Source organism: Girardinichthys multiradiatus, chromosome 2, assembly GCF_021462225.1.
Source record: "Girardinichthys multiradiatus isolate DD_20200921_A chromosome 2, DD_fGirMul_XY1, whole genome shotgun sequence".
In the NCBI taxonomy this organism is placed as follows: Eukaryota; Metazoa; Chordata; class Actinopteri; order Cyprinodontiformes; family Goodeidae; genus Girardinichthys; species Girardinichthys multiradiatus.
This window is the reverse complement of record NC_061795.1, coordinates 30,485,843-30,593,639: the sequence shown is the minus strand read 5'-3', so window position 1 is coordinate 30,593,639 and position 107,797 is coordinate 30,485,843. Positions and strand designations below refer to the sequence as shown.

The window sequence follows — 107,797 nt, the reverse complement described above, 5'->3', positions numbered from 1 at the left end:
GAATATGACTCTAGTGTAAAGCACTTTGAGTGGTCGGAATGACTGGAAAAGAACTATATAAGTTCAGTCCATTTACTATTTGGGGGTTGAAACTGTTTAAAGAACTTGCAATTAATCTGTGTTTTTGTAAAAGTTATCCTTAATGTAAAACATTTTGAAACATATTGAACAGCCTGCCTAAAGTCTGGCTTTACTAGGAGATGTCTGCCCCTCGTGTTCAAATGTACCATAAACCAAACAGAATAAATTAAAATACCAAACTTTGGATTTGCAATATAGCTCTTAATATTTATTCTTTTAACTCAAGGGACATGTTTTTTACAGCACAATTTGCATATCTTCACACACCCTGTGTACAACCACAAAACCATAACAGTATATGCTTTGTTTTTACACAGAGTGAAAAACAAGACAATTGTACAAGCATATTTCTTTACACTCAGCATACAGATAAATCTATACATATTTTCTCTCTTTTTAAACATAATTTGAAAGCAAAATATACAGACAAACCGTTAACAGAACATGCAACATCCAAAACAAAAAGTTCCAGACAACTACTTAAGTTGAACATATTCTTTTTTCCCACCTTTTAAGTTGTTTCTGCAGGTTAGACGATATCATTTCACTAATGTTCACTAATGTTCATCAGTGGACAGCACATGTTTTGTTAAAGTCTCAGCTCCCCTTATAGAACCCTAGACACCCATTGCTGTACAATTACAACTGTTCTGTGAATGAGATTTATTTATTTTTTAACACTCACATGCTCAAACCTCGGACATATAAACATTCAGTCATTGTAGAAAATAAACACTTTATGTACACATGTCAAACAACTTGAGCACATTCACACCCCTCAGGACAACAACAAATGAATAGGTTCACAATTACAGGCAACAGCTGATCTAAACAAACAGTTTTCAGAAGGAAGTCTAATGAAATACGAGAGGTTTTGACAGTCATGACTGGGCAATAAGATGAGGTCTTACTTACTGCACTGTGTACATAGACTGTTCAGTACACTATGAGCATGGAGTAATTGATTTCACTGAATATTGTGCATCCCTTTTAGGGAACCCCAACATGTTTGTATGTTTATCTTTTGCCACATAGATACAAAATGTACACCACAATAGTTCCTGCCACCAAATACACTGTGACTCATTTAATTTTTAGTGCAGAGACACAAACCATGTAACTTGGAATGTCCCGGCGATTCAAATGAGACAAGAAAACAAACATTGTAATAAAGTGCACAAGCTCCATGTAGATGTTAACAGCGGTTAACATCAATATATACTAAAATAAGTACAAAATAAAGATATTTAATATTATTCTCTCACCAAATGTACAAATCATAATTACTTTTCTAGAAGACATTGTGTGACGACATGTTCACATACTTTAACACAAAGGCTTTCAAATATATATTTTGCATAGAATTACCTTAAAACAACAAATGGGTCTGGGAATAAAAGTAAAAACAATATCATAAATATAGAAATACATTTAACACATAAATAAGGAAATAAATGGCACCACAAATTATTTACCACTTGAAGTATCTTCTGCGCTGCACTATAGGGTATGAGTGACATCTTGCTCTTTGTGTGTTTGTTGATTAAAAGCTGTATCAGCCCTGTTTTGAAATTAAACACACTGACTGTGATTCTCCTGGATTTTTTAAATTGTATCTTCTTTTCTGATTGATGTGTTCACAAACTGTTAAAAGATGAACAAGAACGTACATACATGGGTCCCCTGCATACACATGAGTACTAAGACTTAGTCCCATGTGTTCCTCTGACCCTTATCATGCCTGAGAAAATATTTTGATCACAGGCAGTGAAAAATGCTGGTCCACTGTGTTTAACAGGAGTCACTGAGACAAAACATTTTATTGTTTTACAAGAACAGACACAGAGGAGCATTTGACTTTTTTATCTACATTTTGAAATTATTTTCATGTAAAACCAAAACCAAAGGGCTTTACTAACACACAGACAGCAGAGCAGTCACAGAGCTTTTGGATTTACATAAGGTTTTGACACAACGTCTCTGAATTACATGTCCATAGCAACAGAGTGATAACATGAAGGGAGTTACACAGAGGAAAAAACTACAACCTAAAAGTAAAATGTTTCACAAATGACACAGATGTGTAAACGTCTGTCATTCTGAACAGCTGTAACATTTGTTACATTCAACACAGCATGTGCAAGATGCTGTTCATTTTTCTAGTAAGTCTCCCCCTAAATACGATGCTTGTGTTATAATAATCTGTCCGGTGGTGTTGGCTCAACCCATGATTGCAGGCCTGTTCAACAAAGAGGTGCATCAGTGTGACAATATGGCCAACCTTGAACTCACATAGGTCCACATTCACCTAAAGTTATAAGGACTGCTTATACATTAGATTACTGGATTGTCAGTGCGCTACCCACTGCCTCGACCTAGAACTTTTGTTGGTATTAATTTATGTATAATCTAGTGACAAGAGAACAACTCTTATACTCTATATTGTATTTTGTTATATTCTGCATATGCTAATTTTATTGTTTCATATATATATATATATATATATATATATATATATATATATATATATATATATATATATCACACTGTACAATTGTTTGATATGCTCAGTAACTTGCATGTGGGACAACAGAAATGTTAGAAGTACAGAAGTACTGTACATTTAATCTTCATCCCACTGCAAAAGTTCAACAATCTGATGTTTTTTTCTGCATTGACATAAATTGGAAGTTCTCTACAAAAATTGCTATGCATTCCTTTATCTTTAAATATAAATAATCACCACTGATGTCTGCAAACTCTCATAAGAATTACATACGTTTATTTATTCTAATTTTAAAATGTTTTCCTTGGTTAGTTGGTTAAGTTCTCTCGTGCAATATCAAAATTATAATTATGGATCATACAATGGAACTATGATATCAAAAACATAATTGTCCTATTGTCCTAAGCCATATTGCAGTGGAATATTTGTCAGTAACTGTCTTTGCATGTTTGCATCTAAGCAAAGCATATTAGAGAACTGACATAAAAAGAGGGAAACGTGCGCTGGCAGTGTTGGACTTACAAGACATGCAATGTTATCGTCACATAGTTCCCCATCTTCTAATGATCTTTAAACTCAACACTGATAATTTTTATTAACATTTCTGTAATGTTACTTCTTTGTCTTCTTTTTTTCCTTTGGCCTATGATATCTCTTAATGTATCTTTAGCTTCTTATCGCGTGGCACTCAAGGGTTAGTCAAGTTGGAGCTGACGAACAGTTTGTGCCAGCTGACCACTCTCTTCCTCATGTCCACCTTGTCAAGCCAGATGTAGGCTTCCCCTATCAAGGTCTTCTTCACAAACTTCCCACCGTTGGAAACCAAGAAAAGCTGAAAGTACAATAAAAGAAACTAATTTCTCACCTTTGTGGAAAACACATTTGCATGCAGTCAGGTAAAGTGATTGACTTATTTGTGTTCAGGTGAAAGGTTTTCATGTGTTTCGTATACATTAACATAGCAAGTGTTTCTGTAACTAAACTGCTAAACTATCATCCATTAAAATACCATTTATGTTTTTGGCTGTTAACAACGATTTTGAAAAAGATGTTGGTAAACTAGACAAAACATGTTGTAGACACAGAAGGAGCCTCAAATTGCTCACAAACTATTTAAAGATTTTTCCTCCCATACCTATTTTTAGGATTTAGTTTGCCCATGCTGACCTGTATGGAATGTCCCGTTGGGTTGAGAGGAAATCTGAAGGTCTCATTAAAGGAAGGTTCCCGGTCATGGCGACAAACTCTGGTCTTCTTCTTGATGATCCTCTTCTGAGTGGCTACATTCACCACATACAACTTGACATACAGGTCTGAAAAATGTGTGAATGCAATGTGATTATTAACTGTGAATTTAACTGGTATAATATGATGTTATACAGCAAAACATAATCTAAAGTAATGTAAGAAAACATCACAAAATATATGTTGCATAGTGCAGCTTTAGGTAACGTAGTTCCCACATAATGTAAAAAAAACATAAAGTAGCATAGCACAGGATAGCATAGCAATCCAAAAATGAACATGTTATATTCCTAAAAGAACATGACTGAATGTAAACATGGCATAACAGAACATTTCCAAACGTAATGCAAAACAACATAAAACATTATGTAATGCAACACGACAAATGTAAGACAATGTAACTAAAGTTGGCATAATGCAACACTGTACCTTCATGCAGTGTAGCACGAGACAACATAAAGTAATATAAGGTGAACTACGGTAACATATCACCCATATACCTAAATATATACAGGTCCTTCTCAAAATATTAGCATATTGTGATAAAGTTCATTATTTTCCATAATGTCATGATGAAAATTTAACATTCATATATTTTAGATTCATTGGACACTAACTGAAATATTTCAGGTCTTTTATTGTCTTAATACGGATGATTTTGGCATACAGCTCATGAAAACCCAAAATTCCTATCTCACAAAATTAGCATATCATTAAAAGGGTCTCTAAACGAGCTATGAACCTAATCATCTGAATCAACGAGTTAACTCTAAACACCTACAAAAGATTCCTGAGGCCTTTAAAACTCCCAGCCTGGTTCATCACTCAAAACCCCAATCATGGGTAAGACTGCCGACCTGACTGCTGTCCAGAAGGCCACTATTGACACCCTCAAGCAAGAGGCTAAGACAAAGAAAGAAATTTCTGAACGAATAGGCTGTTCCCAGAGTGCTGTATCAAGGCACCTCAGTGGGAAGTCTGTGGGAAGGAAAAAGTGTGGCAGAAAACGCTGCACAACAAGAAGAGGTGACCGGACCCTGAGGAAGATTGTGGAGAAGGGCCAATTCCAGACCTTGGGGGACCTGCGGAAGCAGTGGACTGAGTCTGGAGTAGAAACATCCAGAGCCACCGTGCACAGGAGTGTGCAGGAAATGGGCTACAGGTGCCGCATTCCCTAGGTCAAGCCACTTTTGAACCAGAAACAGCGGCAGAAGCGCCTGACCTGGGCTACAGAGAAGCAGCACTGGACTGTTGCTCAGTGGTCCAAAGTACTTTTTTCGGATGAAAGCAAATTCTGCATGTCATTCGGAAATCAAGGTGCCAGAGTCTGGAGGAAGACTGGGGAGAAGGAAATGCCAAAATGCCAGAAGTCCAGTGACAAGTACCCACAGTCAGTGATGGTCTGGGGTGCCGTGTCAGCTGCTGGTGTTGGTCCACTGTGTTTTATCAAGGGCAGGGTCAATGCAGCTAGCTATCAGGAGATTGTGGAGCACTTCATGCTTCCATCTGTTGAAAAGCTTTATGGAGATGAAGATTTCATTTTTCAGCACGACCTGGCCCCTGCTCACAATGCCAAAACCACTGGTAAATGGTTTACTGACCATGGTATCACTGTGCTCAATTGGCCTGCCAACTCTCCTGACCTGAACCCCATAGAGAATCTGTGGGATATTGTGAAGAGAACATTGAGAGACTCAAGACCCAACACTCTGGATGAGCTAAAGGCCGCTATCGAAGCATCCTGGGCCTCCATAAGACCTCAGCAGTGCCACAGGCTGATTGCCTCCATGCCACGCCGCATTGAAGCAGTCATTTCTGCAAAAGGATTCCCGACCAAGTATTGAGTGCATAACTGTACATGATTATTTGAAGGTTGACGTTTTTTGTATTAAAAACACTTTTCTTTTATTGGTCAGATGAAATATGCTAATTTTGTGAGATAGGAATTTTGGGTTTTCATGAGCTGTATGCCAAAATCATCCGTATTAAGACAATAAAAGACCTGAAATATTTCAATTAGTGTGCAATGAATCTAAAATATATGAATGTTAAATTTTCATCATGACATTATGGAAAATAATGAACTTTATCACAATATGCTAATATTTTGAGAAGGACCTGTACATACAGTCAGGTCTATACATATTGGGACATCGACTCAATTCGCACGTTTTGGCTCTAAAAACCACAACATTAGATTTGAAATGAAACAAGATCAAGATGTGCTTAAACTGCAGTCTTTCAGGCTTAATTTGGGGGTATTTACGTCCAAATCAGGTGAACGGTGTAGGAATATCAGCTGTTTGAATGTGTGCCTCCAACTTTTCAAGCGACCAAAAGTAATGGGACAATTGGCTGTTCAGCTGTCAGGTGTGTGCTCTTCCCTCATTATCCCATTCATATGGAGCAGATGAGAGAGTGAGATTTGCAATTTGCGTGCTGTTGCTGTTAATTCTCAATATGAGATCCAAAAATCACCACCAGTGAAGCAAGCCTTCTTTAGGCTGAAAAAATCAAAACACACCCATCAGACAAACCCATCAGAAAGAAGACTTCACCAGAGAGAATAAAGAGGATTCACCACAAGATGTAAACCATTGGTGAGCCTCAAAAACAGGAAGGCCAGATTAGAGTTTCCCAAAAAACAAAAAGCCTTTACAGTTCTGGAACAGCATCCTATGGATAGATGAGACAAAGATCAACTTGTACCAGAGTGATAGAAAGCGAAGAGTATGGAGAAAGAAAGGAACTGTCCATGAGTCGAAACATACCACCTCATCAGTGAACCATGGTAGTAACATCATGGCATGGGCTTGTATGGCTGCCAATGGAACAGGTTCATTTGTATTAATTGATGATGTGACTGTCAACAAAAGCAGCAGAATGAATTCTGAAGTGTTGCGGGCAATATTATTTGCTCATATTCAGCCAAATGCCTCCGAACTCATTGGATGCCACTTCACAATGCAGATGGACAGCGACCCAAAGCATACTGCGAAAGCCACCAAAGAGCTTTTTAAGGCAAAGAAGTGGAATGTTATTTAATGGCTAAGTCAATCACCTGACCTGAATCTGATTAAGGATGCATTTCACTTGCTAAGAAAGTACATGAAGGTAAAATGCCCCAAGAACAAGCAGGAACTAAAGACATTTGCAGTAGAGGCCTGGTAGAGAATCACCAGGGATGAACCCCAGCGTCCGGTGAGTTCTATGCCTTCTAGACTTCAGGCTGATTGACCGCAAAGGTTTTGCAAACCGTTCACCTGATTTGGATGTAAATACCTTCAAATTAAAGTTGACAGTCTGCAGTTTAAGCACATCTTTGTTGTTTCATTTCAAATCTATTGTGGTGGTTTATAAAGCCAAAAAGATAAGAACTGAGTCAATGTCCCAATATTTATGGACCTGACTGTAGATTTATACATGCATACAGACATACTTGTATACATACAGTACTTACATAGTTACCTGCATACTTACACACAGCTATATATACTTGAAGTGCATTGCAAAATCCTTTCTAACATTTGAGATTTTGTTGAGTTACGAAGGCCAATTACAGTGTATTCAATTGGGATTTTATGTGATTAACCAACACAAATTAGTGCATAATATTGACGTTAAGGAACGTGACACATGTTCTGCTTAAATAAAATGTGAAAAGCTTGGCATGTATTTGTTTTTAATCCAAATGGCTTAATACTTTGTAGTTTACTTGTGTGGCTTGTCTCCACTAGCTTTGCATTTCTAGAGGCTGAAACATTTGCCCAATCATCTATACAAAGTAACTCAAGATCAGTCAGATTGGATCAAGAGCTTCTATACACAGTTTACACAATTTTTAGGTGTTCCCACAGACTCCCACAGGTACATACATGCATCGTTTTAGATGGCACACAGAAATATAAAGTATTGTCCTACCTGGCAGGTGGTCCGGGCTTTTAAACTTATAAGTGATATTTCTGCACTGAAGGATTTCTAGAACCAGCTGGTCTCCCTCTGTCTTCACCTCCTTCTTAAGAGCAACCTTAATTTCCCCTATTACTTGGGTTTTACCACCTGACAATAAAAGAAAAAGAAAAATTGATGTTTGCAATTTGCACATTTCAATACTCTCGTGGTCTCACTGAATTTTGCATTCACTACCTGAGGGCAGGTTCTCTCTATCACATTGAAAACCCAATTTGACTGAAATCCATGTTAATTATTAAACAATTTTCAGTCACCAGATTCAAGCAACTTAATTTGGTTTCAGAAGACAAGTTAGGTGAGATTTGGAGACATGAGTTAGCCATTCACCATGGTAATGACTTATTGACCCTCACTTGTGTAACAATAACCAGCTTATAGCCTTAAATGACCCTGAGCTTTTTGTTACAAGGGGAAACTGGAGATTGGTGCGCTACATGAAATGTGGATATAGTTATGACAATAGGTAGGATAGTGTGACATCCACTCCCTTTCCACTATTTTAAACCAAGAATTTAGTCATTATATAGTTAATGCTGTTCACTAACAATGAACACTTAACACTTAACAGAACATGTGTTAAGAAAACATCATTCAAATGGGTTCCAACAAGTCTTTAAAAGTTATTTTATAAAGAATTACCCAGCAGGGGGAGACCTACAACCAGAAATAAAAATAAAAGCTTGCCTTCATTTTCTGGAGTAATTTGTTGGTTTTTGTCGGTACCGTTAGGGATAGTCTTACCACTGTAGAAAAAGAACACATCATTTTACCCAAAAGCAACATTTGGTATTGTCAGCCTGTTAAAATTACTGCTGAATTTAAAACTGATAAAAATAAGCAACAAAAAACTCTTACATTCGTGGCACTTGAAAAATGGCACTGTCCACTCCAATGCCCACCCCTTCATCCCCGTCCAGACCACTGTAGGCGTCTCCAACAAGACTTGGGGCCGATAGCACCACTGACCCTGAGACATCACCCAGTCGGTGCCCCGGTCCTGAGAGTGACAAGACACAGTGTGACAGTGAAATTCTATCCATCAGTCTATCCATCAGTCAGTCAGTGGGTCTGTCTGTCGCTCTTCCTATCTGTCTGTACAAAGCGTCACATTTGAAAGCATGTCAAAAAGATAAAACACAACAGGTAACACTGTCACCTTTAACTTAGGCTTAGCATCTCAAAGCTGAAGAGTAGTTCAAATGAGTAAACTGTTAAGTGTTGTCAGTTCATAAAAAGCAAATAAAGTTGTGTTGTAAACAATAGCAGTATGTTTAAAAAAAAACAGTAAATCTTAACATTTTTATAGCTTTTTTTTTCTATAGACACTGATCCATAGGGAAACATACTATTGCAAACAAAACATGAAAAAAACTATCAAATTTGTTATCACTTTACAGAAACAGGGGAAATTGGAATATTGGGTTGTTACAAAAGTTAATAGTGTCTCTATCTTTACAAACTCAAACATTTTCTGTATAAAGTGACAAAGCTAAAGATTTAGCTTTCCTATGAATCACTGAAATAATATTTGTTTAAGCACCTCCGTGAACCTGAGAGCTATGCTGTTGTGGGCTTCAACCCCTGGCAAGGTGTCCCATGGCAAATGGGCTATTGGGATGTGGAATGTAACTTCACTAGCAGGAAAGAAGCTAGAATTAGAATTTGTGGTTGAGTGTGGCCAAATAGCTACAGTTGGACTCTTCACAACACACAGTTTGGACTCTGGAACCTCAGAAGGGCTGGACCTTGTCCTACTTTGGAATTGCCCAGGAAGAAAGGAGTCAGGCAGGTGTATGGATACACACAAACCCCTGCTCAGTGTCCCACCGTTGGAGTTTTCACTGGTGAGCCTGAGGGTAGTCTCTTTGCAGCTCCAAGTTTAAGAGGGAAGGTTCTGACCGTTGCCTGTGCTTGTGAACCAAACAGCAGTTCAGATTTTCTGGTCGATGATCAATTTTGAAATCATATCGTCAGACCTGTGATGCTATTGGATTAAAGGTAGCATCTTGCTGATGTTCCAAATTCAATTTGCAGCTTCTCTCATCTATCAAGGGAAGCTGGGCACCTGCAATCTAATTGAGGTCTTTCCAGGACACCTATTGCAGATGCAGCTTTCAGGAGCTGTGGCCTGATTATCATTGGTGCCTTTCAAAGTGGCAACCAGAGGACCTGTTGGTGTCTGCATTCTCTGCAACAAAGTTAAAATTATTCATGCACCTGGGCTGCGGCTTGCTCCCAATCCTGTTTACAGTTTTCATGGACAGGATGTCAATGCGTATTTGTAGAGAGCAGGGTCTCATGTTTGGGTTTCATCTTTGCTTTTTGCACATTATGTGATAATGTTGCCTTCATCAAGCCATGAACTACAACATGCAATAGACCCATTTGAAGCTCAGTGTGAAATGGCCAGGATGAGAGTCAGGTCCTCTAAATCTGAGGCCATGGGTCAAACCTGTAAAAAACGTGGATTGTTCCCTCTTGGAGGAGGGGGTCAGTCTCTGCCTCAAGTGACAAAGGTTAATTTTCTTGGTGTCTTGTTCATGATTGATGGTAGGATGAAGCAGGAGATGATTAGCTCTGTTCTGTAATGGTGTAAAAAGAGCCAAAAAGAAAAGCTCTTGATTTACCCATCTATCCATCTTCAGACTCTCACGGCTAAAATGAGCTTCCTCTTTAGGGTGGCCTCTGTCTACTTTGGACATTAAGGTGAGGAGCTCTGTCATTCATGTGGGAGCTAAGACTAAAGACACTGCTCCTTCAAACTGAACTGAGTCACTTCCACTGGAGGAGAAAACAGTGCAGACCCAGATAACACTGGAGGGACTACATATCCCATCTTGCCTGAGAACGCCCCAGAATGTGCTGGGGTGAGGGATGTCTGGTTCCCCACCTTGGTCTGTTGCCAGAACATGTGGCTGTCATAATTCTATTGCACATCATCAGCAGCATGAATGTCATTATTGCTGGCACTGTTGGCTTTGTAGTCGACTACAACACCCGCTACAAAATTATTTTCAATGCAGGAACATAATTTCTATTAACACAGGGATTTTTCTTTGGTTAGTGATGTTAGACTGCTATTATTTAGAGCACAGATATCTGTTCACTAAAAACAAACAAAGCAGACACATAAATCTGAACTCAGAGTAAGATTAAATGAATGGTGGTTAAAAGATTCTTTCTTTTTTGAAGCTCTGCATGAAGGAATAGTAGTAGTTTACTACACTATTACCATAGTTTGTTTTTTGGTAGATATATTTCACTTCTCTCTAATTTAGTTTTTACTTTTGCAGCTCTACTTTAGGATTGGGTTTGTTAATCAGTGTGTTTAGACAGTACATTTTTCCCATGTTGCCTCACCTTCCCTTGATAGTTCTGCTGCTCTCATGGGTTAGCCGAAAGCTTTAGCCTCACTGGCCAGTGAGTGTAGAATGAGACTCCAGATGGCTTTTGAAACCTCTTGGTGTTTCTTGGTATGACTTGGTCAGTCTCACGTTTGTGTCCCATTTGTTTAAAGAGGCAGGTATAGGATAGGACCGGATGGGGTAGAAAGACGGTGTTCCATTCGTGCCTCTGTGTGTGTGTGTGTCTTTTGAGACTTTTTTTGGGGGTTCATTCATGTCAGACATGCACATACAGAGCAGTACTGTGATACAATAAAGTAATTAGTAGCCATAAAAGGGTTGCAAGGGAGTCTATAACTGCATGCTCAAAATTTGGCAAACTTATCTTAGAAAGGAATTGCAGTTTAGGTTATGTTTAGGACACAGAGTATAATCACTGAATGGTAATATATTTAGTTTGAGTAACTTTAAGATATAAAGAATAAGACATGTAAGGAGATGCCATTCCAGCATGGTTTCTACATTCGGGTTGGATATCTCCAAAATGGGGTTCTAAAAAGAAACCATAATCTTGGGATTGACACATGCACACTAGTTGCAGACACATGGGTTTGGGAGGTATTAGAGGCCTATTTTAATATTAAATTTATTTTTACTGTAATTTGTTCAACCCTTGACTTGTGTCTCATTTACCTTATTAACAAATGCAATCAAAATATATCTTTTCCCATTTTAGTTATTAACTGAATGCTTATTGTACATGCATTTTTTACCTTAATATAGTTTCTGTTTTTTTAATTTTCAGAGTGTATTAGTAACATATAATAAGTTGTATTCTTTAAGAGAATTTGATTTTAAACTACCATTATCAATTATAACAAAACAGTTTGTGCACAGAAAAAAAATATGACCCAAGCAGAGTTCAAAGGTAAATTTTAAGGAGGTTAATGCAGAGCAATTCAGGTTTAATTAAGGAGTCTCAACAAAACTTGCATGCATGGGTAAAAAAGAGGCATGTCACGGAAGTTGTCATGGGTAGGGGAAGAATTTACTTGGTTGTAGGCGGGACTGCTGCACGGCAGCCTCTGCGGCAGCAATGGCTATCCCAGCATCTTCAAGATGAGCCTGAGTGACACTACTCTTGCTTTGGCTTCGGGAAGGGCCATGGGAACGCAGTTGGCCATCAGAGGAAGACTTGGAGCTGCCTGGGCTGCTGTGAGACTTTTCCAAAGGTAACATTTGCATGTCTGAAGGAAGAGAATTGTTCTTTGGCTGATATGCTTGGGCCATACAACAGTTTTTGTACCAAATTAAGTCCAATCGAGAATGTATACAACTGGCAATAATGTTTATGTCAGTGTTTTATACAAATCATTTAGATATTTAAAAGTTATGTGTGAAATTTATGTATTTTACCTTTGGCTGGATCGGGGAAGATTCCATGGCTTCTGCTCTTGATCACAGAGTTTTTAGGTGAATCATGACTCTGACCTCCCTGTCCTGGTGCTTGACCCTGTCCCATTCCATGTCCCTGTCCAGACCCAGACATATGACCCTGGCCTGTGCTATGTCCCTGACCATGACCCTGTCCTGACCCAGATCCTGGTGGGGCTTGAGTGGCATGCTGAGTTTTGCTGTGTTCAATGCTTTCACTCTGTTCCTTCAAAGTCAGCCAGCGGGGAGTGTTGTCCAGCTGAGATGTGTTTGACAAGTCAATCAGAACCTGAAAGGCAATCAATTTTACGCACAATGTTAAAATTAAAAAGTATAAGCAGACTTATTACACGAGATGATAAAACAACAATATGCACACCCCTTAAATGTTTTCACATTTTGCCACATAGCAGTTACAAACTTCAATGTTTTTATTAAGATTTTATTTGGCAGACCAACATAAAAGTCGTAAATCACTGTGAAGTAGAAGGAAAATGTCACAGGGTTTTTAAAATATACAAATAAAAATCTGTAAAGTTGTCACATACATTCATATTCAGCAAAGCTATAAGTCCTAACTTAGCAAAACCACATTTTGCTGCAATGCAGCTGCATGTGATATTCAGTCTCAGTTGCAAGACTGAATATCACACCTTCTTACCAACTTAACTGTCCCTGCTGAAGAAAGCATTTGGATAACATCATGTTGCTCCCACCATGATTCATAATTGGAGTGTATCCAGTCATTAGTGTTGTATCCAGAGGGATGTTAGATTCAAGACAGTCTCCAAATGTAGCATCTCAAAGTCTTTAAAAAAATGATTTTTTCTTGCCTCCCTTTCAAAACAGCCATGATTGTGGAGTGCATTCAGTGGCTTAAAAAGTATTGAACATGTCAAGGTTTTTCTCAGTAATTTCTAATATTTCTATCGACATAAAATTCACAAACGTTTCGACAGTGTCTCAAGTAACTGACATACAAAGAAATCAAAACAAATTAACCCAAAAATAAAGTTATGGGTAAAAAATGGAAAACACAGGGAATAAGAATTAAAAACATGAAGAGATGGATTTGGAAAAGGGCATAGAAAGCCCTGAAACCAGCAAAAATGGCAGTATTAAAATAACCTTGCTTCTGCAATGTGCAAATCTACATCAGCTGATTTATATTTTTACTGATGGCCTATAAAAGAAGGTCTTTCATTGCAAAAGTATTATATATGATTGATACAAGCAAAGAGACCATCACAAAATATGTCTTACTCTTGCAAAACACACTAATTGCAACGGTCACAGGCATTTGAAAACTTTTAAATGTTTTGATGAGTGTCATTGGAGCCATGATTCAGAAGTAGAAACAACATCATTTTACCATAAACCAGCCAAAGCCAGGTGCCCCTTATAAGATTTTAAACAAAGGAGTCAACAGGATAATCAAAGAAATTGTCCAAGAGCCATGGAGCTCTCACATATAACTTCAGAAAGACATGGAAATAGCAAGTACAGCTTATCCTATGAAAACTGTATGTCACTCAACTTGAATGGCCTCAATGCACATTGCACACTGCTGTTGAAAAAATGAAGAAATGCACCCAGACATTCTTGATAAAGAAAGTTTGGATTTTTGTGTAAGACATACGTACCAAACACACAGCCGAGGAAACTCTTTATTGGACTTGTATTCAATTAAAACATTATGGAAATGACTGAAGATTAGAGTACCTAGAAAGAACCCCAGAACCAACTAGATTTGAAGATGTGAACGAACTAGTCAATACTTATTGCCTGGATTATTCTAATTTTTTACTCATAATTTAATTTGTGGATACATTTACTTTTATTTCTTTGCATGTGTGGATCACTGGGTTTACTGCTAACATATTGTGGTAATTTTATGTCAATTGAAATGTTTGATTCTTATTTTACCTACTATATGCCAATTAATACTCTGCAAAAATAGGGAAATTAGTTCTCTTACCCTGAGCTGAAAGCAAAAAAACAACATAATTATCTTTTTGCAGACATGGTTTGGCAATATTTTGAGCTTGTTCTTAACATATCGGCTGGGCTAGAGCATTATGTTTTTTAAACTGCATGATGCTGTTTGTCCACTAATGTAAATTGACAATCTCCTAAGGCCTTCACACAATCATTGCATTTATTCAAACAATAACTTACACAAAATTGGATTTTATTTACCAGGTGAGATCTGAAGCTTATAAATTGCTCTGAAATTTATTTAGGGGTATCAGAGAAAAATAATAAGTACAAATGCAAATCCTTTTAGATTTTAATTTGCAAAATGTTTCATCTCACAACTTCACAATAATGCTCTAATTTGAGTTGTTCTATCACATACAATCTTAATAAAATAGATAGAAGTTTGTGGTTGAAACATGACAAAATATGAAAGAGTTCAAGGGATATAATCACTTTTGCAAGGCACTTCAGATAGTGTTAGTTATCTTCAGGTGTTTGTAATGTTTTTGTTGTACATTTTTAAGTTTGATCTTATACTTTGGATATCCATGGGTGCCTTTGTTTTTGTGTAATTGGTCACCTAGTTCTTAAATGTTGTAAGCTCATTTGGGTTCACACAAGTATGTATTGCACTTGCAACTGTATAATAATTGTGAAATTGTATTACCCAAAACAATAAATTAAAATCTTAAAACAAAACAACTAGTTGTATACAACTAAGTTTTGGAGCCACTTTTGCACAGTTGTATCTTGTTCTACAAAAATTCCAAAAGCTACATTAGACTTACTGTTTAGACTGAACAAATTTTAGACATGATCTCTTTAAGTTTAATGCGAATAGTTAAGGAGTTCTGATAGAGGTTGTTCTGACAGTGGATACCAGTAAATAAAATATAAGTAAAATTCCAGCAGCACTTACTTCTCCAAGAAAGTCATTGGAGGAGGATCTGTCATAGTCCCACACTGTTACCTCCAATGTTTTTTTCTTTAACTGGATAGGGAGAGGGAAAGAGAAAGAGAACAAATAGTCACAGACTGAAATATACACACTCTGTAAAGAAGTATCAGGAAATAATCTGTATTTAATTGTATAACTATGGTTTTTCTGTCTTGTTAAGAAATCTTGTAAAAAAATGCCAGGTATTGCAAACTAAGCAGAAGTGTATTTATTTAGAAAAGAGAGTGAGTCAGGTTGGATATGTTCCAATGTGCATTTATGTGTCAACATAGATAAACATAATTAAAAGTCACAATCACCGCTAGGCTATTGAGTTTGTGGGAGCTGAAATTTTTGTACTCAAATGTTTTCTAGGAGTTCTAATAAGAGGCTTCGTGGGGTACTGAAGACAGCCCTGAGGCAAAGGCACAAGTACTGAATCCTTGCTGGCTTCATAACAGGCTGAGACATCACTGTCTATCAAAGTAGGCCACAGAAAAGTCTCTAAGGATCTCCATGAGTGTATATGTGTACATGTGCTGAGTACCTGCTCCAAATGGATGTTCTTGTAGATGACAGTCTGGTTCCATTCTGGGTTTGTTGTCTTCTGGGCATACTTGGTTCTTCTCCTGTTATCAGCACTGATGATTCGTGACATACAGCAATAAAAGTTGTGAGAATTGCATCAAAATGAATTACAAGCTAATACATTTCCCAGCTTGGTCCCTTGGCAAACATTTACTGCCACCAATTTACTCAGCTCATGGATTAGATTTGTAAATGTTTGTTAAATTTTCAATACTCAGTGTGACATCAGAAACAAACAAAATTGTTATTTAAATGTTTATTTGAACTAAGATGATTTTATGGAATAAAAAAGTAAAGATAAGAATTTAGGAGTTTTGAAAGTTAGAAGCATGGAGTGGAGAGAGAGTGCAGTGATATGAGTGTTGTCACATAGAGTAAAATAAAGAATATAATTGGACAAACAACAAAGGCCACAACAGAAGGATGTAAAACCACTGGAAGACATCCCCAAAAGAAAAAAGAAACTGAAAAGAAAAGATCAGCACCACACTACCTTGCATTCTGGACAACCATGACTTGGCTGAGGGAGTCCAGAAGAGGAAGAGGAGGGCAGATATCACAAACAAGAAAGGCAAAAAAATACGAAAAACAGTCAGAGAAGCCCAGAGTGCACAAAGAAAAAGCAATAAAGGATAGAGAGCTGAGGCAATCAATATTTTCTGCATTATGCACCACTTGTTTTGTGTCCAAATGAAACATGTTAGAAAAGAGCTGAAAAACTCTGGAAATTTATCTAAATTGATGTTGAGGTACCCTGAATGTGCTCTGTTCTGTATATGACAACAAATGGATTTTAAAATGTTCCTTAAATCAAATAAGGCAAAGGAGCAAAAGTATTCTAACTGAGCTTCCCTTTCCAACTTATGCTGCCTGTAGGTCGAGAGAGTGTAACCTCATAAACAGACCTGATGGGGTCATTATCTAAGAACAGATATTGTTACAGAGCAACTCAAGGCCTTATTGATTCTTTCTTGTTATCCACAAGCTCTTGGGAAGAGAGTGGAGGAGACTTAAGAGGAGGAGCTCTGGAAACATCAGGGCAAAAAATAAAAATAAAAATACTCTGCTATGGCAAATAAACTAGGAAAGAGTTCATCCCCTTTAAACTTTTTCACCACACATCACGTTACAGACAAAAAATATGATGTTTGTTCTGGGGATTTTATGTGGCCAACTCAGTAGTTTATAATTGTGAAGTGGAGGTAATACTATGTTGTGGATATATATTTTTCCAATTAAAATCTGAAAAGTTTAGCATGCATTTGTTCTCGGGTCCAGTCCATATTTTGCAGAATTAACTTTATTACAATTGCAGCTGCATGTTTTTAGTAGTATGTCTGAGATTACATTTTTTTGCATTATTTTGAAAGAGCATCTGTAAACATAAGTTTTTAAGTCTTATCACAAATTCTCAATTGGATTTCAGTCTGAAATTTGAAATTCTAATAAATGAATATGTTTGATCTAAACCAGTCCATTGGAGCTCTGGCTGTATGTTTAGGGTTTATTGTTTTGCTCAATGGTGGGACTGTGCCCCATTCACAAGTTATTTGAAGCCTCTAACAGGTTCTATTTCCTGTATTCAGTTTCTGTAGTTCCACCATTCTTTCCTCAGCTTAGTTTTCCTGTTTCTCTGGAATAAAATGCACAATGTATCTCCATGAATATTGTGTGTTCAGGGTCAGTTTTTGCCTCCACCATGTGTAGAGTTTTGAACACAGGCCAATAATGTTTTTTTCTCATTTAACAGGACCAGCTTCCTCCTCTTCTTTACTATGAGGCTGGTGGCAAACCAAAATGGGACTTCTTGCAACCATGTCTTTTAAAGCCATTTCCATAAAGACCATAATTGGAATGTGTTCTAGTTCTATCAACAGATACTCCCACCTGAGCTGTGGATCACTGCAACTCCTCCAGAGTTAGCATTTTTTCAGTAATATTCTGAACAAACAACTTGGGATTAAATATTGCACATCCAGACTCCTCTTAAATACAAATGTACAACATAGTTTTTTACATCTGTTTTTTTGAAAAGAAATTAAATTGATTAAATCCATAATCCTTTGCAACTTTCTCCTAACCTTTGCACATAAATTTCACATACATTTCCAATAAAAGACATTAAAGTTTGTGGTTGTAATGAAACAAATGTTAAAAAGTTCAAGGTATACAAATGCTGATACCAGGCACTATACATGGCTAGTGTGACAAATTCCAACCTAGATCAAAATACAAATATTTTGGATATTTTTGTAAAATGGAAAATCCAAATAAATCAATAATGCAGTGCAAAAGACTGCCTCATTTCTTCATGTCCTTCTCCCAGACAAACTCAAGGGGTTAGTCAGTGTTATACAGAATACCTACAAAGTCATAAAAAACAGGGGTAGAAAAAATAAGACAGACTTGAAATCAAATAGGTAAACACAGACAAGACCTCAGTGGAACCTGAAGCCCCTTTAGAGCTCACCCTCTCCCTGGTAAAAGGTAGACCTTCACAAAAGGGTCAGAATAACCGTCATTGTCTCGAGCGGCCAAGTTTCTTGCCTGCAGGACGTGAACAATCAGGTTTCCCAGATTTCTATCATAGTTAATCTGGAGCTATGGGGAAAAAGCAGAGGGAAGTGAGAGAAATCACACTGCTGGATTATTTTTTTTTTGTTCGATCTTAGAAGCATACAATAAAAACGTAATGCAAACTTATTTTTCAGAATGTGTTTACTACCTGAATTTCTCCAGTGATAGGATGAGGCGTTTTCATGACCTCTATAGGCTAAAAAAACAGAAAAAAGTAAAAAGTCATCAGCTGCCACCATATATTATCAGAAACTGCCCCAGGAGAGGAAGTGCCAAGATCTCTCACTATATCTAAAAGCCTCTGGACAGATTTTACCATCTGAGCAGTGTAATTTGCAGGAAGAAAAGGGCAGCAAAGTTACAGAAGAGAGACACAGTTGGCTCACAGCAAGAAGCTTCTTACAAAAGAAGTTTTGGATTTTTTTCTCTAGGCATTCACACAACTGAAAAAAATGTTATGTGTTTTACCGCTTAACTTGCAAATGACATCGTAAGCATACACTGCGTCATTCCATCTTAATGTACTAATTACTCACCATACATCTTCACTGATAGCTTTCTTATTGTATCACTATAATTAATCAATGAGACTATAATTCTTACTTTTCTTTCACACAGCGCCATGAAAATGTATTTGCATCTCTACAGATTTCTTCTGTTGTTGCTTTTTTGTCACAGTTAAATGTTTTAGATCCTCAAACAAAATATACTATCAAAAATTAAGGCCAAACAGGGTAAATAGAAATGCTGTTTTCAGATCATTCTGTGATGTAACACATTTTTCAAAAAGTTTAGTTCAGTTTTACTAGCCACATCCAGACCCTATTGTTGCCAGTAGAATCAAGAAGTAACTGTCTCATAGCATGAAGTAGGCCACAAAATCCTAAAAAGCAACAAATAATGCTCATATCTCAACTTAAAAATCAAGATAAAAAAAAACAACAAATGTTGACATATACAGTCTGGAAAAGAGATTTTTAAGTAATTTCTACACTTCTGGGACTTCAGCAAAGTCTTCTAATGGAGAAAAAAAGCACTATGGTGAACCTTTCCAGGAGTGACCAGCTTATCCAACTGACTGAACTCTACTCTACTGACAGCTCATCTAAGAGGTTGCAAAAAATGAACAACATGTAAAGCACTGGCCACCTCACTTGCCTCATTTAAGGTCAGTGTTCCTTATTTAACAACAGGGAAGACTCTGGGCAAAAATGCATTAAATTAAAATCAAATATTTGAAAAAGGTCATATCTATAGTCAAACACAGTGGTGTTTGTGTGATGTTCTAGGGCTGCTTTGCCACTTTGGAACTGGACAACTTGCCTTAATTTGTGAAACCATGAGTTTTGTTCTTGTGCAGAAAATCCTAAAGGAGAATGCCCAGCCATCGATTCATGGCCTAAAGCTCAAGCGCAATAGGATTCAGATTTAGAAAACTTTACTAATCCCAGAGGGTAATTTAATTTCAGTTAGACTCATCCATCACAAGGATTAAATACTATTTAATCTAAAGCATATCAGGAAGTCCATCTCTGAATGGCTCCAGAAAAACCCAAAAGGAAGACATGGCCTACTCAGAGTCTGATTAAAATGCTGTGGTGTGACCTTAAATTGGCCATTTATGTTCAAAAACCCTCCAATGAGGCTTAATTAAACAATTCTGCGGAGAATGTGAAAGACACATTGCCAAATATAGCAAACACCTAATGGCAGTTATTATCGCCAAAAGGCAGGTTGGTTTGGACAGTTTTTTTATTTCAAGAAATGAAATCATCATTTGAAAAATATTTTGTGTATTTTTATTTAGGGTATCGTTGTCTGAAATTAACATTGGTTTTCTAGATCTGAAACAATTAGGTGTGACAAAAACAGTAGTAATCCATAAGGGAATAAATACAGCACTGTAAACTTATTTTGCCTGTTTTGCATTTTCTCATTTAACACATCAGGTCATATCACTGCTACTGTGAGCATCGTTTTAAAATGTGAGCTACCTTGTGTCGCTGTTTCTTGTTGATGGCAGGGGATGCCGGCTGGCCAGGACTTGGGACCCCACTGGAGGCTGCTGACCCGGGGCCAGAGTGAAAGAGAGCAGAATGTTCCAGTGCAGAGAGGATCCCCAAACCCCCCGGTCCTGTTCCCGCTATGCCAGGAGCTTGCTGCTGGGACACCTTCTGGAGCTCTGCAGCTAACTGATTAGGATCCACACCAGGCGATCGCTGGCCACCTGCTGTGAGACATATGTACCATAATCCATGCTGTATTCATGTAGCTAAGGTGAACACATACAATCATGTAGACAAATCAATAAATTTTTACGCATACCAGCCTTAAGCTGGACCTGGTGCTCCAGAGCCTGTGGGTGCTCAGGGTCAGACATCATATTAAGGTCACTGCTTGGATCCACAGAAAAAACAATGGAATTACAAATGGTGTGCCTTAATATCAATACGTCACATATTATAATCTGACAGATGAAGAGGTTAGGAATACATAAAAGGAGCAGGGGGTAGAGAGATTCTGATCAAAGGTGCAATGTTGCCTGATTGCAACAAAATACATGAGTACCGATGAGACTGGGAGATTGACATTGACAGATGTTACTCACAGTCTCACACAGAGCTCCGCCTCTATACAAGGTTTGCCCATAATGCACTGAACTTCTTCGTACGTCTTCCCTGTTAGAGGAACTCCATTCCACTCCAACACCTGCATGCCTGCAACAGGATCAAGTAAGGTGAAACACAAAAGCGAGGTTTTTAGTTTCCATGCTTTATATTTCAAGAGTTTCTTGAGCGTGTTTTATTGCCTGGCCTTTAAAGAAATTATATTTTGGCACAAAATGTTTTTACTGTTTTTAACCAAAACAAACAGCAATCTAAATGGAGTATTAGTCTGAATTTATTAGCTTCACACAACATTTTAGAATCAGAGCGTTAAGAAAAAAAAATTGAGTAGTCTTATTTTTTGACTCATTCTTTAAAACAATCTCACAGTTAAATGTATATGAATATGAAAATTAGAAACATATATTTTATAATGAAATTGGTTTATCAAAAATAGAAAAGAAACAACACACAGTTGTACTTTCAAATCTAAAACCAAGAGAGTCTGCTCTCGTACAACAACACGTAATAGCTCATCTATAACATCACTATAACTGTAACATGCCCATCTAATTTCACAAGGTCAAACAAACATGGTCAAAATGCAAAGTCAAAAAGAGATCCTTTGTGTTATTTGTGTTGCAAGGTGGGGTTTTAGAAATTAATGAGCTTCTAGCACACAAACTCAGATTTTTCAGTCTGGCACCTGCAAACTCCTTAAAACTCACTGGGTGTGTTCCTTGCGCTAACTGTATGTATTTTCTTTATAGGGGTATGCTCTGTTCTAATGAGAAAAGGACTGCAATTTTCATTTTGTTGGTCTGCAAAAATGTAAAATAATCTGGCAATTGTCCCTTATTACATTCATATAAAAAGCCATGTTTTCTCTCCCAAATTCTGGACTGAAGCTGTATAACTATTCTTACTCACTTTACTGTCAGTACGTTGCAGTTAATCTTCATTATTTTCCCTGTGTGATTTCTAATCTTTAAAATGTTACTATTGTAATTTCAGGAGATTTAAAGAAAAATAATGTAGTATTTTGCAGGTTCATTCACAGTGTGAGCATTTTTCAGTGCTGACCTTTGTGTATTTGTTAAGCTAAATATAGTCCAATGACTAACACAGCCCACTAATGTGGGGGAGGAGTTTGCTGCACTTTAATGAGACATACCAGGGAATGAGACATGACAGATCCAGCAACCAAAGCTACTATAACTGTTACAGCAACAACTGTTAGCAAGAGCTTTAAACATAGCTCTTGCAACCTTGGTTGTAAGAGAATTGTAGAAGTACTTTCCCCTAAGATAAGTGTTTGAAAATGTATCTATCAAGTCAAGCTAAGTATGCATAAAGGAACATTCTGCCAGTCTACTGTAGGACATAAGAAATATCAATTGTTTCTAAAATGAAATAAAGGCTCTGATTATACTCAGGCATCTTGTTTCAGATTAGTGATTATTACACCTTTAACTGTTTTTACTTCAACCAAACATATGGGTATTTGTGAAAACAGTTCAGCAAAAACAACATTTACATTAATTAACTGGAAAAATCAGTTAACGGTCAGCATGTAGGAAGAGCTGTTAATCAAACTAAACCAATTTCAAGGGCTTGTGGTTGTATATATGTATAATTAGGGATTTTTATTTCCTATTTATCTAAATTTCATAATGGAGTTTAAACAAAAATTCAACACGGAAGACTCACCATCATCTCCAGCTTCGTCTAATTACTCCTCAATGCAGCTCTGCTCCACCAATCAGCGTCAAGTCTGCATTTCTCCCTGGCCAATCATCCTTCAAGGCTCCACTTTAAAAGATCTTCATCCGTGGATTCTTCCGTTCTGCAACTGAACTTTGACGTTCAGTCACGTCATGTTCGACTTCAGTCTGACAATCTGGCTGCTCCTCGCAACGGATCTTCACCCTCCTTCCTCCTTACTTGCTCGCTGAACCATTCGCCTGGCCTCCCGCTTTGGCGTCCATTCTCCCAGTCAAAACCAAGCTGCATGTTTCCTGACTCCGATCTGGATTTATCCCACCTCGTTCAGCTCTCCGCGCTCCTGCCGCAGTATGATTTTCTCCTTCCACCTCCTACCTCCCCCGGAAGCGCTCTAAAATCCTCCTGCCAAGAGTCGCCGAGGTTGACCTCCTCCACCTTGGCTCCCGCTGCACATTCCTGCCTGTCTTCTGCATGCAGCTTCTCCTCTGATCTTCGTCTCTCAAACCGATCCTCCCGCACCTCAAGCTTCGACGTCTTCTTCTACTCCAGTCATTCCTCAATCTTCTCTGCTTCATGCATATCGTCCATGGATTCTCTCCAGCGCTCCATTAATCTCACTCAACATCTCCGGAGTTCGCTTCCAACTTGGCCACGTCAGCATCCTCTTCTCTGCTCTACCGGCGCCTAGCCCACTCCTCGGCCCCTCCCACCGGCGTTCACTTCTCGCTTGTCTCTAGATGAGATGCATCACTCCATTTTTTTTTAACCTTCAGCCACATTTCAGGCATTCAGTGATTCTCACTTCTCTTTTTCGCTCAGGCAGATTCTATGCTCCCACGCATTCTAACGTCCCACCTAGGCTCCGTTCCTAGATTCTGCAGGGGCAGTGCATTAATCCAGGCTTCAGAATAAGAATCACCATGCACATTGTCAACAAAGCTGATTAATCTTTGACACTCATCGAAGTTTGATGCTCTCTCCGTAGTTTAAAGACGGGCTTCATGTTTATATTTTGTAGTTCTACTCCAACAAAAAGTTGGAGATCTTTAAAGTTGCCGGACTGCTTGGACAGTCAGTTTTCTCAGTCCAAATCTAAAGAACTGGACAAGAGAATGTCCAATTTAAGGGTCCACTCATCGTTGGCCCACTCAGCAAACCAGTTTGGACATTGGTTCATACAGCTTTCAGAGTTCCTCAAAGTTCGATCTCCGCACAAAGCTCTTAGTGTGACTGAAGAGTCACTTATAATGCAAGGCTTTAGTAGCATGAAGATATAACCATCAGTTTTTTTCAAATATTATTTTCTCCACTCAATCCGCATAAAACAAACTGATTTGAGATCGATTAGTTATTCCGTCTGGCTGAATTCCTGAACTATATTCATATCATTGGCAGGTTTTATCTTTAACAACTCATTTATGTTGGGAATCTGCAACTGTGTAGGAAGCCATATTTGCTCAGTAGAGCAGATCTATCTTCGTGTCTTTTAGAATGGTGGCACTTGCAAGATTAGGTCTGCACATTTAGCAACTGCTAACAGCGTTGTGCATCTGCCACTCGGTGAGCCCCTCAGAGAGTCAGAGGTATGGAAGAAACAATAACTTTTCATGAAATTCATATAAAGGTAAGAGAAATCAGTACAACTCAGAACCTTTAATTAAAATCTTTCAAGTGTATGTCAGGCGCAGCTATTTCTTTTCCTTCTCGCACTCCTTCATACAAACCGATCCCTCACTCGCTACCTTGTCAGTTACAGTCAGGCCTCCATGCCTTATCAGGATTACATCATTTCCCCTCCGTGCCTTGTCAGGCTCGTCCAAGTCTCATCTTCTGCTCGCCTCGTCAAGTTCTTCAAGTTCTCATCCTCTTGCCTAGTCAGGCATTCAATATTTTTTCCTCTACTCCGTGTCGGGCTCGCTCAGGTCCGCACCCTCTATACCTAGTCAGGTTTGTCTCACATCACCTCCATGACTTGCCATGCTCGATAGGTCTCACTCTCTGTTCTCCTCGTCAGGCTCAGCTGATTCTATATCCTCCACTCCAATCAAGTTGTACCATTCCCTCTCCAAGCTCAGTCAGCTTCATCCTTTCTCCTCCACGTGTTAGGCTCTGCTTAGCCCTTACACTCATCTTCTTGTTATGTTTCCTTTTCCCTCGTCCCTTAGCCAGTTTCTCATCCTTCCTCTTCTGCGCCTATCAGGCTCTCCACTCTTCTCGCCTCCCTTCTTCCCTTTCATTCGTATAGCTTTCAGCTCGGTCTTACACAGCATTTTTTGGGGGAAGACATATCTAATCTTAACCCTGTGATGTTCAAGCCTTCTATGGGCTTCTCAGGTTAGGTGAATTTACTTCTCCTATCAATTTGTTAGTTCCTTCTAGAAATTTTGCCTTCTCAGACCTCAAGTTCTATCCTGATCATTTCAAACTAAACCTTAACATACCAAAGGGAAAGGCCCATGTTTCATCTCTATTGTTCGCCTCGATGGCCCGTTCTGCCCATCTCAAGCATGCTTAAATCCACTCTTAAAACATTGCAAACTTAGCTCGCCCAGCATGCCCTTCTTTCTCACTCTAGAAGGAGCCCCCCATGTCCGCCTCCTTGTTCTTTAGGTTTTGAGGCATCTTTCGACTAGTACAACCCGCCTCCTAGTCAGGTCTCAAGTCACTTACTTAGAATTAGAGCTGCCTCTACAGCAGCAACCCAAAGCGTTTACAAGTCCTTCTCAAAATATTAGCATATTGTGATAAAGTTCATTATTTTCCATAATGTAATGATGAAAATTTAACATTCATATATTTTAGATTCATTGCACACTAACTGAAATATTTCAGGTCTTTTATTGTCTTAATATGGATGATTTTGGCATACAGCTCATGAAAACCCAAAATTCCTATCTCACAAAATTAGCATATCATTAAAAGGGTCTCTAAACGAGCTATGAATCTAATCATCTGAATCAACGAGTTAACTCTAAACACCTGCAAAAGATTCCTGAGGCCTTTAAAACTCCCAGCCTGGTTCATCACTCAAAACCCCAATCATGGGTAAGACTGCCGACCTGACTGCTGTCCAGAAGGCCACTATTGACACCCTCAAGCAAGAGGCTAAGACACAGAAAGAAATTTCTGAACAAATAGGCTGTTCCCAGAGTGCTGTATCAAGGCACCTCAGTGGGGAGTCTGTGGGAAGGAAAAAGTGTGGCAGAAAACGCTGCACAACGAAAAGAGGTGACCGGACCCTGAGGAAGATTGTGGAAAAGGGCCGATTCCAGACCTTGGGGGACCTGCGGAAGCAGTGGACTGAGTCTAGAGTAGAAACATCCAGAGCCACCGTGCACAGGCGTGTGCAGGAAATGGGCTACAGGTGCCGCATTCCCCAGGTCAAGACACTTTTGAACCAGAAACAGCGGCAGAAGCGCCTGACCTGGGCTACAGAGAAGCAGCACTGGACTGTTGCTCAGTGGTCCAAAGTACTTTTTTTGGATGAAAGCAAATTCTGCATGTCATTCGGAAATCAAGGTGCCAGAGCCTGGAGGAAGACTGGGGAGAAGGAAATGCCAAAATGCCAGAAGTCCAGTGTCAAGTACCCACAGTCAGTGATGGTTTGGGGTGCCGTGTCAGCTGCTGGTGTTGGTCCACTGTGTTTTATCAAGGGCAGGGTCAATGCAGCTAGCTATCAAGAGATTTTGGAGCACTTCATGCTTCCATCTGCTGAAAAGCTTTATGGAGATGAAGATTTCATTTTTCAGCACGACCTGGCACCTGCTCACAGTGCCAAAACCACTGGTAAATGGTTTACTGACCATGGTATCACTGTGCTCAATTGGCCTGCCAACTCTCCTGACCTGAACCCCATAGAGAATCTGTGGGATATTGTGAAGAGAACTTTGAGAGACTCAAGACCCAACACTCTGGATGAGCTAAAGGCCGCTATCGAAGCATCCTGGGCCTCCATAAGACCTCAGCAGTGCCACAGGCTGATTGCCTCCATGCCACGCTGCATTGAAGCAGTAATTTCTGCCAAAGGATTCCCGACCAAGTATTGAGTGCATAACTGTACATGATTATTTGAAGATTGACGTTTTTTGTATTAAAAACACTTTTCTTTTATTGGTCGGATGAAATATGCAAATTTTGTGAGATAGGAATTTTGGGTTTTCATGAGCTGTATGCCAAAATCATCCGTATTAAGACAATAAAAGACCTGAAATATTTCAGTTAGTGTGCAATGAATCTAAAATATATGAATGTTAAATTTTTGTCATGACATTATGGAAAATAATGAACTTTATCACAATATGCTAATATTTTGAGAAGGACCTGTATAGAGCTTCCCTCCATCAACTCAGCCGATCGCCTTCTTCAGCCACGGTCGCCAGACTTCCTCTCTGTGCTAGCTGTTCAACGATCTCCCAGCTCTTAGGTATGAGCTTCCTGCATTTACTGATGGTGGTTGGCCTTTATCCATCATTGGCTTTGTTCAATCTTCATTTTTCCGTTTTGCAGGACTCTTCCTTCAGCACCTGCCAGTCGTGTCCAATTATTCTCCCTCACTCTAGCTCACTTATGTTCTTTTCTGCTTTCACGACCGATTTATCTTCTAACTCCTTATTAATAGATCTGTTTTTATAGCTTTATTCCACATCTTTACCTGTATAACCTCTGCGGTGTATATATACATCATTTCGCATTGCCCTCACTGTATATCTATCATTGTGCATAGCCTTCCAGGCATATCTTTTACCTTGCATCGCCATCTAGGCATATCCATCATCGTGCATTGCCATCTAGGCATATCTATCATCTGCTTTTCATCCCTATTATTTTCCTTGCTTCCAAAGCCTATTTACAAAGTATTACTTTATTTTATGTCTTCATCTGCATTTCCTTCATGGCATTTCCAATACTGCATAACTCTTCTGAAATGTCTTCATCTCACTTTATTTCCCCTTCTTTTCTTTTCTTTCCCGTTTCATTTAAGCTTTTTATTTCCTTTAATTACTTTCACTCATTTCCTGCCTTTCTTCCTCCATTACCTGATCTATCTATTTCTTTTTCCCGCTCGGTGGATCTGTTTTTATAGCTTTATTCCATAGCTTTATCTGCATAGCCTTTTAGGTATTTCTATCATCTGCATAGCCTCCGCGGCATATATACATCATTTCGCATTGCCTTCACGGCATACCTATCATCGAGGATTGCCCTCTAGGTATATCTATCATGTGCTTTGCATCCCTATTATTTTCCTTGTTTTCATAGCCTATTTACAAACTACATTTCTCAGCATTATTTATCCTTTCCACGCCTTGCGCTTCTTTCTTCCATGTTTATTTCATTCTATTTTCCTGATAGATTTCCCTGTTAGTACTCAATTAGGCCTCGTCTTCTCAGTCTCTGCCTCATTTTTCTCCTCTACAGGCACCATCATTAATTAATTATTTTCTTCTCTTAAATCTTCAGCCCCATCTACGCCTTGTCAGGCACACTTACCTATTCCTTCTCTTTAGGCTCAAATCATCCCTTCTTCACACCCTTTATTTGAATCTTTATAAACCTCAATAACTTCCCTTCCGTTCTCATTTCCAGCCGCGGCCCCCTTTTTTTTGGGGGGGGGGACATCTCTAATTCTATCCCTAAGATGTTCATTCAAGCGCATGTCATTCTCAGCATTCACGTCTTCCACTGGGGTCCGAGCGCCAAAGAAATAAACATTCACTAATAAACCTTTCTAATTGCATCCCTGTCTTCTCTTTGTGAGTCTTTCCAGGTTGAAATGGAGTTTAAATGAAAATTCAACATGGAAGACTCACCATCACCTCCAGCTTCATCTAATTACTCCTCCATGCAGCTCTGCTCCACCAATCAGCATCAAGTCTGCATTCCCCCCCGGCCAATCATCCTTCAAGGCTCCGCTTTAAGAGATCTTCATCCATGGATCCCTCTGTTCTGCAGCTGAACTTTGACCCTCCTCCACCCCATCTCCACCATTTGGCTTTCAAACTCCTCCAAATCTCCTCAAGCCTCCACTCCACCGCCAGGATTGGATCTCAGGGGGAAAGATATCTCTAAATCTAACCCTAAGATGTTCATTCAAGCATTCACTTCTTCCACTGGGGTCCGAGCGCCAAAGAAATAAACATTCACTAAACTTTTCTAATTGCATCCCTGTCTTCTCTTTGTGAGTCTTTCCAGGTTGAATTTTCTTTTATAGATTTCTCATATTTACATATACAGAATAATGGTGACTAAAATAATGTGTTCTGGATTGTCCAGAGGTTAACTATACTATGCACCATGAATCCAGATAGGGATTTTTAAACACATTTAACATTAGAAAAGCTTTACCTTGCCTTAACTGTCAAGTGTTTTACTGTTAAAACAATATTAAAGCTATATTCTGAAAGGTATTCTTTTTTATTTTGTTTCAAATTTTAGGGATTTTGATATTTTTTGCTGATCTTGAGATCTTGTTTCATGCAGCAAATTTGTTGTTCCTTACCTCTTTTACATTTCCTGATTGCCTGGAACTATGTAATGTCAGCATTGCTTTGTTGTTTGATGTCTCTGTACAAAGACAGATTACTGTCCTTTTCTGTTCTTCCTAACACACATGGATATCCAGTAAATCTGCTAAATCTGCGGACATAACATTTCTTATCACAATAGTTCTTAACATGTGGTATGTGGAAATGAAGGGGGTTTGGTGGAATATGAAGTCCTGTCACATCTTATACAAATGAAAATATACAGTCATATTCTTTAAAGTAGAGAATATGTGTTCCAATGAGGCTTGTTTGTAGATTAAGAGTATTTTTTGAAAATTTTAGTTTTTAAGCAGGTATGAAACAAACCTTTAAAAAGCCAACATTTCTGTATCAAAACATGTTTTTTTTTACTGGCCTGATAATATTCTAAACTTAAATGTCCTGTTTTCATTAGCTGTAAGCAGAAAATCTGCATAATTAACAAATAGAGGCTTGAAAACATAATTTTGTTTGAAGTTAATTTTATGTGTCACTTAATAAGCTAAGTTACTGAAATAAATGAACTTTTCAACAATATTCTAATATATTGAATGGGTCTGTAGATATGATAAGAAATACATGTCACTTTTGATGTGCTCCTGCTCTAAAAACTGTTTATACTCAAAGTAAAGCTGTAGAATTATTAAAGCCTCTAGATAGATTTTACCACCCATATTCAGTAAACATTGTGAGGGTCGTCATTAATGGACTTTGACATGCCCGACAAATCTGTGGTAATCGGGCTTCTTGCAACATGTAGCAGTTTTGCAGCCACAAAACAATTTGTACTACTTTTGTTTTAAATATGTTCTAGCTATTTTACTAAAGTTTGTCTGGTAAACATATAAATACTTATGAGATTTTAGAGATGTACATTCATATTTCTCTATTAAACACAGTAATGTAAAGATGAGAAACTTTGCATATAAATCTGTACAACTAAGATAGGTTAACAGACAAATAAAATAAACTACAATACATTTTACATGAAAAAAAATTATACAGTTGAACATCAATGACCCTTCCTTGGAGGGTTTAGGTAACTTCATACAGTTTGCATGCAAAGATCAGGCAATATTTGACTCTGAATCTGTCTGTGTTGATTGACAAGGTCTAAAATTTCCCTTGTCTTAATGCGGGCTTTCTCAGGCTTTAGGGTTCTTTTCATTCTCTGCTTACCCTCAACAATTTTTCCTGTTTGTTCCACCATGCCTCCAGGAATGACCTTGGCAATGTAGGTTCCAATCTCACCACGGCTGCCTGGAATCTCCTTACCGCCCACCACACGGACCCCAAGTCCATTGCCTGAGGTAAAAAATAAAGTATAAAAATAGTATATTTTTAGTATATAGTATATAAATAAACTTTACTTGACTAGACTATAAAAAGTAATTTATCATATTAGAGTGTTCATGTGTTTGTGCTTTACCTGAGACGCTGGTGTCTGTCATGTCTCTTTTGATCTTGATGCGAGTGTGAGGGAAGGTGTAAGGAACCAATTTCATCTGAAACAGATTTCATGAATTTTATTGCAAAAAAAAAAAAAATATATTATTGCAAAAATGTGGTATACACAGAAATTTTACATAGGAAACCGAAAACTGATGCTTGGACCATACCTGTCTCCTATCCGACATGTGTCCACTCTGAGGCTGCCCTTCTCTTGGCTTATCAAACCAATCTGTGTCCTCTCTACGCAGGTGGTAGGCTAAACAAGGACAGAACGTTTTTTAAAGTATTACACATTCAGATGCACAGCTAATGACACATTTTCAGCTGGATAAATCTCTGCTGTGAACATGATGACTGTTTGGCAGAGATCTACAAAGCAATCAAGCTGGGAAAATGTTTATTTATTTTTTTCAGTTCTCTATAAGTTGTTTGCACACCAACTCCTATTTGCTAAAATGTAGGAAGATCTCTGATCTGTTCGCTCTAGATAGGTGAAAGGAAAGCTAAGTTCTGTTCCATTCAGTCCAAAATATTTATCTGTGTAATCAAATTAGAATTTCAAATGCTGTGTAAACAGTAAATTAAATACATTTGTTACAACATGCTTCTGATGCCTTACAATGCTTCTGATGTAAAAATTGTTTTAATGTTTTAGAAATTAAAATTATTGTAATGAATAATTTGTCGTAGACTGCTTCTTTTATCAATCTAAAAAAGGGTTTTCTACAGTTTGGAGTTGAAGCATTTAATTATTTGGTAACATTTTATTCCAACTGCTGTGCTTAGATTGCAAATCCTTATAACTGTGACATTTCTGTACTTTGTTGACATAATCCTGACAAACTCTGAGGGTAATGATCTCTAAATCCCCACAAAACCTATCCAACAGACGCTTAATACTTTTTAAGCATAAGGAATAATCGGGAGATTTTGCAGGTTTTACATCTATCATTTTGCAACTCAGAAAAAATTAATATATGTCTACAAAAACTACAAATGTTGGCTAAACCCAGAATGCCTAAGTGTCATCATATGGTCAGAGATTAAGAAGGTGCACCAATAGTGATGACTATGAATGAACTGCCGCATGTCTTGGAGAAAAAAGCCATGGATAGCACTTTCAACATTGTTCCTGTGGACACTTGTGCACATATATACGCATGATTTTGCAATTTACTTTTTGTGCATGAGTATGAAAACTAGAAATGAGTCAGAATGGTTACAGAACCACAGATCACATTCCTTAAAGAAAAAACTTAATTCACCATGGTTCATTCCAAAATAAAACTAAGATGTCAGATACTACAAGTATGCTAAATGATATGCACTATATACTAGTGAAAGGGTGGTTCATTCCAGCATGAGTCTGGTATGTTTACAGAATCAGCCAGAGAAGTGGACCATTCAGAATTATGATGTACAGCATGGAGTCACAGTCTCTACGCAACTACATGGAATTCAAATGCTGTCTCACCTTCTATATTCCAGTTTGGGCCTCCGGCTGGGGTACAAAGTTATATGTTTTTTATCAGAGCTTTTTTCAAAATATGCTTTATCTCACAGACTTTTGCTAAAGTAATATTTGTACTGAAAGTATAGAATAGCACATGCATTGAAAAGCATTAATCAGATACATGCTTGAAATTATTTCTACTACAGTGCCTTGTAAAAGTATTCAAACATATTGAGATGTTCTACATGTCGTCATGTTTCAACCACAAACTTCAATGTATTTTGGGATACGGATGGTTTAGGTGATAGACCGACACAAAGTAGTGTATCCTTCTAAAGTGAAGGGAAAATAATACAAGGTTTTCACTATTGTTTGTACAGATAAAAATCTGAAAAGTGTGGCCTGCATTTAGATTTTTCTCACCAAGGTAATACTTGTAAAACTGCAGCAAGGATAGCTGTAAGTCTTTTGTTGCATGTGCCTACCAGCTTCACACATCTTTGATTAGGGTTGTTGTGTTGTTGGAAGATGAACCTCTGCCCTGTTTTAGGTCTTTTGCAGCCTATAGCAGTTTTTTCTCATGGATTGCTCCACCCATCAGCGCTGACCAGATTTACTGTTCTGGCTGAAGAAAAGCATTCCCTCAGCATGATGCTGCCACCACTATTGTTCACTCTGGGGGTGGAGTGTTCAGGGTGATATGCAGTATTCGTTTTCTGGCATACATAACATTTTGTATATAGGCCAAAACCTTAGGTCCAATCTGACCAAAGCACCTTCTTCCACATGTTTCCTGTATTCAGTTCATTGATTGTTGCACTGGGTTTGTTGTGACATTCTCTCAACAAATACTTTTTCCTTGCCACTCTTTAGTAAGGCCAGATTTGTGGAGTGCACAACTAACAATAGTGCTGTTGACAAATCTTCCCACCTGCACAGTGTTTCTCTACAGCTCCTCCAGAGTTACCATGGGCCTCTTGGCTGCTTGTCTGATTAACATTATTTTTGCATTGTCAGTTTAGAATATATATATATACATATATATATATCCTTCACTGTCCAAAACTGGGAAAATTAATTTGTGTCAGCGACAAAGTTGCAGGCGAACGGAAGGTTGCAGATACACATTAAGATAGCGACAATAAAAAATAATATAGACTGTACACTAAATTTATCGTAATGTGAGATAAAAACTGTAGTCACGGCCTACAATGACTTTTCTTTCTGAATATAAATGTGTCATACTTTTGAAATGTGTATTTGTAAAAAACATTTGAAAAAACATTTTTCATTTCTCTTCCACTTGCTAATTTTTTCTTCATTATTGTGCTATTTTGTGATGGTCATTCACTGAAAATACCATTAAAATACAGTGAATTCTGTGACATGAGAAAATGTGAAAAATACTTCAGCAAAGCACTGTGTAACATTACTAGCCTGAAAGATGAACCCAGGCAGAACAATTTACAAAATGTATTTTCGAGCATTAAAGACATAAGAGATATTGTAAGATTTAGTCTTAGTAATATTAGAATATGTCTAAGAGCTATTGTAGGATACTCTACCGTGTCTGATACTTTCATGAATGATTCTGGCATCACCTCTTTTTAAAGCCAGCATGGACTCACTTAGCACTGCAATGAAGGCAGATAGACTTTTTAATATGGTTTCATGGTAAATACTACATTCTTTAAAATGTGTTTATAGTGAACCACTTAGGTCTCTGTCAAATGCGTTTATGACTATCGTGACATTACACAACCCAGGAATTTGTCTAAATACAATTTCCTGAGCTGTTTTTCTTTCTCTTGGCTGTTGCAATATTAACAGCCTTTCTAACATTTGAGAATTATGGAGATGGATATTCCATGTCAATATTTGCTGTCAATCACTAGAGAACAGGGACATCTCACACCGCAACGAGACATCCACAACAACAAAAAACAAGCCAAAAATATTAATTTTATTAACATGGAAATGGAAAACACCCAATACACAACATGCAAGGATGCAAAAATACAGAAAGAAAGAATCCAAGATTATACAAACACCAACACATATGAGACACACATGACTAAATCACACAAAAATCTATGATATTTAAAAATAGTTACTGCATTACCAGAAAAGCAGTTGTTAATGTTACAAATGTACAAGCCAGCCAGTATATCAGATTACCTCCGTACTATTTCTGTCATTAGCTGAGTAGGGATTATTAAACAGTAGTAGCAAGAGTAATTCTGCCATACTATAAATAATAAAATATTATAAATATTGAAATGATTTAGCAACATTCAAACCTTATAAAAGTGTATGACTGTTGCAAAGAAGTGATGAAGAACTTCATATTACTTTTAAAGACGGTACACTTGTGTGTCCATTTGAAGACATTTCACTTGTCTTGCTTGCAGATAAAGACATAGCTATAACCGATTATTGCGGAAGCAGTTCCATCACAAAAGCCATGATTACGGCTGGATTTTTATTATGTTTGTAAATTATAGGTATTCATGATTTATGTTTACGAGGCAAATTGCATACAACACAACAAATAATTGTACACGCATCACACATGGATCATAGGATATTTGTTTTATTTAATGTCAATATTTAATATATTTAACTAATAATATAGACCGCAAAACTAAAATTGTGTTAAAACCTTTTCATTTTCCATTTTAACTCATTCTTTTAAGATTTAAAAATGCTTAGAAATTTTGCTCCTTCCTGTTTAACATGAATAATTAAAGTGGCTTTAATGTGATGTATTCGCCAAACATTCACTAAATATATCCTGTGTTGCATGTAATTGTAGTACTCTTCATAAGTCTTAATCTTTCATAAAAAATAAGGCAGCAGTAACACAGAAAATATGTATGCATATTAAATTTGCTTTGTTTTAAGAATGTGGGTGACAATTAATTTGTGAAGAAATTAAAACATGCAAATGAAAGCACACATCAAAAGTGGGCAGAATTGAATGGTACTATACATAAACTCAAGTTGAGAGTTTTATGTACATGTGAGTTAGTTTTATAAAAGAAGCAAAGAAAAAAAAAGAAAACCCATGCAAAGTTTAATGTAACTTTTCCGAAGACAGAGGAAAATATAGCAAAGTATTACAAAAAATAATTAATTGAAGCACTGATAATTTTAAAAGAGATGGTTTGCACACAAAGTCAACAAAACCACTAGGCATTAGCATGCATCACAAGCAGGTCCACACAGTCGAACTGCTGCAACAGTCTCAGGCTCCATTTACCTTCGCTGTCAGACATGGCACCTTGCAGATCATCCATGATGAATGCGATGTCTCTATCATAGCCGCGTGTTCGAGATTCCTCCCTCATATGCTGTTGGACTTCTGGCAAGGAATGACTAGACCCAAATTGATCCCTGGAGTCAGCAGAAATGGGAGGCAGAGGACCAGCAGAAGCTCTAGCCATACCCATAGGCTGCCCCACTGGGCTCAGAGGACTTTCCTCCTCGGAGTTCTGAGCCACAATGGGGATACGGCCCCGGCTTTGGCTGATAGGCAAACTAGTAGGTTTTGCTCTAGAGACTCCAGGAGCAAATGCTGCGTCCAGGACCTCCCCCTCTGTCTTAAGTCTGAGTGAGGAACTAGACAGATCCCTTTTGATGGACAGATCTAAACCATATATAGAAGATGGTCGGGAAGAGGGGCGTGAAGAGGGACGGGAACGAGTGCCACTTGGATATGTGCCATCCTCCTGAGTGGTGCCTCTGAAAGTGGATCCTAAGCTGAGAGACTGGCCGAGGTTAAGAGAACCAGAAAGGTTGGCTCCTAAAGAAGACCCCAAATATTTTTGCTGCTCAGACAAGTTTTTCCTTAACCCAAATGTAATTTCGTCCTGAAGTAACCTTGCCCTAACTGCTAGACTAGAAACTGAGGAAGCCCCAGATCCCATGTAGCTACCAAATTCAGGCTCAAGGTCCCTATTCTCCTGAATTGGGGAAAATTTTGTGATGGCCTTGGAGTCTAACAAAGCCTTTTTGTTCTTCATCTGTTTCTGGTAAAGCATAGCAGCGGGAAGATTCTTTGCAGCCTGCTTTTCAAGAGTGAGTCTTCCAATGCTATATTTCTCCCCTTTAGGGAAGTGGCGAAAACTACTATCACTCGAGAGATACTGGGAAAGGCCAAGGCTTGTTAAGTGTTCAAGCCCCTCAGTTCCACGCCTGAACTCTTGCTTGATTTGCTGTTTCAGTAATTTCAGTTCATAGGGCTCCTCCATAGTGTCATCTTCTCCTTTACCATAGCGTGATGAGCCCAAAAATTCGGCCACCTAAATGGAAATAAGGCAATGCATATATAAATACAACAGCCCTAAACAAAAAGCCAAAACAGCAAAGAAATGATTTAGATCCAAGTATATTCCTTTCAAGGATATGTTATATGTAACAGTAAAAGTTCAGATCAAAATCCAATTGCAAATCTGCGGAAAATTGCTGTTCAAAGGTGAACTCCTAACCTAACCGAGGCTGAATTATTTTGCAAAGACATTTACTAAACTTCTTTTGTTTCTAGAAGTGCAAAGTTAGTCTAATAGACCCAGCAAAAGGTGGTGAAAAAAAATTAAAACTATGGGTCCTTTTTTTCACTTTACAATTAATGCCCCCATTTCACACAGCCCACAAATAAAACAAATCGCTGAGAATTGCCAAATTTTAGAATTCTTAGTTAAATCGTAATAAGTTCCCGAATTCATAGCTAATTCTTATTATCCTTACAAGGTTCTTGCTGTTTTTGATTCATCTGTAATATGTGGCAAATGTTTTGAGCTCTTTAAAATATTGTTGCCGAACTCCCATATCCAATAAATCCCAGTTAATCCTTAACAAATTAATAGGTGATTCTAAGTTATAATAACTGATCCCTGATTGATTTTTAGACATTCCTATGTATTCTTTTTATTTTTTTTAGATTTTGTTGCAGCACTAGTGACCTTTATTTTTGTTATTTGGAAAGACAGGAAATAAAGGGGGAAGGGAGGGGGATGGCATGCAGCACAGATCGCTGGGGTTGGGACTCGAATCAGGGATAGCTGCGTCGAGGAAGCCTCCATATATGGGTTACATGCTTTACTGCCATGCCATAAGCTGTGCCGATTTCTATGTACTTATAACTTAATCGTGAAGTATTGTCTTAAGTACTCAGGGCCTTTGAACCCCCATAAACTGCCCAAATCTCTTTTTTGCTTTTGGAAAAAAATAGAGAAAACAAGAAATAAGGAAAATAACTAATACAGAAATGTTAAAAACAAAAGAAAATAATAATTATTTTATTTTAAATACATAAGACATATAAAACAAAGTAAGATTATTTTTTAATTTAGTTTCTTAATACATTTCCTGTCCAAAAACAAGCACTTGAATTTTTGTTTTATTGACTAGAACAATCACTTCACTTAAAACTTAACTTCTAAATATCAACACTCATTATTCAAATAACATTCACTCCTTCTAGTCTCTCATCACTTTTTATTGTATGTTGATGTAAAATTCAACCAACTGTTGAATTTTACTATTATTATTTAAATTTAATCCTACCTGATTCTAAGATGCATTTGGCATTTTGTTAACTGATTCCTAACTGATTTTTAACATGACAAATTGCAAGCCAGTTAAAGTTGTATTAATACTTTTGCAAGGTTGTGGAAAAATTCTGGTAAAGCTAGAGGGTCAAAGATATCTTACCTCATATTAACTAATATTTAACTAATATGGTGATTTCTCAATGATGATAATAGGGTCACAATAAAAACAAAAAATATGTCAAATTTTAATAAAGGAAAACTTTTTACGCACATTTAATTTGCAAATAGAAATGTTGAAACACAAAAAGGTGCAATAATCAAATATAAACATATATAAAGACAACGTTTATATGACATAGAAGATGACACAATAATAAAGTATTTACCTCTGCTGTACGCCTCGCTTCTGCCGCCCTGAGTAGTCTGTCTGCTTTTGATAACTCTTTATCAGGCAGATTAAATCCAGAACCCATGCCAGAACTTCCAAGTCCTGTTGATGCCTTGGTGAGCTCTCCTATGTCCTCTATAAGCACATAGTTCCTGGCATTGTGATGGTCAATATCAGCATAGAAGGAATCAGCAGAAATACTTGACAGTGGACTGGAGGCCATGCTTCTCTCCTCTAACCTTAAATCTAAGTTGCCATACTTGCCCCCCATGTGAGCAACCCCATAGCCACTTTCTGTAGATGTTGGTACAATGAGCAGAGGTTGGTTGCGTATCACCTCATAGTTTGTGGTAATTTTGGGCTCTAAATCAGACAAGGTAGTTTGACGCTGCTTTCCCTGTTGCAAAAGCAAAGCATGTTGGTAGCTGCTAGGCTGGGCCTGAGCATGGGAAAGTGATAGTGTTTGGTAAGGAGATACCTGAGGATGGTATAGGGACTGCTGCTGATATAGATTTTGCTGGGTGTAATGGCTTGTAGTTTGGGTCTGAGGAACATACTGACCATATTGAGAGTAGGGGCTTGTAAGGGTGTTGTATTGGGAATCAGCTTCAGTTTGGGGAGGGACGAATTGATCAAATTCTGACTGAGGAGCGGTCCGTGGTCTCTCCAGGCCTTCCCCCTGGGTTTCTCTTAAGTTGCCAACCTCACTATCTGACATGTAGTCTCTTTCCTCAGCCACCCCTTGGAGATAGGCTCTTTCTCTCTTTTCTCTTTCCTTTAGCAAGACCTCTTTGCGGCGGTTTATACCCATCTCCAGATACCTAGAGCAGCAAAAAAATGTTTTAGATTTAAGGCACCAACAATTCTCAAGACACATTTTCAAATGACCAAACGATGGTCCAGTTTTTCACACATTTGTACCTGTTACTATGTGTAAGAGTGGAGAGGTCTCATTGAGTGTTGTCAAGGCAGTCTTTTAGCCCATAAGCTATTAAGGTAAAAAGGGAATCATGCACATGAACAAAAGAAATATAGTTTGAGACGGATTACTTACATGTTATCTTTTCAAATATTATTAATGATGTGCGAAGTATTCTGTAAATGATTATTCTAACAGGGTCTGAAACTAAACAATCTAAATAACTTGATTATTTGTTTCAATGTATAAATGTGTAGCTCCTTACCGCAACTTGGCATCAATTTCCTTTTCTTCTTCATCAAGCTCAGCTTGCTTTTTTCGCAGTTTAGAAGACTCTCTCTCCACTAGATCAAGCTCCTTATCTATGTCCCGCAGAATCTTTGCCCGGGCCATCGTTGTGCTGCGGGCAAGACGACGACGGGCAGAGTTGGTGCTATAGCCTGATCTTCCTGCCAAAGAATCATCCTCATTAGGGGGGTCCGGGAGGGTTCGCTTTACCTTCTTACCACTACTAGATGAAGAGCTTCGGCCCTACGACACAGAGACAGATCACATCAGATTACATATGATAAAAAAGAAAATTGCAAATGCTATTTTATTTGCAAAACAACTTTTAAAGACTTACAGAATAGCTGTCTGCATAGTATCCCCCAATTCTGTTATCAGTTGAAGGACTAAGAGATTTAGGATCCGACAGAGACTTCTGGCCAACCTTTAAACTCCGAGGGCCAGAGGAGAATCTGTTTGGGTCAGCAGTTAGCATTCTCTGCCCTCCATATGACTTCTCTGGTGATAGGGGAGAGACTTGGCTGTAGAGCACTTTAGCTTTATAGGGGACATCTGCCGTTAGTTGCATGCTATATCCAACCTCAACAGGTGAATGCCCTCTGTCTGTGTCTGTCTGACAGCTCAGACTGCTACCTCTTTGAGAGTTTTCTGGAGCTGATATGTGCTTAATGATTTCTATCTTTGTGTCCATTTGGACGTTGGGTCGCTTGATACTTCCCGAGTGGTCAGTCTGCACAGAAATTTCTGCTACTGTCTGGATGGCAATGCTAGACACCTTAGAGCCGTGTTTCCCATCACCACTATGCTTTCGAGAACGGCGTCGAACTTTGGCGGGAGCATCCCACTCATCTTGATCTTCATCATCAGACTGAACTAAGCTATCAAGGTTTCTTTTAGTTTTCTTTTTCTTTCCCATGTGCTGCTTTTCTGCAGAGTCTTCATCATCTGTTTGTACACCACTGTCTAGGATTTTTTTACCTAGATCCTTGTCAGCTTGAAGCTTTACTATGTTAAGCTGCTCATGATGTTCTGTTTGTGCTCCTGTAGATGGAAGTACAGGCTCATCTTTCACAGGCCAATACTGACCACTGTCCCCTACTCCAGCATACTTAGCTTCTAAAAGGTTTCCTGTCATCCCAGTACTGCTGTAGTGCTCATCTAGCTGCTGCTGGAGTTGAAGTTGGAGTTGTTGGATTTGCTGCAGCTGCTCTTTCTGTTGAGCATAGGTCTCCTGCTGGGCCACCATGTGGGCATGATGCTCCTCTTCTTGCTGAAGAAGAAGCTGTTGTTTCAGAGCTTGAAGTTCTTCAAGTTCCCTTTGCACCATTAGTTGCTCCTGTTCTCTGTAGCGCTGGATTTCTTGTCTTTCCCACTCCAGCTCTTCAGCAAGACATAACTGCTTGAGCTTCTCTAACTCTAAAAACTCCCTTTCCATCTGATACTGTGCCATCTTGGAGTTGTCTAAGCCAGGGAATATTGGTGAAGAAGTTAGAGCATCTAAAGAAGCAGCGATTGCTTCCAGGGTGGTGTCGGAGTACATTTCTGGGTAGCCAGTTATGAGGTCAGCTAAAGCTGTAGGAAAAAACTCTTTAGATAGCTCCGCCTCAAAAGGAACAATCTTTCCTGGGTCTGTTGTAGGAACAAAGCCATATGCATGCAATAAGGACTGATCCTGCACAGTTAATGTAGGTGTCAAAGTAGTACTGAAGATGGAGCCTGGTTGAGTTGTTATTGCATATGTGGATGGAACTGGTGCAGCAACTGAAGAATAAACTATTCCATCTGAGGTTCTTAAAGCACTATTTACACCAAATCCAGCAGCTGGAACCTGGGAGTATGGGGCAGCATTCATTGCAGAGTAGACGCTGTTTGTTTTGCTAGTATAGTCTAGTGCTTCACCTGTCAGAAGACAAAATCAATAAATCATTAGAAGCCATTTGTAATTTTAGAAACCAGGAAGCTGTAAATTATTTTATAAGGATCATGCAATTAGGAAAACGAAAAAAAAAAAGTTCCACTGTACATGCATATATGTAGATATTTTGGTTAACAGGATGCAAAACCAAAATATTGAGGGAGTACACGCAGGCAAACACATGCATCTGTATAAAGAAAAACAAAAACAAACATATTGGGATTATTTGATCATTTGTAAATATTATGCACGTTGCAAAACACATCCAACAAATAAAATATTGTTTATGAACTTAAATGTTTAACATCACAATACAGGAGACATAACATTAATGCAATGTGCTATGTATTGAAAAGGAAAAATAGGCTTTAAATGAAACTTTGTCTAAAAGCTCAATCAAATGATTTCTTAAATACATGCAAGAAAAGTAAAAGAATACTAACACATACAGAAAGGTTTCCATACTTACCAGCTGAAAGTTTTGCAGCAGTTAGGTCAATAGCTGTATCAAAAGATCCACCGAAGTAGTCATTTTTGAGATCATAGAGGGACAGTCCTGTATTTGTCAGATTGGTCTCAGACAATGATGCTTTCATCCCATTAGTCCCTTTAATATTATACAGTCCCGCATGATCTTTGAATCCAAAACTGTTGTCAGGTTGTGTTGTTACTGGAGGTTGTGTTCTGCAACTTCCAGTAAATGGTAGCTTGTAAATTACATCACAGCAGATGCTCCTTCTGCCAGCAGTAAGGTCAACTGGAACCCCATCATCCTCCACAACAGAGGTCACCACTCCTGGGCCTGTCTCAGACAATGCTACCATTGCCCTCACTGGTTTATAGTTTGACAAATCCATGGCTCTTGTAGCCTCAAGAGATACAACAGGACCTACATTGCTGATAAGTGTGGGAGCTGAAGTCAATGGCTTTTTTCCTCCGGAGGAGACAAGAGCTTCAAAGGAAAGATTAATGGGTATGTCTTGAACCATAGATACTACGTCAGTGAATACAGGCTGGGCCTTTACAGGTTTGTAGACTATTTGTGTGAGTGGTTCAAATGGTTTGTGTGTGGATGTAGTGAGAGGCAAGGGCAGTGAAGCAACAGGGCCCTGTAAATCAAGTGGTTTTTCTGCTGGAGTGTTATTATATGAAGCAATGGTTGCTGTACATGTAACTATTGTGATGCTGTCAGTAACAACAGACAGTGTTGTTGTAGGGGTGAATTCTGCACTAAGATTTACAATCTCAGGCTGCACTGCAGTAATATGACGTCCAGTTGAATCACTAGAAACAGACTGACGACATGATTCTGGTGGCGTCAGGTCCATGCCTTGCTCTGTCATTTTTATGCCAGACTTGATCATACGTAAATCAATAACATCACCAGGATAAATAATCCTGCCATTTTGTTTAGGCAATGGTTGAACTTTTGCTATGTCTGGTTGTATAGTGATTGCTATGCTTTGTGGAGGAACTTGTTGAAGTCTTTCGTGGACAACAGAAACAGTGGTCCGTTGCACTTCAGTGGTGACAACTTGAGTGACCCGACTAGATAGGTTTTCAGGAGGCTGACCTGAGGTAGAAATTGAAGACGAAAACATGTGACTCATACTAGATACCACCTTTTCTGGTCCTCTTATCTCTTGACTCTCAATTGACTCTTGTTGAATTTTGGTGATGGTGACTGGAGCCACAGATACACTCTGTTGAATGTCTTGTGCAGAGAGTGTGGAGCTTCTTTTGGTGTGTGCCTCTGGGGTTATTGCCTCCAGTGGATGATCATATTCAGATGAATAAGTCAAGGTTTCTGGTTGCTGTTCTGTTAATGGTATGGCCTCCCTCCTGTAAGGGACCTCAGCTTCATAACCACCTACTGAAACATCCTTTTCAGCTGGCATGTTAATTATTTGTGCAAACTGCTGTGGCTGTTGCATGGTTATGGATTCTTGTCTGGCAGCAGGAAAGGACTCAGCTGTAAGCACCTGAGCAGGCATTTCAAACTCCGCAGGAATTGTAAATAAATCATTAGATGTGTATGGTGCTTGTACTGTGGATGATACAGATGATCTCCTTCTAAAGGTGGTCTCCTCAGCTGTTATGACTGGGAACTCGGCAAGTCTATGGTGTTGTATCTCTGATGAGGGCATGAAACCTATTCTATCATCAAAATCCTTTGATATGAACCTTGTAAGTGTTTCATGACCAGGCTGCAATGGTATTTTCTCCAGTGATGTCACAGGAGGAGACATTGTTGCAATTGTTCCATACCGCTGGACAGTATAACAAATATCTGGGTGTGTTGAAACTTGTTGAATTCCTTTCACAAGATGTGTCTCTGCTGGATAGTCACTTGTGATAGTTACAGTTTCAGCAACTGTAGGTAGTGGCATTACCTCAGACACTTCCGATGCTGGTGTCACAAGCACAGCAACAGTGGGAGGATGAAGTACAGGAGATACTACAGCAATCTCAGGTAACCTAGCACCAGGGTCAGTTGTAACAACCTCGGTGGGGTATTCAAACTTTGCAGGGAGTGTAATGTCTTCAGCCGCCAGATTTGGCTGGAGTGTGAATAGCTGTTCTGTTACCATGGCCATATTTTCTAAAGGCTGATCAGTTTGTTGCATTAATATGAGTTCAGCAAAGGAGTATGCATCTTTTAAACCCCCAGGTATGTCTTCTTCTTTAGAATGAACAACAACTTCAATTGCTGTGTCTGGCTCCTGAGCTGCAATTTCATGATGCTTGTCTGGTATTGTTGATCCTATCAGAACTGCCCCTGTGGCATGATTACCTATATCTTTTTCTGTGTGTCCTATACCTTGCACATCTATTTGCGATAAAGCTTGCTGATCATCAACAATTGAGTGTACTGTAGGTCGTCTACCATGGACAACTACTTCTACGAGCCTAGGCTCCTGTGACACAACTATAGCTTCCCCTAGACACCCTGGTTGCACAGTTGCAATTGGTTTGGTTGATTGAAGAATTGGCTCTTCTAGTTCTTTTACTGGAAAAACTGTTCCCACTTCTGTAACTGCACATGGCTGCTGAGACACAGATGATGCAGATTGCTCACTTACTATGGATTGGTCTGTCAGAATCAGATAAGCCTTTGGCTCTGTGGGTTTTGGAATTAGTTCTGAAGTTGGTTCAAAAGGTGCATGGGGCTGAGTAATTGACTCTTGTTGTGTCACATGTGGTTTCTTGATTGAAGGTGCTATAGCATATGCCATAATGCAGGATTCTTGATCTGATGATACTGTTATCACATCAGCAACAGAACGTAATGGTTGTACAGCAGAGGGCACAGATTCTTCCTCTGCTCGTACCTTGGCAGTTACCACCTCAGAGGTTTTCACTTGCTCTGCCACCACAGTTGATGCTTTGAAAATTGGAGGTGGATGCTTTACAGTAGGTACAGATGCCCTCCTAACTGTGACATGTGCTGAAAAAACCTCAGTTGGTGTTTTCTGCTCTGGTAGTGTAGTTTGGATGCCTAATGCTGTAGAAGACGGAATGGATCCTCGCCTCACAGGTGCTTGAACTGTTATTGTCTCTGTTGGAGAGCCAGGCTCAGATGGTAAGGTAATCACCACATATGTTTGTAAACATTTGGCATGTCTAGGGGACACAGGTGACTTGGGAGATGTTATACCCAATTTAGACTCCAACGGTCTTGCAAGGCTAAGTGGCAGGGCTTTTGGAGGTTCCTTCATTCTGGGCAGTGTTGCTGCTTTGGGTGCCACAGGAGGAGGAGGTGGCTTGATATTCTCTCCTGGCTTGTGGGTGAAAACCAATCCAGCTGGAATTGACATAGGCTTGGGTGGTATGGGCGGGGGAGGCCTAGCGGGATGACTAGGACTAGAAACGGTTACAGAAACAGGGGCAACTGTTGCTATAGTGTTTGTGACTAGAGTGGAAACAGAGCTTCCAGCTGATTTGGATAAAGCAGGTAGAGGTGACAGAGTTGAGTCTACAACAGGAGGTACTTCTACACTTAGTACAGTGTTTGTCCCTGTAGGTTTAAGTGGAAGTGGTGGAGATGAAAGCACTTGCACCGCTGTGCCTGTACAGGGTGTATCATTTGTAGTTGGTTGACTACCACATGCATGAGAAACAACTTTTGGCTCTGCGTCATCTTCATCCTGTTTGGTTTGTTCAAGTAGAGGTATGTTTTCCATACTTGACACAATGATGACTACATGGCCCTGTCTGGTTGGGGTCAAAACTTGAGGAACAGATGCACAACCTGATTGTGCAACTTCCATTCTTGGCTGTATATCTACAACTACGGATTGCATTGGGTGGGCAGTTACTGTGGGTGCAATAGCTGTTGCAGATGGCATGACAGTCTTTACAAAAGGCATTTCAGTGGGAGTCTCGGGAAATGAAACTGAAGTAGATCGAGGAGGGGGAGGTGGAGGGACTTTCTTTTTGACAATAGTAGTTGATGCCAGAGATGATATAGTTCCCTGTTCATGTTGACCTTTTGCTGGGACTACCACTGTCCTCATCAATGGAACAGATGATTGTACCGGGACTGAATGTACTACTTTGGATTGGGCTTGTGCCGGGGTAGTCATAAGGGCTGAGATTGGTTGTGGTGTTTGTAAAATAATTGGAGCTGAGAGATCATTTGTTGAAGCCGAGGTTGTGATAACAGTAGCTGTAGCTGAGACTTGGGCTATAGGCTGAGCTGAGATTACAACAGGTGCTGGACTTGGTGCTGAGACTTGTAAAACAGCTGGAACTTTAATTGGTACTTGCAATGGAGAGGAAACTAAGTGTGGTATTTGGACATTAGGAGTTACTGCAGAGGAAGTCTCAAATAGGGGTGGAGTTGGACTTTTTTCTGTAGAAGACATTCTTTGTAGGTCCTCAGATATTTGAATTTTGGATGGATCAGATACCAAATCTGGAATTGTAACTATAACAGTGGCTGAAGCAGGATGAGGAATTAATGTTTCACTTGATGGTACTGCTTCAAATGTGGTAGACAATGGCAATAAGGTTTCTTCAACTGACTTTTCTTTTATTAAAGTAGGAGGTGTTTGGATGGACAGTGGAGTTGAATCAGATGAAACCGGTGTTCGAGCCTGATATGAGAATGATGATGACACATTCGAAGCCAAACTAGACTCTGGAGAAGTTGGTGAAGTTGGAGGTGAAACTGGTGAAACAGGAGAGGGTGTAGTTGTTAGTTCTGGAGCTGATATTGGAGTTGGAATTGGTTTTGGCTCTGGTATTTCACAAATGACACATATAGGCTCCATCTCATTGGTTTCATACAAAGATGGACTTATGGACCGATCCTCCTTAGTTTCAGAGTCATCACTGGGGGTAATGTCAGAGGAAATACCTATGGCATATTCATCTGCAAGACTATCATCCTCTTCTTCACCAGATGAGCACTGAGTAATCTTAAGGTCTGGTATTGGGAACAGTGCCTTTCTGAGCGCAGGATCTTGAGGAACCATAGGCCTAACAAAAGTTATGGATCCACTGGGAGTACTGGGAACAACTGTTATCTCGGTGCGCCTAGGGGGCTCAGAGGGGCGTGGGGGTGCTGGACGTTTCTTTCTCCTCACCGTTAGTTCACTTAAGGTATCCATATCTGAAGGAGGCAAATCATTTTGTTCAGTGATCAGCATATCTTCAGTAGGTAGGATATCATCAGTAGATATGGTCACCACACAGGTTTCTGCCTCAACAGGAAGCTCGTGGACCAAAGCCTCTAATGAGGAAGAATCCATTGCTGTCCAGGCCTGTTGAAATTCCTGCTCTATCATCATCAGTTCCCTTTTTTTCTGCATCATCTCCTCATAAACCTCTTCTGGGGACCTGAGCTTTTTGAGAGATCGAGAAGCAGTGTTTAATTGGATTTCTTCTTCCTGAGATTCACTAATTATCATTTCTGACTCATCCACTAAAGATTCATATAGATAGTCCTCTATTGCCAATCCTCCATAAAGTGGCTCAATATCAGGGGGACTTTCTCCTGGAATAGCTTTTGTTCTCTGAATAATTTCCTCATATGTTTCTTCAGCACTCTTCAAAGATTTTGCTACTGTGTCTCTTTCTTCAAATTGATCAGATGGGGTGTAAGGTATGACTGTTGGTGAAGGTTTGCGTCCTCTTTGTACAGCTCTCTTAATCTCTGGTTCAGATTCGATACTGGCAGAGTACTCTGAACCAGATGTTTTATGGCCTTCATCGATGACAGTAACCAGCCTAAGATCTTCTGTAGAGGACAAATCACTAGGTGAAGACCGACGTTTTTCATGTGTATTTGTCTTGTCTTCATCAGAGGAGTTTTCCATAGTAGGGAGAGGCTGAGTAGGCTGCTTGTGTCTACCTTTGCGATGCTGTCTTTGCCCGCTAACTTTCTTTTTACAAGGACTACTATCACTATCCTCCTCCAAAGATGAAACTGATGTAGGTGAAGACCCTGGAGTCATGCTTGATGCTTGAACACTTGATGAACCCTTTGACAAGGATTCAGTGATGCTCTCTATTTCTTCATCAGTGCTTTGCCTCTGCCTCATTACAGGAATGGCTTTCTTAAAAGTAGCCTTTGGAACTGTTTCAGGAATATTTTGAGAAGTTTTAGTAACATTTATTAAGGGTAATTCAGTTTGGATTTGAGTGTTAACATCTGTTTCACCCTTGTTCAACAAAGATTCGGCTTTCATACAAGCAGTGTCAAGTGTTTTATCATTGACAGCTTTTGCATTTTCCAAATTATTGTCTTTCTCATCTTCTGATAAAGACATGCCCTTCTCATCCCCCATACCCATAATCTGCTTTCGGATAAACTCATCATCTTCTATGGAAGAATCAGCACCTTCAGTTTTGTCCTCACTGCTGGACGAAAGAGTGCTAACCTTTAAGATCGTCCTTGGAAGTTTAGGGGATGAGGAAGGCGTAAGTTCACTTTGACTGCTCTCCTCCATTGCTTGGAAACTTAGACGCCTTCTCTCTTGTTTAACTTCCTCCTTTTCTGGCATAGAGTGATCATTACTTGGACCACTCTTGCCTCTATCATGAACCTTCCCCTCAGGCTTTTCCTGAAGTATAGATACAATCTGGGGTTGATCGTCATCATGCTCTTCTTTTCCAAAACTTTTATTTGTTGCTTGCTCTGTTTGAGGGAGAACTTTTCTCTTTTCTGCTGACTCTTTAGTGGTTTCACCTGTAGCCTAAAATGTCAAAAGAAATGTATTATGAATATTAGAAGATGTTTAATTAATAACAAAATTCAAAAAAATATGTTGAGGTAAAAATAATACTAATAGTAATAATAATACTTGACCCACATTGATGCAGTAATATCTCGCAAACCACCTAAGAAACATACCGAATGAGTTCTTTTGGAGGATGTTTTTCTATACCTACATAAATGTATTGATTATTTAACCAGAAGTATGATATAAAACAATTTAATCTAACAATATCTGGCTTCGCAAAAATTGGTTGACATTATTATAATTAGTGGTCTATCTTTTTTCCAATTAAGTGCAAGTAAAAAATTTGGAAACACTTAACGTTGAAGAAAATGTCACTGAGTAACCCTGCAAATGGCAATTCCAAATTTAATACTTGCAAAAAGTCTAATTGTGCTAACCTGTCTGTTTGTGCACCTTAATAAGCTATTGCACCTGACCGATGAACAGGAATCCTGACATCAACAACAGAGTATAAAATGAAATGATGGAAAGGGTGATAGAACTCATTCAAAAAGATAAATTAGCATTGAGCATTGAAAAAGATCTCTTTTTTCAAAAACACTGAATTTTGAGGGAGTATCAGGAAATTATAAAGCACAGGAAAAAGCTATAAATCTTGCAGTGAAAGATGCACAGAAGTAAAAATTTGCATTTAAAAATAAAGTAACATTTAACATCAAACTCAGTTTTAATAAGTAAGGGTTAAGTAAAAGAAAAAATGCAATAAGAGCTGTTGGTTGACTTGAGCTATTTGGCACAAATGACTTAAGTATTATTTCGACTACATTATTTCAATAAAAAATATTCACTCTTACTTTTCTTATGATGCTCTCTGTAAATAGTGGCTGGGAAACTTCAGCTGAGGAGATGTCAGTAATCTTTTCAATCATCTTCTCATCCAGCTCCTTGCTGCTAGCTGCTATTATTTGTTCTGATTCCATTGCCAGTTCCTGTTCTTGTAAATATGGTTGCAGTTTTTCCTGTGAAGAATAAGCTGTTTCTATCAAATTGATATGTTCATAAGTCTGCATCTCTGTAATTATGCTCTCTGGTAAAGGGAGAACTGGCTGTCCTTTTTCCTCTGGAACAACTTCAGACACTGTAAGGTTTTTAATATTTTCTCTGTTGGAAACTTCGGTGTTTGACACATCAGGCTTTGTTATGAAAGGTTCTTGAATGGAATCTACAAAAGACTGATTTTCTGGGGCAACAGGTGAAATATCTGTCATGCTGGCTAAGGGTTTCCTTTTCAGTTCATTTGCTATGGAAGTAACAGTAGCTAGGGTTTCCATCTTGGCAGGTTCTACCTTCGGTTTTGTGGTTGGAACAGTTTGTACTCCTTCAGTAGGGGCATGTACAAGTTCTGGTGTTGTTGCACCAGTTGTAGGCCCTACTTTTATGGGTGAAGTTTTGGACTCCTTCATGTCGGAAGCTGATGCTATTTGGATTTCTGGTTTGGTAGGTGCATAAGTAGGTTCGGGCATTTTCCTTGAGTCACCCAACTGTCCTGACAAAGCTCTTTGAGTTTGGCAGCTCAAGCACAGCCATTCCTTCTGTAAAAAAACAAAAAACAAAAAAGAAAACATACGATTAATAAAACACCGTTTACAAATGTTGAGAAACATTACAAAACGTAAAAGTTACTTTTTAAATGAAAAGCATTACTGGTAAAGACATTAACAGTAACTGAAGAAGTTGATCAAAAATATGTATATTGCATATTTTCTATGATAAATCAGTATCCAAACACATTGAAAGACATTTTACTTTGAGGAATCAAAGGGGAATAGGCCTACTGTTGAATGCAAAGCAGCATTCCTAAATAATTCACAATACGTTTATTCCATAGAAATTACCTTACTTGAGCACTTGTGGCCTTTTATTGCATGCTCATAGCACATAGAAACACCTCCAATTTAACCTATTATAATAAATTTAATTTCTTCCACCAAGTGTCCAAGTGTTTTCAAAATAAATGTGCCATGAAATTAGGTCAGACCAAATCAGTCTGCTTTATCTTAGATATTTTTTCTTGATCTTTAAGATTTAATGTTTTAATTCTTTTTCATCTGAAGTGTCATGATAAAATGTTCATTCAAATGCCTGTGGAAGCTTGTCAAAGTGCCCTTTAAAGAATGAAATTCAGAAAGCTTTTTAAATAATCCAACATTAATTCATAATTAGTAACTTTGAATATGGATAAGTCAAACTGTAAGCAGTAAACAGTATGAATGTAAGCTAACTTTATTATTCGTTTATAATTACATTTCTGAGACCTTGAATGGGAGTATTTTACCTAAACCTTTTTTACCTTCCATTATTGTCTCTTTCTGACTGAAAAATGGTGACAACAATTATACAGGCAAGACAAAATTATTCATACACCTGCGATTTATATTTAAAATTATTTTCAGTCAACTGAGAGGTCTCGGGTAGGAAATGGGACAAGTATCTCATAAGATAACAAACAAATGTAGTTGTACTATCAATTTAGAAATATAAATAATACACACACATAAAAAGTACCATCAAAATATTAAAAGACAAGAAAACAATAAATGATTCACCTGTTTTTAGTTTATTATGAAATGCCATATCAAATATTATCCATTTGCTTCTAAATACGTAATGGAAAAATCTTTGTTAGCAATCAGACAACCATTTTAATTGCTGACTAGCTTTTGGTTTGTTTCCCCTGGTATCTTGAGTTATCGTTGGTGATAAGCTCCGAGTAAGGATGGAAGACCTCGTTGCCATCACCCTAATGTTTTGCTCTTTACAGAGATTCACTGTCAGATTTATCTCAGGACTCTGCTTGGGCCACTTAGCAATAGTTTCACTCAGAAAAAACGTGGTGTTAAAAAAAGATGTAAGGGCTATAAACAATTTTGGGCATAATTGTACTTCTCTCTCCTAATTTTGTTTCTACTTTTACTATGTTTTTTACTGTGTAATGTTTCATGAACTAATAATTCAGTTTTAGAATTTATACACTGTTTTTAAATAATGGATTTGTTTGCCAGAACAATCTGCAAGAGGAGCTGAACTTCAAAAAATGTCTGAAAATCTGTGCTTTCTACAGTAAATATTAACTGAATCAAATGAATGAGCAAGAAAAAGCAGACTGATCCATAACAAAAAAAAATAAAATAAAATAAATAAACACCTGGATTTCTTTAGAAAATGTAATTATCTTTTAACCTACTACAATGCAAGTCTAATTTAACAGAATTTGATGAGTAATGTTAGATCATGAAATAAATTAGTCAAACTATTTATGCAACTGTATAAAAGTGAACTTTCTAATCAAGTAGATTTTATAAGACATGATTATGGCACTGTTATTTGAAAAGTTTTTATGCACTGACTTTGTTTTTGGTTCAGGTTCGAAGCACAGAGACTGGATGCACAAACATGACAAACAGAGAAAATCACTCAATTGGAATGATGGAAACTGTATATAACTTTCATATTGCAAAGTGCTAACCATTGGATTTAATAGTCAATTTGTCATCTTTGTAATTGCATACCTTTTTGATGACCTTGTGATTTAAGCAAGCAAATTAATAGATACATATTTTTTCTCATTACATTACCAATTGTTCAGCACAATGACCACACAATTGTGGCAACACTGTCAACTCATACTAAATGTCGATACAACTACTGGCAGCACGTGTGTCACTGTCACTGTCTCTAGGCTTGATTCAGCATGCATGTTGCAGCATTAAGAAATGAAAATATTAACAAATGGCCAAAAGTGCACATCAAGCTGATTTGTGCTCCAGGCACTGTTCCCTTGAAACACATTTTGTTTGGTGCAAGATATCAAGTATTTTCAAATCAAACATTTCAAGTCCAAGTGAATTCATGAGTCATTGGTGTGAAAGCCCAAGTCAAGTCCCAAGTCTTTTGTGATTTTATCAAGTCAAGGTCATTCAATTGATGACTCAAATCTGACTTGATTGCAAGTCACATGGCAGGAATATACACCTCTGGTTAATACTTTTTTTTGCCAAATCCACTAATACTGTACTAACGAAAAAAACTTTTTCTTCACAGGCCACTATATGAAACAAGTAAAAAATAAATGTAAAAGTATGCCTATTTTTCACCATTTAAAAAATAAAACAGACCACAGCCCAGAAGATACTTTTCAGGCCCCAAAACTCTGAGCACACACAACAAATATATGCCACTAACAAGGTTGCCCTGAAGGTGAATTTTATTCAAGCATAAATTCGGATTCAAGATTAGCATTATAACATATTAATAAGACAAGCCTTTGAAGGGAATATTCTTAGTAAAAGACAGGTAAAAAGGAGCTTGTGGAATATAGTGCTAGCATAATCCAGACTTTAAAAATGTTCACATGGAAGGTCAAGTAAAAACATTTTCTTAATTTTCTTGAAATGAAATGAAACAATGATTTTAAGAGATCTTGCCCATAGCACCAGCTCCCCCGTGACCCAGTATGGAAAAAGCGGGATATAGAAAATAGATGGATGGATGGATTTAAGAGATACCAGTTATTTGATTAGAGACCTTTGTTAAGGTTCTGGACCCAATTTGAAAAGTTCAAATTACATAAGACAATAAATATTTAAGAAATACATTATATGATGGTATAACTAGATTTTAAGTCAAAGTGTCTTGCTGTAGAAAACAACAAATAGTTTGTACAGTTCTTAAAGCTAAGGATATATTAAAATGTTTGCATATGTGAGATACATCACATGATATTATGCTGTTTAATAACACTCAAACTAAACATCATTTGTCAGTCCACACAATCATAACCGAAGAGCCAATACATTCTTATCTAAATGGTTCTAAAAACTATGATTACCACTAAAAGCTTGTGGTGAATAATGGGCTACTATCTGCTATGAGATGGGACTGTACATAATAAGTAGCATAGCAATAAAAATCCTTACCTTGCAGAACAGCTAAGTACATTTTCAGATAAATTACATTTGTAAAACCCTGATGACATGTTTTTGGTCCCTCTATGTCTTATGTATCAGCAAATAAAGAAGAGGGAAATGCAAAGGCTGTCAAGAGATGAAGCAGAACGACTGGCAACGTACTGGCAACCTAGCAGATGAAATCACAGCAATGCGCCTGCCTCTGCAGAGCCAGCATGAGTCGTTCTGATACAGGATGGGGGGAGATTACAGTACACACATATTCTGTTGAACACTGTGGAGTTGTTTTTATTTTCAATAATGCAAAGATGTTTTCTGGAATCTTTTATTAACAATGGCCCCAGGTGCATCTTAATGTTCTAACATTTTATCAACACACTTAGTTGGTGGATGTGCTTTTAATCACACATGTCTAAGATTAGGACTGATGAAGGATATGGTAACAGAAATGAGTAACATTATTTTGGTACTGGTGTGTAATATTCTCCTTGTCATCCTCAGTACTGTTCCTATAGTTAAAGTCACCTTAGACTTTGTGTGTATAATACAAGAAGAAAATAATTATTACATGCAAGGCTGCAAATCAAATTCACCAAGTTGTATTGATGAAATGCACAGTTACAGCGAAGATAATTTCCTCTAGTCTTTCATGCATAAAGTCTTAGCTAATGCAAAACATAATTTGACAAGGAGGAAAGCTGGCACTGATGCATCCAGGTTGATTGAGCTAGAAATGGTAGCCCACTCAACTGGGGGTTCAGTTAGCAGTATGATAATCATGTTTACTTTGGCAGCAGGGACACATCATCAGCACAGTCTATGATGCTTATAACTGTGTAAACTCGTAAATTATTTCAATTTGATTATAAACACATGCATGCTTACTCTGTGATGTTTATCTGTCATGTTAAAGAAGCATTATTTTACACAAAGTACTTCAAAGACAGTGGCTTTCCATTTTATTTTTTTAAACTGCTACACATTGAGTCTATACAGACCACAACCAGTTCAAATTACATGAATACATTACAAAACAATTGATATTACTACACAGCAATCAAGTATTTATATGTCAATGCAATCTACTCCATCACATCTATTTTTAGTAAAATCTTCACAACTAAAACTAATGGGTAACACACTCCTTTTGCCTCCGTTTGTTTGCAAATCATCAACAAACTGAGGTTCATGCTACCTCTCCTAAAACCAAAAACAACTGCATTGAATTTGAAGGGAAAACTCATGGACTTATATATAAACAATGGCTTTAAGAAGTGCACACACCCCAGCTAAAATAAAACTTTTTTGTGATGTTACCAAAATCTTGCAAAATATTTTCAAAGTTTTTCCACATGTATTTGTGACATTCACTGTTATTTCAACTGAAAAACTAATCATACTCGTATTTGTCATCTTTCGTTTTATCCCGGACCAGGTTGCGGAGGCAGCAGACTCAGCAGAGACGCCCAGACGTCCCTCTCCCCAGACACCTCCTCCAGCTCCTCCGGGGGGAGCCCAAGCGTTCCCAGGCCAGCCGAGAGACATAGTCCCTCCAGCGTGTCCTGGGCCCTGGGCCGTCCCCTGGGCCTCCACCCGGTAGGATGTGCCTGGAACACCTCACGAGGAAGGTGTACTTCCGGGTACTCTGCAATACCGCCTGGCTCATAGGCTGAAACAACAGTCAGAGACCTGTCCCAAAACCCAATGCGACCCTCTCATCCACTGGGGTAAACCCCAACACGAGATGGCTGAGCTGGGGGGCAACAAGCAAAACCACCCAAGCCCGCCGCCTTTCCCCGTGGGCCACTCCAGAGTAATAGAGAGTCCAGCCCCTCTCAAGGAGAAGGGTTCCAGAGCCCACGCTGTGCGTGGAGGTGAGCCCAACTCTTTATAGTTGATATCTCTCGACCTCCCACACTAGCTCAGGCTCCTTCCCTCCCAGTGAGGTAACATTCCACATCCCTAGAGCCAGCCTAAGCATCCGGGGATCAGGACCGGGAAAAACTAATTTGTCTATCAAATAAAACACTGCATTATATAGTTTAATAAGTGAGAACATCATAAAATGAATACTTTATTGAATCCCGTTTTGAATCATTTTCAGTATTGTTTGGTAGGATCAGTGTCTATCAGAGTCCCAAATCTTCACTTGACAATATTTGCTCATTCAGTCTTGAAAAAGTTCTCCAAATGAGTCGGATTGTAGTGCATCTCCAATCACAACCCTCTTAAGGTGACCCCTGTCAAATTTGGTTTTAAACCTTGGCTAGGCCAGGGCAAACCTTGAATTTCCTCTCACAAAGTCAGTTTTTCATGATTTGGATTTACAGTTGGGCTTACACTGATACTGAAAAGTTAAATCCCTTGTTTTCTAGCAGATTGAAGGTTTTGTATCAAAACTGACGGATATTTAGAACTATCCCTAACTTCATCCACCTTGATGAAAACCTCAGTTCCAATCTAAATAAAAGTAACCCCTCACCATCATGTTACTTCCACCATGTTTCATTGTTAGTATTCTTATGATTATATGGAGTGATGGTTTTGTGACAAAACATACCATTTTGAATTATTGGCAAAATGTTAAAGTTTCCTGGAAGAAGGCCATACTGCTGAGGAACATGGGGTTACTGGTTCCCTCAATGATTTCAGTCTGGCCATGTTTGGTCCAGAAGGCCTGTGGCGGGGTTGTGCAGCTCACTGCTACAAAGCTGTTGGGTTTTCGCTCTACAGCAAATGCTCTACAGCCCTGCGATGGACTGGCGATCTGTCCAGGGTGTACCCTGCCTCTCGCCCATAGACTGCTGGAGATAGGCACCAGCTCCCCCGCGACCCACTATGGAATAAGCGGTAGAAAATGACTGACTGACTGATGTTAAAGTTTTGGTTTCATCAATTCATAACCTAATCAAACCACAAGGTTTTGGAAGATTTTTCTTTGGAAGAAAAGATTTCTGTCCTACAGCCCTACTACTTAGTCCACACATATGGAGAATACAGGAGATTGTTATCACAGGTAGAAAAAAAAACAGTACCTTATGGAAATTCATGCAGCTCTTTCAGTGTTGCTGTCAGCAATATCTCCAGCTATTGGTGCCTTCACTTTGCCACAATGTATTCATAATTCTGTGGAATTATTTTGTCCCCTTCTTCTGACTCCTTAATCTCTCTATAAACTATGGTGTCAGCCAAAGGATGCAAATGAGGTATAAAGAAACATTCTAGAACAGCTAAGCTTTATTTTAGGTTCAGGTTATTTCAGCTTTTTAAATTTAAATATGATTTGGCAATGGTGGTCAGAGTAATTAGACAGAGAGGGGGCTTGGCAACGTGCATCACAGGTCCAAAGTTCAGGAGTCGAACACTGTACAGCTGCGTCAAGGACTAATACCATTTATATATGAATTGCCTGCTCTACCACTCTGCAACATGCCACACCAGCTATTATTTCGTAGACACTAATACTAATACTAATTTGTTTTACATGACTTTTACAGAATATATATCACATTTTAGATGAAAAAAACATTTTAAAAATATTTATCAAAGTCATGTTTTTCTTGCATCAGGCATTCAGGGGTGTGTAGAATGTCGAAAGACGCTGAGAGAGAAATACTGTTTAGAACATGCTGGAATTTCTGGTCCCTGTTCTGTAAGGATATTAGGATATGATTTTATCAGAAAAGCTTTCATGTTTAGGTTGTACTGTAAACTCTCTGTGTTGTATTCCTAGAGAATATATTTTTTTCTACGAGATTTCCAATAATCTACCAACATACTGTATCAAACATTCAGCGTGTTCCTTGACAGACAGAGGGAGAAAGCTCAAAAAGGTAAAAACAATGCAAATTTGCTGTATTCTACTCAGCCTTCCTGTTATCTGCTCTCCCTCACCAACTTGGGCATCTCAACATGTCATGGAAATTAGAATTTCCATTGAAATAGCTTGTTTCCTCTATGAGCTTCCTCAAACGTAATTTTAAATGACTTACTGATACTAAATATAGCTAGTGTAACTTTAGGTCCCCTTCACTCAACAACAGCATCCACAGCTAAGAGTGTTGTCAGCGTGATGTAGTAGTGCTTGAATATGAATTATTTGGCCATTCACCAAATAAATAATAATAATAATAATAGTTATTATTATTATTGTTATCATTATTATTAACACATCCATTCCTGCATCTTAGCTGGTTATCCTAAGAGCCAAGCATTATAGATATGGTTCTTGAAAACTTACCATCACCCTTTTGTGTAATAAAATCTGCTTTATGAGGAGAGAGCATCTGTGAGTATGAATAAATATTACCAATATTAATGATCATTACTAATAAATATCACACATCAGTCGAAGGTACCTTTAAAGTTATTTTTTTTATAATCGCACCAAGATACTTTATTTCACTGAAATTACAAAAATGTGTTTATTGCTATTCATCTACTAATAGAATAATTTCTTAGTCTTTCTCTGGCGCATTTTTGCTCTTTTTAAGGGAGCTCCAGAGGTTCATATTGATTTTCTGGGAAATGCCTTTGTCAAGAGCTAAGGCTGCAAATATACTAGGCTTTTAGCAGCCCCACAGGGCTTTACTTTTTGTATATTAAGCCTTGGAAAAACAAGAATGTTGACCTACTAATCTGTAATAAGCAGAGTGCTTCATTTTCCAAACAAGGAAATACATCCAGTGCAATTTTCCACTCTAACAACTGGTGCATCAGCTACCTTCCCTTACAGCCACATCTTTCAAAATGGCAACATGGTTCGTTCTTAGGTGAGTGACTGCAGTTTGAGGGAAAAATAATTTTACAACCTTAGAATAAAAAAAACACTGTCAAAAGCAAGTTAGAATATTCAGTATCAGTTGAGTGAAATTATTTTAACACATATATTATTGCAGAAGGACGAAACAAAACTAACTTTAGAATAGCATAATTGTGCTACTTTAGGAGACTATGACCTTTAACAGCATTGCAAATTCTACTTGATTCTTACACAACCCACGGCATGCACCATTGCCCATCTCCACTATATAGAGGGACTTGAAATTACCAATTCTGTTACTGAAAGACAAAAGTTAGTATTAGTGTCACTTATTATTAGTATTAGTTTAACCATAAACAAATCATTTAAATCCTTATTGAGACAAAATTTGTTTATATTTGTAAAAGTTTAAATTTGTAAATTTGTTTAAGTAATTGTGGTCCAATTAGTAATGTTTTTTTCACAGATACATTAATTTTGTTGGAATTAACCAGCATAGCAGCTTCACATCTATAAAATTGGGTGTCCGCTTTCTCCCCTTGTCCTTGCAAAGTATTAACCTGCTTGTCAATGCCCATATATGGTGGGATTGAGTGTTTTTACATTGGAACCAGAATTAGAATTGTGACAATTCTTACCAATACTTGCCCACATGTGAACACAAAATAATTTAGATTTGTGTTTATTTTGTTGTTTCTTGTTCATTTATTCAAATAATTTAAGTAGAACAGAAGCAACAGCATCTCCAGCAGTCAAGACAATAGTCTCAAAATTAGGTGCTTATGTAGGAAGAAAAGTGCAAACTCTCTGTTTCTTTTTGAGAATTATTTTCATTACTAATATTTTAAATAAGAATGTAAATTCACATTTTTCACATATCTGTTTTTGACCATAAAACATATTTATATACAATATTTGAAGCTTTAAGATTGGAACCAAATAACCTCTTGTTCCAACGTTTTTTCATAATTTGTTACTAATGAAAATATCCAATTACCAACATACACGGACCTTGCATCAACTTGCATGTTTTAGGTTGTGTTTAAAGACTTCTTTTTTTTTTCTTATTTCTTTTTTTCATGTCAATCTGCTACAGTTAATGTAAGGCAAACAATAGTTTTTTTTTAAATAGTTTTTAAATTTATGTGCCTCTTTTTATGGTTTTTTATTGGTGGACTCCATGTAAACAGTGCAAAGTGATGTCATCCTTTTGCCAGTTGCTGAAATGATTAAATATGTCCTTAGAGATCCATTGCAGCTGCTGTTAGATTTGAAAACTGTAGCTCCAGCTAAACCTATTGCTTTTCCCCCATGATCTTTGCGCAAGTAAAACTGACAGCTAGAATGGGATTTCATCATTTCAAGTCATTTTGTAATTGAAAGATATCCTTCCAGGTGATAATATTTTAGCCTCTTTTCCTGCTTGTTAAACATTTATAGGCATTTCGTATATCAATCCTCTGAATTTATAACCCTGTTTATCAGCTTTTTTGCAAATGTGCTTCAGCATTTTTTTCTTGTCTTTTCACCCAAGTCACAATGATAAACCGTTTAACTAACATGTCAACGTTTTTTGTTTTTGTTTATCTTAGCAGTGTGTCATAGATGAAGTTTTTTATTAAAAAAAAACAAGTGCATCTAAATTCAACATGCATAAACGGACAAACTTAGACAAACTGTCATTCATACTGTCTCATCTGTCATTCCAAAAGCTTTAGCTGGCGAAATATGACACACGTGTGCCCTACTTATCAAACAACAGTCACTCTGAGGGTTTTAATGGCATCAGCTGAAGCTAAACAGGCAATGCAGAGAAATGGATAGACTTTCTTGTGCTTTAGTTGCCTGAAGCAGACTCCTCCTCTTTCAAACATTACAAGTCCTTTTCAAATTGTAAAAGTCCCACATTCTTGACTCTCAGTTCAAAACATTTCCCGAAAGAAAACTGACATCCATAAAGAAGGCCAGTGGAAGAGAGTAAACTTGTTCTTTCTGTCCAGTTGTGCTAGGGCCAGGCAGTACACACAGTCCTCGCAGTATGAACTGTGGTAACCCCTCCCCCAGACTGCCCTCTATTCTTAGGCCCTGGTGTAATTAAAAAAATAATAAAATGAAATGTTTTAAGCACTTGAGATGCACATCTACAAGTTCTATATTGTGAACCTGTGAGAAAGATATGTGCTGGTATATCTTATCCACCTCCATACAAACAAAGGTTAAGGCAACATCCAACCATTCATTTTCTATAGGGGTTGATGCCTTTTCCAGCAGGGATTGGGCAAGAGGCAGGGTACACTCTGTACAAAAAAGCATGCATGCACACGTGCACACACTTATATCTAAGAACAATTTAGAGTAACCGCATAACCAAACAATTATGTTTTTGGACTGTGTGTACAAGCCGGAATACCGGGAGATAACCCACTCATGCATTGGGAGGTCTAACAATTTTCATGCAGAATGCCTCCCAGACCAGAATTTGAAATTTTCTTGCTTCTTGGATGATGTTGCTTAGTGTATGAGACATTATTCTTATTGTCATGACAGTATCTGTCAGTATCTAAGGGGCCTGACTATACAAGAAGGCATGGACACACAGGATTTGATCGAGCATAACCTACCTGTGTAAAAGCCAGCACATGTGTGTTGTTACCAACCACAAACAATTAAGAGCGAACAGCTGAATTACTAGGAACCACAGTTACCAGAGAGGGCAGACTGACTGACAGGAAATGACAGATTCTGTAATGTATCGTGTTGTGACGAGCTTAATCCATTTCACCCCCACTTATTGGCGTATCATAGGGATTTGTTATCTCCAATCTCTCACAGGGTTTGGAGTTTCCCTGGTCCCTGGTCTCCCATGGCAGCAGATCCCATCTCACTAATGCTGTTGCACAACCATCAATCATCACTTTAATTCCTTTCCAGTGCTGCCAGTCTGTCGACAATGCAGTTATGTAACAAATCTGACCTGTCCAGCCAAGAGAGAGAAAGCCACACGATAGCCCCCATGTAACATGTTATCATGAATGTTTTAATCATTAATTCAAAGATTAGGAGAGAATGTCTTAAATCCAGCCAGGATCCTGATTACAGTCATAGCCTGAAAACAAATCTATAAAGCTGTAAAATCACAAATGTTTATCTTAGACAAGAGATTCCAAATGTGTTCTATTTTCAGGAAATTGAGGGATTTTCATGAAATTGAGGCTACATGATTGTCACCCTAATACCAGTGTTGCAGTACCTAGTATCATTGTTTTATTTTAATTGCCTAGAAGGTGATAGATGATGATAGAGAAAAAAAAAGGTCAGGCATTGCCTTTCAAAGCATTTGAAGATATCTCACTCTGCTTGGGATACTGGATGCTGAAATATAAACTGGCATCGCTTATTATGAAACAATTTCAGTTAATAATGATTTGACCAATTGAGGGTGCTTGTAGAGCATTGAAATGTAAATCCCAGATGGACAGGTGATACCAAATTATAAAAATAAATCAACGAGACTGTGGCACAAGTCGCTATAACAGACTCTATCTGTGGTGGACAAATACATATATCAACACTAAAACCTTTTAACCATCTACAAGCACAATCCTGAAATATATTGGTCATCTTACTGACATTGACTTATATACATTGGCCAGGTACGACAATGAGCATTATTTCCTAATTGTAATAAAATAGTTACTGAACATGTGCAGTTTCAGTATTACCTACAGCATGAACTTCTATATAATAATTGTTTTATTACAGCCTAAAAATAGATGTACTTGAATGAGTTATCATTCTCAGCTTTTCTGGAGTATTCATATGCATGCATGGTTAGCAGTAGGAGAACTGTCAAATGAAAACCAGTGCTAATGGAAATGATTTAAGGTTTTTGAATAAATGGAAATGAAAATGAAAACCTCTGCATCATCTTCAAAGAGAAAAGTTTGGCATGCAAAAATAATCTTAATTGTACTTACTTCTGCAGTATGGGGCATGGGATTAAATCCACAGAAGTTGCAGACAGTGTTTTTGCATTCTGTGCAGGTGTTGTAATTCGGATCATCTGTTGAGCCCACATTCAGTTCAACCTTACAAAGAGGACAGGTGGACACAGCTGGTGTGGGAGCAACCTTGTTTACCTCTGTGGATACTGGTAAAACCTTTTCTGATGTTTCTTGTGGTAATGGAGTAGGTCTGGTCTGTTCAGGTGGGGGAGTAGACTTGTCTTGTTTAGTTGCTAGAGTAGGCTTAGCCTGTGGAGGTGGTGAAGTAGGCCTGTCTTGCGAAGGTGGTGAAGTAGGCTTTACTTGGGGAGGTAATGAAGTAGGCTTGGCCTGAGGAGGTGGTGGAGAGGACTTTTCTTGTTGAATTGGTATAGAGGGCTTGTCTTGTTGAGCTGGTAGAGAAGCTTTGTCCTGTTGGGGTGGTGGAGTAGGCTTGGCCTGTGGAGGTGGGGGAGTAGGCTGTACTTGGTGAGGTAATGAAATAGGCTTGGACTGAGGAGGTGGTGGAGAGGGCTTGTCTTGCTGAGGTGGTAGAAAAGCTTTGTCCCGTTGGGGTGGTGGAGTAAACTTGGTCCGTGGAGGTGGTGGAGTAAACTTGTCTTGCAAAGGTGGTGGAATAGCCTTGTCTTGTTGAGGAAGGGGAGTAGGCTTGGCCTGAGGAGGTGGTGGAATAGGCTTGTCTTGCAAAGGTGGTGGCTTAGCTTGCAGAGGGGGCTCTGATCTCTGTGTAGCAGGTGCTTTTGTATCCTTGGCAGAGGTTATCTTAGGAGAAACTGGAGGTGTGGCTTTAGGAGTGTTAGGGGCTGTAGTGGACATCCTCCTTGGAGTAGGTGGTGTAGTTTTAGGTTCATCCTGAACAGCTGAGTTAATCAGTGTAGATGCAGAACTAAGAAAAGATGAACCAAAACCAAACATCTTCCCAGTCACTGATTCAGCAGATTTTGCTGCCACAGCTGGTGTTTTAGGTCCACCAAAGCCAAAGAAGCCTCCAGATTCTTGCTTAGTAGGCTGAACTGGTGGAGTCGGTTTGGCTGGCTGTGTGTCCAACTTTGCAGGCTGTTGCTGTAATTTTTCACCTTCTTGTTTTGACACATCTGGCTTTACTTCTGGTTTTGTAGTTTGAGTAATCTTCGGTTGTTGTTGTTTGTCATCTGGTTGTTGCTGGTCAGAACCTGAAACTACTGGTTCCTTTTGAAAAGACTCTTGCTGGGCTGAAGCAGCAGTTGGCAAAGGGGTTGCAGCTTTCATGGCATCTTTCTGGGTTTTAGGTGTAGGCTTTTCGTTCTGTACAACAGGAGACTGTGAGATCTTGTTTGGTGTCTGTTTTACAACAGGAGATACAGTTGATTCTGATACTTTCAAGGCCCTCTGCATCTGGCAGTTTAGACAAAGCCATTCCTTTGTCTGGAACAAGTGAAATCAAATGAACAGTTGTTGGAAAACAACATACAACACAGTGCAGCCATCATTTCACAGGATACATTTTTTTTTTCATCACAGTCAACTCAGAGAGTGAAAGATAAGTATCACGTGTATTAAGTTATAAAAAAAAACTTCATATACACGTAAATTCAATAAACCATTTCCAAATCTTATAAAAACTAAATACCTGACTATTACTCTTGATTTATAACTAGTTTTACCTGTATTTTTTCATCTTAATTGTGACAGAAGTATTAACATGATGTCTTGGTCTTAAAAAATATCAAATGCCTGATTGTATTTACATTTCCACTGTTGGGATATAAATGTGAAATAATGTGTTTATGTTAAAGCAAATGATGCTTACCTCAGATATATTTGAAATTGCATCAAATCCACACTGGTTGCATACTGTAGTCTTGCATTCTGTGCAAGTGTTGTAGTTTGTAGGATCTTTGGAGTCAAAATTGAGCTTGGTCTTGCAAAGAGGGCACATTGACTGATCTTCTTTTGAAGCAACCTGCCTTTTTGCTGGTACTTTAGAGACTTCTGGTGGTGATTTGGTCAATTTGATTTGCTCTGTTGGATGAATTTCAGTCTGCTGTGGTTTGTCGGATTTCTTGTCCTCAGTTGTCTTGTCCTCAGTTGTCTGCACATAAAGTGCCTTGACATCCTTTGCAGGTAATGTTTTAGGAGAAGCTGGTGGTGTAGGCTTTGGAGATACTCTATCTGTGGTGGACATCTTACGAGGAATAGGCGGTGTAGTTTTAGGTTCATCTTGAACAGCTGAGGTTATCAAATTGGATGCAGAGCTTAGGAAAGATGACCCAAAGCCAAACATCTTTCCTGTCACAGACTCTGCAGGTTTTGCTGCCGTAGGCTGTATTTTAGGGCCACCAAAACCAAAAAGGCTACCTGGCTCTGGTTTTCCAGCCTGAACCGGTGGTGGTGCAGACTTAGGAGAGGCCTCAGGTTTGGGTGGATGTATTGGGGGCTGCTTTGCTTCCTTTTGCTGCAGTGAAGGAGCAGGTTTATCTGAAGGTGGACCAGCTTTTGGAGGCAGTTGGAGTGATGGCTCATCTTTTGGCTGATCTTTTGGAACAACAGGTTTAGAAGAAGTAGGAGCTTTTTGAGTATGTTGCTGTGGTGAACATGGCTCCAGCTGTTGTGAAGGAGCAGGTTTATCTGAAGGTGGACCAGCTTTTGGAGGCAGTTGGAGTGATGGCTCATCTTTTGGAACAGTAGGCTTAGAAGAAGTAGGAGCTTTTTGAGTATGTTGCTGTGGTGAACTTGGCTTCGGTGAAGCTGGTGAAACATCTGCCTTTGTGGTAGTTGATGGACCACTTTTATCAGGGATTGAAACCGATGCATCAGGAACCTCCTTTGTTGGTTCTCTAACAGCACAAGGTTGTGTTTCTCTGGCTGTAATAATGTTGGCAAGGTCACTACTGAAAGTGATTTGCTCAGAAATCTCTTGCTTGGAAGCACCTGCAGCTGGAGTCTCTATTTTCTGTATATTGGCAGGGATGTCTTTCCTTGGTGAAGTTTGTGTTTTCATCATCGGGAGGCCTGGAGGTTCGGAAGCTCCAAGGGCTCTCTGCATCTGACAGTTCAGACACAACCATTCCTTTGCCTGCAAACACAAACAATAATAATAATAGAGTTATACGTAATTAGATAATAATTTGTGTTCTATTGCTTTGAACAAATAAAAGCAGTTTCACAGAAATAGTATTTATTCATTTATTCATGCTGCAGAAAGTGGGACATTTTCAATAGAAGAAAACTTGAAAAAGTTAGTATCGTATTTACCTTAGAGATATTGGTCATTGGACTAAATCCACATTTGTTGCAGACAGTGGTTTTGCAGTCGGTGCAGGTGTTGAAGTTGGGAGGGCTCTTGGAATCAATGTTAAGTTCCAATTTGCAGAGTGGACAAGCAGCTTGAGTCCTTTTGGGTGCATCTCTGGATGCTTCTGGTTTTGGCAGCTCTATCTGACCTTCACCATCTTCATTCTGTCCCTTTGGAGAATCTTTAGGCCCCTGAGGCTGGTCTGGTATCAGTTCCACATGTGTTTTCTGATCATCATCTTCTTTGACCTCAACTGCCGAATTCTTCCTTTGAGGTGTTTTGACTTGGGATTGTAGCACTTCCTCTGTGGATTTGACAAGCTGGTCAGTTGATTTCTTGATTGTTTCAGGTTTCTCCTCTTTCTTTTCTAAAGTGACTTTAGATTGTACAGTTGTTTTGTCTGTGGTAATAGGAGGAGCTTGAGTAGGCATTGGTTGTTTGACATTAGAAACAACAGGTCCTGCCTCTTCACGTTGAGGCACAGAAGACTTCGGAACACCCTCAGCATGGAGTAAATTGGTTTTCACCTCTTTGTTTGGGCTTGAAACTGCATCTGTTGCATCCTTTGAAGCCAGCGAAGTAGGGGTTTTCAAAATGTCTATTTTCTTTCGTGGTGCATCTTGTGTTCTGTCCATATCTCCAGCATCTTCTTTAGGAATACTATATTTCTTTTGAGCAGGCACATCTTTATTGGAAGTACCAGGTGAGGAAACTTTGCTGGGTGGTGCCTGAGCTTTTCTCAGAGGAGGCTGTACTGAGTCAGCTGCTGCCAGAGCTCTTTGCATCTGGCAAGTCAGACACAACCACTCCTTCATCTGTCAGGAAAACAATAGTATTTGTTTTGATTATCTCATATTATGCTGGAAAAAACATACTTGCATGTATTATTTATAAAATATAATCAATAAACATGTGTACATATACCAAACAATATCTTCAAGTGACCTTCAATTAATTAATTTCCATTCTATTCAACTTAACCCAACTTGACTTAATTCAGTTAAATTCAGTTTAGTTCATTTCAATTCAGTAATGCTTTAGTAGTCCCTCTAGAAAATTAAAGGTTGTAGAAACTCTTATTTTGCAACTCAAAGAGTCAGTACAAATGATTATCGATGTAGAAAAGAAAGATCTATTACCTCTAACTGATTTGGCATGGGGTCAAATCCACACTGGTTACAGACTGTGTTCTTGCATTCAGTGCAAGTATTGTAGTTAGGTGGATCTTTGGACTCCATGTTCAGCTCAGCCTTACAGAGCAGACAGCTGGCACCTGGTTTGACAACACCTTGGGAAGCTTCTATAACCTTTGAAGCCACTGGCTGAGCCTTGTCAGCTTTGTCCTGCACCACAGCAGGTGCCTTACGCTGCTGAGATTCTGTTTGCTTCCTCTCCTGGGCAGCAAGAGATTTGACCTCTTTTGCAGGGGATAGCTTGGGAGATACTGGTGGAGTGGTCTTGGATTGTTCTTCAACAGCAGAGGTTATTAAGGTGGAAGCAGAGCTGAAAATAGACGAGCCAAAGCCAAACATTTTTCCAGAGACAGACTCTACTGGTTTGTCCATATTTGGATGGTTTTTACCTCCACCTAATCCAAAGAAGCCTCCTGAATCTTTCTGTGGTGCCGCAGTCATATTGCTCTGCTTATGTTCAGCTTGCCTTTTCTGGCCTGGTGATTTGTTGGGACCTGATGTTTTATGCTGCTCTGATGGGGTTTTCTTAGAAGGAACTGGGCTGGCCTGTTTATTAACCATTTGCTTAGCTACTGTCTCGGATATAATTGGCTGTGTGGGTGAAGACAATTTCTTCTGAGGTGAATGTGGTGCAGATAAGACCTTCTTCTCAGGCCGAGCTGGGCTAGTGATGTCTGTTGTTTGGGGTTTTGCAGGTGTCTGAGGTTTGAGAGAAGCAACTCCCGAAGGCTCTGTTACTTCAAGCATCATCTGCATCTGACAGGTGAGACACAACCACTCCATAACCTAAAAACAGAGGGAAAGCATTTTAATAAAAAATAACTCTTGGTTGGTGTTGACTTGTCCATATTTGTCATTTCGTGTTATATATAATCAAGGAAATTACACTTTTAAAATATGTTGGTCTTTAACAGGCAATAAGGAATAACATTGTGCTATACATTACTATTTTCCACTCTCTTACCATAGTTTTGTTTGGCATCGGGTTAAATCCACACTGGTTACACACTGTATTCTTGCACTTAGTGCAATTATTGTAATTGGGCGGATCCTTGGAGCCTATGTTGAGTTGCATCTTACACAGAGGACAGGTGGACTGTTCTATTTTGACACTTGCTTGGGCACCTGCTTCATGCTTCGAAAGCTCTGGTGGAGTTTTGTCCACTTTGGCCTGTACTAATGGAAGGGTCTTTGTTTGCAATGATGGCTCTGCTTTCCTCTGCTGCTCAAGCTTCTGGGAAGCAGAAGGCTTACTCTCATTTGCTTTTGGTTGTGCAGTTGGTTGACCCTCTGACTGCTGTTGCCTTTCTGACTTCTTCTCCTGTTCTACTTTTGAAGCAGTAGGAGATTTTGCCTCTTTTGAAGGAGACATCTTGGGAGAAACTGGTGGTGTTGTGCTGAGCTGGTCCTTTACCACTGAGGTTATTAAGGTAGAAGCAGAACTAAAGATGGAAGAACGGATGCCTAACATAGCCTTTGCTCCTTCAGGCTGAGCTTTAGATTCAACAAAGCCAAAAAAGCCTCCCGAATCTTGCTCTTTTGCTGAAGGTGTGCTACTCCGTCTTCCGTCACTTTGGTTTGCCTGATCTGATTGTTTCTTTTCATCTGCTTTTAGTATTTCTTCAGATGTTTTTCGATCCGGTGCTGGGCTAGTTTGTTTTAGAGGAGCATCATTAGATGGAGGTTTGCTTAATGGCGTTGACAGTTTTCTCTGTGGTGAGATGTTTCTTGAGAGCTCCTTAGATTGTTCCACAGCATGCAGACCATCCTTCTTTTGAATAGCAGTGAGTTTGGAAGGATCTTTCAGTTGAGCAGAAGTGGGTGATGGAGATTTACTGGGTGAGGTTTGGGACATTAAAGCAGGAGGCCCTGGTGGTTCAGAGGTTCTGACTGCTCTTTTCACCTGACATGTAAGACACAGCCATTCTTTTACCTAAAATACAATAAGCACAAAATGATATTTATTTGAGAAGAAACATTACAATTACTCACAGAAACTAGTTTGTCTACATACAAAAAAAAAACAAGAGTACAGGTGAAATGATAATTTAATTTCTTATCGGAGAGGCTTTGATTCTGTACTTACCTTGCCCAAAGGCATGGGGTTAAATCCACATTGGTTACAAACTACGGTCTTGCATTCAGTGCAGGTGTTGTAATTTGGAGGCTGCTTGGAGCTGATATTGATCTCATCCTTACACAGTGGACAGATAGTCTGACCTCCACCTGAAGATCTTGGAGAGACTGATCCTACATGTTGCTGTGAAGGAGCTTTGTCCTCTTTCTTCAGATGCCTTTCCTCTGGTTTCTTTACTTGCTCTAATTTCTGAGGAAATACCTTTGGCTCTCTTGCTGGTGACATTTTGGGAGAAAGTGTAGGTGTACCTTTTGGTGAAATCTTTGGTGAAACAGACATCTTGCCAAAGATTTGCGGTGGTGCAGACATCTTACGGGAGCCAGGAGATGTGGTCTGTGATTCTTCCTGAACAGCAGATGATATCAAATTTGATGCTGAGCTGAAAATAGATGACCCAAACCCAAACATCTTTCCACCCACAGACTCAGTTGTTTTTGAAGTCTCAGACACTTTTTTAGGATCTATTGACCCAGACTTTTTATCTGCTTCCTGCTGTACATCTGGTTTCACCTCCTTGTGTTTTGGGTCAAGCTCACTTGTCTGGTCAATCTTTTTCTGGGTACCTGTAACCCTTTGGGTATTTGGAGATGTGCGTGGCCTAGGCTGTGTTTTAGCTTCTGGCTCTTTAGCAGCAAGTGGTACAGCTGCATGCTGTGTCTTCTGAGGAGAACCAGGTGTGGAGCTCCCCTTCTTTTGAGGTGAATCAGGCATTGGGGCTTCCATCTTTTTGTCAGATAATTTCTTATTTAGACTTTGCTCTTGTTTAGGAGGTGGGATTTTCTGACTTTCAGTAAAAGGCAAACCTTTGTTTGTTTCAATCTCCGGTTTCATGGACAGTCCAGTGATTTCAGAGGCACCAAGAGCTCTTTGCATCTGACAATTTAGACATAACCATTCTTTGACCTGCAGAAAAACAAAAATCAATAGCAATTAGATGTTGACTGAATCCCAGATTACGTTTGTTTTCAAACTATAAACACATTTTCAGAATATAACTTTTATTACCTCTGTCAGGTTTGGGATTGGGTTAAATCCACACTGGTTGCACACATTGGACTTGCATTCTGTGCATTTGTTATAGTTAGGAGGATCCTTGGAAAAAATGTTGAGTTCAGTCTTACAGAGGGGGCAGATAGACTGGCCAGTCTTCTGACCATCTGAAGCTACTGCATCCTTAACATCTTCTGGTGAGCCTTTTACTATTTTGGCTTGCAGCAATGGAGAGCGTTTGATTTGTTGAACTTGCTCCCCTTTCATCTCTGGGTCATGTTTCTGAACAGGAACAAATTGGGTTCCCTTTGCAATTGGAATTTTGGGAGAAACTGGTGGCGTTGTTTTTGATTCATCTTGAACTGCAGAGGTTATAAAACTAGAAGCAGAGCTCAACATAGACGAACCAAAGCCGAACATTTTGCCTCCAAGTGACTCATTAGGTTTTGCAGCATCAGACTGAGGCTTGGAACTTCCAGATTTTAAGGACCTTCCATCTACCTCTTTAGCCGATGTAATACCACTCTCAATTGACATTTGTGATTTTTGCTGAGGGGGGCATAATGGTGTGGTCTCCTTAGATTTAAAAGGTACTAGAATTTCTTTCTGTTGGGAGGGAGTTTCTTTCTTTAAAGCATCAGCAGACACAGGGGTTTTGTTTGGAGAGGCCCGTAGGTTCATCACAGGTGTTCCTGGAGGCTCAGATGCCCCGAGTGCTCTCTGCACCTGACAGTTGAGACACAACCACTCTTTCATCTGCAATAGAACACATAAACAGACATTTTGATCAATGTTGGCAGAATACAGAGCAAAGCATTATAGTTTATTTAATTTCCCTTTGGGATTAAAAAAGTATGTTTGAATTTGAATTAAATAACTTAATAAATAATTATTAAAAGAGAGGAAATGCTAAAAGTATCCTTTGCAAATATTTTCTTGCTATTTACAAAGCTCTTGATCTTACCTCCTTTACATTTGGCATGGGATTAAATCCACATTGGTTACAGACAATGCTTTTGCACTCTGTGCAAGTGCTGTAGTTTGGAGGGTCCTTGGAGCCCACATTTAGTTTCACTTTACAGAGAGGACATGTTGAATCAGATGCCTTGGAAATAATTGGTGAGGCTGATTCTTTCGTTGGCAGTTCTGAGGAAAGTTTCTCTGCTTTTGGCTGCACTGGTGTGTGACCTGTGACTTGCTGTAGCTGCTGTGGTTTCTTCTCTTGTTCTTGCTTTTTGACAGTGGGGGATTTGAGGTCCTTTGCAGGAGACATCTTGGGGGAAACTGGTGGTGTAAGTTTGGGATCGTCTTGGACGGCTGAAGTAATTAAAGTTGAAGAGCTAAAGATGGAGGTGCCAAAACCAAACATTTTCCCTGGCACTGATTCCGCAGGCTTTGCTGCATCACTTTGACTTTTAGGACCACCAAAACCAAAGAAGCCACCAGACATTGTGGCATTTCCTGTTTTTTGTGGAGGCTGAATGGTCTGGTTGGTTACTTTCTGAGGATCTGTCCTTTGGCTCTGCTGAAGTGTTTTCTGTCCAGGAGCTTGACCAGCCTGCTTATGGCTTACTGGTCCTTCAGTCTTGACTTGTTGTACTGGTGCTGTTGATACTTTATTTTGAGGAGAGCCTGGGGCAGAGGTCGTTCGAGTTGCAGGTTGTGCTGCAGTTGTCTTCTTAAATAAATCGGCCAGGGGCATTTCTTTCTCTGGTTTAATTCCTTCAGCAGCTCGTTTCACCTGGCAATTCAGACAAAGCCATTCGTTTTCCTTAAAAAAACAAAAAAAGCAAGTCAGATAGGAATGAACTCCAGTTAGTACATTTCTCAAACTAAAAATAGCTATGTGTTTGAGGTGTCACATTTTAAACACAATACTACCCACATAGAAATGCTAAATATCATGGAATAAAGGGGATTACACTGACTTAAACAAGGACAAAACTGGGCTTATGATCACTTTTTTATACTGATATAAATAAGAAAAAAACAATGTCACCATTTGAAGTGTACCTTAAGTTTATTTCAGCCAAATGTTGGCTTTATTGTAAAAGTGCCTTAAAACAATAGTAAAACTATAATCATCCATTTATTAAATAAATTAAATATAAAACTAAATCCAAGTAGTAGAACATGTTCTACCCCTAACTTTACTCTAAAAGAAATGTAACTAAAGCATTTTTTAAGTTTATACTTTACTTTTTCAAGTTGCATACTGAAGCCTTTTTTTTTTGTCACTAGCTACTAGGCTAGAAGAGAGCCCATGTTTATCATGATGCTTCATGGCTCTTTGAGGAAACCCTCATAATGAGCTACAACAACATTTAATTTCCCTTTGGGATTAATAAAGTATTTTTGAATTGAATTGAATTGAATTAACGTGCCATCTCTTACCAAAGGGCCTGGAAACTTTGTTGCAGGTCATGGCATCATGAACCTTTTATAATAGCAGTGGATTTTAAATATAAGTTTGTTGAACTCTACTGGTAAAATGAAAATGGGTTGTTACTGAGTCTTTCCAAATAAATACAGAAATATGTCCCCAGTACAAAATCAGCCTTCTTAAATGGCCATCACAGTCCCTAAAACTAGATCGTACAGTAAACCCGTGGAGTGAGCTGAAAGGATAAGAGCATAGGAGAGGACCCAGGACTCTGGATGATTTGGAGAGGTTCTGCAAAGAAGAAAGTTCAAAGGTCCCTCTCTCTATATGCCTCAACCATTTTCTCCCACTGAACAAGTACACTCATTTTACAAAATATTTCAGTGTGATTAATTTATTTTAACTAACCCCTTACCCCAACAAACCTTTACCAGTGGTGCCAAAAAATGTGGCTAACTTTGTATATTGCTTTCAATATGTATAATAATAATAATAATAATATGTATTTTCATTTCAGTTCTGTTCTAGAACTGCTACAGCCATTCTTTTAAGCAGCACAATACGATCATGTAGCCTTGGATTGTCCTTGGTAAGCTAGATACTTACTGTGCATTGAATTACAAAGTCAAGTGTCAGATTCTTTGGGCTTCGAGTGGGCCTAAGGTTGCCATTCTGTTTATGCAGTGCAGTGTATTCCTAATATCAACAGTGTTTGACAGCGGGGACATTCACCCAACATTTTAAACTGTGTAAGGATATTCTCTAAATCCTATATATAATTATACATTAAATTTAGACTCTTTGCAAAAACAAATGCATTACAAACTAAATTTTTACCAGGTGCAAAGCGTAATAAGAATAGGTTACAGTTTTTGATGAATAACTGCTTTAACCAATCAGTTTTTTGTATTTCAGGAAGCAATGACTTGGCTCACAAAACTATAAAATTGTTTAGAGATCAAGTCTTTAAAGAACAAAAGTAAAAAAAGGTATTAATTTGTTTTCCTATTTTACTCTCCAGATATATTCAATTAATAAAATAAGTCTTACCTCTTTTACATTAGGCATAGGGTTGAATCCACATTGATTACAGACAGTGCTTTTGCATTCTGTGCAACAGTTGTAGTTGGGAGGATCCTTTGAGCCAACATTGAGCACCATCTTACAGATTGGACAAGATTGTCCCTTCTTGGGGGGATTGAGGGAGACTGTTGCTGCCTTTGAAGTTTCTGCAGTGGATTTTTCTACTTTCTGCCCCGCTGACTGAGTCTTTGCCTCCTGAGGTTGCTGCTGCTTTTTTTCTAGTTCTAACGATTGGCCAGGAGCCACTTTTGTGTCCTTTGTGGGTTGCATTTTGGGAGAAACTGGTGGTGTAGTTTTGGGTTCATCCTGAACAGCAGAGCCTATTAAAGTAGATGCAGAACTAAAAAGAGAGGAACCAAAACCAAACATCTTCCCAGTCACTGACTCATCTGATTTTGCAGATTCACTTTTAGCACCACCACTAAAGCCAAATAACCCTCCAGTTGCCTGCTGGGGAGCTGGAGTTGTAATGCTTTGCAGTCGGCCAGGTTGACCACTTGGAACCACTTTTGGAGATCCTGATGCTCTTTGAGTCTCTGGTGTCATTTTCTGTGTTTGACCAGAACTGACGTGTTTTGAATTTTCCAGTTCTTTAGGAGGTTCATCCTTAGCTGGCACTTTTATTGGTTTAGACTGCACATTCTGTGATGAACCTTGTGCTGAAATGTTCTTTTTTATCAGTATACCAGGTGATGGTTTCTGGTTTTGAGGAGCAGAGGTTGCATTTGGTGAGGGCTTTTTCTTGGGAGGTCCAGGTGCCTCTGACGTTACTTGAGCTCTCTGTATTTGGCAGGTTAGGCAAAGCCACTCGCGCCCCTATACAAAAAGGAGACACATAGATTCAGCTAAATCTGCACACTAAATTAAAGAAAATAAAAATATCATTCTGAAATCTGCTAAGATCCTCTATCAATTACTGTTAGACCTTACAGTCCTAAACTGTGAAACAAGTGATTCACCAAGGACAAAAGAACAACTGAACAGATAACAGATTTTTTTTTAAACAAATTCAAAGAAAGAATTCAAAAGCAACTGCTTAGGTGCTGTGCCTATGTGGCAGACCAGAAGTGTAATTTTACAAATGCATATTCATGAAAAGTTTTAAACGTATTCAAAGTATATATATATATATATATATATATATATATACACATGTATATATAAATAAAGCCAATACTTACATCAGCATCTGGAGGACTGAAGCCACATAAGCTGCACACCTCTGTTTTACACTGTGTACAGGTTTTATAGTTAGGTGGTTCCTTGGTATGGATATTAAGTTCGGTTGTGTTACACACTGAGCAAAGAGGTTTAGAAACTGTGTCTGCCTTAGGTCTGGCTTTAGTTGCACCCAATGGTGGAGACCCTACAGGTGTCACTTCAGGTGTGCCTGGGCCCATAATGCCTTGGTGCCCAGTGGAGATCTGATTCCTTCCTCCTTTCTGCTGTAGTCCCACCTTAGGTAAGCCCTGATGTTGATATGTAGTTTTTGGTGATGACTGCTGTTGTCTTGACTCTGACCCAGACTTTGTGGGCCCCTGTACCCCAGTCTTTAAAATATCTTGCTTTTGTATGCCGCTCTTTTCAGCGTCCTTTTGCTCTGCCTTGGGTGGAACCTGTTTTGAAGATACTGGTTGTGCTCCATTCTTTGTCGGAACCTGCTGTTGAACTCCAGGCTTGGGTGAACCCTGCTTTAGTGGGTCTTTAGCTTGTTGTCCCACAGGTTTGTTGGTTGGGGGGTCAGTCTGTCCATTGCCACGTAGCTGTGGTGATCCCTGTTTAGGGAGTGGCTGGGACTTTTGCATAGGGGGGCCCTGGCTGGATTTTTGGGGTGTCTGCTCTTGTTGAGTGTCCTTTCCAGGGCCTAGTCCAGGTTGTGGTTCTCCTGATGATTTCCTCCCCTGCTGAGAAGGTGACTTTTTAGCCCCGTCCCCATCATCTCCAAACAAACCAAACTTATTTACAGCTGAAGACATAGCATTCAGAGGGTTTGCCCCACTGAGAAATTTGGAGGAGAACATGGCTGGATCTGCTTCTTCTGCTTCGTCCTTCTCCTCACTGGAACTGGAGTCTATAGGGCTGTCAGAGTCTGAGCAGGAACTGTCCCCTCTTTGATCCAGTTCTCCAGCAGAGGCCTGGGCTGGAGCTGCACCTGAAGAGAGGGCATCTACAGCCCTTCTGCAGTTGCTGCTACTACTGCTGCTGCTGCTGCCAGGGCTCTCCTCTGGCTCAGCATTTACATCAGGCTTCCTAAATGCACAACAGACAAAGATAAATGAAGTGTGAAATGACAAAGAGCAAGACAAGGAGAGAGATAACAAATAGCTTAAGAACTTTTGAACCACACACACATCTGATGCTTTCTGAGCCAATATGCTGCTACTGACAAAACAAAAACACCATAAATATTTTAAACTGAATAATGGAAAAGTAGGTGTGAAGAAAACATAATAACAAAATAACTGACTAAATTGTATGACTTTTTGTATCCTCAGGTAATGAGTCACAATCAGACTTAGTGGACAGACAACATGTTACATAATTCACCATTCAGGCATAACATTATGGCTCTCTTTATGGCAATTATAACATTATATCTACTCAAACTGGTTTATGGCTATTCTGCTCCATACCCAACAACCCTAGATGTACTCTGTATTGTGACAACCTTTCTATCAGAATTTGCAGTGACTTCTTCAGCGATACCTACTTGATCAGACCACAGAGGCTAGCCTTTACCTTCCATGTGCATCAGTGAGACACTGGCTGGTTTTTGATAGACACTGACCCCTGCGGACCAGGAAAACTCCGAAAAAGCTACAGTTTTGGAGATGCTATGACTCAGTCATTTAGCCACCTCTATTTGGCCTTTTGAAATCAGCTCATATCCTTTAGTTTGGCCAGTTTTTCCATTTCTAAAAACAATTGTACTTGCTGCTTGTATTCCACTCACTAATAGGTGCCATGGTGAAGAGATAAAAAGAGTTGTCCAGTTCACCTGTCAGTGCTCTTACAGTTTTTGTTCTAAAAAAGAACATTCTATCATTTCATTAAACACAGTAACATTCAATGAACCAAATTTGATTTTCTCCTTCTATTAAAAATCCCTTTCAAAGATAAACTGTACACATGAAGCCACTCCTAATAATTCCCACTTTGATCTATTAGATTCACTCTGAATCGACCGCTCTTTTCAGCACCACAGACAGTGCCTGAACCGCTCGATGATCACGCGTGATCTCTTTCCTGCAATGTAATAAAGCAGTCGAACGTGCAGCAGCGAAGTAGATCCTACAAACCCGCTTTGATAGGCTCTGCTGTAGCCAGCACAAGTCCAGCTTAAACTGTTATTTCGTCCTTTCCACGAATGAATCTTATCACCCCATGTTCGCCGATTGTCTAGGAGAAGGAAATCTCATCCAGGACATATTTTACAGCAAGACAAGTAAACACGAGTAAATCTAAGTCTCTCTCTCTCTCTCTCTCTCTATGGAAAAACTGCAGGCACATCCGGGTAGGGGCCCACCAAATTAGGCATCTGACTACATTATTTCACTCAAAATTCCCATGCCTGCTGCACTAAAAAGGCAAACATTAAAGGGAGTGTAGGTCGCTGTGGAGAAACGATCTTTCTAAATGGGTGATTATATCTGCTTTTAGCCTGACGTTATGGCTGTTTTGCACTGCCCACAAGCAGCAATACTTCAACTATAGGAGGATCAGATGTTACCACAGTTGATCTGTGTGGAATACACAGCACGCATGACATAAGGTCATTCTAAACGAGATTACTCCTATGGCCTGTCCAAGAGAAATTGAGAAAAACACGTTATCACTGAATGTATATGTCCTTGATCAGGCACCTGTTCAAATCGACAAATTGTCTAAATGTTCCTACTATGTGAGGGTATTTTAAGCCAGTTAAAAAAACAAAACAAAAAAAAAACAAGCGAAATCCTTGCCATCGTTGTAATTTCAAGACATATCATTTAGTATCTGCGCCGTGTTCCCTCCTCCCTACCCCATCCACCATCACCCGCTCATTCCCTCCCATCCTGCAGCCAAGCATCCTTCACCCTCTATGGTCACAATGTCAAACACTAAAGCGCGGCGTTGTTCCGATCATAGCATAGCGAATGCGTACCTTCATCGGTAGCGGATCTGTTTCGCCATCCTCCTCAGACCACGTCGGCAAACTCCTGCTCCGTGCCAGCCCGTCTCAGCAAGAGGGATGGAGGGCACAGGGCAGCAGCAGATTGAGAGCAACAGAGACCCACTCCGCCTCCTGCTCTACTGCGCATGCGCCGCATCTGACAGGTGATCACAATATATATCACGCACGGAATTCAGAATTAAAGGGGACAAGCGATTTATCTCACGCGGAGTCACGTTTGATCGAAGGTGATGTGTTTCACAGTTCCTCTCTTCTTCTCGTGGCTGTGGACACATTTTAAAATATCATCGTGTTAAAGCCGAGTCAATGGAGCAAAGTCGGGAACATTAACGTCACTTTAAAACCCATTCCTCGTGGCTAAGTTTATCATCAAGTCAGGACACTGGAATACTCAAACTATGAAAAAATTAGATATTATGCACTTTTTTCCAAAGTAGATAACAAGTTTCAAAACCATTTTTGTAAACAAAAAGTTTAATGCCTCTTTTAAAAACAATAAGTGAGTACCATATATAGATACATTTTTTAAAAATTGAATTTTGGAGAAAAGTATTATTTTTGGCACTCATTTCAGAAAGTAAAACTGATTAGATTTCAGAATATTGTAAACATCTTAAGTAATTGAAACTCATGGCATCTTCCCTGTGTCTCTCTGTTTTGATCTTGTTCACTTTTCTTTCTCTCCCTCAGCTCTCTGTCTGAATTCTCCTCAGCTATTTCACATTCCCACCTGGTTGCTCTCACCTGCTCATATACATGGTCTCTGGTTCCCTCTGTTAATTGCTGGTTTCTTCTGTTTGCTTGCCTGCCTGCTCCATGTCCATTGTGTCATGGTCCATTGTTTCATTTTACAACAGGAATTGGCACCTACCCACTCTGCCAGTGGTGCCAAAAGCTGGTCTAGTGACAATGGTTTTACTATGCTTGATTGGCCAGCAAACTCACCTGACCTGAACCCTGGGTTTCCTACAAGCATTTATCTTACAAAGCTGAAGTGGTGCAAACATAATACAGTTGTAATTTGATCATGTTCTACAGTCACTTTTAAAGTATAAAATGGTTTTCTATTATTAATTAGATTTGTCTGATACTTGTCCTTAAACGTATATTTAAAGAGTCATGCCATGAACTGGTATAACCAAAGAAAGTTCAGTGCGTTCTGCATATCCACCATTGTTAACACTGAGTGTCCAATTGAGAGGTGAATGGTCTGTGAAAAGCATGAGTGAGATGTGTGGGAATAATACAGAACAAGTGTTGTGTGGGTGTGTGGAAGAGTTACGTCATCAGTGATGCGTGAGCCACAGAATTGCTACGGTCTCCCTTTTGAAAGTGCCAGATTTGGCTATGCTGCAACACACACACACACACAAAAACAAACAGGAAACATTCATCAGTAAAATCTCATCTGAGTCTAGATGCTGTAAATTTGCTGTGTCTCGAACATGGTCTGGAAATCCACCAAACCGTCTAATCTTACATTACTTCTATCTCCCTCATCTTACTGATATGTCCATTTCATTTTTATACCATAAAAAATAATCCTCTTTTTGTTTGTCATGGTTTACTTGTAACAATTGAACAAAGGTCTGGTGAAACATAATGCTTAGAGTTTATACTTGTTGGCAAAAACCTAAACTTTTTGTATTAAAACATATTGTATCAAATGATCTATCCAAACTGCATCTCTTTATTTTGTTCATAGCCTTCCCCATGAGGAATTGTTTGCATCAGTCAACAATTTATTATATAAGATTTTAAGGTAGAAAAAAGTCACCGGATATGTTGCGTGCATGATGTTTTCTTGTGATCTCTTTTTATTTAAATACAGTAATCACAGTCTTGTCTGTAGTCTTTCTATTTATCTTGCATGGTTTTTGACAGCATTTTTCTGCACTAACACTGCTGATACACCATACAATTTATTTATTTGTGTGTCACTGGACCAAAGTATTTTTCCATTTTGATACACAAAATAATGTAGAGGAGAAACAACATGCAAAGCAGTTTAAAAAAATGTTTGGTAAGAAGCTTTTCAGATATTTAATGACATCTATTAGAACAACCACTCTGAGAAACTGAAATCAATAGAGACAGCAGCAACTACCAGAATGATAAAAATATTTTCCAATTTGCATTAAGGTAAGAGCAATATTAAAAAATAAGGCTATGATGTAATATGCAATTTGTATTTTAGCTTCCCTTTATTTGATCCCAGTTAAAGACAAAACAAAATTTTAGTTATTCTTCTTACAAATAAAGCTCTGAATAAAGCTGAATTTTTTTACAAGAAAATGTATTGTTTTTGCTCTTAGGTTGCAGGTTTACTTGTGGTTCTTTAGGTTTCCAAAACGTGGAGTGGGACATCAAGCTTTTTATTATCAAGCCCCTAATTTATCCCTCTCTCATTGAAGGTGTACATGGATCTTCTATGTTTTTTTTTTTTTCATATCTCTGTCCTGACCCCTTGACACTAAGCTAATTGCAGGGGATTGGTGCTTATGCCAAAACTTGTTTCATCTGGTATAATTTAATTTCTTTTTTTCCCCACTTTCATCAGATGCTTACTTAGCATGGAAAATTACTGCAAACTCAACAGCTCGGCTTTGCTGTCTTATATAAATATTCTTTTTTACCAATTAGCATCAAAGGATCAACTGAATTTGAAGTTGTTTTATAATCTGAAATGAACTGGATTCAATGCAGTTTAATCTGAATCTGACTGAATGATTATGTTGTACTGGAATTTCCTTTAAGATGACATGTTGTAAATGAGCACTATATAAATAAGCTGCATTGAAGCTAGATTTACAGTTTTTGTCTGTAGATAAATTTCTATGGTGTTTTATCATATAGAGTGTAGCACATACGTGTTAATCCAGACTTTAAAGGAATGTTATCAGGATATATTACAGCCATGAAAAACTCTGCACAAATTAATATTGTCCCATTTTATTTTGAAATGAAACTCAAATTAACCCCAGTTCTCTCCACACAAAACAAAATGGAAGCTGATCTTCATGGAGAGAAACCTTACCAGATAAGTGATTGAGGCTTGACACTCATAGAGAGTGACAGAGGGCAGAAAGATGATGAGCCATGCAAACAGGTTCACATAGCGGGTAAGTCTGAGGCACAGCTGACCCCAAAGTCTTTTGGCTCATGTAAAACTAAACTGTTTTCCTCAGTTCAAGCAATTAAGCTACTTTCTACCCCTGCATGAACTCGATTTACAAATCATGTTTTATGTTTTTGTGCTCATCTAAAGCTAGATAATGAAGGGTCTGGTGGGAGAGAAACACAGCAGGAGATATGAGTTTTGGTGTCTTGCCAAAGAACAATTTTACATGGACATCGTGGGATCCTGGCCTCCACATTAGCAGAAAATCACTTTGTGTCTGACCATTGACATATTAATGCAAAAAAGAGCAAAATTTCTATTTAAAATAAGAAACGTACAGCAATAGAAAGGTCCTACGAGACAGCTGACTACATATTTCTAAGGTTCTATTTTCTACTGTGCTGCTTTCTTGCTCATTCAATCATATATCATTAAAAGAAGGACTATAGCACATTTTACTACTTTGTCCAAAGCTCTACTTTATGCTGGCACTCAAACAGCCATACTTTTCAGCCTCTACCTTTCCATTTCTTCACCTGACTCTTTCTAAAGTAAACAAACTCAAATCAAGAGAGCGTAAGAGCAGTACTCATCTCACTCATTTTAATTACACAGATATGCTGGAGAATCAGCAGAGAGGAAAAAAAGCTTCAACCATGGCATAAAACAAAGTTTAGCAACAACATCCAATGAATAGTAAAGGGATTAACCCTGAAAAAAAAATAACACACCTCTGACGTTGACCCTTAAGGAAGGCAAAGCATTCTTTCCCCGGCATGGTTTTCTCTGGAGAAGAGCCAGAACACTGTGGAGAAGAAGCCTGCATGTGGGTGTTTCACTGTTCCCTCTTGGTTTAATGCTTGAATTTTCTGCAGGGCCACCAGGTAATCTATACAGTAACCTGATCACGCATGCTTTGTCAGAGTCATTAAATTTACATATGTACCGCAATAAGTGAAGCTATGGACTCACAATACTCTAGATGGAACCAAAGTATAGATGGAATGCACAAAAATGATAACAAAACAAAGAAGGCCTTGCAAAAGTATTCACACCCTTCATACATTGACACTTTTCAAATTAGAACCAGAAATCTCAATATATGTTAGAAGGATTTATGCGGTCACCTAACACATAGAGGTGTACAATTGTAAATGGTAAGTAAAGACTACATGATTTTCACAACTTTTTTTACAAAAATAAATCTTAAATGTGTTGCATGGATTTGTATTCAACTGCCACAATAAATCCTTTGTTGAGACCTTTTGCTGCAATTACACTCGCAGTCCAAAAACAGAAAGAGTATGGCAGAAATACAAACCTACCAACACATCTTATCCCATCCACCTACACTTGCAGAGCAAGAAGAACATTAATCAGAGAAGCATTCAAGTCAAAAGGCCCATGTTAATCTTGGAGGAGCTGCATAGATTCACAGCTCAGGTGGGAGAATGTGTCGACAAACTATTGTACTAGTTATGCTTTCTACAAATATGGCCTTTGTGGAAGAGAGGCTAGAAGAAAGCCTTTGTTGAAATAACATCATCAAAAGTTCTATATGCAGCTTGCCACAAGTTTTGTATGGGCCCCAGCAAACATGCATGACAGAAAGCTAACACTGCAACCCAAACATTTCAAGCCTATAGTAAAACATGGTAGGGGTAGCATCATGTTTTGGGGATGTTTTTCTTCAGCAGGAAAAGTAAAGCTTGTCAGAGTTGATGAGAAGATGAGTGGACCTAAATACATAGCAATCCTAAAAGAATACCTGTTGGAATCTACAGAAGAGTAGATATTGAGGTGGAAGTTGAATTTCCAGAAGGGCAGCGACCCACATTCTCTAAATGGCCCTTTCAAAATTAAGGCCTTTATCTAATTGAAATGCTTTGTGCCATGACCTCAAATTTACTGTTCAAACACACTATCCATAATATCTTACTGAGGCAAAGATTCCAGTCTCTTGGTGTGCAAAGCCAGAAAAGACATTCCACAAAAGAATTGCAGGTGTTACGACAGCTAACACTGATTATGTGAGGTATTGACTTGGGGGGTTGAATACACATACACATAACAGCGTAAAACCCCAAAAAAGTACATTCAAGTCTGTGGTTGTAACATTACAAAATGTGCAAATGTTCGAGAGGTGTGAATGCTTTTGCAAAGCCCTGTAATCTGTATGTAAATAATCCTAAAGAATTTAATACATAAGATTTTCCTTTTCTTTAATAAAGTCAAACTATCTGTATGTAAATCCAAACTATAATCTTTTCTAATGGTTGCTACATTATCTACCTTTTATGAATCAGTTTTGCAAGGTTTCTGCATGGATAATTGTCAGTGAACGGTGCCTAATGTTTAGGAGAATGTGGTCTTTCTTCCTCAATAAGCATCATTCTGGAGCACTGCACAAGTCTCTAAAGCCACTATGTCCTTATTTTGGCTGGTGAATGACCACAGCTATCTCCCATACTAAAAATACTCTTAAAGTAACAGCGTCAACAAGCTCCGCTTTCAGTTCTTTTCTCGGTTTTTTTCTCCCCATTGACCCCACCCCCACCACTTATCATGAGAAAACTCAGAGGATAACAGAGTTCATGTCCACAAGTCCTTCAAATCAGTGAACAGGTTATCACAGCAGATCAGAGTCAGAGTGGCATAGTAAAAAGGATGAGAGGGAATGAAAATGAGAGGGGTTAATACATAAACACATCTGGTCTGACTAGGAGGGATGACACTTAACAAATAAATCTTAAAACGATTTAGAGAAATAGCCGGAAGGCAGACATAATGGCACAGGCAAGAATAGCTGATTCAGTTATACCTTCCATAGGTTGATAGAGCAGATATGCATCTACTGTAATATTGATAGAAACAGTTATTTGAATAGACAAGTGCTTCAACTGAGAACTTTTTTCTAGCTATCATTCCTGCTCTTTTACTCATTTTGTCTATTCTCTGTTAAAATGAAAGTGTATATTGCCCACTATATTTAACTTGTTATTATTTATTTGCAGAATTGGTGTTCCTTTTAAATGCAAAGCAACAACAATGTAAAGAGCAAATTTATGCCACATATCAATAAGAAAACTGAAACTTGCCAAATCTGTTTATCCTTCTACTAAGCGTTATATTGAATCTGCTAATTTGACGTAGGAATGTTTGTGGTGTAGTAATAATGTCTAGACAGCAGGGTGTATATAACTGAAGAGGTGTAAAAGATGACTGGGTTTTGGACTACCAAAAGCCATGATAGCTTACAGTGTCAGATGTAACTTATGGTCAGAATACATGCAAGTGTTACTTCCAAAAGCCTTTTTTTAACTGTCAACAGATGTGTTAATTGAACTTTATGATAATGCAATAGCCTATCAATCAATTATTCAATGGTTTCTTTTAGCATTTTTTTTTCTTTAAAACATGTAACACATGATGGATTTACAGAAACCACAGCAACTAAAAGAATATAAACAGACAAGCCCTGTTCACCACCCAATCAGCCGCATACATAAAACACATGGAGAATACATATAAGCACACACAGATGTACACAGATGACTATTGCAAATAATGAAAGGCTGTCTTAACTGCAACCATCTGTAATAGGCTATCACAAAACAAAATTAAAAAAGATATGTAGAGAATATAATTGATATTTTAACATTGTTTAATTATCTTTTGCCTGTGTATTTTTTGAGCAGAACAACTTTACATATAAATCTACAAGGAGTATGAATAATTGTGGACTTTACTGTAGAATTCAGATTCAGCTAAATGCTTCCCACAAAATATATGGGTTGAATTTGAGTTAAAATAACAATTAACAGTCGCATAAACTCCACTCATAACAATGCTGTCTGATTGTTAAATCCAATTTATTAAAGCCCTTAAACAGGTTTTATTTAAGCATCTCATAAAACATTCCTTATAACTTTTATAAAAAGGATAACAGATTAAGAAATATTCATGTCCTTCTCAACATATACAGGTCCTTCTCAAAATATTAGCATATTGTGATAAAGTTCATTATTTTCTATAATGTAATGATGAAAATTTAACATTCATATATTTTAGATTCATTGCACACTAACTGAAATATTTCAGGTCTTTTATTGTCTTAATACGGATGATTTTGGCATACAGCTCATGAAAACCCAAAATTCCTATCTCACAAAATTAGCATATCATTAAAAGGGTCTCTAAACGAGCTATGAACCTAATCATCTGAATCAACGAGTTAACTCTAAACACCTGCAAAAGATTCCTGAGGCCTTTAAAACTCCCAGCCTGGTTCATCACTCAAAACCCCAATCATGGGTAAGACTGCCGACCTGACTGCTGTCCAGAAGGCCACTATTGACACCCTCAAGCAAGAGGGTAAGACACAGATAGAAATTTCTGAACGAATAGGCTGTTCCCAGAGTGCTGTATCAAGGCACCTCAGTGGGAAGTCTGTGGGAAGGAAAAAGTGTGGCAGAAAACGCTGCACAACGAGAAGAGGTGACCGGACCCTGAGGAAGATTGTGGAGAAGGGCCAATTCCAGACCTTGGGGGACCTGCGGAAGCAGTGAACTGAGTCTGGAGTAGAAACATCCAGAGCCACCGTGCACAGGCGTGTGCAGGAAATGGGCTACAGGTGCCGCATTCCCCAGGTCAAGCCACTTTTGAACCAGAAACAGCTGCAGAAGCGCCTGACCTGGGCTACAGAGAAGCAGCACTGGACTGTTGCTCAGTGGTCCAAAGTACTTTTTTCGGATGAAAGCAAATTCTGCATGTCATTCGGAAATCAAGGTGCCAGAGTCTGGAGGAAGACTGGGGAGAAGGAAATGCCAAAATGCCAGAAGTCCAGTGTCAAGTAACCCACAGTCAGTGATGGTCTGGGGTGCTGTGTCAGCTGCTGGTGTTGGTCCACTGTGTTTTATCAAGGGCAGGGTCAATGCAGCTAGCTATCAGGAGATTTTGGAGCACTTCATGCTTCCATCTGCTGAAAAGCTTTATGGAGATGAAGATTTCATTTTTCAGCACGACCTGGCACCTGCTCACAGTACCAAAACCACTGGTAAATGGTTTACTGACCATGGTATCACTGTGCTCAATTGGCCTGCCAACTCTCCTGACCTGAACCCCATAGAGAATCTGTGGGATATTGTGAAGAGAACGTTGAGAGACTCAAGACCCAACACTCTGGATGAGCCAAAGGCCGCTATCGAAGCATCCTGGGCCTCCATAAGACCTCAGCAGTGCCACAGGCTGATTGCCTCCATGCCACGCCGCATTGAAGCAGTCATTTCTGCCAAAGGATTCCCGACCAACTATTGAGTGCATAACTGTACATGATTATTTGAAGGTTGACGTTTTTTGTATTAAAAACACTTTTCTTTTATTGGTCGGATGAAATATGCTAATTTTGTGAGATAGGAATTTTGGGTTTTCATGAGCTGTATGCCAAAATCATCCGTATTAAGACAATAAAAGACCTGAAATATTTCAGTTAGTGTGCAATGAATCTAAAATATATGAATGTTACATTTTCATCATTACATTATGGAAAATAATGAACTTTATCACAATATGCTAATATTTTGAGAAGGACCTGTATAGTATAATATATATAGGATATATATAGTATAGTATAATAATACAAATGTATTTTAGGACATCTTTGACTCTCTTGTTACCCAGCTGTTGACACAGAAAATCTACTTTTGTAATAGAGAAGATGACCTCCGTAGGGCCATACACTCTCATGAATGTGTGCATGAGTGTGTGATTTCCAAGATGGGGCCTACAGAAGAATGACAAGCATCTCTTTCTGGTGTTCTTTTCATCAGGGAGTAATGTTGTATACTCGAACATCACCTTCACTGGCACCGTCCTGGTGTGTCTGTTCAGCAGCAAAGGAAACTGTTCCATCAGGTCTACCTAAAGTATGTGCACACTCGCACAGAGATGCATGTCTGTATCTGATAGTGCTCATGTGTGATCGTGTATGCACACTGTACTCAACCTGCTCTGGGAGAGGATCCATTCTCTCATCAAATATTCACCAGCAAGCACAGGCACCCAGCTGGCTGCTGCTGTACTGCACACATTGCTGTGTTATGGCTCACCGATATGAAAAGAGGCTTTGTAAAACTGGGGAGCAATCTATTTTGCAAATTATTTTTTACGTTTATGCAGCTCCTGCCCTGTGTTTGTGTGCATTCTAAGAAAAAAAAAATCAAATGGCTAAACAACACTCTTGCAAGAACACATTTTATATCTGCTTTAAAAAATATAATGTCTCAGTCTTTCAGACAGGTTTTTGAGCCACTGTTAGTGTAATGTGTGGATTTCTTATGATTTGAACTGCATTACCTTTCAACTAGCAGGACAACAATCGCTTGCTGTGTTATTATTGATTACAACATCTGCATGTAAGCGCATACACTCTTTCATTTGGCCACTGTTTTGTTTTTGCCAAACTAGGTTCATGATAGTATTATTAATAAGGGAGGCAGTAATTTCATATTTGATTTAGGGAAGCTGCAGCAAATGCAACTGATATGGTCCAGACACAAAAACACAAATAAGCTTAATCTAATACACATGTGTTATTTGCATCTATGGAAACATAGTTAAATAATTTGCTTGCAAACCATTGGAACATTTTCACTAAAGTTAGATTAAATTTGGCTGATAATCAATAATAATATACAAAAAAAAAAAATTAGTGTTGTGTACTATTTGAGACAAAACTAATTTTGTCTCTTACACGGTGTTAAACCTAGAGGACATTTTTAATCTTTCTGCAAATGCTGCAAAGGGTGAGCAATTTGCTTAGGACTTTTAATGTTATCACTCATTTAAATGCTTGCTTTATCTGTGTATAATTCTGTCTTCAGTTGCAACATGTGTTGGCACTGAAGATACCTTTAGTATCTCTCAGTTTTAAGTCACTAATTCCGGATTGGGGAAATTGTTTTCGCCCTGGCCGTGGAACACTGGACCAGCTCTACACCCTCAGCAGGGTCCTGGTGGGTGTATGGGAGTCCTCCCAACCAGTCTACATGTGCTTTTTGAACTTGGGGGAGGCGTTCAACCGTGTCCTCTCTGGGAATCCTGTGGGGGGTACTGCGGGAGTATGGGGTACCAGGCGCTTTGAAACGGGCTGTTAGGTCCCTGTATGACTAGTGTCAGAACTTGGTCTGCATTGCCTGCAGTAAGTCTGACTCGTTTCCGATGAGGGTTGGACTCCGTCAAGGTTGCCCTTTGTCACAGATTCTGTTCAAAACTTTTATGGACACAATTTCTAAGTGCAGCCAAGGTGTTGAGGGGATCTGTTTTGGTTGCTTTTTGCGGATGTGGTCCTATTGGCTTCATCAGCTCATCATCTACAGCTCTCACTCTAGCAGTTTGCAGCCGAGTGTGGGGTGTGTGTGTGTGTGGGGGGGGGAGAGCAGGAGATCAGCAGACCGAATGGTGCTGCGTCAGCAGTGATGCGCGCGCTGTGCCTGTCTGTCGTGGTGAAGAGAGAGCTGAGTCAAAAAGCGAAGCTCTCGATTTACCGGTTGATCTACGTTCCTATCCTCATCCATGGTCATGAGGCTCCTGGACGCCTCCCTGGTGTGGTTTTCCCGGCACATCCCACCGGAAGGAGGCCCAGAGGAAGGCACAGGACACACTGAAGGGACTCTGTTTCTCGGTTGGCCTGGGGAATTGACCTTGGGATTTCCCTGGACGAGCTGGACCAAGTGGCTGGGGAGAGGGAAGTCTGGGTCTCTCTGCTTAGGCTGCTGCCCCCGCGACCCGACCCCAGATAAGCAGAAGACGATAGATGGATGGATGGATGAAAATTGTTTCTCTCACATGACCCCATTCTCATCCGGAGAGGGGGCCATGGTCTACATTGTCCAAACTAGCCCACCAACCACCACAGAATGAAATAGTCCCAACCCCCCAATTAATTCCGATCCTAACTCCATGAGCCCCCCACCCCCAATGAAATCCAACATGAATTTCCCCACAGGGCCACCCCCAACCAGGACACAGATATTGAACACATGCCCCCCAACCCAAACGTCATGAATCCCCTCCCCACAGCACAAGGGCACACCCCCACCAGTGAGCCTCATTTCCGAAAAGCCAATGAAGCAACACCCACACGCTCTAAGCCACACCACACAGCGCGCTGTGATGGCAAGGCACGGGCCCCGTGCAACGCTACCCCAGCCCCCGCCCACAGGCGCAACAGGGCAGACACCATCGAGAACCGAGCTCACAACGGAACTCCCACCCCACACCAAGATGGGACAAACTCACCTGGCAATAACTCCCTGGCCAGCAACAAACACGCGGGTCCGGCGTCCCCCACCACGTTGAGTAATGCTGTCTAATTTCCAAAAATGTTTCCCCCATTAAAAAAGTCTATACCAAAAAGAAAATTAAGTAATTCTCAATATGTAATCTGTTTTGCTCTTCAGTGTCCTTTCTTTCTGAAGGACATATCCTTGCATATCCATGCAGTAAAAATCCATATTAATTTCATTCAAAAATAATATCCCACCTTTAAATAAAATGTGGTTGTCAATAGACAAAGCTTTGATATGTTTGTGCAAATCACATGGGGGCTCCAGATTTTGATAGAAAGGAAGGAAGGAAAGGGATACATAGTTTGATTTTGTCTTTACAAATAAAAACCTAAAAGGTTTGGAGTGCATTTGTGTTCAGTCCCCTGTATGGATGTAAATCTGGGGCAAAATGATTTCTGCATTGCAATTGTGAATTTGTAGCCACAGAAAAATGCTATAGCAATTGTAGATTGTTTCTGTCTTTCACAATTAACAGTTACTCCTTTTCAGATTCTACAACATAGTTCACAAATTGTATTCTGTAAGTCACACATCACAAACCTCTTACATTCATAGTTGTGCTCCAATTGATCCAGAACAAATAGTGCAAAACGAATTCACACACCTGTATTAACATCTTCCCACAACCAATTCTTTTACCTCTTTTTCCTTAACACAAACACAAATGAATTAATACAACTGCATGAATATGCTGCTGTGAGTCACAAATGCTTTACAATTCATACATTCTTTTTATGCCCCAAAGGTACCACAGACAGTGGAGCAAAAAGATCTGTGACTTAAAGGTAATTCCTATGGTCCTACAGTAGAAGGCGCAGCCTGCTCCAGACTCACTAAGTATTTCAGTCAGTCATTTTCTACTGCTTATTCCATAGTGGGTTGTGGGGGAGCTGGTGCCTATCTCCAGCAGTCTATGGGCGAGAGGCAGGGTACACCCTGGACAGGTCACCAGTCCATCACAGGGCAACACACAAACAACCATGCACACACTCATTCATACACCTAAGGGCAATTTAGAGTTACCAATTAACCTAACAGGCATGTCTTTGGACTGTGGGAGGAAGCCGGAGTACCCGGTGAGAACCCATGCATGCACGGGGAGAACATGCAAACTCCAAGCAGAAAGACCCCTGGCTGGGAATCGAACCCAGGACCTTCTTGCTGCAAGGCAACAGTGCTACCAACTGCACCACCGTGCAGCCCCTCACTAAGTATGTGCTAACCAAAAATTCAAATACTGCCATGTTAAGGACTATGGGGACTCAAGAGTCTGCTGCTGGACGTCAGCCATTCAAAACTTGGTATCGAAGCGTTATTTCTCTTAACCAGTTTCTCAAAATGATTTGAAGTCACGTAGAGATAGGTTTATGTAGAGGCCATGCCAATTTTGCTTTGCAGCAAACTGCTCTTGCTGTTGACAATTTCGATGCTAACACATCATTGTTGAGGGCACAACGCTGAGTGTGTTTGTTGTTTTTAAGATGAATACTTATAAGTAATGAATTTACTGGAAGTGTTCATTAAAATAATACTACCACACATAAAACAGTCTCCATTGGGCAGAAGTAAACAGTATTGCACATTGTGCTTAACATGGACTATCACCAGCTGCACTGACTTGCGCTGGGCTTCGCATTGTTATAGTTTATTGCTCTGCTTCCACTGAAACATAAAATGCCAAGTAATATCTTGATTTTTTTAGACAAAATAAATTGTATTAATCTTTACTCAGGCTTGTGATGGGTAATAGCTGTAGTTTTCTGTCAGCGTGCTGCACTTTTAGAGCAGCTGGATGGATGCTTTTTCTGCCTAGTGAAAACATTAGAGGTGTGGAAATTCTGACATAGGTCTCAAAATTTGTAAAAGTGTCATAAAAACGATATTTGTTCTTGTTATTGGTAGGGCTTCTTGTAAATAAACATGGAATTATTTGCTGATTTTCTGTGTTGCTGTGTATGCTGACTTCCATTGCAGGCACCAGTAATGATGATAATGTAAAATTAAGAGTCATTATCAAGCACAACCCATAACATACAGTTAAACATCTGACACAGATATGTACATGACAGTGAAACACTATTACGTTTTCTCATTATCCAAGGTTGAAGATCTATTACCAAAATAATTTACTGGTAAGTGCGTAGAGTTGCATAATAATTGCACTAAACCAGCTGGCAAATAACTTGTTTGATGACTAGCCTGTTTTGTTATTAAACACAAGCACTTATCTTTTTTATTTTAATGATTGCGTTCTTGCATGTTGTAAATTCTAAATATTTTCTTTCAGCTATTTCTTAAACATTTATACAGTTAAAACAATTTTGTCTTTGCTTGTACTTTGCAGGCCAAAACGTTTCCATGCCGCAGTTAGGGTTTCCATGGTAACAATGATTTATCTTCACACCAGGATAGGACAATTATGATCAACTGACCCTGTATTTGTTGCTATATTACATTCCTTCTTTCAGGTCCCATACTATTCCATCAGGACTGGCACCCAGGAGTGGAGGATCTGTGTGGGTGATGACAACACCAGGTGAAGCTTCTACATTAAAGATGCCCAAAATGGGCAATTGTACTAATTTTGTGTTTCCTACTTCATGAAACATACAGTTTATGTGATATAGAACTAAATAGTATGCTGTAATTCTGTATTATAAAATAAAGGGAGGGAATTATGGAGCATTTAATAATGTGTCACTTCCCTGGGCAGCAAACAGGTAAAAAAAGAATAAAGCCTTTCAGGATGTCACATCTTACACACCTTGATAAATATATATCAAGCACTATTTTAGACCTTTGTGGTGTTTAGATCATGTTGGAATTGTGAATCTGAGAATATTATTTAATATGTAATGTTAATATTTTTATATTTTATCAAATAATATTTCGGTCTGTTAAGGGTTGTCCTGTGAATACCAGCCCAGTAAGGCGATGTTATTAGGACAAAATAGAAAGGTGTGAGACGAGCTCTGACATTATTGAACAGCATAAACTCTGCACACACATGGAATGAATTCACACAATTTCTTAAAATACAAGAATTTATTAACAAAAATAAGTCAACTCAAAGTCAAACATATTTCAATCAACAAACTCTTTACTATGCTAAAACAATCCAACTAAACTACCAAGCAGAATTAAAGAATAGGGAAGATTAATGGGCTATGTACAATATAAACAAGTTGATTAAAGATGATTGGAAATTATGACCAAAGGAGTGATGCAATGTTTATGTTTGAGAACCAAGGATTATCTTGAAGAATCTGGAAGTGAAGTTAAGTTAGTCTTGGAACCAACTTAAGCAATAATCAGCAAACGTTTAGACAACCACTCACAATGCAAGATCAGATAAAATATTATTTTAATAAAATAATGTTTTAAATAACGATCTGCTGAATAAAACCAACCTTCTGGATGACCATTTCTCAACGGTGTCTAATTAGCTGCTTTTATTTATTGAAATAATATTTGAAGAAATATTATTAAGGGAGTTATTTGGAAAAGAGCCAAATCTTTCTGGAGAAATGGGGCTTAATGGTGTTTACTTAGTTATCAAATCTAGTAAATGATGTTCAGGGACTATTATTCACTAGCTTGAAAACTAACAACCTTTCTGTTAAATACTCTTTAGTAGCAAGCACGTGTTCTTACCGGTTAGCAGTTGAGCTAACAAAGAAGCAGATAGCTTAGCACAAGAAACAAACACATACCTTTAAAATACCTCGGTTAATATAAGGGTTAAAATGCATAAGTGCAGACTGCACGTTCTGATCAATGTTCTGTTTAAAATCACCCTTTAAATAAAGTTTGTCTTAACTTTAAAAACATACAAAGAACACAAACCGGCACGTGTGCTGCAGATAGCCTGCTAGCACTAAAATAGCCGGGTTTCACACAAACAAAACTTCATAAAATGAAAAACGTTTACATCATTTCATCCTAACTGTTAATCTACCCAAACCTAACCTCTGACCATGGTGAGGAAATGTTGTAAAAGGGGCGATGAAGTTTGAAGAAGGTATCCACAGTGAACCAAGGGTTAGCTTCCCGCTAACCTCCTCAGCTTCTCCCGATCAGAAGGTGCGTTCGTTCTGTGAACAAAAGGGTTAGCTTCCCGGTAACCTCCAGCTGTGGATGAAGAACGGCTCGTTGTCCGCCAATGCCACAGCACGGTGATGGGGTCTCTGTTGTCTTCCTTCCAGACTGGGAGACCGCTCCGCTCAGCTTCATAGAGACTGCGCGTCTCTGTAGGGAACTTCTCTGGGACAATTTGCTTCACAGGCCTCAGAGGAAAAAGTAAGCAACTCTTACACCTTAATTTCCCCGTTCATGAATAAAAATACCGGATACACAGACAGTATTTCATTCATACTTATCGTTGCATATGATCGATGATCGTATGGCTTCCTTAGATCCAGTTGAAGAGTTTATGTCTGTTTGCCAGCAAAGAGACATCAGCGCGCTGGGCATCCCCTGACTGGTCCCACTAGAGACCGCGTGGAAAGAGGTCGGCTTGTTGGAGAGGGGGTGCACTTATTCAGACAGTGGCATCATGGGAAGTCTGCTGCTATCCCCCTTTCCTCAGTTGCTTGAAGTCAGTTGAATGCAATTTATTTTGAAAGTTCCAGAAGAGTCTGTACTAGAGTTTAATGTTGAAATCAATGGCTGTGGGTCCCAACAATCAGTTTACGCTCCCTGACAGCAGCAACAAAATGAATGTGTTTCCAATGAGTTTCTGGCAAGTGACTGGGAAAACATAAGATTTACACTTATATAAAACTGTTCAGATTATGCTAACCACCACCCTATGCAGATTCCGAGAGGTCTTGGCATTTTGTTAAATAGACTATAAATAATATTAATCACAGAAGGCTTTAATTTCTGCTACTTAAGGAGCTATTGGAACTATTTGGCAAATTAATATGCAATGAATGGCTGACGTTCAGCTGCAGACTCCAGACACCCCTCTGAGGCGGCCCCATAATCCTCAATACGACGGTATTTGTGTTTTCAGTCGATGCAAGCACAGTGAGTCTTAGTGAGTATGGAGCAGGCAGAGCCCTCTGCTGTATGGCCATATGAATTACCTTAAAGTCATAGATCGTTTTGCTCTCTGCAGTATGTTTGTGGCATTTTTGATTTGTGACTCTAAGAATAAAATTTGTGCACTTGTACTTAATTGAAGAAGTGTAAATGTTGCTTTGTTTTTGTGAAAGACAGAAAAAAATTCTACAATTAAAAAACTCCTATAGCAATTCTCTAATTAGCTTGAAACTCACAGTTACAATGCAGAAATCCTTTCGCCCCAGATTGACCTCCATATCCATGAGTCAATGCTTTATAGAACCACCTTTCACTGCAATTACAGCTCCAAGTCTTTTCAAGTATGTCTCAACTAACTTTGCAAATCCAGACTATGAAATATTTCCCATGCACCTTTTCTGGCTATAGGTCTGGACTGTGAATGTGCCACTCTAACACATTATTATGATTTAATCTAAAACCCTACATTGCAGCTCTGGCTGTATGTCCTACTGGAAGGTGAAGCTCTGCCTCAGTGTAAAGTATTTTGCAGCTTCTAAAAGGTTTTCTTGCATGATTTCCCTATATTTAGCAACATTCATCTTTTCATCAAGCCTGCCTGGCTTCACGGTTTCCACTGAGGAAGAGCATCCCCACAGCACAAAGGGTCAATGTGGGGGATGTTGCATTCAGGATAATAAGCCCTGTTAGTTTTCTGCTAAATATTGACTTTTCTTTTTCAGTTTAAGTTTAGTCTTATTTAGTCAAAGGACCTTATTCCACATGTTTACTGTGTCCTGGGATTCCCATGGCTTTTATTCATCACTGGTTTTTGTCTTGCTACTCCTCCATAAAGCCCACATTTGTGAGATGCATGACTGATGGTGGTCCTTTTAACTAATTTTCTTTGCCCATCTTGTCAGTTTAGGTGCATGGCAATATCTTGGTAGGTTTCCAGTTGTGTTAGACTCTTTCCATTTTCGGGTGATGGACAGTGCTCCATGAGAAATATAAAGCTTGCTATTAACATCTCCCCACTTTTACTACTGACCTATTGTGTGTGTTCTGTTGTCTTCATAATCCTGTTTGTTCCTAATGTTGTCTAACAAACCCTCACTGTTGGATTTATACTGAGATTAAGTTACACACACCGGTGGACTTTATTTAATAAGTAGGTGAGTTCTGAAAGCAGTTGGTTGCGTTGGATTTTTATATTTAGGGGTAACAGAGCAAATGGGGTTAAATACATACAGAGACAAGGCTTTTATAATTTTGACACACATTTTCACATTTATGTGCTCCATTGTGTTGGGCTATCTCATATACACAATTTCAATAAAACGCTAAAGTTTCTGTTGACAAATTGAGAAAAAAGGCCAAGTTGTATAAATACTTTTGAAAGAAACTGAATTTACTGGATTTTAATCCTGGGATCCTTCTGCACACTTAACTTATATTAATGTACCACTGTTTTTAGAATCTGTGTTTTTCACTCCAGTATAGAGTTAGTGTAGTTTAAACATGTACTGTTGGTTGCTTAACAGCCAGCTGTTGGGACTGAGAGAGCCCAGGGGTCAGAGTGATGTAATAGCAAAGATGCAGGGATAAAGGCAGGGATTAGAGGAAACGACAACCTCAGCAGAGAGACAAATATAATGATTACACCCAAGTTAATAATGCTCCATCAACTGTGTTACACTCATGTGCACCTGTTAATGACCCAAGTATTACTGTCAATGATCATTAAATTCTTTTGCAAATAGAAACATTTGTTGCTTTAATGCATTTGTTGTTTATTACAAAACATTTATTTAAATCACATGAACAAGAAGGATATCTTTGTTAAGTTAGGCAGTCTTTATTATTTATAACCATTTGATATGCAATGTATTTTAAGGAATTTATTAAGATACAGGCAGGAATATAATTCTAAGTTTAGGAGTCCCTGGAAAGGCAAAGCAAAGCGCCAAGGTGATAAAATACAATGCTTTCCATCAGACACTTTCCTGTGAGCATGTTCCTCTTTTTTCACAGTCTTCTCGTCTTTCTTCACTTCTCACTTTTTCCCTCTCACTGGATTATTCTTGGTTTCCTGTTTTCCCTCGGCTCTCAGCGGTAGGAAAAGCCAGATGATCTACACCTCCCATCTTTCTCACTTCCACCCCGTCCTCTTTCTAAAGCCATGTGTGCCTTGTGAGGCATTAGAGCTGTGGAGAACATCATAGGATGATGGGTAGCAGACATCTTTTATACACACTCTCAATAATAGTAAAGAAGCAAATGTACATGCATTTCAATAAATTATAGAGCATAAATTAACTGATTTTTCAGTCTCTCATAAAGGAGGAGAGTGTGAGTTTCTAAGACAAATGAAGAAACGTGGATCATGAACAACAGCTGATTAAACAGATACATACATAAGGGGTCATTGTTACTGCTCCTGCTGCTGATTATCTAACATAGTGGGTGCCAAGGGAAAATATTGTACCTCTGAGACAGCTGTGTCAGCAAGATAACTCGCTGCACATGTTGACACACAGCTGTTTGTCTGCTATGTTTCCATGTCCATATTGTTCCTGATAACCTATGCATATTCTGTTTTGTAAGTATACTGTCCAATGCTACCATTTTTTAGCATCTTAAACAAATTCTACTACTCTCAATATGATTTATGGTGGAAACCGCCTCAGATTTTTTGTATTCCTCTTCTTAAATTATGATAATCACTAGGCACTAAACGCACGTATGTCTCATTGCAGGCAAGCAGACATAACTCTTCAAACTGGATCCAAGAATGTCATACAATCACGCAATCATATGCACAAAGTTAAGTAGGAATGAATTGCTGTTTGTGTATCCAGCATTCATTTACGAACGGGGGTAATTAAAGTGCAAGTGTTGCTTGACTTTTCTTTCTGAGGTCTACAGAAGCAAACTTTGTTCCAGAGAGTTCCCAGCAGAGACCCTGTCTCTACAAGGCCGAGTGGAGCGGTTTTCCCAGGTGAAGGAAAGACAACAGGACCACAGCAAGGTGGCCACAGCAACAACATGCAGTTCGGCGGGTTGGCAGAAAGAGCTGCCCCACCCCACAGCTACGGAGGTTAGTTGCAAGTTAACCCTTTGTTTACCCACACATGGATGTTTTCCTCAAAGTCCAGGACAGCTCCTCCTCAACACAGTTTATGTAAGAGGTGGTGTTTGGGCAGAGAAGATTAGTTTAGAGTTAAATAATCTAAATAATGTTTGTTTAATGATGTTTGTTTTTGTTTGTGTTGAGAAACTCAACTAATGATGTGTTCTGTGTTGTGTTTTTAAAATTAAGATACATTTTATTTAAAGGGTGGTTTTTAAACACAGAATATCTGCCATAACGCGCCGTGCACGCTTATGCATTTCAACCCTTTTATTAAAGGTATTTTAAAGGTATGTGTTTGATTCTGATGACTAGTTGTAAGCTTCTTTTGTTAGCTCCAACCGCTAACAGCTAACACGTGCTCACCCACTTTATGAGTCAGCTTAGATCATTTATCCAGAAAGGTTGTTAGTTCCTAATCTAGGAAATAATATTTCCTTAAATATTATTTTGCTAAACGTGATAACTAATTAAACTCCATTAAGACCCATTTTTGTAAAATGTGTGGTACTTATTCAAAATAATATTTCCTTAAATATTATTTTAATAAATAAAGACAGCTAATTAAACACCATTAAGACCCATTTATCCAAATGTCTGGTTCTTATTCAAAATAATATTTCCTGAAATATTATCTTAATAAATAAAGGCAGCTAAATAAACACAGTTGAGAATTAGTCATCCAGAAGGTTGATTTTATTCTTCAAAATGTTATTAATTAAATTAATTAATTAAAATAATGTTTTATCTGATCTTGCATTGTGAAAGTATACCAATTATTGCCTAAGTTAGTTCCAAGACTAACTTAACTTCATTTCCAGATTCTTCAAGATAATCCTAGGTTCTCAAACATAAATAACATTGCATGGTAATGTTGCATCACTCTTTTGGTCATGGTTTTCAACCATCTTTGATTCACTTGTTTATATTGTACATAGCCCATTAGTCTTCCTTATTCTTCATTTTGCTTGGTAGTTAAGTTGGATTGTTTTAGCATAGTAAATTCAATTCAATTTCAATTCAAGTCAGTTTTATTTATATAGCGCCAATTCACAACACATGTTGTCTCAAGGCACTTCACAAAAGTCAGGTACATACATTCCAATTAGTCCTAACCATTGAACAGTGCAGTCAGTGTTAGTTATTTATTCAAATTGGATAAAAAGTTTTTCTGTCTAAGGAAACCCAGCAGATTGCATCCAGTTAGTGACTTGTAGCATTCACTCCTCCTGGATGAGCATGTAGAGACAGTGGGCAGTCACTGGCGTTGACTTTGCAGCAATCCCTCATACTGAGCATGCATGTAGCGACAGTGGAGAGGAAAAACTCCCTTTTAACAAGAAGAAACCTCTAGCAGAACCAGGCTCAGTGTGAGCGGCCATCTGCCACGACCGACTGGGGGTTTGAGAGAACAGAGCAGAGACACAAAGAGAACAAAGAAGCATTGATCCAGAAGTACTTTCTATGGGAAGGAAAGTAAATGTTAGTGGATGTAGCTCCTTTAGTCTTTTTCATCTAGAAAGAAAGAACAGATAAACTCTGAGCCAGTTTTCAAGGGTAGAGTCTGAAAGAGAGCACATGTAATTAGTTACAGTAAAAGCTCAGTCAATCACCATGTCTAGGAGAGAGAAAGGGTTAAACACTAAAGACCGGGCCATGTGGATCATCTGTAGAGAGTGAGCATTAAGTTGTTGCCAGCATAAGCTTGGACGATGCCCCCCTCGAGAATGGTGTCACCGGTAGGCACAGAGTCATGCCAGGCTTCTAGGTAGAGAAAAAAAAGAGAACATAAAGTTAAAAGCTGAAATAACAGCAAATAATGCAGAATTGGAGAGTAGTGTGAGAATGTAGCGAAGAGGGTGAAAGTGGTCATTATGTCCTCCAGCAGCCTAAGCCTATAGCAGCATAACTACACAGAAAGTTCAACAATGTCGTCTCAAGGAACCCCACAAAGGGTCCCACGGATGGTCATTGTTATACAAAAAACCACAAAGATTGGGATAACTCTCTCTGTCAGACTGATTATAACAATTGCAAAAGAGAAGGGGTCATACAGGTAGCAGAAATGGAGGGTGTGTTTGCACCTCAACCATAACTGAGCCGGTTTAGGCTAAACCTGACTTCCCCTTACTCCATCCAACAGGGAGGGAGGAAGGCCTGATAAACTAAGCCATTCTAAGCTTTATCAAATAGGAAAGTTTTAAGCCTAGCCTTAAAAGTAGACAGGGTGTCTGCCTCACGGACTAAAACTGGGAGCTGGTTCCACAGGAGAGGAGCCTGATAACTAAAGGATCTGCCTCCCATTCTACTTCTAGAGACTCTAGGAACCACCAGTACACCTGCAGTCTGAGAACGAAGTACTCTGTTAGGAACATATGCAACAATAAGATATCTGATGTATGATGGAGCTAGATCATTAAGGGCTTTATATGTGAGGAGGAGAATTTTAAATTCTATTCTGGATTTAACAGGGAGCCAATGAAGGGAAGCTAAAATAGGAGAAATATGATCTCTCTTTTTAATTTTCATCAGAACTCTTGCTGCAGTATTTTGAATCAGCTGAAGGCTTTTAACTACATTTTGTGGACATTCTGATAGTAAAGAATTACAATAGTCCAGCCTTGAAGTAACAAATGCATGGACTAGTTTTTCAGCGTCACTCCTGGATAGGATATTTCTAATTTTGGCAATGTTCCAGAGGTAAAAGAAGGAAATCCTAGAAACCTGTTTAATATGGGATTTAAATGACATGTCCTGGTCAAAAGTAACACCAAGGTTTTTTTACTTTATTATCGGAAGGCAATTTAATGCCATCCAGGTTAAGTGATTGACTAAGCAGTTTCTTTTTTAAAGACTCCGGTCCAACGACAACAACTTCTGGCTTGTCTGAATTTAGAAGCAAAAGATTTAAAGTCATCCAAGTTTTTATATTTTCAAGACATGCTTGTAGTCTATCTAACTGGTTGGGCTCATCAGGATTTATGGATAAGTAAAGCTGAGTATCATCAACGTAACAGTGAAAATTTATCCTATGCTGCCTGATCATTTGACCTATTGGAAGCATATATATAGTAAAGAGAATTGGCCCAAGTACTGAACCCTGTGGTACTCCACAATTAACCCTGGAGTTTAAAGAGGATTTATCATTTACATGAACAAACTGGAATCTGTCAGACAGATAAGATTTAAACCAGCCTAGCGCTGTTCCCCTGGTCCCTACAGCATATTCCAGCCTTTCTAAAAGAATATTGTGATCGACTGTATCAAATGCAGCACTGAGATCTAACAGAACCAGTACAGACACAAGTCCATTATCTGAGGCCACAAGAATATCATTAGTGACTTTCAGCAGAGCTGTTTCAGTGCTATGATGAGCTCTGAAACCTGACTGAAACTCTTCAAACAGGTCATTGCTGTGTAAATGCTCACACATTTGATTAGCAACTATTTTCTCAAGAATTTTAGATAAGAATGGAAGATTGGATATAGGTCGGTAATTTTTCAAGTCATCTCGATCAAGCAAAGGTTTCTTAAGTAAAGGTTTAATTACAGCTACCTTAAAAGCCTGTGGTACATATCCATTTACTAAGGATAGATTAATCATATCTAAAATGGGGCTGGTAATCAGAGGGAACACTTCCTTAAATAATTTGGTTGGGATTGGGTCTAACATACACGTTGAAGGTTTAGATGAAGCTAATATTTCTGATAACTCAGGAACCTCCACAGGATCAAAACAGTACAAACACAGATCAGGTTCTACAGTTATTTCCAATGTTGTCTCACTTGCTGAGGATGAAGTAATCATCTTCAGGAGTATGTCAAAGATTTTATTTTTAATAGAATCAATTTTATTGAAGAAGAATCCCATAAAGTCAGGACTGCTAAGAGCTAAGGGAATGGATGGCTCAACAGAGGTATGACTCTGTGTGAGTTTAGCAACTGTACTAAAGAGAAACCTAGGATTATTCTTGTTCTCTTCTATTAAAAGAGTTTGTTGATTGAAATATGTTTGACTTTGAGTTGACTTATTTGTGTTAATAAATTCTTGTATTTTAAGAGGTTGTGTGAATTCATTCTGTGTGTGTGCAGAGTTTTGCTGTTCAATAATAGCAGACCTTGACTCATCCCTTTCAATTTTTCCTAATACCGCTGCCTTATTGGGCTGGTATCCACAGGATAACCCTTAACAGAACAAAATATTATTTAATAAAATATTAAAGTATTAATATTAAATATTAAATAATATATTTGTATTCATAATCACAACAGTAGATTAACGGAAATGGTACAATATGAATTTAATGTTTTTTTTTGCAAAAGCACATCTTTTCAAAAACATGTGAAATAATTTTAATAATGATAATAGTCAATATAAGTCCATAGAAGATCATTAATCAGGCTTTTATTTGCCTGTGTTACTGACAAACATATGTTAATGTTCTTAAAGCAATCAATCATTGTCATAATTTATCAAAAGCAATCTAAAGACAGAAAACTTCCCTGCAGGGAAGTATATTTGTAATACTAAAAGAATCACAATAAAGATCTACAAATTCCACAGGATTCAAAATATATGTATAATCTGCAAAAAATTTAACACTCCAACAAAAAATACAAAAATTGATGGTAGCTCTGAATCACTAAAATCTAGAATCTTATTTATCTTTATTCAGCCAATATCTGCCTGCTACTCATTAACTAAAACAAAAGAACCATAAACAACTAAATCAAAACGACTTCTAACCTACACAATGCATATGAGAAGTTATTATTAACCAGAAGTTAACACATACAACAATCATAATTAAACTAATAGAAATCTAAGAATTACCAGCAGCTTACCAGTTTCCTAGAAGCCAAAAGTAAATGATTTTTTTGGCCTAATTCTAAATTCTAAAACCTAACTTTAACTTAAAATGAAAACGTAGAAAGAAGATTAAATTAAAATATCAGGAATACTTTTGTAAATTTTGAAAGCTGCTTTTTTAGAGATAAATAATTTTACTCAGGGTCTGACTTAATTGAGTTTAAATGAAAATTCAACATGGAAGACTCACCATCACCTTTAGCTTCGTCTAATTACTCCTCCATGCGGCTCTGCTCCACCAATCAGCGTCAAGTCTGCATTTCTCCCCGGCCAATCATCCTTCAAGGCTCCGCTTTAGAAGATCTTCATCCATGGAGCTCTCTGTTTTGAGGACATCGCAACGTTGGAGAGCCGAAGTGGTTGCACCTGGGTTATTGAACCAACCAGCTTCCTTTTGACTTATTGGATAAACTTGTTTTTCATATTGGAAAAGGCGAAATACGGCATAAACTGGTATGTGAATGGTTCAGTTGGAAGTACAGGTAGGAGATGGGGAAGATATGGATTTTGAGGGATGGACAGCGGTAGGTAGGGGGAGAGGAAGAGGACGTGGGAAAAAGGAGAAAGGAGGGATGTTTGAAAGTCAGGGTAACAAGCGAGAGTTGGAAGGAAGCAGCTCGGATGAAGAGAGAATCGTTAGAAGGTAAACCTGAACAATAATTTGTTCAGATTCAAGCTCAGTATTATTGAGTTTAAAACATAACCATTCAGACAGCAGGCAAGACATTCTACTAGAAACACAGACTACAAATGATGGGTTTATCAATAGTATTTTTATGGGTTCCAGCACATATTGGCGTTAAAGGAAATGAGACTGCAGATAAGATGGCTAAGAAGGCAACACAAAATCAAATCAATTTTACAGTACATTTAAGTAAATCAAAAGCAAAGAGTATCATAAAACAAAAATTTAAGGAAGAATGGCAGAAAAGGTGGGATGGAGAAAGAAAAGGAAGATGGTTTTATAGGATCAAAAAGGCAGTTGATGAAAAAAGAACTGGAAGAAGGAGCAGAAAGGAGGAAAAGGTAATAACAAGACTAAGATTAGGACATACAGGACTTAACTATGCACTTTTTAAAATACATAAACATAATACAGGAAAATGTGACCACTGTGAGATGGATGAAACAATTGAACATATTTTTGTCAGAAATATGAGCTGGAAAGAAGAGTTATGAAGAGAGAATTTGAAAGAATTAAAGAAAGGTTTAGCATAATAGATTCATTACAAAAGAACATAGGGAACAAACATATACAAATTATTTTAAAATTCCTAAGAAGAACAAAATTATTTAATAGAATTTGATTAAATAAGAAAGATATTAACCCATGATGAACCACACGCCATACCAGTGGTGGCGGTAATGCAGACCTACAGATTCTTGCCAACCGCCATTAAACACCAGAAGAAGAAGAAGAACCCTCCGTTCTGCAGCTGAACTTTGACACTTTGAACTTTGACACTTTCAGCCACGTCATGTTCAACTTCAGTCTGACGATCTGGCCGCTCCTCACGTTGTTCTCGAAGGATCTTTGCCCTCCTTCCTCCATATTTGCTCGCAGAACCATTCGCCTGGCCTCCCGCTTTGGCATCCATTCTCCGTCATTCCCAGTCCAGACCGTGCTGCATGTCTCCTGACTCCGATCTGGATTTATCCCACCTCGCTCAGCTCTCCGCACTCCTGCCGCAGCATGATTTTCTCCTTCCACCTCCTACCTCCTCCGGAAGCGCCCTAAAATCCTCCTGCCAAGCGTCGCCGAGGTTGACCTCCTCCACCTTGGCTCCCGCTGCACATTCTTGCCTGTCTTCTGCATGCAGCTTCTCCTCTGATCTCCGTCTTTCAAACCGATCCTCCCGTTCACTTCGCTAACGCCCAGTCTCGCTTGTCTCTAGATGAGATGCATCACTCCATTTTTTTTTTTACCTTCAGCCACATTTCAGGCATTCAGTGATTCTCACTTCTCTTTTTCGCTCAGGCAGATTCTATGCTCCCACGCATTCTAACGTCCCACCTAGGCTCCGTTCCTAGATTCTGCAGGGGCAGTGCATTAATCCAGGCTTCAGAATAAGAATCACCATGCACATTGTCAACAAAGCTGATTAATCTTTGACACTCATCGAAGTTTGATGCTCTCTCCGTAGTTTAAAGACGGGCTTCATGTTTATATTTTGTAGTTCTACTCCAACAAAAAGTTGGAGATCTTTAAAGTTGCTGCTTGGACAGTCAGTTTTCTCAGTCCAAATCTAAAGAACTGGACAAGAGAGTGTCCAATTTAAGGGTCCACTCATCGTTGGCCCACTCAGCAAACCAGTTTGGACATTGGTTCATACAGCTTTCAGAGTTCCTCAAAGTTCGATCTCCGCACAAAGCTCTTAGTGTGACTGAAGAGTCACTTATAATGCAAGACTTTAGTAGCATGAAGATATAACCATCAGTTTTTTTCAAATATTATTTTCTCCACTCAATCCGCATAAAACAAACTGATTTGAGATCGATTAGTTATTCCGTCTGGCTGAATTCCTGAATTATATTCATATCATTGGCAGGTTTTATCTTTAACAACTCATTTATGTTGGGAATCTGCAACAGTGTAGGAAGCCATATTTGCTCAGTAGAGCAGATCTATCTTCGTGTCTTTTAGAACGGTGGCACTTGCAAGATTAGGTCTGCACATTTAGCAACTGCTAACAGCGTTGTGCATCTGCCCCTCAGTGAGCCCCTCAGAGAGTCAGAGGTATGGAAGAAACAATAACTTTTCATGAAATTCATATAAAGGTAAGAGAAACCAGTACAACTCATAACCTTTAATTAAAATCTTTCAAGTGTATGTCAGGCGCAGCTATTTCTTTTCCTTCTCGCACTCCTTCATACAAACCGATCCCTCACTCACTACCTTGTCAGTTACAGTCAGGCCTCCATGCCTTATCAGGATTACATCATTTCCTCTCCGTGCCTTGTCAGGCACGTCCAAGTCTCATCTTCTGCTCGCCTCGTCAGGTTCTTCAAGTTCTCATCCTCTTGCCTAGTCAGGCATTCAATATTTTTCCCTCTACTCCGTGTCGGGCTCGCTCAGGTCCGCACCCTCTATACCTAGTCAGGTTTGTCTCACATCACCTCCATGACTTGCCATGCTCGATAGGTCTCACTCTCTGTTCTCCTCGTCAGGCTCAGCTGATTCTATATCCTCCACTCCAATCAAGTTGTACCATTCCCTCTCCAAGCTCAGTCAGCATCATCCTTTCTCCTCCACATGTTAGGCTCTGCTTAGCCCTTACACTCATCTTCTTGTTATGTTTCCTTTTCCCTCGTCCCTTAGCCAGTTTCTCATCCTTCCTCTTCTGCACCTATCAGGCTCTCCACTCTTCTCGCCTCCCTTCTTCCCCTTCATTCGTATAGCTTTCAGCTCAGTCTTACACTGCATTTTTTGGGGGAAGACATATCTAATCTTAACCCTGTGATGTTCAAGCCTTCTACGGGCTTCTCAGGTTAGGTGAATTTACTTCTCCTATCAATTTGTTAGTTCTTTCTAGAAATTTAGCCTTCTCAGACCTCAAGTTCTATCCTGATCATTTCAAACTCAACCTTAACATACCAAAGGGAAAGGCCCATGTTTCATCTCTATTGTTCGCCTCAATGGCCCGTTCTGCCCATTTCTAGTATGCTTAAAACATACTCTTAAAACATTGCAAACTTAGCTCGCCCAGCATGCCCTTCTTTCTCACTCTAGAAGGAGCCCCCCATGTCCGCCTCCTTGTTCTTTAGGTTTTGAGGCATCTTTAGACTAGTACAACCCGCCTCCTAGTCAGGTCTCAAGTCACTTACTTAGAATTAGAGCTGCCTCTACAGCAGCAACCCAAGCGTTTAAACAGCTTCGCTCCATCAACTCAGCCGTTGGCCTTCTTCAGCCACGGTCGCCAGACTTCCACTCTGTGCTAGCTGTTCAACGATCTCCCAGCTCTTAGATATGAGCTTCCTGCACTAACTGGTGGTGGTTGGCCTTTCAGATCTGTCTCTTCCTTCTAATCAGTTTGCTGATTTAACCTTTTTTAATCCTCCTAGGTCCTCATCCCATGACATCCTTTAGCTACATATCCGTTCTATCTTCACGCCTATTCTTCTCAGTCTCCGCCTCATTTTTCTCTTCTACAGTCACAATCGTAAATTATTTTATTTTCTTAGATCTTCAGCCCCATCTACGCCTTGTCAGGCAGCCTAACTTCTTCCTTCTCTCTAGGCTCAGAACGTTAATTATTTATTTTCCTTTCTTCTTATCTTCAGCCCCATCGACGCCTTGTCAGGCACACTAACCTCTGGGCTCAAATCATCCCTTCTTCACGCCCATTATTCGAATCTCTGTAAACCTCAATAACTTCCCTTCCTTTCTCATTTCCGGCCTCGGCCCCAGCTTCGGCCCCTTTTTTTTGGAGGGGAAGACATCTCTAAATCTAACCCTAAGATGTTCATTCAAGCGCATGTCATTCTCAGCATTCACGTCTTCCACTGGGGTCCGAGTGCCAAAGAAATAAATTTTCACTAATAAACTTTTCTAATTGCATCCCTGTCTTCTCTTTGTGAGTCTTTTCATTTTGAATTGCTGATTCAACACTGATGGAACCAGCATGGATCTTTGTGGATGTATGGTTCCAGCACTCACCTCTAGGTTTGATTGGTGGCTGAGTTTTAGTAAAATAGCTGTTCAATCAGTGTGAAGTTGCTACAAGGATTAAAGACAGCGCTGTTCCTTCTTGTATAGGAGTTAGATGTTTGGCTTTTTACCCAGTCTGGTATAAGAGAAACTTTGACATGAGCTTTTAAACAACTGCACAATACCAACCTAACAAGGTCAAGCCCTCCTCATGGACACAAGTTTGCTTTGACTATATGTGTACGCTGCAAAGCTGTAACGTGGCAACAGCTGTTATCATTAATTATGTTTTATTGAAACACACTAGAGTTACAACAAACAATTATATTATATGAATATCTCTATTCACAGCATAATATCCTTTTAAAATTAGTATCGTTTTCATAATAACCTTGTGCACCGCCATATTAATCAAGCAGATGACATCATGACTTGAGGAAAATGGAGCAAAATACATATGAGACTGGCATTTTGTAAGGGAGTGTCAATTGTCTTGCCTGGTAATTATCTGAGGCCATACAAAACTTTCTATTGGCACCCCTGCTAGACAAAATATGAAAGTTATTAATAAATAAAGGATTTTACTACTAATGTTTGGATTGTGGTCTAACAGCTGGAGTTGTTAACTGTTTATGCCTTATTTCCAGAAAAGGTGTGCATAAATTCATTTTCCATTTTTCCAGGGTGAAGAAAGTATGTTATGTTTTATTTGACATTATTGGCAGATTTTATCCATTATTTATATAAAAAAGGGCTCAGTTTTAAGGGACTACAAACTAAAATATGGATTGAGTTCTTCTCAGGGGTTTAAGGGACAAAGTAATCCAGGTTAAAAAGGACTGGAGAATTGGGCTAGTTAGTTACTTAGTCAGAAGAGAAATTTTACTATTATTATTATTATTATTTTTTTTTTTTTCAAATATCTTAGCATCTTTAGGTAGTATTTCTGTTCTAAGTTTACCTGATAATGTTGTAATTTTGAATAATTTAGAGTTCTCTTGTGTAT

General features: G+C 38.9%; 1 protein-coding gene across 1 annotated transcript; it reads right to left on the bottom strand.

The window, feature by feature from the left end:
- Positions 1-267: 267 nt before the first annotated feature.
- Positions 268-75,277, bottom strand: pclob (piccolo presynaptic cytomatrix protein b). The gene is made up of 36 exons (XM_047349357.1): positions 74,654-75,277; positions 73,440-74,288; positions 70,971-71,777; positions 70,022-70,762; positions 68,966-69,919; positions 67,844-68,812; positions 66,826-67,665; positions 65,647-66,501; positions 64,202-65,467; positions 62,386-63,816; positions 49,534-50,271; positions 41,959-48,691; positions 39,912-41,473; positions 39,552-39,817; positions 38,366-39,188; positions 35,687-36,728; positions 33,990-34,058; positions 32,446-32,472; positions 31,139-31,227; positions 30,949-31,024; positions 30,699-30,824; positions 21,273-21,381; positions 20,990-21,057; positions 20,659-20,894; positions 18,813-18,860; positions 18,558-18,688; positions 16,581-16,607; positions 16,047-16,140; positions 15,482-15,553; positions 12,565-12,871; positions 12,201-12,395; positions 8,660-8,801; positions 8,489-8,547; positions 7,754-7,891; positions 3,755-3,900; positions 268-3,419 (listed from the first exon to the last, which is right to left on the bottom strand). Exons 1-36 carry the CDS (start codon positions 75,275-75,277, stop codon positions 3,276-3,278), a joined length of 22,803 nt encoding a protein of 7,600 aa, XP_047205313.1. The 3' UTR covers positions 268-3,275.
- Positions 75,278-107,797: the final 32,520 nt, after the last annotated feature.

Coding starts and splice junctions, on each gene's coding strand:
- pclob (XM_047349357.1), bottom strand. CDS start 75,277: ATGCAAAAGTCCCAGCCACTCCCTAAACAGGGATCACCACAGCTACGT. Junction 8,548..8,659: donor ATTTTTCAAGTGCCACGAAT/GTAAGAGTTTTT, acceptor CTTTTTCTACAG/TGGTAAGACTATCCCTAACG. Junction 3,420..3,754: donor CAACGGGACATTCCATACAG/GTCAGCATGGGC, acceptor TTGTACTTTCAG/CTTTTCTTGGTTTCCAACGG.